General features: G+C 43.4%; 2 protein-coding genes across 4 annotated transcripts in view; both read right to left on the reverse strand.

Annotated features, from left to right (window-relative positions):
• Window positions 1-33,553: 33,553 nt before the first annotated feature.
• STK31 (serine/threonine kinase 31) lies at window positions 33,554-105,269 on the reverse strand. 2 transcript variants are annotated; one of them, XM_081970877.1, is made up of 24 exons: window positions 105,183-105,269; window positions 100,693-100,731; window positions 100,530-100,582; window positions 100,166-100,264; window positions 97,045-97,119; window positions 89,111-89,269; window positions 87,771-88,111; window positions 84,074-84,242; window positions 83,123-83,238; window positions 80,359-80,518; window positions 75,860-75,982; window positions 71,647-71,823; window positions 70,438-70,554; window positions 63,282-63,401; window positions 62,884-63,015; window positions 54,586-54,687; window positions 53,220-53,300; window positions 52,748-52,870; window positions 49,684-49,809; window positions 49,355-49,441; window positions 42,445-42,594; window positions 36,224-36,349; window positions 35,663-35,731; window positions 33,554-34,110 (listed from the first exon to the last, which is right to left on the reverse strand). In XM_081970877.1, the coding sequence occupies exons 2-24, from the start codon at window positions 100,718-100,720 to the stop codon at window positions 33,850-33,852; spliced, it is 2,994 nt and encodes a 997-aa protein (XP_081827003.1). In that variant the 5' UTR covers window positions 100,721-100,731; window positions 105,183-105,269; the 3' UTR covers window positions 33,554-33,849. The 2 variants fall into 2 exon arrangements, with proteins under 2 accessions (XP_081827003.1, XP_081827004.1); XM_081970878.1 differs by lacking the exon at window positions 105,183-105,269 and adding an exon at window positions 104,559-104,580.
• Window positions 105,270-118,267: 12,998 nt separating this feature from the next.
• Window positions 118,268-144,179, reverse strand: part of FAM221A (family with sequence similarity 221 member A) — a 44,454-nt gene continuing 18,542 nt past the window's right edge. For both annotated transcript variants that reach the window (XM_081933419.1, XM_081933418.1), the window contains exons 3-8: window positions 136,372-136,545; window positions 134,826-135,016; window positions 133,697-133,903; window positions 120,361-120,474; window positions 120,190-120,278; window positions 118,268-119,406 (exon numbers count right to left, since the gene is read on the reverse strand). In XM_081933419.1, the coding sequence (XP_081789545.1) occupies window positions 119,335-119,406; window positions 120,190-120,278; window positions 120,361-120,474; window positions 133,697-133,903; window positions 134,826-135,016; window positions 136,372-136,545 (847 nt within the window). In that variant the 3' untranslated portion in view covers window positions 118,268-119,334. The remainder of the gene's footprint in view (window positions 119,407-120,189; window positions 120,279-120,360; window positions 120,475-133,696; window positions 133,904-134,825; window positions 135,017-136,371; window positions 136,546-144,179) is intronic.

Consider the following 144,179-nt stretch of genomic DNA (forward strand, 5'->3'; position numbering starts at 1 on the left):
GCCTCGGGCCTCGCTCCACCCTCTCGCGGCCCTCGTACGGCCCTCGCCAGGCTTCCCACTGGTCTGAGGCTCACAGCGGCCGGAAATCTGGCACTCGGCATCTCTCGTCGCCCTTGCTGTCGCCGTCGCCGCTCGGGTCGCCGGGTCGAGTGCCGTCGCCGCTCGGGTCGTCTCCGCTGCTCCCTTTGCCATTTCTCCGCTGCTCCACCGCCTAGGCCAAAGCCACCCCTCCGCCGCTCGGACCCTTACTTCCGGCTCCCGGCCCAAATCACCAGTCTCCATCTCTAGCCGGTACATTCTCCTCCTTCCCCCCTGGCTATCTGACCACCCTGGGGGACCAACTTGGGTCCTAGAAAAAGCCAGGGTGGTCGCTAACTGAATTCTCGGCCCTCAGGATGGAAAAGAGGGCCGGCAGCATCCCTGCCCCGTCAAAGAGCCCCGTAGTCATGCGGAGCTCAGAGGCAGACCGCCATTCCCCTAGGAAGCTCGTCCTCCGAAATCTGCCCTGGTGTTCATAGTTGAGCGAAATACAAGCTTTGAGCCAGTGCCCCACGGTGGAAGAGGAAACCTTGCGCCCCATGGCCACTAGCTGGAATGATACAAAGAGAGCCTGTGAGTGATGGAAGGAAGCTGTCTGTTTGATGTATCTCTTCAGTGCTCTGTGCACATCGAGGTATGCCACCAGAGCTCCCGAGGATAACTGGGTCCGAGACAAAAGTCCGGCAGAACTCTCTTCTGGGCTCTGTGGAAGAGCGAGTTAATTTTTGGCACAAATGAAGGATCCATTTGAAGGACCACCCTGTCACTATGAATCAGACACAAGTCCTCCTTAACCGACAGGGCCACTAACTGCAAAATTCTTCTAGCCAATGTAATGGTGATGCACCACCTGAGGTCGTAAGTTTGAAACACCCTACGTATGCTCGGATGATGGCCGAGTTGTTGGTGAGAGCCCATTGACAAGATGGTGGACAAAGCCACGGACTGCTGTCTTAGGGTGTTTGGAGCGAGCTCTTGATCGAAACAATCTTGGAAAAAATCCAAAATCTGTGGGAGACACAACGTAAGAGCGTCCTGGTTACGGTGAGTGCACCAGCGGGCAAAGGTAGCCCATATGGTGCTGTAGATTCTAGTAGTGTAAAGCGGCCTGTCCACCTAGATGGTAAGGATGACCTGGCTGGAGAACTTGGCCTGAGTCAGGAGGTCCCTCTCAAGTGCCAGATGGTCAGCTGGAGCCACTGGGTCTCCAGATAGAGAATGACCCCCTGGCTGAGAGAGACCAACTCCTGTGAGATTATCCAGGGCCGAGAGATGAGATGCTGGCAGGTCGCAGAACCAGGTCCTTCTCGGCCAATGAGGTGTCACTAGAAGAACCTCCGCCTGCTCCACAAGTATCTTTCTAATGACTCGAGAAATCAGCGGCAAAGGGGGAAGGCGCAGAGAAGGCCCGGAGGCCAGGGGCTGTTGAGGGCATCCACCCCCTCCACTTGAGGAGAGTGATATCTGGTGAAGAAGCAAGGCAGTTGAGAATTCTCTGATGTGGCAAACTGGTTGAGTAGGGGCTGGCTGAACTTCTGTAATAGTTTTTGAAAAAGGCGTGGATGTAAGTCCCACCCCGACTGGTCCAGAGTGGTCTGGCTCAGCCAATCTGCTTGGATGTTGTCTACGCCGGAGATGTGATCCGCCCTTATAGAAGCCACGTGGCGCTCTGCCCACCTTCGGAGTGCTTCCGCCTTTGTCATGAGTGAGCTGGATCTGGTGCCCCCCTGGCAGTTGATGTGCATCTTTTTCACCACATCAGTCACGACTAGGATGTGGCAACCCTGCACCTCTGACTGGAACCAGTTTAGTGCAAGGCGAAGTGCCCTCAGCTCCAACCAGTTGATGTTGTGGGGTAATTCACGGGTGAGCCACCTGCCCTGCTTGCTGCAAAGGTGGGCCTCCCATCTGAAGAGGCTGGCATCTGACATGATGATCACGCAGTCGGGCTCTCGAAACAAGGACCCCTGTGTCAATGTCATGGTCTGCCACTATCTGAAGGAATGAAGGACCTTCGGCAACAGACATACCTTGACCTTGGAGTTGCTGGCATTGGCCCTCTGCAATGGGAGGAGGAACCACTGCAACACTCTTGTGTCCAGCCTTGCCCACGGGACAATTGTTAGGCACGAAATCATTTTGTCCAGTAATTGCGACAACAGGAGCACTGAAAGAGACTGCGACCGCCAAACCCACTGTACAAGAGCTTGAAGGCTGTGGATTCGCGCTGGGGACAGGGACATGAGGCAAGATGACATGTCGATCACCACCCCCAGATGAAGGATCTTCATGGAAGGTGACAGATGGCTTTTTTTGAGGTTGATGGAAAACCCATTATGTCACAAGGTATCCATGTTCACTTGAAGGTCATGCCGTGCCTGCGCTGGTGACGACGATTGTATCAAGATGTCGTCAAGATAACACTGGAGGTGAATGGGGCACATCCAGAGGTGTGCCACCACTGCGGCCAGGATCTTTGTTAAGATCCTGCGGGCTGATTACAGGCCAAAGGGTAAGGCACGGTACTGGTAATAATCCCTCATAGTAAAACTGCAGGAATTGCCTGTGGGCCAGTCTGATTGTGATGTAGAGATAAGCCTCCTTCAAATCAATGGAAGTCAGAAAGTCTCCTGGTTGAATGCAGCCCAGGATTGACTGAAGGGATTGCATTTTGAACTTTTTGTAGGCCAGATGGTAGTTGAGGTTTTTAAAATCCAAAATGCCCCTCCAGCCTCCTAAGCTCTTTAGAACTAGAAAGTGGATGGAATAAAAACCCTTTCTTTCCTGACCTGGGGGAATTGGTTCTATGGCCCTTATTTCACACAGATGTTGAATTTCTGCCCCCATGAGGCCTCGTTTGGTGGCACACCTGGGGGTAGGGAAACAAAGTGACAGGGAGGAGGGGAAAGGAACTCTAGGGTGAGGCCCAGCCTCACTGTTTGCAACACCCACACATCTGACATTATCACCTTCCAACAGTCGACAAACATTTGTAGCCAGCCCCCTATGGGAGGGTCCACCTGGTGGTAATTTGTTGCGGCAATAGGGCCTGTTAGCTAAACCATCTTGAAATGGCCTCCTGTGAAAGGATTGGTAACGACCCCTGTCTTGAAATGGTTGTCTATCCTGTGCCCGGTCTGAACCCTAGGAGTAGGGATGCTGGAAGGAGGAGGAAGTGGCTTGTGAATCTGATGCTCGAAAGGATTGTTTGTGAAAGAGGACCTACGATCAGGTTTGCAGGAGATCAAAGGCATCACATTTTTCTTATCCTTATTCTCAATTAAAATTGGGTCTAAGAATTCCGCAAATAGCCTTGCCCCCTTTAAAGGGAGTGGAGGCCAGCTTCCATTTGGACCTCATGTCCACATTCCAATGGCAAAACCACAAGATCTGGCAAGAGGTAACGTTAGGCCCTGGATGCGAATTTCGCCACATTGAGGGACGCATCTGCGGTATACTCGGCTGCAGCCATTATTTTGTTAACATCTTGGTGCAGCCTGGCATCCCCTGGAGGCAAACGAGTGAGAAGCTGGTGAAGCCAGGCAATGGAGGCCCTGCTAAAAAAGGAAGCCAAGGTGGAAGCCCTGATAGCCCACGCCGCAGGCTGGTGGGTCTTGTGGCAGGCTTTCTCTGCTCGCTTATCCTTTGCCTTAAGACCCTCCAACACCTCGGGTGGGAGAACAGACATGGAGGTTAGAGCAGCTACGGGGACATTTATCACAGGCAGCTTGAGCAGATCCTCCAGGCTGGGTTCAACGGCATAAAGCCACCTGTCATTGCCCCCTGGGGTAGCCCAGGTATCCAGCTGCATCCACTGGTGCTGCACTACATCCTTGGTCTGGGACCAAGTCCTGGGCCTGAATGTTTTCATCAAACAGCCCCCCACTGGGATCAGAGAGATCGGTGATCCCCTGATCAGCTAGTGGGGAAACTTCTTGGTGAGTGATCACCTTAGCCTTATGCATAATAGATTTGAACAATGAGGGTTTAAACAACCCGGGAAAGGAAGGTTTGTCTGGAACCAACCCTTTGTCTTCAGACAGGTCAGGTTCCACCAGGTCCTCCTCCTCTGAGAGAGCCAGTGCTAGCCGCTGAGGAAGGAGGCAAAGCATGCCCACATGCTCTGGACTTGCTTCTATGCCCCTTGGCTGACCTATTGTTCTTTCATCCCCTGGACAATGCCTTGGGAGAATGCCATGGTGATTACCTCCCGCATCTCTGCTGACAAGGATGGGCCCTGGTCTTCCACCGGGTGGATCCCCGCCCTGGTGGCATCCAAAGAAGATGGGGTCCTATGGAGCACTGGAGGAGAAGGGGAAGGGGAATCCCTGTCCTCCGTAACATCACAACCAGAAAGATCTGCTCCTTCCCTAAGGTAAGGAGAATGGGGCCTGGAATCCCCAAAGGATCTGTCTGGGGACAAGCCTTGAATATCTCCCCTGCAGGAAGACAGAGGGGGTTAAGATGGATCAGCCCCCCGGCTCCCTGGGGACTCAGGTGGATCAGCTCGATGAACTTGAGCTACAGCAACAATCTGCCTTTGGACTCTACTAGGTTGATAATCCAGGGCCTTCTGGTGCCTGGAGTCCTCCCTATCCTGGCCTGCAGCCACTGTCTGGTATAGGGAGGGTGCCTAGTTCCCTTAAGGGCCTCCCTAGCAGCCCCCCTGCCTTCCTAGTGCAGGGCCTATCCTGCACCGAGGTTGGGCCTTCAGGCTCTGGAGCTTCCATTATGGCCTCCTCTTCCATTGCTGCCTGATTTGGCAGCCAAAAAAACCCCAAGGGTGAAAGGCAGTCCAAGATGTGGGAGGGAGGATGGCAGCCCCACTTACCACCACACCAAAGGCCAAGCACGCACCAGTATCCCCCAGGTCACGTGATCAAATTTTGGCGTTTAGCAACTGGCATGTATTTATGACGGTTGCAGTGTCTTGGGGTCATGTGATCAACTTTTGCAACCTTCTTATAAGCAATCAGTGGAAAAACCAAATTTATTTAACAACTGCATTACTAACAACTGCAGTGATACATTTAACAACTGTGGCAAGAAAGATAGTAAAATGAGGCAAAACTTACCTAACAACTATCTTGCTTACCAACAGAAATTCTGGGTTCAGTTGTGGTCATAAATTAAAGACTTCCTATATTACTTTATTTTGTATGGACTCAAAATATTTACAATATGTGAGAGCCAAGTGCAACCATTCATCAAGCAGTTAAACTGTTTACATAAAACAACAACCCAATTTTAAAAAAAGTTGGCTGCAAAAAAAAAAGCCAACAACCCTGTGTTCCCCATATTCTGGAATTAAATATCCACTTATAACTACGTGTGTGTGTGTGTGTGTGTGTGTGTGTGTGTGTGTGTGTTGTATTTGTGCTGATAAATAAATAAAGGGAGACTAGTATAGATCTATTTCAAGCTATTTAGCTCTCATCAGCTAGCCATACCTTTACTGGGATTCAAACCTGGGCTGTATTACATATTAGGCAGATGTATTAGCCACTAAGCCACAGTATAATATATATATATTATCCAGACAATCCTCAACTTCTGACTACAACTGGGACCAAAATTTCCATTGCTAAGCAAAACTAAAGTAAATGAGTTGTGTTCGATTTTATGAACTTTTTTGCCATGGTCATTAAGCATGTCATAGTTGTTAAGTGAATCACAGTTGTTAAGTGAATATGATTTCTCACATTGACTGTTTTTCAGAAGCTGCTGGGAAGGATGCAAATGGAAATCACATTGTCCTGAGACACTGAAAATCATAAATATATGTCAGTTGCCAAGATTTTGCTCATGTGACTATGGGGATGCTAAGACTGGTTGTCAGTTTTTTCAAAGGTGTTGCAACTTAGAACAATTGCTAAACAAATGGTTATAAGATGAGGACTATTATTCATGTGGAAAATGAAGGGTGGGAAAGCCCTACTTGATGATGAAGGAAATCAGTATTTTTCAATCTGCTCTAAAGAACAGTACAATAATGGATTGTTTGACCATGCTTTGCTTCTGGTGATTGGGACATTCTGATATACCAAGGAAGGCCAGGTGTATAAGAATCATATCAACAGATCATTTTGTTTATTATTTCAGAGGTTGTATTTTCTAATCTTACTTTCTTAAAAAGCTGCCTTGGCTTATTTTATTTTATTTTATTTTCTACAGTACTCCTTTTGCTTGAAGTTGATTGAATGACCTGCCTAGATACAGATTTGATCCCATCCACCTACATTACTGTGTCTATTCAGGCAAAACAGTGTTAATGGGAGATGAAATGAAGCCTGCTAAAAAGTTTACATTTAACTACAGCTGATGACTTTTGGAGTTGCATTCCCATCACATCTGGAAATTGTAAAGTTAAGGAAGCTCCCAAGTCTATTTCAATATTTAAGTACGGTATGAACGTGAGATTGTCTGTTAGATCACCCTATCCGCCCAATTTAGTACGCATCTTAAAATACTATGCATTGTAGGAAAACATGTTTGTAACTCTCCTAGATTTATAAATTTCAGCTTGCAAAATGCTATAAAATGTTTATGGAAGCTTATTTTTCTTTTTAATGGGCCCTATCCAACAAAATAAAACTTAATGTGGAGAAAAGCAACGTTTTACACCAGGGCAGGAAAAACCAAAGGTACAAGTACAGATTAGGTGAAACCTGGCTAAAAACATATCAGAGAGGGATTTTGGAGTCCTAGTAGATAATGACTTAAACATGAGTCAACAGTGTGCGGCAGCAGCCAAAAAATACAATTTTTTGTATTCAAAATACAACCCTTGATTGTATATACAGAGGCATAGAATCAAAATCACGTAAAGTATTAGTACCACTTTTAAAGCCTTAGTAAAACCAATTCTGGAATACTGCATCCAGTTTTGGTCACCACATTACAAAAAAGATGCTGAGACTTTGGAAAAAGTACAAAGAAGAGCAACTAAGATGATTAAAGGCAGAGGTGGGTTCCTGCCGGTTCTAACCGGTTCGCTAGAAGAGGTTCCACAAATCTAGTGCGCCGTTTAGAACTGGTTCCAGTGGCGGAACGCCCCCTTGCTCACTCATCCCTGGGCCCCACCCATCTGGTCACCACTCGCCGGTCACTCCCCCCGCCCATCCGCACCATGCCTCTAAGAGCCCTATAGAGAGCTCTCTATTGCTGCCTGCTGAGGGGGTAAGTGAGCTCTTTGCTAGTGCAGTGGCTTTTGGAGCTAATGGGGCTTGGGTTTCCAGCCCGACAGCCCCGCCACTTCTGGACATCTATTGCAGTCGCGAGGAGCCAAGGAGAGAGTGGAGAAGAGCGCGAAGGTTCTCGGTGCTCTGGGAAGCTGCAACAGCAGCTGGGAGAGGCACGCGCTTTGGTTTAGCTTCCCTGGACCTTGCAGCAGCAGCCCCAAGCGTGCCGATCTCTGTGTTTTTCACATCAGGGCATGTTGCAACAGGGAGTGAGCAAGGACTTTTTCCGGATTGCTGGTGGTGGAAATGCGGCCCCTTCGCCTCGTACTCAGCAAAGCAAATCCAGGGAAGTCCTTTGCACCGGCCAGAAAAGGTCTCCACTCACTCCATCTTGCAGCACGCCTCAATGTGAAAAACACCGAGATTGGCACTCTTGGGGCTGCTGTGACGTCCAGGGAGGCTAAACCAAGCTGTGCATCTCTCCCAGCTGCTTTCGCGGCTTCCCAGAGCGCCAAGAACATTCGCGCTCTCCTAGGTTCCTTGCATCTGCAATAGACATCCAGAAGTGGCGGGGGCTGTTGGGCTGGAAATCCAAGCCCCATTAGCCCCAAAATCCACTTCTTTATGAAGAAGACTACGCAAAGGAGGGCTGGGCAAACGAAGGGGAAAACCCTATCGAGGGCTGCTGGACCTACATTGCCCCACTGGGTTCAGGGGCTTCTGCCCCTCATGCCATGCTTTGCAGCCACTGCAGCGCCGCACAAACCTCTTTAGGGTGCTGGACAACATGGTTCTGGGGATTTCCCCACCCAAAAACTGACCTTGCTGCCAAGCACAGGCACTGGACAGGATGCCGGCAGCGCTGGAAGCCAGGCTGTGTGCTGAGGAGCTGGTGGCCGAGGCGCCCTGAAGCAGTGCCAGCCAGCATGTCCCGCAAGAACAGCCTCAAAAGCAAGGGCGGCAACGCCACGCCCTCCTCCACCCTGCCCAATGCCTAGCAACGCGTGGCCACCACCACTTCATCAGGCAGGCTGGGCAGGGGCGTGGGCGCAGCCCAGGAGAGGGTGGCCAATGGGGGGTACTGCCCAGCTGGCCCTCCCTCAGCAGTAGCAGCGAGTTCCACAAAGTCACCTTTAAGGTAAGCGGTGGTGGCCGTGAGCACCACTTGGCCAGGACAGCGGGGCTAGCCCGGCGCTCACCCATTTGTCGGCAGGCAGAGGGTTGCCCTAGCCCAACCAGCAGTTGGCATGAACTCCCCTCCTGTTCCTTCTTCTGCGGGGTGTGCTGCCTGTGAAAGATGTATGGAGTCTGGACCCATCCACGGGGAAGGGGTCCCCCTCACATTCCTCGTCTTCCCAGATGGGCTCCGGAGTCATCGCCAGCCACGCAGAGCCTCGCCGCGGCTCCATGCTGTTGAAAACATAGGCGCGTATGCACACCCCATAAATTACAGCCTTGGATACTTTCCCCCAGGGGAAAACGCCACTGCCAGGTACTTTTAACCTGTGATTGGAACACAAGGTGACCACAGTTTGTGTTTCTGTGTGTGTGTGAGAGAGAGAGACACAGACAGACAGAGGCACAGAGAGAGAGGAAGGGAATCATAGACAGACACACAGAGAGAGAGAGACAGTGAAGGGGAGGGAGGGAGGGAGGGAGAGACAGATAGACAGACAGAGACACAGAGATATACACAGTGTGAGCGATTAAGTGAGTGAGGGACAGACAGACACACAGAGAGAGAGAGAGAGAGAGGGAGAGAGAGAGAGAGGGAGGAAAGGAGGGCCAGAGAGAGACACAGAGAGAGAGAGTGCGTGAGAGACAGACGGACAGACAGACATACACACACACACACACAGTGACAGATGTGGGAGGAAGGAGAGAGATACAGAGATACAGACACAGAGAGAGACAGGGAGGTAGGGAGAGAGTGAGACAAAGAGCCACAGACAGAGAGACAGACAGACAGACAGACAGAGACAGAAAGAGAAAAAGAGAGAAAGAAAGGAAGAAAGAAGGAGAAAGTGGGAGAGAGAAAAGAAAGAAAAAGAAAGAAAGAAAGAAAAAGAAAGAGAACTTATGACCACAATTGAGCCCAAAATTTTGGTTGCTAAGCAAGAGCATCGTTAAATGAGTTTCATCACATGTTCCCAGTTGGCCATGTCCACTTGGTCACATGACTCGCTGAGCCACTCCCACAAAACAGGCCACACCTACAGAATAAAAAAGTTGAAACTCACCACTGATTAAAGACCTGGAGACTAAAACATATGAATAACGGTTGCAGGATTTAGGTTTGGCTAATCTAGAGAAAAGAAAGGCTAGCGAGGACATGATAGCAGTATTCCAGTATTTGAAAGATTTCACAAATAGGAGGGTGTCAATTTATTTTCCAAAGCACCAGATGGCAGGACAAGAAACAATGGATGGAAACTAATCAAGGAGAGAAGCAACCTGGAATTAAGGATAAACTTCCTAACAGAACAATTAACCAGTGGAACAGCTTGCGTTCAGATGTTGTGCATGCTTCATCACTGGAGATTTTTAAGAAGAGACTGGACAGTCACTTGTCTAAAATGATATAGGATCTCCTGCTTCAGCAGGGGTCTGAACTAGAATACCTCCAAGGTCCCTTCCAGCTCTATTCTGATTCTTTAGAAGATAGGATTGTGGCAAGATCTACAAATTCCTGAAGAACTTGGCTTTTAAATATTCTGCTACTGAGAATCTTGAAAAAATAAATAGTATTTTAAAATGTACTAGAACCATGTGCAAGCAGGGAACATTCAAAAACGTTCAGAGCATAGTACCTGAATAATAATAATATACATGACCAAATTAGTTTTTGCAACAGGAATAGCTACCAACTTTTTCTTCTGAGAAATTATCTTTCAGTTTCAAGCGTGAAGACAAAGGAGCATATCAATGTGGGTTTGCTGACAAAACTATTCCTTGGTGCATTGTTACTACTCCAAGGAACGTACTCTTAATTTTTGAGATAAGTCAAATGAGACACATTTCCACTGTTTTATTTCATTTATATTGCAGGTATACAATTAGGCCCTAAATAAAACTGGTTACAAAGAACACAGCATTAACATCCAAATAATTTTAGTCTAGATTCAGTCTGTTTCATTTGCTATTTCAGTAACAAGCATATACTTGCATAATAGCTGGCATTTCAGATAATTGAAGAGCATATAGTGTGGATTGGATCCAGGCATAATCATAGTTAGGGGTAGACCCATAGGTCTACTTTGGCAAAGCTTAATCCAAACCTGTGGATTTTATTTGAAAAGTCTAATTTTGATATTCAGGAACATTAAAGTTAGCTACATAACAAAATTGCAAATTGGATTAACTGAGCATAGCAAGACCAAAATTGCAATATTAAATTCAGAAGATTCTGCTCATATGACATATTGAATGTACTGATGCCAACCTTTTTACAGCCACAATGATAGAAGCCTATAAAATCTATGACATTTATATAGAAATTAAAAGTTAAACAATTGTAACATTAATAAGAACCTTCACAACTTTGAACATTTTCCTTCCCAAGTGGCCAATGTTTGACCTAGGACTACACTTATAGTAGCTCTGGAGGTACAAGCAGGACCACCGAGATGATTATTAAGTGCTGGAACAAGACTAATATGGGCCCCCGCACTTACACATGGACACATGTTTCTGTTTTGCCCTGCATTTTTGAGCTTCAGATTTTTGAGATGACATTTCATAACCATTCATAAATTGAAATATAAAATATATTCATAAATAAAATGAAACTAAATTTGCAAACTTAAATTAATAAGTAATGAAATTAAAATTCAATAAATTACATAAATAACTGTTCACTGTGTTTCAGATTGATAAAGATTACATCAAACAAGGATGCAAGGTGGTTTTGCTATACACACAAAGTATAGAGTATGAAGTATATATCCAATATTGTTTTTCTTTTTAAAAAATTGGTTTTGTAAACTTTTTTAAAAAAATTCCCCTCCATGGGCTCCCTATGACCTCCATGGGCCTTGGAACAATGTACCAGTTGTACCCCCCCTCTCCTCAGGCCTGGGTACAAGTGTTGAATGATATATACTGAAGTCAAAATCGGATCTTTGTACATATAATTAATAGGGCCCAGATAAGCAAAGATTGATTAAAGGACTGAGTATAATGTAAATTCAATGAAAATCTAAATTCACATGCATCAGCTAGAAATCATTACGAATGGGTATGGAAAAACAACTGGTAATAGATCTATACTGCAATGTATTTAGAATACTATGGAAAAATTCCAGTACTATTAAAATGTATATTATATGGATGGGAAAGATATAGAAAGCAGAATGAAATCATGAACTAAAGTTTGCTCCCTTAACAGATGACAACAGTAGTGGAAACTAAAACTGCCTATTATTTTAGTTTTGAGTGATTCCTGCCAAGTAGAATGAAACAGGCTACCTGATTACAAGGAAGTTGCCTGAAAGTGTGGCCTAATAAATGTTTAAAAATTTCTTTGGGGGGGGGGAGTTATATCAGTTTTATTTGTCCATTTTTATTTTATCACATATGAGTGCTTAATATACAGTCTGAGCCAACTTACTTATGCATAATATCAGTACTAATAACAATGTTTACTCATATATAGTAGTATTCTTGCAACTTCTCAGTTCTACTTTTGTTGTCTAAACATTTGTAAAACAAATCCCATGTTAAAAAATATTCTGTTAGCCTAATGTTAGCCTATCCATTTTTTTATTATTATTATTTTATTTTTGTTTGTACAAACTTCACATCTTTGCAACACTTTACATTTTTTACATATCTGTTGTGATTCTTTTATCTATAGAAATAAATTTTATAATTATAACTTTATATATTTGTACATTTATATTATTTCATATATTTTTTCATTCTAAATATAATATTATATATAACAATCTTTACTACATTTAAGTCATTTTGTTTAATAATTATTTGCTACAATCTATCTCATATTTCTATCTTTTAATCATTTTCTAGTTTTGTAGTTGTCTATTGATTTGTTGATCTTTCTTCCTTCCTTTTTTGCTTTCCTGCTTTTCCCCCCACTTTCCTCTAGCCAATTATACAATAAATCCCATACGGAGTAATATTCAGATTCTTCTTTCTCTTTTAGTTCTTTTGCGTGCCTATCCATCTCTGCACATTCCAGTATTTTTTTATTGCATTTTCTTCTGTTGGTGTATAATTATTTTTCCAATTTTGTGCGAATGTAATTCTCGCTGCTGTAATTATGTGTAGAATTAAGTATCTAATATTTTTTTTCATAATTTCCTTTTATAATTCCTAACAAAAATAATTCAGGTTTTAGTGCAATTTGGTGTGTAGTAATCTCCTCTAGCCAATCTTTTATTTTTTTCCAGTATTTTTTCACAGATGTGCACGTTCACTACATATGGTAGTATGTTCCATGTTGTTGGTTGCATTTCCAACAGATAGGTGAGCACTCTGGAAACATTTTTGCAATTCTTGCTGGTGGAAGATGCCATCTGTAGGACATCTTGTCCATTTTCTCTCTATATGCCGTTGCCATCATTAGTTTGTAATTTTTTTCCCAATTTTTTTCCCATTCTGCCAATTCTATGCTATACTTAAAATTTATCGCCCATGTTATAATCATTTCTTTCACAGTTTCTTCTTCCATTTTAAATTTAATAGATAATGATAAATTTTTTAATCAATTTTTCTTCGGTTCCCTGTAGAATTTTATCCAGCTCTTGCAGCTCGTTATAAAATTTCAAGGAGAATTGTGGCATTTATTTTTTTCTAATTTAGGATTATGGATTCATTTTTCTTTCAGATTGTAGTTTTGCAGGCTAATTCTGCCAATTGATGACTGCTGGCAGTTTGAGACTTGGCTCAAGGTTGATTCCTGTGTTATGTTGTGCCGTGGAAGTCGCGGGTGAGCATGTAAAACTTCATTTGCAGATGCGCATTATCTAGATGGATGCGTGAAACCAACCCCTCCTCCACTCTGCCACTCCTGGTTTAAGGAAGCCAGAAAGATTGGGGACTGCTGCTTATCAGTTTTACATACCAAAGCTATAGCACTTCTCAAAGTTTTTATTTAACTATAATTAAGTTAAATTATGAGCAGCTGTTCCTTGATCTGTGGTATGTAAGTGATGAGAAAGTCATTCCTACTTGAAATTTTAAGAGGTTAAAGAACAGGATCCTATGGCATTGTTATTATGATTCATCTTTGTTGCTTTGTACATTCTGGTTAATAGCAACTTCATTCTTTTTCATTTTCAAGGATAACAAACTATTGTCAGAATTTCTTAATTCCTATTAAAATTAGTTATTTATAAGAACTAAATACAGTAAGATGTGGCACCAATGCATAGTTTCAAAAAACATTCCTGCCATTAAATATGGTGATATCCACCAAGATAGATGGCAGCTTTCAAAGTCAACTCATCTTCCCATCCTTCCATGTTAATTCTTGTTCTTTTATTCTTGTTTTGTATTTGTTAATACAACCAATATTGGGCAGTGGGGTGCAGTGGTTAAGGTATTAGGCTAGCAACAGGAAGCTGTGAGTTCTAATCCCACCTTATGCAGAAAACTAGACATGTGACCCCGGGCCAGTCACTTTCTCTCAAGTCTAGCAAGGAGGCAATGGCAAACCTGAAAATCCTTGCCAGATAAATTGCAAGGACTGTCTAGGAAGTCTTTAAGAATTGGACACAATTGAACTGAAGAAAAAAAATGAGCTGCCTAGGATCATTATGTGAGATAGGCAGTATAAGTTCTTTAAATAAATAAAATAAACAACACAATGTGCCATTCTGGATTCCTCTGTTGTCCTAGAAACATGTAAAATGAGCTTTGTATGGCTTTGTAAGATGCCAGTAAGAATAATCTTGTCCATGTTTCTCAGCCCCACCCAATGATTAGAAAAAGATGTAGTGTACTAGTGACACAACACCGGATAAATTACAATATCAAAAATAGTACATTCTAGCCATTGCACCACCCCAGCTCTATGATCATTCCCTAGACCCGTGATAGTGAACCTGTGACATGTATACCTCTTTGCGGGCATGCCATGCATAGTCCAGCCCAAATCCACGGTACATGTGTGCCTTCTGCCGGCCAGCTGGTCTTCGGGTCTGGGCCACACATACGTGGGGGGGTGCACGTGAGTGCTAACATTGCATTTTGGGACCTCACGCAGCCCCCGTACGCCCTGTTTTGACCTGGAAGGTCTCCTGCGCCAACCTGGAAGCAAAAAATGGGTGAGGGGTGGTGGGGCACAAGCACAGGGGGAGAGCACGGAGGGTTGTGTGTGCATGTGCAGGGGTTGTGCATTCATGCACGGGAGTGGGCTTGTGTGAGCATTGCATTATTGGTGTGGGCACACGCAAACGCTGTCATGCAGGCACATGCGTGCTTTCGGCATAACAAAAAGGTTAGCCATCACTGTCCTAGGCAATAATATCTCTTCCTTCCCCCATCTTACAAGCTTATTGTCACATTCTATTATGAGAACCACAAAGGCTTGACTCTTCACACAGGACTGCAGCAAAGCATAGTGATATCCCACGTTTTATCATTCTTGCCTTCTTTTACCTTTGTGGCATTATTAATTTACTTATATTTTACTAATATTATTGCAGTGTTTATCAGATTGTTGTGAGCTGTCCAAAGAGTAAAGGGGCATATAGGTTTAGTTAATTATTGTTAAAATATTATTGTTTTATTTATAATAAAAAGTTTTATCAGGTTTTTTTACTGGGTACTTTGGTGAATCATACTGAAATAGTCAGTGTCTCTAATAAGTTATAAAAATATAAAATAAAACACTTTTCTTATGATTGTAAGTACTATTTTTAATATAGTTACTCACTTGGCAGTCAGTAAACAAAAATGTATTTACATTGTCATATAGATAATAAATCTATAATTATATATTTATAATAAAATAATAAATATGTAATTTATATTAAAATTATGGGTATATAATAAATATAAATTATTATATATAAAATATACAGACTATATATTATATTTGTAATCTCTGAAACACTTAAAATTTTATTTTATTTTTCATACCATGCTTCCTCCATCAATAGAATGTAATTAAATGTACAGCTCCCATCTTGGGTTGAATGTCATCAGAATTCAAGACACCTATAGTGAATAATTGCAGCAAGGCTACATGTCTCTAAGTATCTATTGGAAGCTCTAGTGATGCAAAAATCACTTGCCTTTTGTGATTAGGCTGTTCCTACTGGTTATTAAAATTCCTGCCTGTGCCTATATATATAATCCTCTTGAAAAATTCATCTTATATAACAGATTTTTATTAGCATAAAGTGTTGAGGCTTAACTGAGAGTGAAATATTCTAATTTCAATAAATCTACCAGAAATTTCTATATTGATACATTCAAAGCTGAATTGGTTTTTAGACCAGACAGAGCCACTGTTCCAGCTGGAAGATTAAATTTAGAGCATCAAACCTCCTGTTGCTTTACAGTTTGTCCAGAGCTGATTCAAGGCCAAATTTCTTAAAGCATTTGAAACAAAGAGTAGTTCATTTTATAGACACTCAAGTATATATATTATGGTTAAGGAATCCAATAACATAATCTAAACTTCATAGTTTGCATCTGACTTTCTTTCATTTATTTACAAAAATAAAACACAGCTGACCAAACTTTGAGAAGAATTAAAAATTAGAAAGGAAGCAAAAAATGAATAATTTCATTTAAATTTTAGTCAGTACCAACAGTAATTTTTCATACTGAACCAGCATTTGTAGTTTAAAACTATTTTAAGTATGAAACTTTAGAAATTCTGAATCTCATTAGATTCTCTTTGGACATACTATTATGCAAATATGACATGAAAATTATATGCATCCTCTGCTATTTATACTTTGGAATATTTAGAATGTAAGTGTGGTCCCACCAATGATTTACTTGCTGTTCTTACCTCTCCATTTGCTGACATACAAATATGGTTAGCAACAATGAAATAAAAATGTGGTACCATCTTTTACAAAATGTGGTAAAATTTATGGGTCAGCGAATTTGTATATTATACTACACATACATTCTATATATATGTGATATAATTATGTATATATATATAGCCTATTTTGTACTAAATTATTCCATCTTTTAAGTCATTTAAGTCATTCTTAGAAAGTATTTCACATGTTAATGTTTTTCAAACTAAGCAACTTTTAAGATATATAGACTTCAACTCTCAGAATTCCCCAGCATTGACATTGACATAAATGAAATAGGCATGAAACTAGGTTTAAGAGAGAAAAAAATAGTTTAAATGTAGTGCCCTCTTTCTAAAGCCATATTTCAAATTGTGAAAATGTTCAAACAAAATTCTGATAAAACTGGCTCCTTAATAAAATATATTCAGTTGCCTGTTTAGCTCTGATCATTAAATTTAAATAAAGGATTTATGCATTTTAAAAAAGAGGAAAAACTGATAATCATGGCAATCCCAAATTATGAAATGTTTTAAAATACTACACACGGAAGCTTTACAAATCTAAGAACAATTTGTCATGCCCAATTTGCCACTGCACAACTTGCTGTAGGATAATTCAACACTATATTAATAATTGCATTGTTACTTTTATTATTGGTGATGTTTTGTATCAAAATTATTGTAACTCTTGTATTTCTGGATTGACTGTATTATTATCAGCCACGGTTCCATTGAAATTAACTTTTATTCTTTTATTTAGTAAATTGTCGTGTGGCCAGCTGTCCCATGAGTTGGCCAGGAAAAGTTGTTTCATTCCAAGGTTTTACTAAATTATATTCCTAACACCTCTCTTAAATTGCATTCATTTGCTATTTATAGTTTAGGGATAATGGTGCACAATGATAGCAGAATTTGATATATATTATTTACAAAACGGTCTTATTTGAGTTAAGCTACTATAAGGACTTTTGTTCCCAGTTAGTGTTGGTGTTTTCCATTAATCCTTAGGGTACAGGAAAATGTGCTGTAGCACTTGGAACTGCCTTTATTGCAAGTCCTTTTTTGACCCAGTTATAAGGCCAGTTATAAGACCAAAGTTGGAACATTATCTTTATAGATTTACTCGCAGAAGATGTGGAAAATCACATTATTTTTATCTCTCTAAAATTCACCAGCTAGTAGGAAAAACATCCATCACTCTCCTTAGCATGGGGTGGTGCTTCGGAAAGCAGCAAAAATGTAATGAGATATGAGGAATTTGGAGTCAATATTGGATTAGCTAATTCCCTTCTGGGTAGGAGTGACTCTACTTAGTAAAGCTAGATTAGAGTTTAATAGAACTGGACCAAATAGCATATTGGTAAATTTCCTTGTATTAAGCCTGGATTTAATTTGGATAGGATGTTGTATGGTGATTTGCTGTGTTACTTGGGACTTTTGTCTATAAAATCTGAGGGAATGGATAGGGTGCTCTCTTGAATGTCCTTTGAGACAATGGGGGAGGCTGTTTTTGCCCTCCCCAGGCTCCTAGAAAGCTCTGGACCCTGGGGAGGAGAGGAAATGGACATTGGTTTCTTACCTGATATGCCCGTTCTCTGGGCAGGTGGAGACAGCAGCCATGCATGAGGTTAACTCTGTCAGTATCCAGTAGGACTGAGTCTACCAAACGTGACGTCATAGCCTCTGAAGTGTGTCCTCCCGCTTTGATGAAGGAGATAAGTAGACTGCTGTGCTCTATATGAATGCTCTCAACTGCTGCTCTGTTAAAGGACCTTCTCTACGGTCTCTCGACAAACTAGGCTCGCATGGCAAAAGAGTGGGGATGGCTGCTGTTTTCACCTGCCCAGAGAACGGGCGTATCAGGTAAAAAACCAACGCCCATTCTCCAAGTTGGTGGAGACAGCAGCCATGCATGGGACATACCAAAGCTTGGCCTGTCCGTGGGTGGGATTGTGCATGGCCTAGGTGACCTGTGAAGGAAGAACGTGTTGTAGAACCCGCCTTCTGAAAGCCGCATCCGCCAATGCATATTTGTCTATTTTATAGTATTGAATAAACGGTGTTGGCGTAATCCAGGTGACTGCCCTGCAGATTTCCTCAACTGAAGCCTGAGTAACCCACGCCACCGAGGTTGCCACTCACTACGAGTTGAGTGAGCTGTGACATTAGATGGTGGAATCAAATGATAAGATTGATAAGACTTTGAGATGGAAGACCTGATCCAGCACCCAATATTGGAAGATGAGGCCTTTAGTTCCTTGTTGGTTGGAAGAAAGGAAACAAAAAGAGCCTCAGTACGCCTGAAGTCAGCTGTCCTGTTGATATAGACCTTGAGGGCATGACGTACATCCAGTGTGTGCCACTCTCATTCGAGCCTGTGATTTGGATTTGGACAAAAGTTGGGAAGAACCAGGTCTTGAGATCTGTGGAAGGCCGAATTTACTTTAGGGACGGTGGGGTCGAGCCAAAGGATGACTCTATCCGGGTAGAACATGCACAGTCAGATCGGATGGACTGCACTGCCAATTCCGAGACCCTCCTCGCTGAGGTGACGACGACTAAGAAGACCACTTTCAGCATTAGATGCTGCAGTGAGGAAGACCTCAAAGGTTCAAATGGTAGTTCAGTGAGGAAGTCGAGGACATTGGCCAGATCCCACTTAGGAAATCTTTGGGAGACCAGAGGACTTAGGTTGGTGGCGCCCCTGAGAAATCTCCACACATGGGGGTGCAAGGAGAGTGGTTCGAACTGATGCAGCGTGAGGAATGAGGAAAGAGCCGCAACCTGCTGCCGGAGAGGGTTAGGATAGAATCGTTTGTCGAGTCCAAGTTGCAAGAATTTTAAGATGTCCACCACCGCAGCTGTGAGCGGAGTAGTAGCTCGAAGGTGGCAACATGCCTTGAATGTTTGCCAAGTGGCATCATAGATTCTATTAGCAGAGGGGCATTGAGACGCCTGAATTGTCCTGGTCACCTTATCGGAGAGCTTAGCCACTGTTAAGGCCGCCCGCTCAGCCTCCAGGTGGTTAGACGAAGCCATTGGAGATCAGGGTGATGAATGGACCCTTGTTGAAGAAGGGACTTGATCATGGGAAGACACCAGGACGGACCCGCCAATAGAATGATTAGGTCCGCATACCATGGGTGGCGCAGCCAGTGGGGGGCGATGAGAATGAGTTCCGCCTCCTCCTCTAGCATTTTGTGTAAATAAGGTGTACATAAGCCTGGGGGGGCATCCGCACCTCAAGGCATCCGTCCCTTCCACTCCTGGTGTCGCGTACCGGGCAAAGTACCTGGGGAGTTGTGTGTTGGACCATGTTGCAAAGTGATCCAGGATGGGAACCCCATACCTCGTGATCAACTGCCTGAAGATGCGACGGTTCAGGCTCCATTCCCCTGGGTCGATCGTTGTCCCACTTAACCAGTCTGCCTGAGTGTTGTCGATGCCTGAAATATGTTCTGCATGGAGAGAGAGCAGGTTGGTTTCCTCCTATATCCCCAGACGGAATGCCGAGTCCATGAGCGAGATGGCCCTCGTCCCCCCTGGCGGTTGACATGCGCCTTGGCCATCATGTTGTCTAAGAGAATCAGTACATGAGCGTTGCGTACTGACGACTGAAAGTGAATGAGAGCCAGGTGACTAGCCCTCAACTCCAGCCAATTCATGCTGTGGAGTAGGTTGGAGCTGCACCACAGACCTTGGGCCACCTGAGACCGCAGGTAAGCACTCACCCGGTGAGACTGGCATCGGTCATGATGGTGAGATGCCAGGGATCCCTGAAGAGGGAACCCTGGGAGATGGTCGGGGAGACCCACCACTCTAGAGTGTTGATCACCTCTTGAATCAACCTGACCTTGACTGATGAGCAGCTGCTGTTGGTCTTCTAGAATGGCAACAGGACCCACTGTAGGCAGCGACTGTGGAGGTGTGCCCATGGAACGATTGAAAAGCACGAGACCATCTTCCCGAGTAACTGAGACACTTGAATCAGTGGAACCTATTGTCTGCTCCTCACTTCGTTTTCCAGGTCTCGGAGACTGGCCCGGCGCTCTATAGACAGGAAAATCTTCCCCTGAACAGAATCTATCAGGGCTCCCAGATGAACCAGCCTGGAGGTGGGGACCAAATGGCTTTTGTCCCGATTTATGGAGAAACCCATTTCCTGCAGCACCTGCATGGTGGTGTGGAGGTCCTGAAGAGCTTGATTGTGTGACCTGAACAGGAGGATGTTGTCCAGGTAGCACAATATTCTTATGGGTCTGGCCCGCAGATGGGCCGCTACTATGGCCAGCAGTTTGTGAAAACTCGAGGGGCGGATGACAGCCCAAAGGGGAGGGCATGGTACTGAAAGTGACTGCCTAAGTAGACAAACCACAGGAACTGTCTGTGCTTCCTGTGAATGGGCATGAGGAGGTAAGCCTCTGTAAGGCCCAGAGATAAGAAGATTCTTTTTGTGAACACTCTCTAGAATGGATAGGAGAGAGTGCAATTTGAATCTCCTGTACCTGATAAATCGGTTGAGAAATTTGAGATCGAGGATTGCTCTCAAGCCCCCCAAAGACTTTGGCACAATAAAGAGATGAGAATAAAACCCTCGCCCTGCCTGGCCTGAAGGCACAGGCTGAATGGCCCAAATGTGAAGCAGGTGATGTATAACCTGATCCACCAGGCGCCTTTTGAGAGGATCCCTGGAGACACGGCACATGACAAAGTGGTTTGGAGGGCTGGAGAGCAAGTCCAATGTTAGGCCGATTCTGATGGTGGAGCTGATGCATGGATCGTTGGTGATGTCATCCCAGGAGGGACTCCGGGCAGTCATTTCTGCCTCTTGAAGGAGCAATTGGAGTTCTCCTTGAAGGATTTCCTGGAGGGAAATCGCTGGTTGTTCCTGCCTGATCTGCTGGAGAAGGAGGGTCCCTGACGTTGCAGACAGGAGTTGCAGAAACCCCTGTCCTGCCCTCGAAAGGGCTTCCTGAGATAGGAAGATTGGTTCCGACCCTCCTGCTTTTTGGTTGCAGCCTGCAAGATCTTACATTCATCCTTAGACTCCAATCTGAAGAGGAGGTTAGTGGAGTAAGAAGAGGCGAGCCTCCACTTAGCCCGGGCATCAACCTGCCACTGCTTAAGCCAGAGAAGCTGGCGGGAAGTGATGGAAGAGGTGATGGATTTGGATGCGAAACGGGCCATGTCCAGGGAGGCATCTGCAGTGTATTCTAGGGCCGCCTTCAATTTATTGATGCCCCTGCGGACCTGGAATCCCTAGGGGAGAGTCTCTCCTGAAGCTGCCTCAGCCAAAGGAGTGCAGATCGGCTGAAAAATGAGGCTGATGGACAGCCCATGCCAAGGCTTGATGCCCTTTAATGAGTGTCTGTTCAAGCCTCTTGTCCTCTGGAACAAGAGAATCTTCTGGAACAGCCGAAGCCACATTGGGAGAGGACAAACTCACCACTGGTAAGTCAATAAAGGGTACCTCAAGTGCCTTGGAGAGCTCTGGTCCCACGTTGTACAGACGCTTGTCCAGAGTGTTGGGGAGAGGGCCTGTACCTGGGGATACCCACTGGTTCTGGACCACATCGATGAAGAGTCTGGGCAATGGAATCACCTCTTTTTCCACCTTGGGTTGGACGAAGAGTAGATCAGTAGTGTCAGTCTTGTCCGACTCTGTTCCGTGGAAAGCTGGTACACCCGCTACTTTCTTCACCTTAAAGAGAGCAAAAAACAGCTAGTTTAAAAAGACCAACAAATGTAGGTGGATCTGGAGGGAGACTCTCATCTTCTGACAGGTCCGAATCCCTGGCGGGACATTCCTCTTTCCCAAAGACCGATGGGTGGATGGAGGTTCCAGGTAACTTGAGCGATGAGGAAGCCGAATGTTCTCTGTTCCTATGTCTGGATCTAGAAGAAAAAGACCTGCGTGGAGTAGAATGAGAAGACCAGTGTCTGAGACCTGCTGCTATGCCACGTTCAATGGCATTGGAGATAATGTTGGCCATATCCGGAGTGTAAGGAAGGGGCCTGAAAGGGAGGGAACCAGAATTCTGGGACAAGACATCCTGTTCAGGAGTGAGGTTCCTGTCGTCCCCAGACTCCTCCCCGCTGTGGTTCACGTCACCTGTGCTCCTGGCCTCAAGTTGGATGATGGAGGCCACCGAAGACAATTCCTCCTCTGAGTCAGAGGACAGTTCTTCAGGGGGGCTAGCTTCCAGCCTCTGGGCCTGGAATGGATAGGGTTCAGCATGTTTAGTCTTTTCCTTGGCCTTCCTGGGGGGAGCGTGTGGGGCCCTAACGCCCTCTTCCGAAGGGGTGCCAGCAGTAGACCTGTGATTCTGGCTTGGGGGCCTTAGATATGGGCTCAGCAGGAGAGGCTTCTGAGACAGCCCTGTGTTTGGTCGCTCTGGCTGTTGGAGTCCCGGCTGGAGGACTTGGGGCCTGGGAAGCTGGAGGGGCCTGACATTCTTGGGCGGGAGTGGAGGCCATGGCCAGTACTTACGACCGATGCTCACAAAATGGCTGCCATGAAGATTCCTGCAAAAACAAAATGGCCACCGAGGCAAACAAACCTGTGGGCCAAGGAGCGTGAAAGGCAATGGCTCCAGCAAATGTGACAAGGCGATGCAGCAGCAGTTGTGGTGGCGGCGGTGGCACTTTCTGAGAGGGCAGCAAGGCTGCTAACGAGGCGGAGGCCTCCTTGCAGCATACAGAAAAGGACCCTTCAGGTAAGCCAATGGTCATTTTCTTCACGCTGCTTGGAGACACCAAGCATGGGATATACCCAAGCTAAATGTCACTAGGGCAGAAAGAACCTGATTCAATGGTCTCTGCAGTGGCATGGATACCCTGAAGGACCTGTCTCCCAAACACGAACTTGTCCAATTGGTAAGCTCGAACAAATTGGGATGGTGAAGCCCACATAGCCCCTCTGCAGATCTCTTCTATGGGAGCTTGGGTGGCCCAGGCTGCTGTGGATGCGGCACTCCTCGTAGAGTGGGCCATGATGTGGCGTGGTACCTCTCTAGACTGGAGCTGATAAGCAAGGGCAATGTAAGCACGCAACCATCGGCCGATGGTAACGGAGGTGACTTTGCACCCTATGGTAGCAGGTTGAAAGGAAATGAAAAGCGATTCTGATCGCCTGAACGCCACAATGTGCTTGATGTATTTGCGAATGGTTCGATGCACATCCAGTTTGTGCCATCTGCATTCCGTAGGATGTCTTGGGTGAGGACAAAAGTCCAGAAGAATGACTTCCTGGCTTCGATGAAACCAAGAGTTGATCTTCAGAAGAAATGAAGGATCTAAGCGGAGAACGACCCTGTCTGGATGTATGACACACAAGTCCTCCCTGACTGACAAGGCCGCCATCTCCGAAATCCTATGTGCAGAGGTGATCTCAGTCAGAATACTATCTTAAAGATTAGGTGCTTCAGGTCAGAGGTGCGAATCGGCTCAAATGGAGCCTCGACTAGAGCCCTAATTACAACATTCAACTCCCAGGTCGGGTACCGATGAACAACCGGAGGCCGTAAGTTGGAGGCGCCCTTTAGGAAATTGTGGACCATGGAATGACATGCTAGGGATAGGTGGCTGCTGGGAGCAAGGATGGTGGACAACGAAGCGTGTTGGCCACCAACCCCTGATCCAATCCTTCTTGCAAAAAGCCCACAATTTGTGGTATGGAAGCGGAAGCGGGGTTTATCTGCTTAGGCGCACATCATTTAGTGTAGGCTGCCCAGGTGGCCTAATAAATTCTGGTAATGGATGGTCGACGTGCTGCCTGGATGGTTTAGATGACCTTTTAAGGAAAGCCTGTCCCTTTCAAGGAGGTTCCTGTCAAGTACCAAACAACCAATTGCAACCATTGGGGCTCCGGATGTGATAGGGCCCCCTGGCTGAGAGAAAACTCTCCTGGAGGGATCCTCCACGGCTTGAGAGACTCATGAGGTCGGCAAACCAGGCCTGTCTGGACCAGTATGGTGCTACGAGAAGACCCTCCATCTGTTCTGTGAGAATCTTGCAGATGACACTGGAAAGGAGAGGCAACAGTGGAAACACGTAGAGGCCTGGTGGCCAGCAGCAAAGAAGTGTGTTGACCCCTTCTGCCTTCAGAGACTTGTACCTGGAGAAGAAGTGAGGGAGATGAATGTTCTCCAGGGTGGCAAACAGGTCGACTGAGAGGCGACTGAACCTCTGTGTGATCTTGAGGAAGCGGTCTGGGTGCAGATGTCAATACGAATGGTAGATCGTGGCCCTGCTCAACCAATCTGCCTGGACATTGCTCACCCCGGAGATATGATCCGCTTGAAGGGACAGATGTTTCTCTGCCCACTTCCCCAGGCGTTCCGCCTCTGCCATTCAGGAACTTGGAATGAGTGCCCCACTGGCGGTTGACATGTGCCTTGTTGGACACATTGTCCACTAACAACATCACGTGCTGGCCTTGGATGATCGTTTGAAACTGAAGGAGAGCTAGTCTCACCGCTTTTAATTCAAGCCAATTTATGCTTTGTGTCAGCCTCTGCTTCGCTATTTGCTTTCGGCTGCCATTGAAATGGGAAGGGGGCCCTGGTATTTGGGAGGGGAAGTTTAAGTACAGGAGAGATTATAAAAGGGGAGTTTTGTTCTCACCGTCTACTGCACAAGCCTTGTGCTTGGTGTTGGTCAAGGACAACCATCCTGCATATGAACCTGATGATGCTCCTTGAAGATGGAACTCACATGACACCTAAGGGATTTGCAGATTGGACAGTGGGATGAGGGTTACCGGGGGGAGGGGGTTGGTCACATATTGATATGTATGATTTCGCACGCTTTTGCCTCAGATCTTGCTTTGCTTAGCTGCTATCTTTTCATAACCAGTAAAAGTACTCTTAATTCTGCAAAATTGAGTTAAGTGGTTTCTTTCTTGGTTGATGAGGGAGGCCAGCTTGACATTAAGCAAGATCTCACTTTCACATTCATCCCGGAGCTAATACCTTCCAAGGGGAGTGTAAATAAAACCAAAACCTTCAAAGGAATGCCCTACCCAGGAAGCGACCAGGACGATAACATGCGGGTGGCTGCATCCTCATGTCCCTTGGAGATGGAGCAGATGGGGGATCTGAATTTGGAGGAACGATCCGTCTGCCCCAGGTGGTCATTGAGAGTGGGACAGAAGTATGACCCTGAGGAAATTCCGGCTGGAGTTACCACAAGGCGACCTCAGCGGCCGGCAACTTCTTGACAGGACGCCGACGAGGAGAACCTTATGATGTCCCAGGCTATGAAACTCCCAGGCTTGGAAGAGGTTACATTTACACAATAGCAGTCCCGAAAGAGAAGCTGATGTCCCAGACCTAGAGGAGAGAACTGTAGAAGACCTGTTCCGCCCAAGGGGGGCCCTGGGGACAGACAGTGGAGCTCATCAGGATGGGGAAGCCCTGGTAGCAGCAGCCGCAGCCGCGAGAGCCCTTCCAAGAGGAGGAGAGGCACCCCGCAGATGCCAAAAGTTCCTCCGCTTGGGGTGAAATTTGGAGGTGACCCAAAGGAGCTAGGATTTTTCCTGGTTCAAATCTGGAATTTCATGCAACAGTTCCGAGAGGATAGCCAAGGTAAGAGTTGTTACCATGGCGCTGGAGAACAAGACAGCAGATGGTTGCCCTGCATAATGATGACTCCCTCCTGCTGAGACTATAATAGGTTTATGGCGCCTTGAGGAAACTTTGGTGACCCGCTCACGGAGCGGAAGGCCAGAACCAGAATGAATATCCTTATCCAGTGGAAGAACCCAGTGGTTGATCACATACAAGAGTTTTGTGAATTGTCCGTTTATATGCGGGGATTGGTCGGAAGAAGCTTTAATGGACAGTTTTATGGATGGCTTAAACAAAGATACATACCAAAACTGTGTAAACAGGGAGCCCCCCCATAATTTGCAACGCTGGTACGAATTGGCAGCAGACATGGAGATCGATCTAGCCAGAGACAAGTACTGCGAAGACAGTGAGAAAGAGAAAGCTACCCCTCCCAACCCCCCCCAAAGGAACTCCGAAAGGAGGAAAAAGTTGGTCTACAAGCAAGCCCCGGTCTACCACCTGCTTCTGTTGCGGAAAGGAGGGGCACCGGGCAGCAAATTGCCGCTCCAATATTGGCCCAAAGTCCCCTGCCAGGGGGGAGATGAAGCCAGACAAATAGTCTGGGAAAAGGGACACCACCATGAAAGGGGTGGAACCTGTTGCACAATTCCCTCCCATCCCAAGAGAAAAACCATCCTCATCAGGGGAAAGTGAAACCAAATCCAATGACAACCATCTGGTAAGTTTCCGATTGGGCCCCATGACCATCCCAGTAGAAGCTAAAGTGCCTTCTACTGGCACCCAAGTAAAAATGCTAGCCCTTTTAGACTCGGGATGCACACATTGCATTGTTAGCCTGGAAGTGGTGGAAAAAATGGGCTTAAGACTGAGAACTTTGAAAGTCCCTATTGCCTTTTACCAGTTGGATGGGTCAGTAGCTTGGGGGGCTCCTGCCCATTTTGTGACTGAACCAATAGATGTGGATGGGGGCTCACCAAGAAACTTTTAAGTTTCATTGTGGCACTGGGGATGGACTGGCCTCTCATACTGGGCTTACCCTGGTTATGTAAATAGAACCCACACATCAACTGGAAGATGCATCCAATTCCCTAAACCCCCTGAGGGAGAAGGCAGGGTTTCCAATATTACCAACGCTGAACCTAAACTAGCGGCCGCGGTGCAGGAAAAAAATGAGGGTGAGGAGAAAATCCCAAAGGAATATTGGGACCTAAAGGACGTTTTCAGTAAAAAATCCTGTGATAAATTACCCCCTCACCGCGCGACGGATTGCAGCATTGAGATCCTCCCAGGAGTAGAACTTCCAAAACCCCAAATTTACCCAATGACGCCACGCAAAATTGAGGAATTACAGTTGTTTATTGACAAAAATTTGAAAAGGGTGTTTATTGAAACTGCTAGGCCACGTGTGGCCGCCCCATGTTGTTTAGAGAAAAGAACGATAGCTCCTTTCGTCTCTGTGTTATCTACAAAAATCTTAACAGTGTGTGCATGGAAAAAGTATACCCCCTCCCTCTGATGAAGGATATGTTGGCCCAATTGGGTAAAGGGAAGGTCATCATGAAATTGGACCTAAGAAAGGCCTACTACAGAGTCAGAATCAAAGAGGGAGATGAATGGAAAACGGCTTTCAACTGCCCACTCGGGTGTTTTCAATTCAGAGTACTCCGATTTGGCCTACAGGGGGCGCCAGATGTTTTCATGCAATTAATAAATGAAGTTTTACATGAACACCTGTACAAGGGCATGATGGTCCACCTTGACGACATCCTTATCTACATGGAAACACATGATGAACATGTGACTTTAGTATGATCAGTACTCAAGAAACTCCAGGCCACACAACTTTATGCCAAATTGTCTAAATGTGAATTTCATCAAGAGAAAATTGATTACTTGGGCTACCGCATCTCCCATAACGGCATCGAAATGGACCCAGCAAAAGTCCAGGCTGTAACTGAGTGGGCACCTCCTCGCACCCACAAACAATTACAAAGATTTTTGGGATTTGCGAATTTTTATTGTCAATTTATTCCCTCATTCGCCAGCATTGCTCTGCCCATTACAAATCTAAAGTCAAAAGAGGAGGCCAAGCCCAGACCGGGTAAGCCGTTGAATTGGACTATGAAGTGTCAAGCCACTTTCGAGAAATTAAAGCGACTCTTTAAAGCTGAACCCATTTTGAAACACCCAGATATGGAGCACCATTTATCATTCAAGCTGATGCCAGTGATGTGGCAGTGGGGACAGTATTACTTCAAACGAACGCTGATGGGAAATTTCAGCCATGCACTTACACCTCTCACAAACTGACAGAGACGGAGAGATGATGGGCTATGTGGGAAAAGAAAGCTTTTGCTGTCAGATGGGCTTTGATGACCTGGCAACATTTCCGAGAAGGGGCGAAACACCCTTTTGAAGTATGGACTGATCATACAAATTTGGAAGCATTGAAGACCCCATATAAGCTATCTCCTAAACAGGTTCATTGGGCGCAACATTTCAACCATTTCAACTTTACCCTCAAGTACATTCTGGGGGCGGGGGAGAACTTCATGGCTGATGCTTTGTCTAGGCATCCCCAATGCAACAGGTCTAAGCTGAGCGTAGTTCACCCAGCCAGTCTAGCTGCCCCGGTGATTACTAGAAGCCAAGGCGTTTCGAATTTAGAGGTCACGGTGGACCTTATGTGCAAAATCAAGTAAGGCCTTGAGTCCGATGACTGGTTCAAGGAACATTCAAACGAATGTACTATGAAGGTTGGCCTGGCTTGGGTAGGGGCTAAATTGTATGTTCCTGCTAACCTGAAAACTATTGTTCTTCAATGGACCCACAATTCAAAAATGGCAGGCCATTTTGGATTTGTAAAGACTTTACATCTGGTTAAGAGGCAATTTTGGTGGCCTTCATTGAAAAAAGACATTGAGTACTACATAGCCAGTTGTCCTGTTTGTGCTGCCGCAAAGCGCCCACTGGGAAAACCCCAGGGCCTTCTCCAAGGTATCGCCCCCCCCTGAGGCCCCATAGGAGGAGATATCGATGGACTTCATTGTCGAATTGCCAGTCTAGGACAGCGATGGATAACCTTTTTTGGCTCGCGCGCCATAAGTGTGGGGGGTGAAGGGGGATCGTGTGCGGGCGTGCCGCACCCATAATGCAATGCACCCTCCGAGTGGCCACGCGCACACTATGGGCGCGGCCATTTTTGCATGCTTTTTTTGCCCTCCCCAGGTTCCAGAGGCTTTATAGGAGCCTGGGGAGGGCAAAAACAGCCTCCCTCACCCCCCGGAGGTTTCAGGAACCTTCAGGAGGCTTCCCTGAAGCCTCGGGAGCAGTCAAAATGACCCTCCGAGCAAACGGGAAGTCACTTCCGGTTTGCTCAAAGGGTCATTTTGAGTGCTCCAAAGGCTTCAGGGACCTTCAGGACGCTTCCCTAAAGCCTCTGGAACAATCAAAATGACTCTTCCTTCTCAGCCAGGAAGATCACTGGCTGAGATGAGTATTAAGGGCACCTCCACAAAGAAATCTCTGGCGTGAGATCCAAGCCTCCCAGCATCTGCCGATTTAACAGCTGGAGGGAGGCCTAAGGTAAGGACCAACAGCAAATGTGGTGGCTCCCAAGCCGGCTCGCGTTGCCCAGCAACTCGGAGAAGCTGTGCGCTCTCGGAGAAGCCCGGAACAACCGCCAGCAATAAGCAGAAGCCAGACCTTCTTTTCTTGCAGGATGAAAAACTTCTCTGGTTGGAAAGTCCAAGTTAAGCTTAAAATTCTGTTGATATTCTGGAACCACTGAAAACGTGTCCATTGGGCTAGAACTGAATTGAAAAATCTGAGGAGCCAGAAGAGGAGGCGTGGCTAAAGATCTTTCAATTCAGTCTAGGGCAGTCAGACAGAATTTAACCCATGCTTGGACTCTCCAAGCAGCGTCCAGGAAAATCCTCAAGACTTACTGAGGCCGCTATGGAGTACCAGAGGTCACGGAGTCGCCTCGTGGGCTTGCTTCCCCTCAGAGCCATCAGAAGGTAGCTGGAACCCTGCATCCCAGCAGGGGAACTATCGCCGCTGCTCCAATGATCCCTGCCTTCTGCAGCCAATTTGAAGGTAGGGAATCTTTTAAAAGGAATTCTTTTGTACAGATAGCCAATTAATTCAATTTAAAGTTGTCAAAGTTGAAGAGAGAGCAATTAGCACAGCCAATCCAAGATCGACTGAGTCTAAAAAGCGGGAGGACACACCTTAGAGGCTATGACGTCACGTTTGGTAGACTAAGTCCTATTGGATACTGACAGAGTTAACCCCATGCATGGCTGCTGTCTCCACCAACTTGGAGAATGGGTCCATTGCGTGCCAAAAGCGGAGGGAGGGAGGGGGTCGCATGCGCATGGGGGGTCGCACACATAGAATTATGGGTATGGGCACGCTCTCACGTCAGAAGGGATTTGGAAGCAGTCAAGGTATCTGGGCTAAACAAAAATATTAACAAATGCTTAAATTAAAATTGTAATTCAGTTGGTTTTGGTGGGCCACATTAATAATGAACCGATGAAGAATAATTATATTTTCTCTGCTCGTTTTCCAAAAAAAGGTTTTTCCCTCCATCTTTATAGAAGACATACCAGAGAATTGATTTCCAGAGAGATTTTAATTACTTACCTAATGACATATGCATCTAAATGCTTTCAATGTTAATGATTGCTGAGAATTCCTACTATGCTTAGAAGCTGGCTAGATATTAAACTTGCTAAGGTTGAGAAACATTGATATGGAGTACTTCCAACTGGGCCCATAATAGTAATATTACCATTTTTTTGGACTACAAGATGCTCCGAAATATAAAACGTACCTAGCTTTTAGGGGAACAAGGGGGAAAAAATCTGCCTCTGCCTCCCAGCAATTTGCCTCCTTGCAGCAAACACCACAGACAATATACACTGTTTGTGGTGTATTTCTGTGCATGTGTGCCTGACCCATAGAAATAGCAAAGAATCTGAGAAATGTACATTATGGCAGTATATTAATGCCAGAAAGTTTTCTTAAATGTAGTCACACTAACTCCTCCCAATTATTTTAATACATACTCCAAACCTGACTAAGTCACTGTCTAACTCAGCTGCCTTATGTTAATACTACAACAGGACACTGTTACATTTCAGACTATACTTCTACAGATGCTGTTAAAATTGATGTGGCTTTCTGGAAGTATACATTATTCTCTGCTATTTAAAAGAAGATACAATAACACTGGGCTGTTCAGATCAAGCATTTATTTTTAAAAGTTTCTTCATTTTGTTAAGTTGTCTAGAACAATAATAAAGCAGTCTTTAAAAAATAATTCTAATTTGAACGTTCTATAGGCATTTATAGTTATTGACTTACCTCCTTGCAGCAAACAGCAAACAGCTTGTTTCAGTTTAGCCTGATTAGAAGGGGAAAAAATCTGCCTCTGCCTCCCAGCAATTTGCCTTCTTGCAGCAAACAGCCCGTTTCACTTTCAATTTCAGCACAGGCCTCCTGATGATCAGCTGTTTCAGCCTGCAGAGATTGCCATAGCCTATTGCCGCCTCTGCAAGCCCATTTGCTGCAAGGAGGTAAATTGCTGGGAGGTAGAGGTCAAAGGGTGGGAGGGCGGGGCTACACTCAGTGTATAAGACGCACCCAAATTTTCACCCTCTTTTAGGGGGAAAAAAGGTGTGTCTTATACTCCAAAAAATACAGTATGTATCATTGTTTCAATACATTAAAGAACTTTTAAAAATACCTCCAATTATTTAAATTCAACACCTTTTTTAAATGGATATCGGCATGTGACCATTTCATAGAATTTGCCAAGTGTGTTGAAAATATCTAAATTTGTCCTAGTTCCCAGTTCATTGATCTTGAGGCCATAATTATTAATCTATACTATACAATCTGAAATGTTATTTCTTATCCACCAGAAAATCAGAATAATGGGAATTATCATTGTGGATCTAATAGTCTAAACAAAAAAAAATAGTTCTAAACATAATCCTATTACCAATTCATCAAATACCAGATTAGTTTTATATACAATACATCCAGAATACCGGTATGTACTGCATTGCTTTATTATCGCTGCAAACCTGAATAAAGATCTTTGATAAACATTAGAAAGACCCAGATATTATCTGCCGTAACAATTTGCATTCAGCTCCTGCTACTTAAATGTCTGAAAATATCACCAGATTATTGTATTAAACATGTCTAAGGTTCCAACATCAAAGCAAACACTTAAGAAAGATTAGAGCCATCCTTGACAGGTACATCTTAAAGAAACAAGGAAATTAATGCCACTGGTAACTATCTGAGTAGAGTAATAAATTTTTATGCCTAAATTACTTTGATGGAAATGCATTTTTCCTAACTCAAATATATTCCAAAAATTTAATTTGCAGCATATGATTTCTGTACTTCTAATGAACTGTCTATAGATAGAAATAAGTTAGAGACTTGGAAGAAACTTGTACGCTGAAAAAGTATTGAGTGTTCCAGTGCTAATCAGTATTCAGTACTTCTTTCTCAAAAAGTTTTGCAGACAGGAAAAAATAACATGACACTTTTTTTCTATTTCTGCAGGAAATATTTAATCATTAACTCAGTTTTGCCATATTAGTGTACTGTATGCTTATTTCACTACTTCAGACACTGGATAGTTTTTTTTACACTGAGGTATTTTAAGGATTGTTATTGTCTTTGAAGTGCTAAGAAGGGACAAGGAAAGCCTCCTGCCTTTCCTCAAAATGAAATCCAAATGGATTAGTCCATTTGGAAGCCGAAAGATTCAGTTTCATACTTACAAAGCATGAAGACGTGCCACCTTATGCAGGTTATGATACCAAAGAGACCCAATATTTGAGTAGGCATTATAGTATGCCAGTTTACCTGACATCCAATCCATTCTATAAGATTTAATTCTAATCTGCAAACTCTAATGTTATTAACTAGGTACTAGTTCATAGAAAACAATTATAAGTATCTTGCTATTTGCTTTTGTATAAAGTGTCTTATTCTCTCACTCTGATCCTAGACTAGATTTTATATATATATAAATATATATATATAATCAGGATGCCTTTCCTATAGATACCATATGAGATTTTATAGGATACCATAGATATCCTAAAAAAGGATGACTAAAACAAAAAACTATTTATATTCAGTTCTTTAAAAAAAATTGAGAATTCAGCAGAAATTGAAGAAGATACAATCCTACAGCCTCCAACTGAACACAAGAATTGCCTATTTACATATTTAGAGGCAGCCTCTCACTTTTCACAGAATTAATGGTTTTGTAAATTCCTTAAATAGCAATATATACAACCAGTTAACTTGAAACAGAATCAAAAGCAGCATTTCACCATCTGCTCTTAAATAAGCCAATTCAGCTCTGCTGCTTAAAAGCCAAGATTTCCATCTAGTGGGGAGTTGCAGTCTGATACTGCAAAAGATTCACCTCTTCTAAATGGATACATATAAATTCAAGATCAACTTCTCTACCTAACTTCTTCTAATTTATAAAACACAATTTATCCAAATATCACAACATATTTGCTTCAAAACTTCGATAGTTTAATATTGTTATTCCAAAAACAAACATGTAACTGAACAGAAGAAATACAATTACAAATAATTCAGCAACATTGATGTCCAAAACAATACCAGATGTTAATTTATGGGTACTCTAATCTTAACTAACTAACTTAATTAGCTCTGGTTAGTTTAAAGAATGTAATTTTGGAATTCTCTAAGATACTATGTGAAGCTTCTGTATTTTGTGGTTTTTCACTTCTACAAGACAAGTGGAAAGAATATTTGACAGTAGATAAAGAGAATTTTAACATTCAAAAAACTGAAAATATAACTGAAGTCAAACACTAGATATGTATCACACTTGTTTAAAAAATACTGAATACAAAAGCATAAAACATATGTATATAATCTTTCAAAGTACTATACATTTGTTATCTTCTGCTGTTTTAATTATCATTAAGGCTGAAAAGGCTATCTTGGGATGAATAGGTTACCCTGATCTTATTTATTTATAATTTGCATTCTGATCACTCATATACCCATCAGAGTCTTTCTCTGATGAAGGTTGACTCTTGTTATTCAGCCTTTCATCAGACAGCTCATTTTCTGAACTCTGTTCTCCATTGACATATTCAGTGCCTTCACTTTCCAGTGGAACTGAAATCAGGTCAGGTGACAAGAAGAAGTCAGCATTCGACACCTGTTCTGCAGTCATCCGATTATCGTAGCAAAGGAGTTGTGAAAGTAAAGCTTTAACTTTATCATCCTTGAAAGAAAAAGCCAGCATGAAATATGACTCAAAGTACAATTATCCAAAATCAATAAATGAGAATATTTATTTTTCAAAACGAGTAATTAACATTTTAACATGTATCTCTGAAATAGAGAACATAAAGTACTTGGTCTACTGCAGATGAAAGGCAAAACCTGCAAGATTGCGGCCATGATTTCATGTTCACATATTGAAAACCTCTGAACATGTCACATCCACCATCTTGCAAATTTTGAGCTCATCATGCAGACTCCCCTAATGTATACACTATTTTTAGAAAAACAAAGGCCCCTCACACAGGTGAAGGAGAGAGCGTGAGAGGCTTCACTTCATTCCTTCTGGTCTGTTATGCTTGCCATATTTTATCTTTATCTTTTATGTTGTATTGATTTTACTATAATTTCTTTGTTTGATTTTTATTAGCTGCCCAGAGTTATAATCAGACAAGATACAACTTTAATATATTATTGTTGTTGTAAACTGCAAATTCAGTGAAAAAAAATATTATAAAGTAGAAACTCAGAACAATGAAAAAAAGAATATAGCACTAATAGAGACTTTTATATGTACACGAAACAGCTAGGAGGATTGAATCCAGAGAGTGCAAACCTCAACATGGCTGGATATCCAATACACCACTGAAAAAATTCTAAATTATTGTTAAAATAAAATAAATGACACAAGAATCAAATACAAATAACACCGGTGTTATTTTCACAACCTTTTGGCTCCATTTAATGACCCTCATGTTGTTTAACAGTTGCGTCAAGGAGAGCAAGGTATGGGGTTGTTAAATGAAGCTGTTTTGCTTAAGTCATTGCAACCTGCAACAGTAAAGTGTAACTCCAAAGAAAAAATTAGAATATTAAAAATTAGTAGGAAAAACTATTGGAGATACGCTTTGACAGTTTTTCTCTTTTACCTGAATCTATGGGGCGGTGTTACACTCCACCTCTATCTAGCAGCTTCTTCTTGTTATTCAAAGAAACTTCAATCCTCTGATTAGCAAGGGGGAGGTGGTTAGGAAATCTGATTTTGCATGTGACTCAGATCTTAGCAAGATGGTCTCTATTTTATAATCTTATGGGAAGTATGTCTTACTTTATATTTTTATTTTTTTTAACCAGGCTACCCAGTATTTGTTTCCTGATGAATTGGGTAGTTCTATAAATTAGCATAGGTAATTGAATATTATATTCCTTACTATATTGTTTGATTGGCAATAGTGTAATCTTTTTCCATTGGGTTGCTCCAGTTTATTTATTTATGTGGCTATATTTCATTTTTCCAGAACCAGTCCTTGCAATTATGTAAAATATTCTAATTAGTTAGCAATTCTTGAACAATATGTAGCCTTCTGTTCTTCATATTTTATATCAATCTTTTCATCAGCAATATGAAAGTGTTTTGAAAGATTCTGTATGAATAGCTATCAATTTATATCACCTATACTCTTACTTGTCTTAATTGTTTTTATTTAACATTCCTTTAAAAACAGTCAATTATGCATTAAATTTGAAATATTTAGGTTGGAAAAAAACCATACCATAGCAAGGCCATCAATTTGAGGAGTTCCATCTCTGTTTGTTTTGATTTCTTCCTTTCCAATAAGTAGCTGCACATTTAAAAGATAACAAAATTATTCCCAATAGCAATAAACTAAACATTGCACTGCCCAAACTACTCCCCTAACCCCAATCTGCACTCCCTCAGCACTGAATTTCCTGCATAATCTTCATCAGGTTCTGCTCTTCTATCCACTTTCTCTCCTTCTCCCCCCTCCACCCCCCAATTTCCTGTGCTAGGTTTAGGCAAGTACTAATCCATTTGGAGACCAGGCTGGCCCAAAATGAACATTCCTGACACAACTGGCAAGATTACCAATCAATATCAACAAAAAAGTGCAGTAAACAAAACTTGATTTGATAATTATGGAAACTATAATTCTTTAATCTTCAAATATTCATTTTATTATATTGGCTACCATTTTTTTAACATCTTCCCCAAGAAGCATCATATGTCTTTAGGCAAACACAAAGTTATCAAAACAGGAGTGAGATGCTTTATACTGTGATACAGCAATGCCTGTTACCGAAGATTTACGTACCCAGTAAAGCAGACAACCAAAAGCATACATATCTGAGGCTGGAGAAGGTGGCTGACCCTCTCTTAGCTCAGGGGAAATTAAGCTCAAGCCATTCAAAGTCATAGAATCTGACAAAGCGCGCTCGCTCTGAAAGTAAAACAATTCAGAAGTTAATACATAGGCTTTGACTCTTATCCCCATTCATCATATTGAACTCTTATTACTATTAATGCCATTCAGGTATTATTTCAGGGGTGTCAGATATGGGGAGATATAATTGCAGGAGACTTATTGTACTGGTTGCATGTTCCAACTCCTTAAACTCAGCCTTTTTATCAGGTCAGCAGATCAACAGTGAAGCAAGTCTTAAGCTGTTGCTTTTAAATGCCAGGTCAGCCTGAAAAAAGAGAAGCTGGTATGGTTGTTATCCAAAACACTCTGGCTGCAGAGCCTCACAAGTCTCTTTGTAGGAGACTTTTTCTTACAATGGGCTCTAAAGAACAGTTGAGATTGCTGCTATTGTGCCAGCCTTCCTGCTGCATAGCAGTTTCCTTGCTTGAGGTCCTAGACTTCACTACCAAATTGGTGGTGGCATTTCCTAGTTTATACTGCTGGGGGACTTCAACCTGTCTTCCTTGGGAGCGGGCTTAGACACAGCATGGGAATTCAGGTCTGCCTAGAAATAGACATCATACACTCACTTTGGTTATCTTCTTGGAGCGATGCCTTTGACTTGGAATTGATGGATCTATCTTTGGTCCCGTCTTGATCAGATAACAGTCTGGTGGCTATGAGTATTTCTAGGTTGCACTCACTCGCAAGGAGGAGAGATCTATTAGATTGCCCTGTCCCTGAAACTGATGAACCTGATTGCTTTCAAAAGGCACTAGGTGTTATAATTGAGAATCTGCTGCATAGTTGTTCCCTCTTGGAATATGAGTGGCTGAGTGATTACACCCAAGCGGTCTCTTTTGACCTGTGGATCTCAGTATTCTTTTTATTACACAGAAGAACTGAGAGAAATGAAAGAGATCAAGAAATCTAGAATACCATCATCAGAAGATGAACAAATTCAACTAAACTGCTTCACTAAGAACTGCTATTAAAGTCTATCTTTGCCAATCCCTTTGGTGAAGCAAAAATACTTTGCACAAATTGCATCTGCAGACAACAGACAACATTCCTTTTTAAGGTAATATTGGCCCTCATAGATAAGGAGAACTTGGAGATCTACCTACAAGGACACACTGGAAAATTTGCTGATTTTTCTGACAAGGGACTGGGAGATAAAATTACTCACATTTGTCCACAATTGTCCATGCAGATATGGACACTGGTTCAGCGGAGATTCCCTGGGAATTCTTGCCTAAGTAATGGGGAATGGTTTGACCCTGTAATTCCTTAGGACAGGGCCATCCAACCTTTTCGGCACCAAGGATAGGTTCTAATTGAGACAGATTTTTGCACAGACTGGAAGGGGCAATTTCGTGTCCCACAGATGGGCTTTGCTTGTTTGTACGGCCTGGTTTCTGGCATGGTGCAGCCCGGTGCGGGTCCACAAATCAGGGGTTGGGGACCCCTGCCTTAGGAAGTGGGCAGGATCTAGGAAATGTGAGCTTGGCCACCTATTACATCTGTCTCCCTACAGCTGGTAGAAGGTTTCCAGGAGGTGATACATAGGTGAGTACTAGAGATGGTGAATGTCTCCTTGGACAGTGGCCCTACCCCAGTTCTTTAAAGCAGTTGTGGTTCACCCCCACAAGAAGCCATTTCTAGAGCCCATCCTGATGGGCAATTTTCATCCTGTCTCCAGCGTCCCCTTATTGAGAAGATGTTTGTGCTGCAGCACCAGAGGATCCTTGATGAATTATATTATCTGAACCCTTCCCTCGCCTAAATATGGGATAGAAACAGCATTGGTTACACACTCTAGCGGAAGCAGGACTGGAGTAGCACATCTGTCCTTGCTCTATTTTACCTTTCAGCAGTTTTTGATACTATTGATCATGGTAACCTTCAGGAATAGCTTTGGGGGTTGGGGGAGAACGGGATACTGTGATATCCTGGTTTATTTCCTTTCTACCCTTTCAGTTAGTGTTGGCTGGGAGCAAGAATTCTGACCCTTGGCCACTGATTACCGCAGGGGTTCGTGCAGCGTCTGCTCTTTTAATATCTATATGAAGGGAAGATATTATGTCACCATAGAATATGATATCATCAATATGCTGATGATATTCAATTATGCATTTCTGCCCATGGTGAATTTAGCGATGCAATGACCACTTTCTTTCAGTGCCTGAAGGTTGTTGATATCTGGATGGGAAGGAACAGACTAAAATTGAACCCTAGAAAGATCAAGAGGCTTTGGTTCAGGTCTCCTTAGTTTGGTTGTCTGCAACCTGCGGCTCTGGAACAGCATGCAGGTCTTTGGACCCTCTGCTGTCAGGTGATCCCACCAGTGCTGGCTCCAACCCTTGCCCTTCCCTCCCAGTCACTCCTGCCCTGGCTTGAGAAGGTAAGGGAGACAGCGGGATATGGAGAAGCGGCCGGGGCTGATTCTCTGGTGCCTCATTCTTGCTGGAGCTTCTTCCAGCCATTGCTGGTGCTGGGCGTGCCTCAGTCGCTTGGGGAGACACGCAACCTACCATCTACCCCGAGACCATGGCCAGATCTGGCCATGACAGACGCTGATTAACACAAGGGCTGGCGGGGTAGGATCTGGGAGGAGGAAACCACAGAAAGGGGGATAGGCCTGGGAGGAGGGGCTTGACGTCGCTGTGAAACGACTGACTTTTCTGGAGCTCCGGGATCGCCGTCAAATTCAGGTCACCTGGACGGTCCAATCAGACCTAAACCGTCCCGTAGAGACAGTGATAGGTAGGGGCATATCCTGCTGATCCCAGAGACACCCGCAAAGTCTCTGGTGATCCCTCTTGCCGGTGACTTTGAGTCAGCCATTACGCTGCTGAAATGGCAGACAGCTCCATAATGCAAAGGCAGGAGAGAAGCATGTCGTTTTGGTGAGTTTTATTTTATTTTTCTAATGGAGAGAGATCACCCTAAATTTGGAGATTTTATTAAAGACTGCTAAGAGAACAAGCGGCGGATTTAATGCATGGTCAATTGAAGATTTCCTTTTTTTCCTTTTTACTGCCGGAAGCCTGATTGGACTTTCATTGCAATTTACTTTTTAAAGTGGACTGATTCTTTGCGCTTTTAAAAAAAACTTTCTTTATTGGACTCTTTGGAAACAATGATATAATTAAGTTTGAACTGTCTAAAAATTTCCCCCTTTTTATCTTTGCTTAATGAATTATTGTATTTTTCTTTTCTTGGCTTTCCTTTTTTTTCTTTTTTCTTTAAAAAGTAAAAGGAGTGTAAGAGACAAAGACTGAGAATGGGAAACAATATCACTGCCACCTAGTGGATTTGAAACAATGTTTTTATTTTTCCATGAATGTTTAGAGAAGCTGTTTTTTTTCTCAAAATTATCTTGTTAAGGCTTGATAGTGAGAGGAACACAGTTGTTTATACAGGTGTCCCTTGTGAAACTTTCAATGTCCGGAAACCTACATTGAAAGAATAAATAAATTTTTTAAGGGAAAGCCCAGAGTGACCTTGGAAAGGCTTTCACACTACAAAAGCTTTGAACTCCTTTTCTTTTTCTTCGGCGGCAGTGTTTACCTTTATTATGAAAACTGTGACTGTCAGCCTCGGGATACCATTCAGGGGGGAGCCTGTCCATTGCCATGCCTGTTCAGCCATGCTTACATGCCACCAATGCTGCCATGTTCATGTTGACTCTCTGATGTTGGCGGAGCTTGTAGCTGCATGTGGCTCTGTAAGGCTTCCCTCACCGCTCTGCACCTCACTCAGTGAAGAGAAAGGAGGGTGACTGAAGATGAAGATGGGGGTTGGAGCTACTCCACTGCCTTGGGTAGCCACACAATAGATTGTCTGAGGGAGTGGTTTGGGCAGGCCAACCTCCATGACAGTGGGTCATGTTATCAAGAGAACAGAGGGGATATCCGGTCAGGTAGCAGGAATACACCATGACCTCCTTCCCAGCCTTTCCCTTGCTTCCATCTAGCCAGTCCAAAGTTGAGGCTGGGTGCACCCCAAGAACATACACAGGCCAGTGAAGGGGAGCTGGGCCCACAGTTGCCTTCGAGGCTGCCACCCAAACAGCAAAGGGCTCCGCTAAGTGGCGACAGAAGTCAACGTTGGCTGCCACAGGTGGTATCTAGTGCCCATCCCATCTATACTTGGCCAGCTGGAAGTGGACAAGGCCAGGCTACAGTGGGTGGTCCTTGGGAGCCTCCCTCCTTGAAGATCTCTTTCGATGGTAACCCAGAGAAAGTAGCCATTTTCTTGGGTCATGTAATAGAGCATATGGACCGATTTGGCCATTTGTACACTTCACAATGGACCATAGTGATGGCCATTGCATGGGTTGTGGAGGGAGAGGCCGCAGATTGGGCCGCGGACCTCTACAGTGAACACAGTCCAAAGTTGCGGCATTGTGGTCTCTTTTTGGAAGCCCTCCGAGAACGGTTTGAGGATCTGACCCGAGTACAAAGGGTTAAAGGGGAGTTAATGGCATTACGTCAGAAGGGCTGGCTGGTTGCTGATTATATATGGGATTTCCGGCAGTTGTCGGGAAAACTAAGAGCTGGCCAGAGAGACTGTTAGTATATCAGTTTAAGACCGGCTTAGATAGATCAATCTGGCAGGCATGTGTATATGGTCGTGGTATCAAGCCGCTACAGAGCTAGAAGCGGAGTTGAGGGACCTTAGACCAAGAGACGAGGGAAACACTAGACCACGCCGTTTCCTCGACCGTACTGTGAAAGAGAGGGACACAGAGAGAGATACAGATGGGGGAGAGAGGGGAAGATAGAGAAGGAGAGGGGGAGAGAGAGATACAGAAAAAGACAGAGGGACGAAAGAGAGGGAGAGACAGAGATAGAGAGGGGGCGAGGGAGGAAAGACGAGAGAGAGAGGGGGGGTGGGAAAATATAGAGGGAGAGAGATAGAAGGGGGAGAGAGACAGAAATATATATAGAGGGGGGTTAACAGATACAGATGGGGAAAGAGAGAGAGAGAGAGAGAGGGAGGGAGGGAGGGAGGGAGGGAGGGAGGGAGGGAGGGAGGGAGAGAGAGAGAGAGAGAGAGAGAGAGAGAGAGAGAGAGAGAGAGAGAGAGAGAGAGATATGTCAAAAGAGTTTTGTGGTTCCCGGTAGGTTTTTTGCCCTAATGACCTGCTGGGTAGGCATGGTTATGTGACTGGGTGTGAGTGAGTGATGTTGAGTTGGCCATATCCACCCAGCTTTTGTGGCCAGTGTTTTCTTTTCTGTGGGAAACGGGTCCAAGTGGCTCTTTGAGTGTTTAAGGTTGCAGACCCCTGCCTTAGTTCTTGGTGAAATTACCGTATTTTGCTATAGATGAAGTTGCATTGCTGCAGGTTATGGGTAAAGTTGCACCTGGGATTGTCATGGACTTGCAACTCCAACTTGAGGATCAGGTGATAAATAAGAGGACGTGGGTCTTTGCACAACTGTGAGTTATATGTTAGTAATGCCTATTACTGAACCAATGTGTCCTTATCACAGTCACCCATCTTGGTCAACTCTTATTTGGGCTTTTGTAATGAAGTCTACATGGAGCTACTCTTGAAGAATATCCAGAAGTTGGCTCAAAATGCAACGGCTTGCAAAATGATGCACAAGGCTAGATTTGCATGTGTCACCTCTTTTGGGAGAACTGCACTGATTGTCAATTTGCTTCCAGATGCAATTTAAAATGCTGGTTATCACCTTTAAAGCCTTACATGGCTGGGGACAGTTTATTTGAAAGACCACCTCCTCCACATTTACATCCACCCAACTTCCAGGGCAAGAAGACAACGTATATGTTACTGATTCCATCCATTACTGAAATATATCTGCTGAGACCAAAAATAGGGCATTCTTGGTAATGGCTCCCTCCTTATGGAATATAATTACTCTAAAGATTAAGATTGATCCCCACCTTGTTATGTTTCTGGAAGGCCCTATCATATTGTTACTGATGGATTTATTATTCTGTTATAGTTTCCTAACAAAAACAACATGCCACTATCAAAATACTAAACTGAGCAATTTCTCAAATTCCTTGGATTTTACACATCCTAAAATTTTAATATTTATGCTATTCATTTACACTGTGCAATACCTATTTATTTATAAGGAAAATATTTTTACCTCAGATTTGGTGAAATCAAAATCTCCAACAATTCCCTGTTCTCGATTCAATGCAAAGACATTGTTTTTATGCAACAATCCATGAATTATATCAGCTTTGTGAAGTACACTCAGACCACATGCCACTCCTTTCATTACCTTTAATGTTTCCTAGTTAAAACAATTGCAAGAAAGGTCCAATGAGATCAGTGCCAAAATATTCCCAGAAGGATTTCAAAAATGCTTATTACACATCCAATTAAAAAACAAGAGACAAAACTATTTTCAACACTTTTATCAAACCAGATTTATATTTCCTAAACAAGATTCCCTAGGCTTCTTTCAGTAGCCTAGGACAATTAATCAATTCAGATTTCAAAGGTGAAAATATTTTGCCAACTGTTATTTTAAAAACTAATAACTGTTTAAACTTTAAAATATGTTAGAGGCCATAGAACAGAATCCTTTTTATTACTCCATCATTCTTCTGGGGAAGGAGATCACCCACCCCGCTAATGATTAAACAAGGCATAAGATGAGAGTTCTAAGTATAGCATTTCTGACATTTTTTTTATTCTATGGAAAGCAGTGGTAGGAAACAATGAGGATGACAGAAAGTGCTAACTAGGATCAATTTTATAGCAAATACATAAATTAAATATAGGCCCTACAATATGAGAACGTGGAATCAATATTGCTTCTATCTCCTACAGATAACTAACAGGTGTAGAGTACATTTTAAAAAATCACATTGCTTAGCTATTGGTCAAACTTCTTCCTTTTTCTTGGCCAGACTGTTTCAGAAGGGCAAGGACATCCTACATAGGAACAAATCAGCCTTAGGGGAAAAATAGCAAGTGGGTCTGATGGGGACTGGCATTTACTCCTTGATGGTCAGTTATCTATGGCTGAAGGAGGACACACACACACACACAAAATACGTAGCAGAAAATGACCATTGGCTTACCTAAAGTGTCTTTTTCTGTGCACTGCAGGAGAGTCCAAGCATGGTTAAATTAGTCTGATTGCCCAAGGACTGAGTTCAAAATCTTTGGCCACGCCTCCTGCTCCTCATTAAGGCCAGATATTTAACAATGCCTGTATAGAAGATGTGGTGAGATGGCTTGGAGAAAATCAGGTGGTCCCGAACCCTGGGCCCGCAAAGAGCAGGGCAGTGTTGGACTCTCCTGCATTGCACAGAAAAGGATCCTTCAGGTAAGCCAATAGTCATTTTCCTGTGCACTGCTTGGAGAGTCCAAGCATGGGACATACCCAAGTTAGTTGTCCCCAGGGAGGGTAGAAGAGGAGGCCAAGGGTTCAGCCGCAGAGTGAACTTCTTGTAGCACCCGCCTGCCAAACGAAGCCTCAGCCAAGGCAAATATGTCTAACTTATAGTTCCAAATAAACAGAGAGGGGGACGACCAGGTTGCCGCCTACAAATGCCCTCTATTGACGCCTGGGTCGCCCAGGTAACCGTCGTAGAAGCACTCCTCGTGGAGTGGGCAGTGATATTGAGTAGAACTGTCCTGGATTGATGTTCATATGCCAGGGCAATGCAAGCCCTCAGCCACCGCCCGATGGTGGATGATGTTACCTTCCGCCCCATAGATACCGGTTGAAAAGAGATGAACAACGCCTCAGACCTGTGAAATTCCACAGTCCTCTTCAGGTATCTGCGTAGGGCCCGTTGCACATCCAGTTTATGCCAGGTACGTTCTCTGGGATGCCTGGGTTGTGGGCAAAAATCTGGTAAGATCACCTGTTAAGTGTTAATTTTGGGAATAAACGACAGGTCCAAGCGGAGAATGACCGTCTGCATGAATCATGCATAAATCATCCAGAATTGACAGGGCCAACTCTGATATCCTCCCCGCTGAGGTAATGGCAAAGAGGAAAACGGTCTTAAGAGTCAGATGTTGGAGACTAACAGAACGAAGCGGTTCAAAAGGGGGTGAAGTCATGGCCTGAAGAACTACGGAGAGCTGCCACGTGGGGTAGCTATGAACAACCGGAGGGCGTAGGTTTGAGGCGCCCTTGAGGAAAGTATGCACCCTCGGCAATTTGCTGAGGGTATGGGATGGCAGCCAGAGCCGCCACCTGCCTCCGGAGTGTTCGGGGTGAGTCCTTGTCCAAACCTTCCTGCGGGAAGTCCAAGACGTGTGGTACTGCAGCGGTGACCAGATCAAGATTATGGGCGGAACACCAAGTGGCAAAGTAGCCCAAGTTGAATCTTAGATTCTGACAGTAGCGGGTCTCCTGGCCGCCTGGATGGTCTGGATCACCTGCAGGGAAAAGCCATCCCTCCTCAGGTGGTCCCCCTCAAGTGCCAGACAGCTAATTGCAGCCACCGGGGGTCCGGATGGACGATGGCCCCCTGGCTGAGGGAGACCTGTTCCTGAGGGATGCGCCAAAGAGGCACTACCGACAGATTTACGAGATCGGCGTACCAGGACCTTCTGGGGCAATGGAGAGCCACCAGAAGAACCTCTGCTCATTCTGCAATGATCTTGCGAACCACTTCTGGGAGAAGCAGCAGAAGCAGGAAGGAGTACAGCAGACCGGGCGGCCACCTGCAGCGGAGGGATCCGTCCCCTCTGCTCGGGGAGAGTGGAAGCGGGAAAAGAAGCGGAGAAGCTGTGCATTCTCCTGACTGTCAAACATGTTGACGGTTGGTCTCCCAAATCTCTGGGTCAGTTTGAAGAACAAGTCCGGATGCAGGTGCCACTCCGAATTGTCTATGGTAGTCCTGCTCATCCAGTCCATTTGGGTGTTGTCCACTCCTAAAATGTGGTCCGCCCTCAGAGACTGAAGATGTAATTCTGCCCACCTGCCCAAGGCCTCCGCTTCCGCCATGAGGGAACGGGAGAGCATCCCCCCATCATCAACAGGACGTGGTGATGCTGAATGTGCGGTTTGAAGTGGCGAAGGGCGAGTCTTGCAGCTCTCAACTTCAGCCAGTTGATGTTGCAGGCTGATTCCTCTGGAGACCACCTGCCTTGCATCACCTGGTTGTCAAGGTGAGCACCCCAGCTGGACAAGCTTGCATCTGTTGTCACAAACAGTCACTCCAGTTCCTTGAACTCGAGACCTCTTTTGACAGCCAGAGAGAGCCACCACCACAGGGAGCGCCTTGCCTTCAGGAAAAGCTGAACTAGTGCTGTGGAGCTGCTCCTGTTGGCCCTCTGGTGAGGTAGCAGGAGCCACTGGAGAGTCCTGGCATAGAGCATTTCCCAGGGAACCACGGATATGCAGGATATCATCTTGCCCAATAATTGGGACAGACGAACCACCGGCACCCTTCGTTGTCCCTGCACCTTGAGGACCAGGGTCCTCAGGCTGGCTAACAAGTCCTGTGATAAGTAAACCTTGCAAGCTAGGGTGTATATCACTGCCCCTAGGTGTAAGAGCCTGGTAGTCAGCTCCAAGTGGCTCTTCTCCAGGTTTATGGAGAATCCGTGCCTGGAGACTCCTCATGGTGGCGCGGAGGTCATGGACCACCTGCTCCCTGGACGACAACTGTAACAGGATGTCGTCCAGGTAGCAGACCAGTCGAATTGGCCTTCTCCGCAGGGCTGCTGCTACAACCGAGAGAATTTTGGTGAAGGTCCTGGGTGCTGACGACAGGCCAAAGGGCATGACCCTGTACTAGTAATGTCAGCCAGCATAGAAGAACCTCAGGAACCTTTGATGAAGTGGCCAAATTGGAATGCATCGATATGCCTCCTTTAAGTCCATTGAGGTGAGAAGATCCCCGTGCCTTATCCCTGCCAGATGGTTTGCAAGGACTGCATCTTGAACCTCCTGTACTTTATGTGGTAATTTAACCACATGTCCTGGGCCCTGTCAGAGGATTGGGAATACGACTCAGTTGAATGCTGAGGCATTGAACGAGAAGTCAGATGCCCGAAAGGACTGCTTCCTAAAATAGGGGTGGGACTTCCTATTCTGCTTCTTTGCACTGGTGGGAAGAACCTTCTTGCCCTTGGATTCAACCAAGACCGAATCCAAAGTCTCCCCAAACAACTTGTCCCCTTTAAAGGGGGCAGATGCGAGCTTCCATTTTGACTTCATATCCACCTGCCAGTGGCAGAGCCAGAGAAGGCGTCTAGATGTTTTGTTAGACGCCAGCGCCTGGAAGCAAATTTGACCGCATTCAATGAAGCATCAGCCAAGTAGTGGGACCCTGCAATGATTTTATTCACGTCTTGGTGTCTTCTGCAGGCAATTTAGCCAGAAGATCCTTCAGTCACAGGATGGAAGCCTTATTGAAGAAGAAGGCAGAGGTAGAAGCCTCAATGGCCCAAGCAGCCGCTTGAGAGTTTTGTGGCAGGCTTTTTCCGCCTTCCTATCCTCTGACTTGAGGCCCTCGATGAGGTCAGCTGGAAGAACTGAATTAGATGTCAAGGAGGCCACAGGGGAATCTACAGGGGGCAGTTTTGAGAATATTCTTCAAAGACTCCTCCACTGAGTAGTTTTTTGTCCCCTCCACTGGGAGCAGCTAAGGAGCCCAATTGGACCCACTGACGTTGTATAATGTCCAAAAACAGTTCGGGCACAGAAACCAAATCCTGGGCCGGAGCCTGCTTCTTGAGCATGCTGTCCCTGGGATTAGGAGCGTCCTCTCCGGGGGTTCCCTGACCAGCCTGAGGAGGCACACCAAGTTGCGTGATGGGTTTAGCCTTGTGTAAAATGGACTTGAATGTACTGGGACTAAATAAACCTGAGAACGCAGGGGTGTCAGTGGGAAGTTTTCATCTTCAGACAATTCCTGGTCATCCTGATCCTGCTCATCTCCAACAGAAACCTCACTGATGACGGAGGATTCCAGGGATGAATGCCTCACCCTGCTAATGGAAGCCACAGGTTCCTTCCTGCACCCACCCACTGATGGAGCAGTCTGGCGCTGAAGGCCATCAGCTATGCCCTGTGAAATGGCACATGCAAGCATCTCCTGCACTTCAGAGGAAATCACTAGATCCCTGGAGCAATGCCTGGCTCGAGAAGGGGGGGGAGAAGGCTCTGGGCCTGAAAGCCTGGGAGGGGACTCGGGAGGAGAGCCAGGCTCTGACTGAAGAGAAGGGCCAGGAGAGCTGGGCCCCACTACTGAATTGTCTGAGGATAAATCTAGCTCCTCGCCTTCCTCTTCTATCCTCTGCAAAGGCCCAATGGGGACAACGAGTGGGGGAATCTCCCTCCTCCCGGAGCTCAGCTGACCCGCCTTGGCGTGGAGGCAAAGGGACTGCTTCTACAGAGACCTTGCCCTTGCCTGCCATCCTGCTCCTCCCTTTGGCCTTGCCCCTGGGTATTGGCCTCAGGAGGGTCAGAGCTACCGTGACCTGAAGTCGCAGGCTGCTCCGAAGCGGTGGTAGGCATCCTGCAGGCAGATCCAGCAGCTGGTGGTGTGGCAGAGTTAGAAGCCAAGGAGGAGAGCGCCCTCACCAGGACTCACTGTCCAAGCACACTGGAGAGAGGAAAGGCCCAGCCACGTGAACCTGGCAGCCTCCGAAGCTTCGTGGTCGCTCCTCAACTCGCTGGCGCTGCTGCTGAGTGGAGGCTGTGTGGCAAGCCGTCAGAGAGGTGGGAGGACCAGAGGAATGGCCACATGGTGGCCAAAGCAACGCTGCTGCCAGGAAACTGCTTTTTAAAAGCGTGGGTGGTGGCGGCGCAGCCGGCAACCCAATCTGTGCTCATGCACCACCCGGCAGCGGTCCTCCCCAGGAGCCTAGCAACGCAGACCAGCGGCGCCAAGAAAGCGTGCAAAGCGGAGGCTCCTGATTGGTAGCCGCGTGCTGAGGGAGGCATTCCAAGATGACGGCTGCAGCCGCGCCAGCCGCAAAGGGAAAACAAAAACAAAAACCTCCAAGCCGGTCCTTTTAAAAACTTTCAAGCGGGGAGAGCTGTTCGCGGTGTGAGACACCTGCAGCTCTTCCCAGCCAGTCAAGCCTCTGCGCTTAAGGCACAGAGGCAAGCACCCCCCTCACTAGCTTGCTCCTCTCCCTTTCTTACCCCTTGACGATCGTCAAACAAAGGAGGAAAAGGGAAAGAATAATCCAGAAAACACACAACAAATGGGGGCAAAATAAAAGAAAAAATATAATAAAATAAAATAAATCTTCTAAATTGGAAAGTCCAAGCCGAATTAATTAAAAAAACAGGTGGAGCTCACTTAAATTAGTCCTGGTGGGCAGACTGAGTTAAAAATCTAGCCTTAACAAGGAGCAGGAGGCGTAGCCAAAGATTTTGAACTCAGTCCTTGGGCAATCAGATTAATTTAACCATGCTTGGACTCTCCAAGCAGCGCACAGGAAAAAGGAAGCTTGATAGTTCACAGGGTTAATGCTACATGGAATATCAACCAAGAAAGAAAAAAAAGGCATCTTGTAAAGAACACTGAAAATGAAGTGAGACACTGAATACACACACCTCTCTCGCATATATACAATCAGCAGAGTATTAATAATCAATTAATCAATATAGTATAGAAGCCTCTTAAATATATTTCTACAGTTAACAATGTGTCCATTCACGCAAAGAGATTTAAGATGTTCCACATTAAATTTAATTTGCTAAAGAAAGTATTTTTAAACAAAAACGATACAAGCAAAATACATACGAAGTATCCATGGAAAACCCATAAAAACTATTTTGAATGCTTCTGAAGCTTTCCAGCTATGAATACCCAGTTTTAATGTCAACCATAAGCTACTTTCATTATGCAGCTATGGAAGATATAGATAATATGATCTATAAAAAAAACTAAATTCACTGATAAGATCTTCTTTTCCTAAATTTAATAATGTCTAGATGCTTTAAGATGGCAATTCCCAGAATTCCCAGCTAGCAGATCTAACAAAACTAAAGAATGCAAGGGTAAAAGGTTGGCTCAGAAATTCAAGAGGGTGATTTCCTTTCACACTGCCAGATTACTTACTTGTACACTTAAAGGTGCTGTCATCTGCAGTGTCCCCAGGTTTGCTCCCGCATAATATGGAATCATTAGATATACTATAGGATGAGGCTTAAATAAAAACAAAAGCATTATGTGCAGGAACAGAAAACATCAAATATCATGCCACTGAAATACTTTCCTATTTGTAACAGATTAACAGAGTTGAAAGGGACCTTGTCTAGTCCTTATATCCTCTATATAAGTTTAAGGGGTCTTATCTTAAAGCAGGGAAAGAATCTTCTATTATGACATCTTTGAAATTTTTACACAGAAATAACAAAAGAAAAAATACACTTCGATGTACAATTTACCTTGCATAAAAACAGGAACATTGGTTGCATTAAACAAGATTTCTCCCTTAAATCTTTCCAAACTTTATGATATTTTGCTGCTCTTTCCATTATTTTGGTTTCAATATTCATATCCACAATATATCCCTGAAAAGGTACATTCAGGTGAATAAAAAGCTGTTTCATGAGATAATTAAACTAATTTCCCAGAATATGAAAAAGGTAACTATTTCTGCCAAATATTTTTATTTTCTGAATTAATCAATGGAATATTTACTCTTGTGAATAAAAGCACATATTCTAGCCCAAATGAAAATAATTGCATTCTAATAACACTGTGTTTCTCACTTTCAGAACAATGACAATTAGAATAGGAAAGGAGTTACATTTGGCAACAACTGTAGTCTATAATCTACGTAAATAAACGTGTAATTTCTAGCAGGGGTGGGTTCCGCCCAGCTTTACTGCTGGTTTGCTTGTCTGTGCACGTTGTGCACATTGTGCGCTTTGCGTGCTAGATGCACGCATGCATAATTCTATTAAAGTTGTTCTGCGCATGCACAGAGCTTAAAACAAGATGGCGGTGCCAATGGCACCAATTAGGGAACCGGTTCAGGGGCATGGCAAGCTTGGGTTGCTGCCGGTTCCAGCAATCCATGCCACCATACCACTACTGGTTTGACCAAACCGATAGGAACCCACCTCTGATTTCTAGGTAGCTATCCAAAGACATATATCATCTTCTCTATCCTAAACTCTATCTAATTTCACCAAGATTAGGATGTGTGTCACCTTTCAGATGTTTCTGAATTCCTGTCAAGTCAATAAACAGGAATGATGACTGCTAATACTGGCACAACTAGAACTAGGAATAAGCCTTATTGCTGTTTCAAGTTGCCATAATAATTAGCTTGTTTAAATGGCATGGTTGTCAGAAATCTCAGCGAGTCTGGTCTCTGAAAAACGGATTCAAATTGCTGATTTCTCCATATTCAAAGGGCAAAATCAGATAATTCCATTAACTACCAAATAACTTGAAACTACAATGTATTAAAAAAACATCTACACACCCATTTAAATGCCAGGTTTTTGAGATGTAAAACTCAGACCAAGATAAATCACTTCAGATTTTTTTTCATTTTAAATATACAAGTAGTGCTTGATTTACGACCACAGTTGAGCCCATAATTTCTGTTGCAAAGTGAGACATTTGTTAAATGAATTTTGCCCCATTTAACAAACTTTCTTGCCACAGTTAAGTGAATCACTGCAGTTGTTAAATTAGTAACACAGTTGATAAGTGAATCTGGCTCCCCCCTTGATTTGCTTCTCAGAAGGTTGCAAAAGGGGATCATGTGATCCAGAGGACATTGCGATTATCATAAATATGAGTTTCCAAGCATCTGAATTTTGATCACATGACCATGGAGATGCTATAACAATCATAAGTATGAAAAATGGTGGTCACTTTTTTCACTGCTGTTGTAACTTCAAAATATCACTAAGTGAACTGTTGTAAGTCGAGGAGTACTTGTAACATATAAGCTGTACAATTCAAATGAAAAACAAACTGAATTTTTAGGGGGAAAATAACAATGAAAAACTAGAATAATTTGGCTGCATAAGTGCGCATACCTTAGGGATGTGGCTATTTTACCCAATCACTTTCAAACTGAAGTTAAAAAGTAGTCAAGTGACTCTGATCAAGCCTGCAAAAAGTTCAGCTGTTCTAGTGGGATTTTTCTGACATTTACTCAGTTGCCTCTTTCAGCAAAACCCATTCATTGTCTGTAAAGAGTATCAAAAAACACCAAAGAAATCTCACTGTTCAAAGGAGAAATGTACAAGAAATTTTTCAAGGCTTTGGATATATCATGGAACACAGTGAAGTCATCAGCAAGTGGACAAAAATGGCACGATCCATTACCAAGAAATGGATGTCCCTTCAAAATTGATGGAAAAACAAGAATACTGGTCCAAAAAACTGCCATGAGGTCTACGGCAATATTAAAGAAGCTGCAGGAATTTCTGGCAAGTACTGATTGTGTATTACATGTGACAACAATCTCCCATATTCTTCATATGGTCTGAGTTGTTGGATAGGAGTAGGATGGAAAGACAGAAGCCTTTCCTCACAAACAAAAACATACAAGCCCAGATATATTTTACAAAACCTACACAAGTCTGACAAAAACATGTGGGAAAATATATTATGGTCTAATAAGACCAAAGCTGAACTTTTTCACTATAGTTCCAAAACATATGTTTAATGCAAAAAAACCACTGCACATCACCAAAAATACACCATACCCAGAGTGAAGCATATTGGTGGCAGCACTATGCTTTGGGACAGATTTTCTTTAGCTGGAACTGGGGCTTTAGTCCAGGCAAAGGGAATTAAGAACAGTTCCACATATAAGTCAATTTGGGCACAATATTTTCAGGCTGCTGTTAAAATGCTAAAGATGAAGAGGAATTTTACATTTCAACACAACAATGACACAAATCAACCAGAGAATGGCTTCACCAGAAGATCAAATTTTGGAATGGCCCAGCCAGAGTTCATACTGAAATCCAATTAAAAATCTGTGGGGTGAGATGGAGAAGGCTATGCACAGGAGAAGCCCTTGCAATCTGATAGATTTGGAGCACTTTTACAAGGAAAAATGGGCAGATTCCCAGGGCCAGATATGCCATGCCATCCTATCCCTATCCCTCTTCCCCCCAAAAAGACTGAATGTTATAAAATCAAAAGGTACTTTAGAAAAGTATTACTTTAAGGGCATGCACACTTATGCAACCAATGTTATTATGTTTTTTTATTACTTCCCCCTAAAATATTTATTTCCAAATTCAATTGTATAGCTTATATTAAAGATGGAAAAAATTCTGAAAGTATTTATCTTGGTCTGATTTTTTTTTTTACATCTCAGCGTACAGACTTTTTATATCACTATATAAATGTAGTTTCCAGCTCCAAAATAAACTCAGCTACTTTAATATTTCCTAAATTTACCTAAAAGCTAGTCTTTTATTAGCAGTAGGTATGGAGGGGAAAAACAAGCTAATCATTCAGAAAGCATACCTTCAGGAGAACCTTTTGTCCTTGAACCTTGGAGCACATTACGGGACGTTTTATGCTCAGTTCCTTCATTGGCTCAGCATTTAAGAAATCAAATTCTAAACTGACAATCAGACCTCCTGAGCTCTGGGGAATATGAATTAAAACAGATTATTCTCAATTTTGGATCATAGACCTGTACATGATATTTCTGTGCATCCCATTTATGGTGGTAAAAAGCTTTGTGTCATTCTATTTACTCAGAAGGCTGATTATAAGACAAAGAGGCACATTTAAAAATATTCCTGCCTGGAACACATAGCAGCACAGAATTCTAGTAAAAAGTAAAGCCAGCTCTGTTCCTCTGTTCTACAGATTGTTTGATTGAACTTTTAAGCCCGTTACTTTTGTTTTGGGGTTGCTATAAGACATCTAGTACTGCAAATTGCTTTTGTCAAAGATATATCTGTATTTGTAAAGAAAACATTAACCTTACCATATACTTCAAAATTCCTGTTTCAGGATGAAGGAGTGGCAGCTCAGGGAAAATGTTTTGAACTAGATGAATTAGCTTTTCCTAAATTAGAAAAAAAAGTATTCATATAAAAACAATATCCAGCAGTATGTTGGAAGCATGTTTATTAGGTAGTATCACAATAGTGAATCTGCAATGAGCAGGTAAATATTAATGGATAATTAAGTCTCTCTTTATCCTCAACCTTCAATGCAGAAGATTTAACTATTTGGTGTCAGTAGAAATTCTTTGTCCCAAAGAAATTGCATCATCACAGCTCCATTTGTGTCTTCATTCTTCGGTACAGCAGCATCTCTAGTTGTTTATAGCTATTTGAACTAAGCATGTGATGACAATTCAAAGCATGGACTATTGCACAATCAATCATCCTTGCTGTAATCTTAGAAACGAAGCCAAAGTAGAAACCCCATTTTAATTGTGTTTACAACCAGAGGGGAAACGATCAGATTCTTCTTGATGGTAACCAATACCAAATCTATCAACAAATTCTGATTCTAAAAAAAAGAAAAAGAGGAAAAAAATCCTCTTTGTGTGGTAGTATCCACCACTAATTTTGTTCCCCAAATAAGGCAGTTTTTCAGAAAAAATGGGCATGAGCACTGATCCTCAGCCAACCTCTAAAATATATCTACTTTCCATCTACCGCCATTTTATAGTTCCATATAATAGGACACTTTAAAAATGCAAGATTCTTGGCGAAACCAGAGAGCAATTTTCTAATCTGTAGTATGGAACAGCCTCCCTCTGAGATTTAGATGTTCCTGACCTAGTAGCCTCTTGGAAAGCCTGAAGACTTGATTCTTTTCAAGGGCATTAGGGCCAGGATATTAGCTGAGCCCAATATGTATGTTTTGGAGTAAATTTTATCTGAACCTTGTTTGCAGCCTTGGTAGCATTGTATTTGTTTTTGCCATTTCAAAATCACTGTAATCATCAGACTGAGTGCATAAATTAAAAAATTATTACTTCAAAACATTAAAGTATTATTTGCATCAAATATTAAATTAAAATTGAGAAAATTACTTATTTTCTTCTATTTCTATTTTGTTTTTTCTGTATCTTAGCTGCCCTAGGATGAAGTGGGCAGCCTCATAAATTCTTTATGTAAATAAGTTAAATGTCAATCAAAAATATTGAATGAGATATTCAATTTTTCCTTCCTGGAAATATATTTAGGAGGAACATGAACAAAAATACAAATTTTCAGCTTTATCCATATCTGACATCTGTCTTAATTTCATATGCATTACACCATATATTACTTAAAATGAATTCCAGGACCAGAAAATGACTTATTTCAAAGATGCTAATATAACTGAATACTTACATATTCTTCTTGTTCCTTATATATTTCTTGAAATATATTATCCTGTAGCACACTGATTTCTTCTTTTATTTCCATCATTTCAGACTTGCTGTAATTATCAGTCTACAGAAATTTAAAAATTATACTTCAAAAAAATAGTCTTATTTTCACCAGGTAATATACCCATCATAAATTTAGTATACTACTTATTTTCTTTCTCTTCATCTTCCCATTCCCTCTTCTTGTATCTAAAATTACATTAATTTCCAGTCACCATATCAAATATGCCTTCTCCTTTTTCGCCTGATCAAGTTAGTACCAATTTCTTTCAGGTTTTCTTTCTTATTTACATATTAAAGGTACTCTTGAGACAAAAAGTGATTGTCAGAAACAACATAGATTCAATTTCATGGCCAAATAACAATTAATATGGTATCTCTCTCATAAACCTCCTATTGAAAAGGATTAAAAAACATTTTTATTCATCTAAACAAAGCAGTTCTATTATATGCTGCACTAGTCAGACTTGACCTAGAGGTATTTTGTCCAGTTTGGTTCACCACAATTTAAGGAAGACAGCATGGAACTGGAAAGAGTGCAGAGACTTAGAACAGAGATTCCCCAAATTTTCTTGGTTTACTGTTTCCTTAAAAACTTAATTTTTGGGTCTCTAAGGACACTAATAATCACAGTGCCATTAGGCCACAATATATATTTAGAAGTCCCCTTTATTAAATAGTTAGGTCCAAATTTAAAATATCCTGCAGCACCCAAGGCACAAGCTTGGGAAGATTTGGAGGTCTAGAAGTTTACAGATTTATTCTCCTCGGCTCCAGAGAACCCACTAGAGAAGATCCAAACTCAAATCAGGAAAAAATTCCTAACTATAACATTAGCAATAGCACTTAAGAGTTAGATACTGATGTACAGTGCTTTCAACACTTTCTGAGTGGTTTACAAATAACAGCTATTAAGAAGTGGCAAAACCTTATCTTGGGATTATAGATGCTCCATCACCAGGTTTTTCAACAAAGGTTCGGCAGTCATTTATCTAGATGGAATGGGCGTTGGTTCCTACCTGATACGCCCTTTCTCGGGATGATGGAGACATCATCCTGGCATGGGTATGACTCCATCAGGATCCAATATGACTGGGTCTACAAGTATTAAAGACATGCCCACGAGGCTACTCCCCAGAAATAGATGGAGTGACTTGCAGACCGCTGTGTAAGCAATCTGAAACGATATATAATATCTCTCCCAAAGGAACACAGTAGAAAGGAAATGTACACAGTAGGAAGGAAAGGTAGTAAATCCAAAGAACAGGGTGGGACTGGATGATATCTTCACCATCCTGACAAAGGGCGTATCAGGTAGGAACCAACGGCCATTCTCCAAGTAGGTGAAGACATCATCCATGATGGGACATACCAAAGCCCAATAGTCCCATGGGGGGGGGGGGGAATAAATAGATAAGAGATTTAAGTGGCCACCACACGCTGCAGAATGCGCCATCCGAATGAAGCATCAGCTGAGGCGTATCTATCCAGCTTGTAGTGACGGATCAATGGAGAAATCGAGGTCCATGTAGCCGCACGGCAGATGTCCTCTAACGAAGCTTGAGTCGACCAGGCCGCAGATGTGGCCACGCTGCGTGTGGAGTGCGCCGTGATATGAGGTGGAACAGGCAGAGAGAGAGAGTGGAATACTCTCTAGAAATAGCTGCCCTTAGCCAACGACCAATGTCCAAAGAGGAGGCCTTGGAGCCTTTCTTACCTCCAGGCTGGAACTTGATAAAAAGAGCTTCGGATCGCCTGAAAGAAGCAGTTCGCTTAATATAAATGTGTAAAGCACAACGCACATCAAGGTAATGCCACTTACGTTCCAGCTCGTGTGATGGTCCACACCAGCTCCTGGGTTCTATGGAATACAGAATTTACCTTAGGCACAAAGGTCGGGTCAACCCGAAGGACTTCCCTGTCCAGATGAAAGATGCATAAATCCTGTCTGGTGGAGAAGGCTGCCAACTCTGAAACTCGTCTCGCCGAGGTAATGGCTACAAGAAAAACCACTTTTAATGTTAAAACATGCAAGGACACAGAATGCAAAGGTTCAAATGGTGACCGAGTCAATGATTCCAGGACTTTGGAGACATCTCAGGTAGGGAATCTGTGTATTGTCGGTCGCTTGATGTTTGTGGCCCCTCTCGGGAAACACCGGATCAGAGGATCATGAGAGAGAGACTGAGCCGCAGTCAGAGAGGACTGAGGACAGGGCCGCCACCTGGTGGCAAAGAGTATTCGGTGAAAACCCTAGGTCCAGCCCCCATTGCAGGAATTGGAGAATATGTGGGACAGACGCCTCAGGGGAACAAGGCCTTTTGATTGGCACCAGACAGAGAATTGAGTGTAAGTGGCATCATAAATGCGGTTAGTGGAAGGGCGCCTGGAGGCTTGAATTGTTTGGATGACCTCCGCTGAGAGGTTCGCAGACCTTAGAGCTTCCCGCTCAACCTCCAAGTGGTGAGGCGCAACCATGGAAGATCTGGATGTTGGCACACCCCTTGCAGGAGCAGGGAGGGGAATTGGGGCAGTTGCCACAGAGGGGCTACTGAGAGATTCATGAGGTCGGCAAACCAAGGTCTGCGGGGCCACCGAGGAGCGATTAAGGTTAGTTCTGCCTTTTCCACCAGCAGCTTTCGAACCACCCTCTGAATGAGTGGGGAAGGTGGAAAGGCATACAGAAGGCCCGGGAGCCACTCGTTCCTCAGAGGATCCACTCCCTCTGCCCCCGGAATTGCAAAGCGGGTGAAGTACCTTGGTAACTGAGTGTTGTTTTGGGAGGCAAAGAGGTCTAGGACTGGCAATCCGAACCTGACCGTCAGCTGTTGGAAGACACACCGGTGTAAGCTCCACTCTGCTGGACCTGTGTTCGGCCCGGAGTGACAACGGGTGGGTTTCCGCCCAAGATATTAGATGGAAGGAGAGTGTCATCAGATGTCGGGATTTTATCCCACCGTCGGTTTATGTGTGCCTTGGTGGTAGTATTGTCCGTAAGGATGAGCACGTGCGCATTGGCCACGAGAGATTCGAATCGGAGCAGGGCAAGAAATACAGCTTTCAGCTCCAACCAGTTGATACTGTTCCTCTGCTCAGAGCGTGACCAAAGCCCTTGGGCCATATGTGACAGGATGTGAGCTCCTCATCCTTGCAGACTTGCATCTGTTGTTAGCGTAATCATGGGGGTTCGCAAAATAGAGAGCCCAGTGTCACTGCAGGAGAGAGCCACCAGCGTAAGGATCTTCTTATCTCTGAGGTCAGGCAAATTCTGTGAGTAGAGCAACTGCCTTTTGGTACGGGAGTAGTTTGCCTTTTGGTACGGGAGTAGCAGCCATTGAAGCTGGCAACTGTGGAATCTGGCCCACGGCACGATGTGGAAATCGGACACCATCTTGCCCAGAAGTTAAGATAGTTGAATGAGTGGAACCGCTTGCTGGTCGCGAATGCTCACCTTTCTCTCTGGGGATAAAAATACCTGTTCCAGAGAGGTGTCTATTACCGCCCCAAGATGTGTGAGATGGGTCGTGGACTGCAAATGACTCTTCTTTGAATTGACCAGAAAGTCGTGCTCTCCTAGGGTCTGGAGGGTGAGTTGGACGTCCCAGAGAGCCTGATGTGATGACCTGGATAGTAACAAAATATCATCAAAATAACAGAAAATTCTAACCAGCAGTGATCTGAGATGGGTTGCCAGAGCAGCTAAAATCTTAGTAAAAACCCTCGGGGCCAATGATAAGCCAAATGGAAATGCTCGGTATTGAAAGTGATTCCCATTATAAGAAAACCGGAGGAATTTTCTGTGATCTGGAAGAATGGGAATATGGAGGTATGCCTCTGTAAGATCAAGAGGAGAGAAGGTCATTGGGCCGAATGCTCTCCAGAATGAACAACAGAGAATACATTTTAAACCTCCTATAAACTATAAATTTGTTTAGAAATGTGAGGTCGAGAATTGCTCTCCAACCCCCCGAAGACTTAGGCACTATAAAGAGACGGGAATAAAATCCCTGCCCTAGTTCCTCAAAGGGGACCTCCTCGATGGCCTGAATTTGGAGGAGATGACTGATAGCTAGTTCAACCAGATGTCTTTTCGAAATGTCCCTGGAGACAGGACAAGGTACAAAAGATCCAGGAGTCGCTGGTGATGTCATCCCAGCGATCAGCGAAGGAGGACAGGCAGCCACCAATGGGGAGATCGTCCAGAAATTCACTTCTGCTTTCAAAAGGTACGGTTTGACCCGCCCTTGAAGGGTTTTCTATAGGAGAATCTCTGGGAGTTCCGGTTGGACCTGTTCTGGAACTGCTGGCCTTGTCTCGGGGGAGCCTGGAGCTAAGGACAGGGGTAGGCAAATCCCCCGTCCGTCCTACGAAAGGACGACCTGCGGAAGATTTAGGGTCAGACTTGCGGTTTGCAGCAGGAAGCACCTTGTGTTTGTCTTTAGACTCTACCAAGAGCGGCTCCAGAGGAGGACTGAATAGCAGACCAGGTGAGAAGGGTGCGGACGCCAAATGGCACTTTGCTCTGGCCTCCGCCTGCCACTGCTTCAGCCAAAGACGCCTCGTGGTGATGGTAGAAGCCATGGACCTGGAAGAGAAACGCGCCGCATCCAGAGAAGCATCTGCCGCGTACTCCATTGCAGCCTTGAGTTTATTAATGTCCTGGTGAGCGCAGGAATCTCCAGGAGGGAATCTTGTCCTGCATCTCCTTTAGCCATCGAAGGGCAGCCCTATTGAAAAAGGAAGCAGAAGAGGCGGCCATGACCACCCATGCGGTGGACTGATGACCTTTCACCAGGGACTGCTCAAAGTGTTTGCCCTTAGGACGGAGAGCGTCCTCTGGAGCATTGGTGGCCGCTGTAGGCGAAGACAAGGATACCACTGGAAGATCAATGGAAGGAACCTCCAAAAGTTTAGAGAGCTCAGAGCTGACATTATACAACTGTTTGTCCAGAGTAGAAGGGAGGGGCCCTGACCCCGGAGATCCCCACTGGTTTTGAATCACCTCTAGAAACAGTTTCGGGGAGGGAACAGTGTCCTTTTCGACGGGAGGACGGGAGAAAAGGGGGTCTGTGTTATCTGATTTGTCTGCCTCCATGGAGGTGGGAGGTTTCGAAGCCGAGATACCAGAGACCTACTTGGCTTTAAATAAGATGGACCGAAATATGGCAGGCTTGAACAGGCCCAATAAGGCAGAGGGAGCAGGGGTCAAGTCCTTATCCTCTGACAGGTCGGAATCACAAATGGCCTGTTCTTCCGAGTCCACAGCAGAAGGCTGAGAGACGCCTGCAGTAGAAGCCCCTTGGGCCTGAGAAGAGCACCCCTCTTAGATTTTTTAGAAGAGGAACCATGAGGAGTAGCTGATGCAGGGGCCCGATATTGAAGGCCTGCAGCAATGCCCCGCTACTATGAATGTCAGTCATATCATCGGGGTTGAAGGTGACAGCCCTAGACGCAGGGGAACCCACATATGTCTGGTGTGAGGCTGCCATCCCCCACAGAATCAGATTCCCCCTGAAAACCAATTCCATCCTCTAGGTTTAAAGGAGAAGCCGGGGGGGGGGGAGCATCCCCATCGGTGTCAGTGGAAAGGTCCTCCATAGGATTTAAATTAGAAGGAATAGTAGCTCTAGGAGTGGGATTAGGAGCACAATGATTGGTCTTGGAAGTGGCCTTCTGAGGAGCAGGATCACAGGCCTTCTCAGTAGTTGCACTGGGATTAGTGGTCTCTCGGACCTCCTGAGGAGTGGCAGGCTTGGGAGCAGAATGCTTGGAATAGGGTCTCTTTTTGCTCCTTTGTTCAGCTGGGGCTGGAGGAGGAGGGGCAACTGGACTGGGGGAATCCTCCCCCTGGGGAACCGAGACCTCATTGGTCGCCATTACTCACTGTTACTTGAATCGTCGAGGAAGGCTTCCCGCCCAAACAAAATGTCCGCCACTGATTTCACGCCCAAATTAACTGCCGTCTGGGTAGACAGGGCCCTAAGGCCGCGAACCAACAAAGCAGCCTATTGCCCAGCAATTAGCAGCCCGCTGAACATTCCAAGGCCAGGCGCTGAATTGGAGCCGAAGGAGCAACGCAGCAGGGCAGCAAGAAAAAGTGCAGTGTGCGAGACATTTTCCGAGTGTAGGGAGGCCTCCCCAGAAGCATGGCTGCTGCGATTGACCCTCTGGCGGCGCAGCTGCAGCAAATGGGACTTCAAAGGCTGGTGCCCTTCTGACAGCACGGCGCAGCGATCAGCGATCAAAGAGCCTGAGGACGAACCTCGTAGGCTGGCTGAGAAGGCTATTAGCTGCTGAGGCAGCGAAGCCTGAGAGAAGCGAAGCCTCATAAAGGCTGTTAAGCTTTAATTCAGTGAAGAAGGAGCCCAATTGTAAGCAATTTGAGGGGGAAGCCAATTGTTGAATTTGAGAAGGTTTTTTAGTGAAATAGGAAAATTAGCAAGGAGAGATAGGGAGTCGATAGGATCGACTGATCTATTTCTGGGGAGTAGCCTCGTGGGCGTGTCTTTAATACTTGTAAACCCAGTCATATTGGATCCTGACGGAGTCATAACCATGCCTGGATGATGTCTCCACCTACTTGGAGAATGATTTCTTACCCTCAGAAAGAATTGAACTAGATGGCCTCCATAATACCTTCCATTCATGTGACTACCAGCCACTATCCAATGAAAGAGCTTTAGTCAGCTACAAAAATCAACAAAGCTGCATCATCATGATCACAAGACACAATGCTATCACTCTATACTGCACTAGTGAGGCCACACTTGGAATACTGCATCAAAAAAGATGCTGATATTCTACACAGTGTGTACAGAAGAGCAACAAAGATGATAAGGGGCCTGGAAATTGAACTTTAGGATGAATGGTTAAGAGAAGTAGATACATCTAGCCTAACAAAGAGAATTATTAGGGATGACATGATTGTTATCTTCCAGTACTTGAGGGGCAATCAAGAGAAGAGTTGACTATTCTCCAAACACCTGAGAGCAGGACAATGGGTGGAAGCTTGTTAAAGAGAAATCCAACCCAGAGAAAGTTCATGACAACAATTAATCAACGGAACAGCTTGCCTCCCCAAATTGTGGGTGCTCTATCACTGGAGGTTTTCAAGAAAAGATGACATCTATTTGTTCCAGATAGTACAAGGTCTCCTGCTCTGGGTAGGGTGTTGGAGACGACTTCCAAGGTCACTTCCAGTCCTATGATTCTATGTTTATGACACACAAAATGCTTATGTTTCCATAACTAAAATTAGGCTTTTTCCTTTAAAGTGATCTCTCTAGAGGTCAGAATGATGTAAATATTAGATAATTCTAAGCTTGTAGTCTCTATATCTGTGGAATTTACTTATTTACAATCTGGAACTTTTTCAATTAGTTCTGTGCTAGCTTTTATACCCCCAGCAGCATCAGCCAATGTGGCGGTAGGTGATGGCAGCTGTTGTTAAATACAATTTGCAAAATACATAAAGCCACAAAGATACCATATACAAATAAGGATCTGAAAGCCAAAATACTGGGAATGCTTATATTAACTGAAGATATGGCCACCTTAAATTTTCAAGACAAGAGGTATTATTAATGTGTGGTGGTGGTGGTGGGGACCATTGTCACTTGACACTGATTTATTTCTCAGATGTGTCTCCTTAGTCATTATAAAAAATTGGATGCTGAATGAAACAGACATTTGGATTAATCCTAGAAGGTGATACTTCCCTCTAACTAAATTTCTCCCTGGATACTTATATAGTACTTTTTTTCTTATTCAGCTTCTCTCTTCATATTTCTTAATGCGTGTATGCTCCTTTTAACTCTTATCCCAATTTGACATTAACTGTACAATCAACATTTCACAGCTTTCCAATCCCATACTGTTTAATGTATCCATTCAGGAGTTATGATAATCTGCTGCAAGACAAATGGAATATCTGTTGTTTTCAACTGAATAATCAATAATACATGAAGAAATTGTGTACTTTCTCAAATTGCAATAATCAAGAATGAGGAGCATTAGCAATGTGAAACACTATGTGCAAATTAAATTGTTCAAAAATCTGCCATTTTTGTTTCTTTCCAACTTTGTTCTAATATAAATCACTTTAGGCTTTCATTTAGGCTGGATTTGTTTGAATAAACTATGTCCATAACAACATTTCTCCAAAGCTAGAAAGCAACATTTTCTATGTCATCATCCACCATTTCTTATTAAAAATAAGAAATAATAATAATCTTAAAACATCAAAATAGCATTTCCATACTTCTTCCAAGTTGTCTTTTTCTCCTAATTTCAACCTCAGCTTAGCCTTCATGCTTTTCACTCTCTTCTTTATCAGTAACAAATCATCAGTATTAGGAGTTATATCTAGCCACTCCACAATCTGGTTTTTGAACTGAAAAAGAAAACACAATATTAATGAGAAGTAAAAGCTCCTATACTTTGAGGAATATTACTCCTTATACACAAATTGCATTACAATGTAAGTGTTAACATTTTCAGATCACATTTTAAGTCAAACAAAAAGGCTATTAGACTTATATGACTCATTAAATGTTTTTTCCCTACTGAAATTGAAAAAGATGAATAAGTATCTTTTTAAAAGCTGTTAATAACTTTCCATATTGTAGGATATGACAAAGCAGCAGCTAGATAACTGACCTCACAACTTTCAAGATATTTTTGATTCAATGTATTTATGAGATCTTGTTCTTGAAGGATCTTCCACATAACCGAACTATACATATTTAAGATGATTCTTTTGTCTTTCTCATCTAACTCCTGAAAGAAATTAGAGCAACAATATCTGTAATAACAAAATTGCAAAATGACCATTGTCTTACCTGAAGGGTCGTTTTCAGGGCGCTGCGAAGGAGAGTCCAAGCAAGGGTTAAATACAGCCAATCTGCCCAGAACTGAATTGAAACTTTAAACCACGCCTCTGGTGCTGATTATCTTCAGATTTTTTCAATGAAGACGTGGAACTGTTGCGCGCTGAAAAGTCCAACAATGTAAACAAATCGATAAGAAAACCAAACTAATTGGAACCGTAATGTCTGAACTGTCACCAGCAGAGCCAGACCCCAGGGTGGGATGGACTCTCCTTCGCAGCGCCCTGAAAACGACCCTTCAGGTAAGACAATGGTCATTTTCCAGGGAGCTGCTCTGGAGAGTCCAAGCAAGGGACATGCCCAAGCTAATTGTCACTAGGGCGGGAAGCAGCAGCATTCAGAGTCTCTCCGCTGGTGTGAATGCCTTGAAGAACACGCCTCCCAAATGCCCCTTCCGCTGATGCAAAGGTGTCCAACTTATAATTTCGGATGAATGGAGACAACGAAGTCCAGGTATCCACCTTGCAAATTTCCTCAATCGGTGCCTGGGTCGTCCAGGCCGCCTTGGTGGCGGCGCTCCTAGTCGAATGTGCTGTAATGTGGTGAGGCACAGGTTTGGACTGCAGGACATGAGCAAGATCGATGCAGGCCCTCAGCCACCCACCGATCGTAGAGGAAGACACTTTCCTGCCCTGGGAAGCCGGCTGGAATGATATGAAGAGAGATTCAGATCGTCGAAACCCCGCCGTACACTTGATGTACCTGCGAAGCATCCTGCGCACATCTAGCAAGTGCCAACGTTTCTCCCTCGGATGTCTAGGATGCGGACAAAAGTCCGGGAGAACTACCTCCTGGGCTCGGTGGAACCAGGAGTTGATTTTGGGGATGAACGACGGGTCCAGCCTGAGAATTACCCTGTCTTGTCGAATCAAGCATAAGTACTCTCTGACGGACAGGGCAGCCAACTCCGAAATACGTCGAGCTGAGGTGATGGCAACCAAAAAGGCTGTCTTAAATGTCAGATGTTTGAGACTGGCAGTTCTGAATGGTTCAAACGGGGGGCCGATAAGGGCACGTAGCATTACGTTGAGGTCCCAGGATGGGTATCTGTGAACCACTGGGGGTCTCAGGTTAGTTGCGCCCCTGAGAAAACTGCAAATGGTAGGATGCCGGCCGAGTGAGGAATGTCCATCGGGAGCCAGAATGGTTGAAATAGCCGCCACTTGATGCCGTAGAGTGTTAGGCGCCAGGCCCTTGTCCAAACCATCTTGCAGGAAGTCCAGGATGACAGGGACCAAGGCTGAGGAGGCTGAAGATCCACGAGCAGGTAGCGTCATAGATCCGGGTCGTGGACGGACGCCTGGATGCTTGGATGGTGCAGATCACTTTGGCCAATAAACTGCCTCTGCTCAGGAGATCCCTCTCAAGTGCCAGACGGCTAGTTGAAGCCACTGGGGCTCCGGATGTTGAAGAGCCTCCTGGCTGAGAGAGATTTCCTGCGGAGGGATCCGCCACGGTGGTTCGACGGAGAGGCTCACCAGGTCTGCAAACCAGGTTCTCCTGGGCCAGAACGGTGCCACCAGCAGTATCTCCGCCGCCTCCGACAGGATCTTCCGGATGACTCTGGGAAGTAGAGGCAACGGAAGGAAGGCGTACAGTAGTCCTTGCGGCCAAGGACAGTGCAAGGCGTTGACTCCTTCGGCACGCGGGTCGTGGAACCTCGTAAAAAACCTCGGGAGGTGCATGTTGGATGCGGTGGCGAACAGGTTTACCTGCGGATGGGCGAACCTCTGGGACAATTGCTGGAACAGGTGTGGATGCAGGCGCCACTCTGAGTGGTCTACCGTGGCCCTGCTCAGCCAGTCTGCCTGGGTGTTGGTCGTGCCCGAGATGTGTTCCGCCTGTACGGACAGGAGGTGCTTCTCCGCCCATCGTCCTAGGAGTTTGGCCTCTGACATCAATGATCTGGAGCGAGTGCCCCCTTGGCAGTTGATGTGTGCCTTTGTTGCAACATTGTCCTTCAGTATCCTCACGTGGCGCCCTTGTATGCTGGACTGGAACTGGTGGAGGGCCAACCTGACTGCCCTCAGCTCCAGCCAGTTGATGCTGTGAGCAGCCTCGGAAGGAGACCACCTGCCTGCGCCAGTTGACTGTGACAATGAGCTCTCCAGCCGTAAAGTCTGGCGTCCATCGTGATGGTGAGACAGACGGGTTCTTTGAAGGGGGACCCCTTTGTCAGGGCAGGAGACAACCACCACCTGAGGGAACGCCGTACCTCTGAGGAGACCGGGATTAGCCTCGTCGAGCTGCTTTCATTGGCCCTTTGGTAAGGGAGCAGGAGCCACTGGAGCGGACGGGAGTGGAGTCTTGTCCAAGGCACGATGGACAGGCACGAGATCATTTTGCCTAGAAGCTGAGACAGGTGAACCACCTTGGCCGGGGCGACCGATGCACTTGTGCGACCCTCTCCCTGAGGCTGGTCACCCTCTCCGGAGATAGGAAGACCCGGCAGGAGACGGTATCGATGACGGCCCCTAGATGTTGTAGTCTGGTTGTCAGAAGAAGATGACTTTTCTCCAGGTTATTCTCCCGTGGTCCTGAAGCACCTGGATGGTGTACTCCAGGTCTCTGGTCGCCTGTTGGTGGGATGACGACTGGATGAGGACATCGTCCAGGTAGTAGTGCAGTCTTATTGGATGGGATCTGAGGAATGCCGCCACCGCCACGAGGATCTTCGTAAATGTCCTGGGGGCCGATGATAGGCCGAACGGCAAGGCTCGATACTGGTAATGGCAGCCTAGTAAGTGAATCTGAGGTATCGGGGTTGGCTTTGCGGATGGGTACGTGGAGGTAGGCCTCTTTGAGGTCTATGGATGTCAATATATCTCCCGGTCTGATGCAACCCAGGATGGACTGGAGGGATTGCATTTTGAACCTCTGATAGGTTACATGATAGTTTAATTTTTTAGGTCCAATATTCCCCTCCACCCCCCGGAATTTTTGGGAACCAGGAACAGGATTGAGTAAAATCCTGTCCCCTCCTGACCCACCGGAACAGCCTCTATGGCCCTGATATCTCTGAGATGCCTGATCTCCTGTTCCATGAGGGACCGTTTGACTGGGCAGGAAGGCACGGAGCACCTGATGAAGTGGCGGGGTGGAGGGAGAAGAACTCCAAGGTGAGGCCCATGTGGATCGTTTGTAGGACCCACTGGTCCGACGTGATCTGCTCCCACTTGGCGTGAAATAACTGGAGACGCCCTCCTATGGGAGCTGATCGTTGATGGTCATTTGTATCACCTGAAGGGGCGTGAACCAGAGCCCCCTCCGAAAGGGGCATTTGGAGTAGTGTTGCTGGCGACCTCTGTCGCGAAAGGACTGACAGTCCTGGGACCGATTGGTTTGCTGAGGATACACCCAATGAAATGGGGCGGAGCTAGTGGAAGGCTCAGTGTTCCGAAAGGGTTGCCTCCTGTAGGAGTTGGAACCCTTCCGATCGGACTTCTTAGTGACCGATGGCATCACCTTCTTCTTGTCCTTGTTTTCTACTAGGACAGGATCCAGGACCTCCCCAAAGAGTTTGTCCCCTTTAAAGGGGGCTGTGACAAGCTTCCACTTGGAACGCATATCCACGTTCCAGTGTCTCAGCCACAAGAGGCGTCTGTTGGTGACATTAGATGCTAGAATAGAATAGAATAGAATAGAATATTTATTTCTAAGCCGCACCCTCTCCCGAAGGACTCGGGGCGGCGTACAATAAAACAAATAAAATACAAAGTACAATACAATACAAATCTGGACAGGACATACATGTAACAAGGACGTATATAAAACGTATACAACGTATACAAGGAGGAGGTAGGCTGATAGCTAAAAAACAATTAAACAATTAACAATTAAAACAATTAAAAAGTCACAATATTTAAAAACCCCAATAAATAAATTCTATTGAATTACATTAATAAAAAACCCGTCAGGAGCAATATAGTTGGATCATGGTTGAGCCAGGCCAGCTACTTGGAATAGGTGGGTCTTGAGCTTAACTCTGAAGGAACGGAGGCTCGGGAGGCAAACTTGGCAGCGCTCAGGGTGGCATCGGCGGTGTACTCCGTGGCTGCCATGATCTTGTTGATATCCTGCCTCAACTTGGTGTCCTTGGCCGGAATTTTTCTCAGCAACTGCCTCAACCAGAGCAGGGCTGCCCTGGAGAGGAAGGATGCTGAGGCGGATGACTTAATCGCCCATGCTGCCGCCTGGTGAGTTTTGTGGCAAGCAGTCTTGGTCCTTTTGTCCTCAGCCTTGAACCCCTCTAATAATTCAGGGGGAAGAACAGACGTAGAAGTGAGTGCCGCCCCGGGAGGATCAATTGGAGGTAGCTTAAGCAAATCCTCCAGGCTGGCACCTACTGTATAAAGCTTCTTATCATTGTTGCTGGGGATAGCCATAATAGCAGGCTGCGCCCATTGCTTTTGAACCATGTTGAGGAATAGTTTGGGAACTGGGACTATCTCCTGGGCCAACACAGGTTCTTCAAAAAGGTCCCCAGATAGATCATCTGGGTCTTGGGCTGTCGGAGCCGAGGGGGTAGATCCCATGCGGGTCGCCACCTTAGCTTTATCCAGGATGGTTTTGAAGTTGGTCAATTTAAATAGGCCCGAAAAGTAGGCTTTTCAGAAGAACCACCTTCATCCCCCGAGAACTCAGGTTCTTGCCTAGGTAATAAGTCTTCCTCCTCTTCCCAGGTCGAATCCTCCGAGGCTAGGGAGGAATGGGGGGACTGAGGAGGCTGGGAGAAGGATGCAATACTGGGAGCTGCCTGGGGCTCCAGATGGCAGGTCTTGCGAGTGCGTTTGCCTCTTTGTTGCATGCCCGCTTCAATGCCCTGGGAAATGGCCCTGTTGATTACCTCTTGCATTTCCGCTGAAAGGTTGGGCCCTTGGTCCTCGACTGGGCAAAGCCTGGGTCCGGGCCTGGGGGGGTGAAAGTTGCGGTGCCAAGGGCCCCACAGGGGCTGGCCCCTCCTCCAGGTCCGAAGGACAGGCGAAGAGGTTGGCCTGATCCGCCATCGAGGGGCCTGGTGAAGCTGCCATGGCCAAAGAAGCCGTGGGCAAGAATTCTTGGCCTTCCCCCTCGCTATCGGAGATAGGTTGATCCTGGGCAAGGGCAACCTCCCTGGAGGATTCCTGAGAGTCCACCAACTGGGAGGCTTGGGCCTGTTGCTGGGCCTTGGAAAATTGTTTTTCTAGGGCCTTCTGGCGGCGTATGGCGTCCTTATCCTGCCCCGATCCCTGCTTAGGCCCGGGTTTGGAATAAGGTTTAGTGCCTCTGATGGCATGCAGGAAGGTAAGGGTTGCGATCCAAGCAGGAAGGAAGGTAAGGGTTGCGATCCAAGCAACCACAAGCACTTGCCCCTTCAGTCTGAAAGGCTGGGGGCCCAGATCGCCAGTCTGACAGGTCAATGAGGTCTCCACGCGGCTCCTGCAGTGAGTCAGGCTTTGGCAGCTGCGGCATGCGGTTAAATTGAAATCGGCGCCTCCAAATGGAGGTCGGAACTCCCTGCCGCCTCTCCAGATGCTTTAAAGTTGCCGCTAATGCTTAGGAGAGCCCTGAGGGGCCGCGCCAAACGCCGGCTTGTAAAAAGCACGGACGACGACAACGGAGCTCTCAGCGGGGATTTCCTCCCGCAGCAGGGTTGCTGCGGTGGCGTTGGCGTCAGCAGTCTGACCCTCATGCTTCCCCAACAGCTGTCTGTGACCCTGTGGGGCCCGTGCAAGATCGGGAAACCGGGAGGACCAAGGGCGAGAGAGAAGCCAAATTGGGATTTAAAATTTATCTCACCAAGCCTGCTCCAAATAAATAACACGATCTTTTCCTTTCAGTAGTATAATTGAGAGTCCAAGCAATCTATCTAGAATTGAAGAGAAACTCGAAGCGCACCCACTGGGCTAGCTGAATTGAAAAAAACTGAAGATAATCAGCACCAGAGGCATGGTTTAAAGTTTCAATTAAGTTCTGGGCAGATTGGCTGTATTTAACCCTTGCTTGGACTCTCCAAAGCAGCGCCCTGGAAAATGTGTTGATTTTTAAAATACGAAGTGCATTCTAAATGAAAAAATATGAAATCAATTTTTGTTTGATGAAGTAGAAAGTACACCTTTCATAAAGATAATTCTAAAAAATATAAATAACAACAGAAACATAATATTCTACACAACTTACATCCATACTTCTTGATCAAGCAGGTTACAAGGCTGAGTATGGCAAGATGAGCTCAATAAATAAATGCCAAGCATTCACATCTTTGTAACAGAATCAGACTAAAAGATAAATTTTGATCACATGTTTGCAAGGAAGCTGCAATGACTTTAATTTTGAGGAACAGTTGTAAATGTTATAGAACAATATAATCAGAGAAATACAACACATGTCCAGCCCAGAACTGGCTGAGTCTAAAAGCGGGGAAGAGCAGCAAGGAGGAAGGCGTTATAATCTGTAGACTCAGCCTATTGGTTACTGGACAGAGTGAACCCTACGTGACTGCTGTCTCCACAAATCGTGGAGAACTTCAGTCACTAAAGAAATAGTCATTACCCAAGGACAACCCATATGCTATGCTATATTTTTACTGCTATAGTTAGCTTTATGATTTTAATATTTTATTACAAACACTGTAATATATCCGTATTCTTACTACTGAATTAATTCATGATTTAATGTTTAGTAGTAGATGTCTTGGAAGGCAAGTTTCACTAAAAGATGAAATTCACGTATTTTTAAATACAGATGAGAACGTCCTGGCCCCTTTCTGCAAATTTGGAGAAAAATGGAGAAGCAAGTTGGAATCTTTTTCAAGAAATGAAGTTTCTTGGTTGAGAAACTAAACATTTTGTTTTTCTTCCTCAAGGAAAAAATAGTTCAGTTGCCTTTTGAAAAAAAGCACTTTTGAGAGTTTTATGTGAAAGGAAAAATATAGTAACATAGCTTACTGTTAGAAACATGTCAAATTCTTGTGAAATATTATACTCGGCATTCTTAAGAACTTCATCTACATTGAGATCTACATCCTCGGATTTCATTAATGTTGCTGCCCCTATGTCAAAAAACTTGACAGGAAAAGAGACACAAACAAAAAGTGGTTATCTAAAGTAGTATTAATCTGCAAAGTAATTCCAGATTACTCAAAAATAGTGAATTAGAAAATTGCAATGTTAGATTGGTTCCATTCTGCCTTAAGCAATCTTTATCTTTTTAAGCAAGAAAGCAAAAGAATAAATAGCCAAATCATCCAAAAATTACTGTCAACATATACTTGCAAATAAAGCCATCACACTTCAATGCAGCTTGTCAACACTCAAGTTGGGGGTATTCAGTTGATTAATCTCTGCATCACCTTAAGTTCTTACTTTTTTTAACAACCATTCGCTCCTAATGACAAGATTGGAACAAGTATTTAGTTGTTTTGCTATCTGATACTAGAAAGAATAAGCTAAAGCTCAACTGGCAAGGCACTAAAGGAAACATGATCTGCCTCTGAGAAGTGGATCTTGCTTTCTCCTTGGTGTAATTGGGCATGAAGTGTGTGTGGATCATGGTTCCAAGACAATGGAACAGGATCTGAAACATTTCAATTTCTTTTACACCAAATCCCATCAAATGCTGTTCATTCATTGCACCAATTTAATGTGATTCCATTTCATATTGTCAATCTCAGCTGACTATTATTCCCCAATAAATCCCCAATAAAATATGAATGCAGCCCAGCTGTCATTTTAAATTAAGTCATGATACTAATTTTCTCCTGAAGACCACTGTGGCAATTTTTTTTATTTTCAACCAACAATTCTCCATTCAAATATTAATGGCTATTTTATATAATGACGTATTTCATTTTGGATCTTCCGATGTAGTATTATTTTTTGCAAAAGCAACAATTATCTGCTTGTTTGGATTCAGCGGCAGTACACATAGCAAAAAAGAAGTAGGTTACTTTTCTACATTTTACTGCCTTTTAATGAGATTTTTCTCTCTCCAGATGACTATTAGCTGCAGTGCTGAAAAGTTGCAAATTTGTCTGATCAAAAAAAATCTAAAAAGAATTAGACCACAACCTCTAAACACAGATTTTCAATATAAATGTAGATTAGCTGAAAATTTGAACACAAAGCTTTTTTTAATATGTAAGACATCTTTTTTACCTGAATTATCTTGCTGAAACTTAATACAAGATGTTGTAAGGAAGCATCTGTAGCATTCCTAACCCGACTGAATTTCTCCAACCTAGCATTCTTCCATTCAAAGAACTCTTCAAACACTTCTGAGTTCTCTGCTTCATTAAACTGCCCATATGCAGCCTCCAAAGATCCTTGCAACTTCTGAATATCAAAACAGATAACAAAGAAAATAAGATAAAAGCAACAAAGGATCATAATGACACATTATAAAACAAAGCAAGCTCCTTTGGCTTTATGCCGATTCCTCTAGTAACTATATGGAGCAAAATCTGAAGCAATGATCTGTAATAAATGTTTGGCTTATGGGCTAGATTTTTTTTTTACTTATATATTAGGAAGAAGAGTAACTATTGCTGATCTATAAAGCAGAAAAAAGAGAATTCCAAGCCCTCCAGACATCTTTTGTGGGGCAGCAAGCAGTCATAGAACCACATGGCTTCAACACAGCTTGCCACACCATAGGAAGCTGCAGCTGCCCTATCTCAGTCCCAGTCATCCTCACAAACCTGCATTCTGAAACTCCTGCAACCCTGCCCTCCACCACAGCTGACCTTCAACTATCTTTTCTTGTTCCTGCTGTTCACAAGGTATGCCTTCACATGAGTGGGGGGAGAGAAGAGGGGGAAGAGCACAAAGGAGCTTAATGAGATAATCCACCAAAATGCCCCTTTTCACCATGTTCCTGGATTGTATGGATTTGGTTTTGCTTTGTGGAAAAGGGAGGGGGGGAACCAAGAGCAGTCCTATTCTGTCCAGCTCATTGCAGAAAGGGTTCCTTTCAGGGTTTTTTTTCTTCTTTTCCCAGCACAAAGGGGTGTTTTGACATGCTTGAGTTCCTTTAAGCCTTTTCTTCCTCAGTGTGCAAAGCCAGTCATATGTGGCCCAGTAGCCAGGTCAGGCCGACCTTGCCAACAGTGGGAACAAGAAAGCAGCAAAAATCAACGGGGAGCCAAAATGGCAAATATGGGGGGAGAGATAGGCAGGTGGGGTGAGTTGCAGTGCTCCTGCAATCCTAAGTGCAGGTGGGCCACCAACGCCCCAATTTTGATCATGTAACCATAAAGGTGCTCCAACATCCATAACTTTGAGCATTGGTCATAAAATGACTTCATTCTACTGCATCGCATCCTTGAATGGTTGCTGAACAAATGGTTGTAAGTTGAGAACTCCTTGGATTGAAACAACTCATCCAGTTCCTTTCATGCTTGTAGATGGAAAATGCAAAAAGACTGTAGGTCCTAAAGCTAATTTCATGCTTTAAAGTACATTTAAAGTTACAACATATACCAAACTATCATGGATGTGAATGGCTACAGTATACTATTTGAAAACGATTGAAACCAGAATTAGGTATGATAATCATCTGCAGGAAGAATGAAGTAGTGGGAAATAAGAGAAAATCAGGAGAGTCTCTGAAGTGCATGAAAAGAAGGGTGCAGCTAAGATGCTTTCTACAATATCTACCCATGTAATTTTATTTTGTAGGATTGACATATTCTGGATTCCTTAAACAATGTCATTTCTCAATCCCTGAAACTGACCTTCTGCAAGCTGCACCTACTTTCTGGAATCAAGTTCCCCCCAAAATCCAGATGCCCCCCACTTTGCTGTTGTTTAAAAAAAGTGTGAAAACCTGGCTTTTCACCTAGGTGTTTGGTAAGGGAGAATGAGATCACTCACTTCAACATGCTTGCTTCCTTTTACCTTCATTTATGTTTTATAAATTTTATTGTATTATTGAATTTATGTTTGTTGTAATTGTCATCCAGACCCATTGAGTCAGGTGGCAGACAAGTTTAATAAATACTGAAGTAAATTTGCACTAATCTCAAAAAGAATATTCCATATCACAAAAGGCTCAACTAAGAAGTTGCCAGAAATCCTTATTAATTGGAGGACATACGAGACAATTCCACAAAATTAAAGCAATTCATTATTTTTAAATATCCCTATTATAGAACTAGAACTATTAAGAGTCATTATAGAGAATGAATTTCAACATCTGCATTCCTTGAAGACTCCTGAAGAAGTTTTTCCCCAGGGTGAATCCTTGCCAATTACTAAACATCAAATAGAAACATGTCTGTATGAGATCTATAAAGGTTATTCCTTCTGAATGGTAGTAGTCTTGCACAAATATTTTCATTTTTACTTAGTTACAGATCCCAGAAAAATCAATATTAAAATGACTGCTGCATGCTGGAACTTCACTATTATTTAGACTGAAGCATTTAATTCCCACATTCATTTTTCACGGGAGTATGGAAAGCTAACTCTGTTGGACTACAGTAGAATTTAGCCATTCCAGTAAGCAGTATATCATAATTTTATTCCTCTTTCGCAATTCTGAAAAAATGTTCAAGCTTTCAAATATTATCATTTTTAAAAAATTTATAGCAGAAAAGCAATAGAAAACATATGTTACTATTCAAAAATATTTAAAGCAAGAAAATCAGACTTTTTAAAGTAGACATGTCAAATATGTGGGCCGCAATAGGTTGTGGAGTTGGCCTGCAGGGCAGTCCCGGAGACAGTGATGGGCTGACCCTTGCCGTCCCGGCACCAGCCATGCCCACCCAGTCAGCTGTGATGACCAGGCCACGCTGACCCCGGTCCCCGAGGGCAAACAAACTCCGATGCGGCCTACGATTAAATGGAGTTTGACATCCCTGTTCTAAAGCATGGGCATAAAAATAATTGAATATGAAATTATTTTAAATACATGCAAGGCCATTCCAAGAAAGAATAAAAACAGACAACTGTGATTTTGAATGGTGAACTGCAAGCATTAAATACTTGAAGTCTTGATATAATATTAGAGACCTATTTCAAAAATTAATGCCAAACAGCAATTTGACTCTGATCAAAATAATCCTTTATTTTTATTTTTAATGAAATATTTCAGAGATTTGTAAATGCCTAGTAAAAAGGTTTGGTAGTATGTCTACTCCTTTGCTAATGGCACATTTGAAAAAGCTTGGAGACTGCCATCTTGTGGAAACAAGTACTAACGTATGCAATACTGAATTTGAAACAAAAGAGTTTAAAAAGCCTTAAACCTGTTAGGGAATTTAAATTGTTACAAAATACATTTTTAGAAGATTTGTGGAATAAAAAAGAAAGAAGTATGTCATACTGAGAAAATAAGCAAAACTCAAAATGCAGAACAAATATGTAAAATAACAGTAAATTGTGGGAAAGAAAAAACTGCAAAATTATGATCAGATGGAGTTTTTTGAGATCCTCAAAAAAAGATTAAAATAGAAGGAATCTGAAAGAGATAATTCTGAATTAGGTTCTAGAGATATTGACTTTTCTAAATTTTTAATTATGATTACAAATGTCTATCATAAAATATAAATGAAGCAGATTATTCTTTTTCCAAAATAAAACCAACTCTTATAGTGAGATATAAAACCCCAACTTTGTAGGGTCCAATGCTTTTGATGGCTCTTTGGAATTTGAATTAATCAAATTGTTTATTTATCTATATATTTTTCACATTTCTGCATTGCCAATCTCCCTCAAAGAGGGACTAACAGCAGTGTACAATAAATTGGGTATAGTTTAAAAAGAACACATTACAGCCATATTGAGAATATGGAATAAATATAAAGCTAGTCTATATTTGAAAATATCTTTGTGGATCTCAGTATAAGAAGCTTTTTGTAGCAGAGGAATGAAAAGTAAACTCAAGTGGCTAATTAGTGTGATATATTAGTTTTTTATGAAAATAGAAAATGTTATCTAGCAGTACATTTAGAGACCCTTTTCTTTCTCTTTTTTCTTAGCTTTAATTTACTATGTCTATTATTACTTGTTTTTGCATTACATAGCAGACACCAAACAGGAACAGCTTGTTTTCTATATACATACATATGCCTATACCAATGTCATTCCTAAATACTATTTTGAATAGTATGACCTGCTCAGATTGCATAGACTGTTAAAAAGTAGAATACAATGGACATTTTGTCAATATTTCAGATTAGAAACAACAGCATCAGGAGGCTCTAAGGTTACTTCAGAAGTTAATTTAAACATTGTTTGCAAAAAGAAATGTCAGAATGATCCCATGACTGTTTTAAGTTACTGTTTATGATAATACAAAATTGTAATCTGATCTAGAGAGCATCTCATAAACATAAAATAAGTACAATGCCAATTTTGACCCAACCTTCAATGTTTCTAAGCGTTCAGAACGAGGCAGATCATCCATTTCCACAATGAATTCTTCTACAGTTTTGTACAATTTATGTTGCAATTCATTCCTCTGGAGAATCAAGGTTTGTATTTCATCCTGTGCAGAAGAGAATGCACAACTGAGGTCTTCTTCAGCAGATACAGGTACAGTTTACAACCACAACTGAACCAAAATTTCTGCTGCTAAGCAAAGGAGTTGTTAACCGAGTTGTGCCCAACCTTATGACCTTTTCTACCCCAATTGTTAAATAAACCACTGTAGTTGTGAATCATGCAATCGCTAACCAAATCTGGCTTTTCATCTGAGGTCACAAATTGCAATCTCATGATCCAGAGACAATGCAACCATCATAAATAAATGCCATTAAATAAGAATCCAAATTTTGATTATGTAACTTAGGGAATGCTGTGTCAGTTTTAAGTGTGAGGAGTATCACTATATTCAATGCTGTTGTAACTTTGAACAATCACTAAATCACAAATGGTTCTAAATCAAGGACCTCCTGTATAGAACCACCTATACTATCATGGTGGCGAACCCAGGGCACACATGCCGAAAATGGCACACAGATCCATCCTGCGGGTACCTGCAGCCTCGTTGGCTCCTCTTCCGCGTTCATGTGCACACACATGTGCCGGCCAGCTGCCTTTGCACGCGCGGAAGCTCAAAATCCAGAAGAGCAGCTTTCCGTTGCGCATGCGCGCACCAGCACCCAAACTTCCAGATCTCCATTGCACAAACCATCTGTTTGTCGGGAGCATGCATGCGCAATGGAACGCTGCTCTTCCAGATTTCAGCATTCCCATACACTCAAACTCCAGCGAGGCTGTGCATTCCTCAAAGGATGGTTTTGCATGCCATTTGTAATACAGCACTGACATTGACCCAAGACATCAGTTTTCAGATACTTGTGCAATATCAAATGTTGTATCATGTACATGCTTACAAGCCTGGAGATGAAAGCAATTTTTTTTTGCAATTAGTCAATTGAGCAACAACACAAAGAATAGTTCTTGAGCAGTAAGTCCTCTTTGTTTATCTGCTGATATATAACCAATGAAGAAAATATTCACATTAATTTGTTTATATACCTTTTTATTTATTTAAAAACATTTTTTTAAAGCTATATTTGTTATATAAAGTTATGTCAAATATTTCACCTTCACTTATGGACTTCTCCCAACCTACTTTATAGGACCTTTTAAGACATATATAGATGAGAGATAGATAGATGATAGATAGATAGATAGATAGATAGATAGATAGATAGATAGATAGATGATAGATAGATAGATAGATAGATAGATAGATAGATAGATAGATAGATAGATAGATAGATAGATAGATAGATAGATGATAGATAGATAGATAGATAGATATGGTAGTTTCTACAGGAATTTACACAGCTTTTCAACCAAGATGCTGAGCTTGGGGGAGTGGGGGGGAGAGACAGAGAGAGATAGAACATCCACTCTCATGCATTTAGTTTCAGGGAAGATGAATTTACTCTCTCTTGAAAAGTTTAATAATTAACAGAATAATCTGTAAGTAGTGGACATGTAATAAGTATAACAATCATATAAAATTAACAAGACCAATAATATGAATGATAAAAATGATACAGAAATCTTGAATTCAATTTTCACTCAAATGAAAAATTTCCTGACATTGGATCTACCCAATACAATAATCTTCCTGGATGTAATTACTAGAAATTGAGTTTAAATTCCTAGTCGCTACATTTAGGAATTTAAATTTCTACTACCAGTAGCTACATCTAGAAATTTAAAGTTATAATAGCTACATCTGGGAAGATTATTCTAGTGTGGGTGTCGGAAACCTATGGCCCTGAAGCCGCATGTGGCTCTTTCATCCCTATGCTGCGACTTCCTATCACGGCAAAGAGATGAAACAGCTGTCCTTCCTCCTCAACAGAGCCAAGAGAAAGAAGGGGGCGGCATAGGAAACGCTCCCCTCACCCGGCTGAATGCTGAACATAAAAGTTCAGCAGGAGGTGGGTGGCTGGCCCAGCTGAAGCATCCCCATTGGCGAGTTGGATGGTGGAGAGGCCTGGCCCAGCTCTTGCAGCGAGACACTGTTTGGCACCTCGAGATGCAAGATGCTGCCTTTGAAATGCACTACGCCTTTGAGGAAGCCAGGCAACAATGGCTGTGGCTGGGGGGAGGAGCAGAGGCGTCAGAGTTGCTTCCCCCCTTAGCAAGTCGGACCTGGAGGAGCACAGAGTTGTGTGCCAGGGGATCAGAAGGCACACACCGACATCGCCTCAACACGCATTTCCAGCGCACGCTCCTGTCCTGAACTGGGATTGAGGGGGGGGGGGTTAGGGGGAAGGCAGTAGAGGAAAGGATAGGGGGCTTCTAGGCGGAAAAGCCCGGCTGGCTTTCCTTTTGGTGTAGGGTGGGGGAAGACCGAATAAAAATCCAATTTCCCTCAATAATTGGGAGAAATTTATCAGCAGTCCAGAGTCCAGAAAGAGGCGTGGAGTCTGTTCGTCAGAGGATCGGAAAGGAAATCAGTTGAAATCTGGGTAGGAAGCTATTCAGAGAGGCATCAGCCTGGGTCTCTTCTTCTCTTCCCCTTAGATTCCCCGCCTCTGGCTTTCTTCCCTAGCCTCAATTTTTAAGGAGAGGAGGAAGCATAGTGAGACAATAGTGGCTAAAAGGCTACGAGGGGGGAGCAGATAGAGAACCCCCTCCTTTGTATTGACTGGCTCTTTGTCTCCCCACCCGCTTCAGACCATTTTCCATGGGGAAGCGAAGGGCCTTGGTTGGAGGCACCAGGCATAAAATGCAGTAGCTCTATACCGCGCCAAGTTCTCAGACTGGTACTCCTCAGCACTCTCTTTCTCTCTCTCCGCTCCCCCAAGTCCATAAGGGACTCCACCCTAGGTTTCCTGGTTCACATGTCAACTTGCAAAGCATCTCTGACCTGCTCTCGAGTTGCCATAGGCAAGGGGGATAGGAACACGAACTTACAGCTGCAACGAGGCAGCACACATCAGTCAAAAACAGAAGTATATTACAGCCATAGCTCTGTGAAGGCTGTCTCCCAGGGTTACCCACAGTGGCTGGAGGAGAGTGATCTCTACAACCTGCGAAATTGCTTCCTTGGAGAATGTGACAAATGACATACCTTGGGGGAGAGGGGGGAAATAGAGTCAAAGTTGGCTTCACTTGGGAAATGCTGACAGGAAGCTCCTAATAAATAACTGGATTTCCTTTGAAGCTTGGCTCAACGCTCATGGTTTATTTAGGGCATCTGTCAGAACCCTGACATCATGGGGTTTTATTGGGGGGGGGGGAGACACTCTGCAAAATGTGTGCTTAAATCTTGCACCATTGCAAAGTCCTGATTATTAAAGACAGGGATGGGGAAAAGATGTCATTCCTTTCCCAAGGACTCAGAGAAAGTGAAATAAAAATGTGTGTGTAAATAACAGCTCAGGATAGTTTCAGCCACAAACAACAGCTGCTATTATTTTTGCTGAGAGCTTCTAAGCTGCACAGCATTCTTTAATAAATACTAACAATAACAAACAATAATATACAGGATTAAAGGAAGGAAGGTGAAATCAGGAGAGGGGAAGTGAGGAAGGAAAAATCAGAGGAGGGGAAGGAAGGTGAAATCAGAAGGAAGGAAGGAAGGAAGGAAGGAAGGAAGGAAGGAAGGAAAAATCAGAGGGGGGGATGGAAGGAATAAGAATGTGAAGGGGGGTCATGTGACTAGGTGGGAATGTGAGATGTCAAATTGGGCACGCCCACCCAGGTTTTGTGGATCCTGGTGTTTTGTTTTTGTGGAAAATGGGTCCAAATGATTCTTTCAGTGTTTAAGGTTGCTAACCCCTGGACTAACGCCTGTAAAAATTTTAAGACATTCATTCTCATTCTCATTCTCTCTCTCTCTCTCTGTCTCTCTCTCTCTCACACACACACAGTTATTACAGTCCAACAAATTCTCAAATTGTACTCCATTCAACTATTCTGTTGCTGATCAGTAGAGGGAAGAGAAAAGCTATAAAATATGCTACTAATGACCTGCAAGTTGCTTTCTCCTCTTCACAAAATCCATAATCTGCGACAGCTCTAACATGGAGCCAATTTGGTTTCATGGCTAAGGACCAGAAACCAGGAGACTTATGAATTCTAGTCCTGCCCTAGGCATGAAAGTCAGCTGGGTGACTTTGAGCCAATTACACTCTCTCAGCCCAACTCAACTCACAGGGTTATTGTGGAAAAATAGGAATATTAAGGATATTAAATCACCATTTACTTATAAAGTAATAAAGTAGGATAAAAATCAAATTCATTAATTAATATGGATAAATCATACATTAGCAAAATATAGTCACATTTTAAATCTTTGGCAATACTTCTGCTATCAAGCTTAAGCAGCTACATCAACAAAATTTAAGAGACATCATAGGAGCTTAAATGGTATGATTTGTCACCTACCACATCTTTGCAAAGGCGTATTTCTTGCTGGGAAATATTATAATCTGCCCATATCTTTTCAAGCGTTTCCATGGACAAAGGGGCAACAAGTTTCTCGTTGGTAACTTTATTTGCAGCTTCTAAAAGATCTTCTCCCAAATGAGCTCTTTCATGATTTTGTCTGAATATTTAAAAATGAAAATTTATAATACTATATAATTAAGATCCAATATATAATTAAGATCCATTGCTATGCATCTCTGCTATTTTTACCCAATAAAATATATCCCAATATTCCAAGTATAATTGATTCTATCTGATGTACAATAAAAGAATACATAAGAACAACAGATTAAACCTTTCATGTAGGAATACTATCATCAGAGACATAACAAAACAATAGGCTTAGGTAATTGTACTCTTTAAAAGATAAATCAATAGTATTTATCAGGAAAATATAAAGTTTAGCCCCAGACTACGCTCAGTCTTTGAACCCTCTTGTTCCCTTCTCATTCCCCATTTCTTCCTTCCTGCACCTCCCGATCAAGTTGCCTGCTGCTATATTCCCCTTCATTTCTTTCCTTCACCCCAGCCTTCCCTCCTTCCTGTTTCCTCACCAACTGCGAAGCTGCTAACCTTTATTCTGCTTTTTATACGTTTGTATTTCCTCCCTACTTGCCTCTTCTATTCCCATTCTTTTTTCTCACTTTGTTGCTCTTTCTAGCCTGTTCCACTTTCTCTGCCTCCTGACACACAATCCTTTCTCTACACAGCTGTTCAAATGTTTCACTATGCCAAATAACCAGGGGGATCAGAGGAGGGGAAAGATCAATGAAATCAAAATGGTAGCCAGAACACTGACTTTCTACATTTCTTGCAACTGACAGAGGTTGGTACTATGATCAATCTTTACATAATCTAACACATTGATTTAAATATTATATATAATTATATTTTTATGTATGTTAGGTAAACCCTATTTGACATTGTGAGAAAAAAAACATGTTTTTGTGAAGAAAGATTAGAAAAGTCTTTTGTGGAACTGCTGTGTGTCCAAGACACTTTAAACAACTTCCCATTCAGAGAATTTTTTTTTTAAAAAAACAAGGTTTAAACTGTCCACTGGTCTTTGAGATAATCTGTTCTTGAATTATCAAATTTTGCAAATTCCTACTGAGGTCTCAAACCATTGCTGAAAAGTAAGCTGGCATTCTACTCAATTAACTGGGCCACTACAGGTTGTCCTGTACAGAAGCCTTAAATTTCTGTCATATGTCATGATGGTCATAACTTAAGGCACCCATTTAACCAACCCAATTTTACAATCTTTTTGCAGTTATTAAGGGAATGCAGCTGTAGTAAGCAAAAGCTGAAGTTGTTAGTCAAGCTCATTGTCCACAATGAGTATTTTTTGCAAGAAACTAGAATTAAACCCGTTTTTCCAGCAAAAAAATGTAGATCAGTCACATAACTGCAGGATGCTGCTAATGGCTATAAATGGCTAAGCGCCCAAAACGTGACTGTTCACGAGTTGACAATGATCACATGACCAGGAGAGAGGTGAGCGGCCATCATAAGTACCTTTTGGGAGGTCAATTGTAAGGTCAAGGATTTTCTGTAAGCTATTTTTAGTATCACTCTGATCAATGTACTTTACTTACTTTACTTTACTTTTATTTAATTTATAAACCGCGCCCTCTCCCAGAAGGGACTCGGGCGGTGTACAGTCATATTAAAACAACAATATAAATACATAAATATAGATAAATATAGATGGAGGAGGTAACATATAAATTGTACAGTAATAATTAAAATTAAAGATACATTAAAAACTACCCCTAAAAAACTACCCCAGAATAGAATGTTTGCCAGGAGGTTAAAAATGGGACTATAAATCGGCTAGGCCAGCTAATTGTACTTGAAACACAGTACAATATTTTACTTATATATGAATTCAGCAACTGTGGCAGTAAAAATGTATTCATGGTTGTCTACATGCACCTGTATAGTGCTCTGGAAACAAATACAAGATTCCTGATGCTACCCTTGGCTTTCCAAAATTAAATAAATCTGCTTTAGGAACAAATGGACAAAAAACCAAAAATATGCAAGACAACTAAATCTCGTAAGATGTCAATATTTTCCATGAGATCTCTTGAGATTTCAGCTGGGAACAAGCAAAATCATGAAACTGAAATAGCAGAAAACTTTATTTTTATTTATTTATTTTGTCAAGCATGTATAAGATAACAGATATAAGTATAAACATGATTATGAATACAGGAAATGGATATGGTAAGTGGGAACAGTAGGACAGGGACAGTAGACACGTTGGTGTGCTTATGCACGCCAGTTATAGACCTCTTAGGAATGAGGTGAGGTCAACAGTAGACAGTCTCAGAGGATCCGGAAATGCCATAAGATTTTTGTTTTAGAAGTAGTTTGTCATTGAATGAAAGGCTTTACAGAAGTCTATGTAAATTGTGTCTATTGCTCTACCCTGGTTGAGTTGTGTAGTCTATATGTTTTTGCAGTGTAGTTCTGAAACTTGTGAAATGTTGGCAATTTTCACTTTTTAATTATTTTTTGTTGACTGCAATATCTAAAATTATTTCTCTCAATAACCCCCACCTTATTTTGCTATGTTTGTTTCATATAAACTATGGTTAAACAAATCATAGGTTATCCTAAGAATAAATCAATGTTTGAAAAAATATCCAGGATTATTATTATTTACATCAACTAAAAATTATCCTTTACAGATATAGTCTAGAAAAATGCATACCTCATTTTTTTCAATTTTTCAAAGCTGATAGCCAATTTTTTCATTGTAGTTCCTACATAAGTGAGCAGCCTATTTTCCATACAATCATGGCTTTCCTTGGAAGCTTTCTTCTCTTTCTGCATTGCATATACCAATGAAAGCATTAGCCCATCAATATTGCTTCTTACAGGCTATCACTGAAGAATTGAACAGGACTAAGTATATCTTTCATACAGGTACACAGATTTTTTGCTTCAGGCAGTTTAAAATCACAAAGAAAAACAGTACTGGAATAAATATTTTAAATGGAACTGGTGGAGATGAAAAGTCAATATAACCAGAGGGTAATTAGCCTTTCAGCAGTCAAGGGTCACATTTATTATTACTAAGGAAGGCAAAGCATGATAAAGCAAATTGAATGAAGCCGTGTTACGCATTTGGGCAAGGCAACATTTTCTCAACATAGAAGATGAATTTCAGAGTTTGATTTTAAGGCCATGATAAGCCTGTATTATAGCTTATATTTTTGTGGGTTTCTGCCTCAAATAGTGAACAATGCCTCTAATTTTTAGCAATCATAGCCAAAAGGGCTTGGTTACAAGTGATTGTGGACTATTATTGAGCTAAAGGATACCAGGTTAACAAATGAAGACTGTAAAGAATTGCTTATATTAGCTGGACCACTATTGTCTCAGGCACCTTCCTTTATACCCATTAGTCAGGCCCACAGAATCTACTGACAAAAGTTAAACACATTAAAGAAAGAACATCTAGATCAGTGTTTCTTATTGGATGGGACTTCTTGAAGACCCTATTTCTTGATTGACAAATTGACGGTCTAAGAAACCCTGACCTAGACATCAAGCATCCACCCACTCTTTTTCAACAAAGGAAGAATTTTCTATATCATTTCATTATTGTAAGATTGACAATTACATAATTACAGGTGTAGCAATATTCTATTTATCCTACCTCCAGATCAGATGCCAATTTCTGTACTGTTGATTCCAGTGTTTCACACCGATGGGAAAGAATAGTGTTTTCTTTTTGGAAAGTCCCATTTTCTTCTTTTAGTTTCTCAATCTCCTCAATCAACTTCTGATCCTCTCTTGTTTTTTCCAGGGTAACATCTGACATCTTTCTAAAATCACAAATTACTATTCTATTATTCTACTATTATTGGAACATACAAGGAAGATTCATTGAAAGAATTTGAGGTGTGTTTTAAAGAATTATGTCCAAAGCCTACCAAGGACATCTTTACTAGCTGCTAATTAATTTATCATTGATGTAACAAACCTGAGTAAAACAACAGCAACTTTTATGGCTCAACTTCCTAAGAAAGTAAGGATATGTTTTTTCAATATGTTCCACTTCACTGCTAAGCTAGAAAGATTATATGCGTTATTCAAAATGGTCTCAAAAATTCACATCACACATTAACACTTGAATGGTAATTAAGCTTCAAATTCAATTCCTAGAATGTGTGCCACATCCTTATTGTTTTATTGACAATCTGGGTCCTCATTTTACCGACTTCAGAAGGATGGAAGGCTGAGTCAACCTTTAGCCACTCAGAATCTAACTCCTGGAGTGAGCAGTGTGTTAGTACTCCATTTCTTATCATATTTTTCAGAGTATAAAGACATATCAAGATTTTGAAGAGGTAAATTTTTTAAAAAAACATTTTTGCACTCTGTAGACCTCCCAAACCCTCTGCACTCATTTTTTGAGGAAAACAGGGCATGCAGAGTTTGAAAAACAGGGCATGCAGAGTTTGAGAGGCCTGCAAAGTGCTCCTGGAGGCTGGGGGTGCAAATATGAGCAAAAAATGGCTCATTTTCGTGAAAATGTTTTTCACTCATTTTTGCCCTCCCCAGCCCCAGGAGCACTTTGCAGGCCTCCCAAACCCTCCGCACGTCCATTTTTGTGAAGGGGAAGGGTTTTGGGAGGCCAAAAATGCTGCATCCAGTGTATAAGATGCACCCAGATTTTCACCCTCTTTTTTGGGGGGGGGGGGAGAGGGTGCGTCTCATACTCTGAAAAATACGGTAACTCATTTACACAAATGGAAAAAAATGTTTAATCTATCAAAAAAACCTGTCAAATGTAGCCTAGGAATACAAGTCTAAATAAGCAAGAAAATGCTAAGAGAACACCTATTCATTCTAGACAATTTCAAATTACCAGGACCAGATAGATTACATCCCAAGATTCTGAAAGAATTGTCCAATGTGATCTTAGAATCACTGAACTATATATGTTTTATAGTGGAGCACTGGAGAACTATCTGATGACTGGAAAGGGGCTGCTTGTAATTCCTATTTTCAAAGTAAAAAAATGATCCAGGAAACTACAGATCTATCAGCTTAACATCAAGATCTGGAAAGAGTTTGGAAAAGTTAATCAAGCAATGAATCTACAAACACCTAGAAGCAAATAAAATCATAAACAGAAACCAACATGGGTTTGTTAAAAAAACAGATCATGCCAAACAAATTTTATTGCATCCTTTGACAATAAGATCTTCTTAGTGGAGTAGCAAAATTCTGTGGATATAATTCATTTGGACTTCAGTAAGGATTTGATAAAGTACACCACAACTACCAAATAAAATAGAAAAATGTGGGTTAGACGGCATCACTACCAGATGGATTCATAACTGGCTCACCCACCACACTTAGCATGTAGGCCTTAATGGAACTGCATCTACATGGAAAAAAATATACAGTGGAGTATTCTAAGGCTCTGTCTTAGGCCCAGTACATTGCTATAAGATTCCATAAACTAGAAAATATAAGGGAACTCATCAAATTTGCAGGACTAGCCAATACACAAGATAGGCTCAAGATATAGGAGGATTTTAATTTTGATGGTAAGGTTCTAAGGTTCTACATTTAGGCAAGAACCAAATGCAGAGATATAAAATAGGTGGTACTTGGGCCTAATAGTAATTGTGAGAAGGAGTCCTATTAGACAATCACTTAAATATGAATCAGCAGTGTACTGCAGCTGTCAAAAAATGCCAATGCAATTTTAGGCTGCATTAAGAGAGGGATAGAATCAAGACTATGTACAGTGTTTAATATCACTTTATAATGCCTTGGCAAAACCACTTGGAATATTGCATCTAGTTTTGGCTGCAACGACATAAAAAAGACATTCTCTAGAAAGAGTGCACAGAAGAGGCTAAAAGGAAGAACGATTGCAAGAATTGGCTAAGTCTAGATGAATGAAAAGAATGACTAAAGGTGATATGATAGCAGTGTTCCAATATCTAAGGGGCTGCCACAAAGAAGAGGGGGTCCAATCTATTCTCCAAAGCATCTGAAGGCAGAACAAGCAATGGAGACAACCAACCTAGAACTAAGGAGAAATTTCCTGACAGAACAATTAATCAGTGGAATGATGTGCCTCCAGAAGTAGTGAGTGCTCCAACACTGGCGATTTTTAAAGAGATTGGATAACCATTTGCCTGAGGTGAGATAGGGTTTGAGCAGGGGACTGGACTAGAATAACTCCAAGGTCCTTTCCAACTGTTATTTTTTTTATTCTGAAGATTTACAAATGCTGTTGAAGTTGAATTAAAATATGAATATATTAAATATTGTATGATTCAATGAGCAAACAATTTTAGTTATAATGCTTGAGCAGTGGGTAAATAGTGGAATAAAGGGCTGAAATTTATGCTGAACTAAAACCTTAAAAATCTATAAAATGATGTACTATTGGTATTTATGGAAAATTGACAAAGGCATTTCAAATATTTGTTGGAAATGTAATTGTAAGAAAAGTACTTTTATCATATCTGATGGACTTGCAACAAGGTAAAGAAGCACTGTGACCAGATTGAATTTTAATTTAAAAGATGCTTGAAATAAATATATAATAGAAATAAAAAAATATGACTATTGGACATAGATCTGGAGAGAAAAAATGGAATTTATTACATATGCAACTATTTTAATTTGGGAAAAATAATGTAACTAACTTTGTTTCCACTTGAAACCATTTTATGGAGTTTCTGCTCTAAAGAGATAAAAATGAAGTTTTAATTTTGGCTTTTGATGATAGATAATTGTTACATGAGCACTATCTTTATATAAGTAAAAAGCTGAGGAGATTAATTTTATCATGTAATTTACTGTAATAAAAAAAAAGTTGGAAGGCAGATTTTTTTTTCTTTCTCTTGTTTTATTCCCCTTTCTTTTTCCCATACCTTCTTTCCTATTGTCTGTTTTCATTTATATTTTATATCAGCAAAATAATTTAAAAAATCATTGCTTAACAAATGGTTTAGCTTTATATATGAGCCTTATTTCCTTCTAGAGAAATTCAGGCTACATTAACCAAGGCTAGACCACCCTTGATGTTTCAGCGTTTTGCTGGCAAGTACGTTCTAAAATGTAGGAGGGACCAAGAAATAAGTCAACCTTTAATGAAATGAGGATCAAACTTAAAATTCAATTAAATTACCCATTCATGTTAATATAATTAAATATGTGAGGAAGTTTTTCCATTGTAGCAAATTAAAAATTGAAAACTGGATGCAGTATATTGTATATATTGGTACTGGTAGCATACCTTTAATCTAAGAAATCATTATGTACCATTGCCTTTCACAGTAATCAAACTATATCACAGAAAACCATCTCCCACTGTAACTTACTGGATCGGAGAAATATTATCTATAGAATTATTCTCATTTCTTTCACCCAGAAACATATCACCAAAACTTCCTGTCATTCTAGTAGTTGCTAAAGAGTTTATTGGACATCTTGGAGTTGATGTTTTGGCATTCTTATACAAAAAGAAATCCATTTTTGCATCCAAGAATTTATTTTTTATGGGAGATTTGCGAAGTTCAACAAAGCCTTTCTTAGCCATTTCTTCACCAACATCCAGTAAACCACATTCTGCCTGGGCAACAATGGTACCGTCCTGATGCACTGTTTTATGTGTTATCTTCATTTCTTTTTCAAGTATCAAACTATTCAGAAATATCCGTCCCTACAAAATAAAAATTAGAAGGTATTATACAAGAAGTTGAAATATGATCTTACAATTGAACAATTTCAGAACTAATGAAGTGCACTGCTGCTTATATTCTCTCTCATCAAAAGCTACATTTTATGTCAAAAACAAATTAAACAAATACACAAATTGCTTCCAGTACTTTGGTCACCTTAGTATCTATCATTCAGAGCCACACTCAATCTGATTTAACCAAAAACTAGAAAATATATTCCAGTATTGCTTTAGACAGTTCTTGTTAAAACAGTAATTGAATGCCTTTAGCTGGCTGGTTAATCTAAATATTAATAGCATCTCTTTGCCTGTTCATCTTTGACACCTTGAACATACTTGATAATTCTATAAGTAAGAAAGGTATATAAAATGGAGTAATCAAGACTTCTGATCAGAACAAAACATATCTATTTGTTACTTATTGCTCCTTTTTTTCTATCCCTTTCAATTGAGCATTTAATTTCAGTTTTTTATAATGCGAGGATCTTCAAGGATATTGACTACTACTTTACAATCAAGGACATGCTCCATTTGTGATGCCCTGGCCAGCAATTCAGAAACCCACTTTTATACAACCTGGGGCGGGGGGGGGGGAGAATGACACAGACTGCTTTTCACCATTTTGCCTTTGTATAAATGAAATTAAATGGGAAAGTTTGGAGGGGAGAGAGAATAAAAGCTCAATTCCTTGTTCAGGTGTATCTTCATGAAGTCAATAAGATGTTATAGAAGGCTTCTTTATGAGATATTAAAACTAGGGTTTTTTCATAATCAGTAAAAAAAGAAATAAAGAATAAATAGCTCACAATATAATTAAAATGACACGAATGCTATCAAGAGAAGAACAACTAATGCTGTTACTTTTCTTTTCAATTTTAAATATATGCATTTTTCTCCACACCCTTACCATGACTACCAACCATGGAGTTTACATTTGAAATTTATATGCACAAACATAATCACATGAAACATCTGGCTTACCTGATCAAATTGATTTAAATCTATATTAGCTGATACCTGTAATCCCCACAATGTATACTTTTTTGCCACACCAGGAAATTGCAAGTTTTCAGGGATCTCAACTATTTCTGATCTTCGGAGGACTTCAGTGTTCCCATAGTCAATGTATAATACTTGACACTGTAACAGCAAAATAACAAAGATTTTTTAAAATCTGCCTTTTGAAGCTATAAGGTAGTGAAGCCTATTTTTTCCAGTTGACACTCCACCCCATTCACTCCTTGCTGGGCTTGCTATAATGGTTTTCCAGATTGGGATTCTCGAAGAACACAAAGTAAACTGTATTTATACTATGTCACTGAAATGTTCTAACCCTTATTTTATTTAAAGATCACTTATATTTTGCTCCTTAGTTTTGAACAAAGCAGGAAAGCCTTCTTCCTTCCCGATTTTCCTCATAGGGACATTATGTAAAAAATCAAGAAGCTTAGCATTATAAACAACATCAGTTTTCAAAGAGCAAAAAATCTGGATAAAGAAATATCACTTTAATTTATAATAAAAATAGACACTGTTAAGTAATTAAGCTCCCCATTGGGAGAGCGAGTATGCAGAGAAGCGTAATGAAAGTGATGTGGAATAACACACACAAACCAGCATACAGAGACACTGAATAGTATAAAAATATAGTAGTTTACTATGTAGAAATATAGAAGTATTCAGAGATCAGTTAACAGTACAAGTCATACACGGTTCTGTCAGTCAGTTATCAATATTCAGTCTAGCACGCAAAGTAGCTAACAGTAACAAATCACAATACCTCAAAATACACCTGATCAGCTTCTAACAAAAACAGACAGAGATCACAGTCATTCTGGCTCCCTCTTATAGCTGCTTGAGGTAACAAGCCAATTACATCTGTTAATCATTTAAAGCAACAGTAAAGTAATCATAGTTAGGGTTACATTCCTAACACTCTCCCCTCTTGGGTTGCCAATGTATTTACACACAACTTCACATTCTTAATCCATAAACATCACAGTAATGATTTCTGTATTTTCTTTAACACACAGTATATAATGTAGGTTCAAGATACAATTCATAATGCATCCCTTATCACACATAGAACCTATTATATCAACATCATCTAACTCATAGAGGTTTAAATTTCATAAAGGTCTACATACTTCCTATCCACTCTTTTACTTTTATATTTCTATTTGCGTCCCCTTGCATATTGACTTGAAGGTAAATCAGTCTTGTCAAGCACTCCCAAATCCTACAATGACTTAAACTCACTGTTCATGTCAGCTTGCCCTACTTTTTTATTCTCAGTTGGATACGCAGTCAGTTTGTGGTATGTATTTGAATTTGAATTTGAATTTATTCAATTTATAGACCGCCCCCTCTCCCCGAAGGGACTCGGGGCGGTGTACAGACAGCAGCTAAAAACCATGTACAAAATAAATAATCTTAAATACCCCTAACAACAGATTAAATGTTAGGCTGTACAATAATAAAAATTAAAAAGCAATCTAAAAAGCCTACCCCTAAAAATTTAAAATACAGGCTAGAAAGATTAAAGATTAAAGCTACGGTTAGGCCAGGCCAGCTAAGTGGAACAGGTGGGTCTTAAGTTTCTTGCGGAAGGAGCGGAGGTCGGTGGTTATTCTGATGTCGGGGGGGAGGTCATTCCAGAGGGTCGGGGCAATCACAGAGAAGGCCCTACTCCTGGGCGTCGCCCGCTGGCACTGCCTAGTGGATGGCACCCGGAGGAGTCCCTCTCTGTGAGAGCAAATCGGCCGCAGGGATGTATGGGGTAGGATGCGATCCCGCGGATACCTAGGTCCTGTGCCATGGAGCGCTTTAAAGATGATAGTCAACACCTTGAAACGCACCCAAAAAGCCATAGGTAGCCAGTGCAACCCGCGCAGGAGAGGTGTTACATGGGAGTACCTAGTACCTCCCATGATTGCCCGTGCGGCCGCATTCTGGACCAGCTGCAGCCTTCGGGTGCATCTCAAGGGAAGCCCCATGTATAGAGCATTGCAATAGTCCAGTCGGGATGTCACTAGAGAAGCCGGTGAGGGCGTTGAGAGTGAAGCCGGTGAACCAGCGGGAGTCGGCCAGCTGGAGTCGGCTGGAGAGCCTGGAGAGTTTGGAGAGCCTGTAAGCCTGGAAGTCAGCTGGAATCGGCTGGAGACGCAGAGAGAGCCGATGTCGGTTTGCGAGCTTGGACGCTGGGCGCCGATGTCGGAGGTCCGCTGTGGAGCCAGCTGCGAGAGCAGAAGATTGGCAGGCCAGCGGCGCTGGTGGCCGGTGGAAGACCGGGCAGGAGCATCTTCAAGAATGTCGGCTCGCCCCCCCTCCAGCTTCATTGCCCGCCCTCCCACTCCAGTGGGGACTTTGGAGGAGTGCTGGAGGCTGGCAGCTTTTGGTGGAAGAGCGCTGTGGGGCTGGAGATCTGGCAGGCAAGAGGTAGGAGGCTCCTTGGCGCAGGACTAACTTTTCCCACTGACTATGTGATTTAATCATCTCTCCACCCTCCAAGATTTGGGCCGTTTACTCCACTGGAACAAAGGAATTTTTACCATCCGCAACATCCCCAACCAAACTGTAGCCCTGTCGGAAATGTTACCTTACCATGTACTCGAGGGCAGCCCTGGTTTTATTGCGGGAGTCCCCCCTCTCGCAACTATGCCCCCCCGCCCTCGCCAGGGCCCACCTCGATGAGGGATTTATCAATCCAGAGAGGAGGAGGAAGCGCAATCTTAGGGGTTTTTTAATTAGATCTTTTTTATGTCTCTTAAGGGGTTCCAGGGTGGGGGGTGGGTTCAGTCAGGCTGAGGGAGGGAATAGTGCCAGGCAGACAGGTGGGTCTAACCAGGAAGTGAGCGGAGCGATTAAGAGAAGGGGGAGTGGTGACATTCCAGAAGAGGGTCTTCCCATTCTAACGGTTGTGGGGAAGGGTAGGTGCGAGGGTAGGTTGAGATCTCTTAACCGGTTGGGAGACCGGGGCTGTTGGATACGGCCGGTCATTTGTCCCAACCCCCGCAATCTAGGTGGTCAGGACCTACAGGGCCAGGGCCTGAGACTGATGCTATGCAACGCCAGGTCCGTTGCCAACAAAGCCCCCCTCATTAATGATTTGATTTCGGAGGGGGAGCCGGACCTGGCAGGGATAACGGAGACCTGGCTGGGCCACGAGGGAGGTCTCCCCCTCGTGGAAATGTGCCCGCCGGGCTACCGTGCATTCCATCAGCCGCGGGCCCAGGGTAGGGGTGGTGGGGTAGCAGTTATCGTAAGGGAGGGTCTCGAGCCAAGAGAGTCCACTGTGCCACAGATAACCGGTTGTGAGTCCCTATGTGTGAAGTGGGGCCCAGGGAGACAGTTGGGCTTGCTGATTGTATACCTGGCTCCTCGCTATGCATCAGCGGCCCTGCCCGAGCTCCTCGAGGTGATCTCCGAGATGGCAGTTGAGACCCCCAGGCTGTTAGTCATGGGGGACTTTAACTTGCCATCGGTAAAGGAAACTTCCGAGGTGGCTCGGGAGTTCATGGCTTCCATGACAGTCATGGACCTGACCCAGGTAATTCGGGGCCCCACACACGAGGGAGGTCACACACTGGACCTTATTTTTGTATCTGGCCAGTGGAGGAGTGATCTGGGAGTAGGGGATTTAGTTGTCACGCCCCTGTAATGGTCAGATCACTCACTTCTCCGGCTCGACTTTCCAACCGCTGCTCCCCATCGCGGGGAGGCGGAACCGGAATGCTCTAGATGGTTCCGCCCCAGGCGCTTGATGGAACCTGATAGGTTCCAGACGGAGCTTGGGCCATTCCCTGTAGCCCTGACCCGCACCCGGACGGAGGACCTAGTGGCCGCATGGAACAGTGCGGCCGCCGGTGCCTTGGACCGGGTTGCGCCTTTGCGGCCTCTCTTGCGGCATCGAATCACCCAGGCCCCTTGGTTTACCGAGGAGCTGGGGGTGATGAAGCATCGCAAGAGACGCCTAGAGAGCAGATGGAGATCGTCACGCTCCGAGTCTGACCGAGCACAGGTAAGAGCCTATTTACGGACTTACCTTGTGGCATTAAGAGTGGCCAAACGACAATATTGTGCCACTCTTATTGCGTCCGCAGATAACCGCCCTGCCGCCCTGTTTAGGGTGACCCGCTCCCTCCTTTCCCAGAGGCCGCGGGAAGCACCCTTGCAGGGTAGAGCAGAGGAGTTTGGGGAATACCTGCAGGACAAAATCGCTCAGATTCGCAGCGAATGGGTCTCCGCTAGCGGTCTAGACGAGACGTCGGAGGCGGGTCCTGAGGTGCCATTCTGGGAGGAGTTTGACTCTGTTACTTCCGACGATATGGACGGGTTACGTGGACGACTGCGAGCCACCACGTTTACTGGACCCGTGTCCCTCCTGGCTTATACTGGCATCCTGGGAGGTCACACGAGGTTGGCTCCAGGAATTAGTGAACGCTTCACTGAGGGAGGGGTCCTTGCCGGCCGTCTTGAAAGAGGCGGTGGTTAGGCCCCTACTCAAGAAGCCTTCCCTGGACCCAGCTAATTTAGTTAATTACCGTCCCGTCTCCAACCTTTCCTTTTTGGCGAAGGTTGTAGAGAGTGTGGTGGCGCAACAGTTCCCACGGCACCTGGAGGAAATTGATTATCTGGATCCGCGCCAGTCCGGCTTCCGCCTGGTTACAGCACGGAGACGGCTTTGGTCGCGTTGGTGGATGATCTCTGGAGGGCCAGAGATGGGGGCTGTTCCTCCATCTTGGTCCTGTTAGATCTCTCGGCGGCTTTTGATACCATCGGCCATGGTATCCTATTGCATCAATTGAAGGGGTTGGGGGTGAGGGGCACCGTTTTGCAGTGGTTCTCCCACTACCTCTCTGGTCAAACGCAATGTGTGTTGACAGGGGGGCAGAGGTCGAGCCCGAGGCCGCTCACTTGTGGGGTGCCGCAGGGGTCGGTCCTCTCGCCTCTCCTGTTCAACACATACATGAAGCCACTGGGCGAGATCATCCGTGGGTTCGGGGTAGATTACCATCTGTATGCTGATGATACGCAGCTGTACATCTCTACCCCGGACCACCCCAACGATGCCGTCGAAGTGATGTCCCGATGTTTGGAAGCCGTTCGGATCTGGATGGGAAGTAACAGACTCAAACTCAACCCCTCCAAGACGGAGTGGCTGTGGCTACCGGCACCCCGGTTCAACCAGTTACGTCCATCACTGGCCATTGGGGGCAAACAGCTGGCCCCCGTGGATCGGGTACGCAATTTGGGTGTCCTCCTGGATGCCCGGCTGTCAATGGATGACCATGTGACAGCCGTGGCAAGGGGGGCATTCCACCAGGTTCGCCTGGTGCGCCAATTGCGTCCCCTATTGGACCGGAACGCCCTATGTACAGTCACTCATGCACTTGTGACGTCTCGACTGGACTACTGTAATGCTCTCTACATGGGCCTCCTCTTGAGATGCACCCGAAGGCTGCAGCTGGTTCAGAATGCGGCCGCGCGGACAATTGTGGGAGCCACTAGATACTCCCACATAACACCTTTGCTGCACGGGCTGCACTGGCTACCTGTGGCTTTTCGGGTGCGTTTCAAGGTGTTGGTCATCATCTTCAAAGCGCTCCATGGCACAGGACCTAGTTATCTGCGGGATCGTATCCTGCCCCATACATCCCTTCGGCCGATTCGCTCACAGAGAGGGACTCCTCCGGGTGCCATCCACTAGGCAATGCCAGCGGGTGACGCCCAGGAGTAGGGCCTTCTCTGTGATGGGCCCGACCCTTTGGAATGACCTCCCCCCAGATATCAGGACTACCACCGACCTCCGCTCCTTCCGTAAGAAACTAAAGACCCACCTGTTCAATTTAGCCGGCCTTGCCTAATTCCTAATTCCCAATTTTTGTTCCTCAAGCCTGCATTTTTAAAATTTTCTAGGGGTATGCTTTTAGTTGTTTTTAATTTAATTTTTAATTTTTACTTTTTGTACAGTTGTATGAGGTTTAATTCGTTTTTAAGGGTATAAGATATTCGTCTATTGTATTCGTTTTAATGAGACATCTGTACACCGCCCCGAGTCCCTTCGGGGAGAGGGGGCGGTCTATAAATACTGAAAAATAAAATAAATAATAACCTTCACCAAAAAGCAAAGGTTGGAGACAGGACGATAGTTAGTTAACATAGCTGGATCCAGGGAAGGCTTCTTGAGTAGGGGCCTCACCACCGCCTCTTTCAATTATACGTATACTAACTGCAGCGCGCATAACCTATGCACAGTATTGGAAAAAGAAAATACACCATCAGAGCTAGATATAATCAGAAAAGTGTTGGCCTGTGCAGAAGCAGATAGGCTCACTCTTGAACTTAAAAATAAAGGGGAATCAGAATATTTTGAGGTATGGAATAGATTTTATGATTGGTATAAGACAAGATGACAAGACTGGAACCAATGTATATATTGTGATTGAACAGAAGGACAGACAATGTATTAAGTAGATTAATTGTTAATGGTTGAAACTAGCTGTACATAATGTGAACGTATGATCACTCCAACTCCGCAGCATTGCATTGTTTTAAATGTAAAAACAATATATATATACATATACATACATACATACATACATACATATATAGTAAACACTTATAAACTAAACAGCTATCTGTATACGGTATTGTGTACCAACACCAACTCTCTTTTTTCAGCTACATCCGGCACACTCTGGACACACAGGGTACACTGGGCCCATAACCAGTGTTAAGTAATTAAGCTCCCCGTTGGGAGAGCGAGTATGCAGAGAAGCGTAATGAGAGTGATATGGAATAACACGCACAAACCAGCATACAGAGACACTGAATAGTATAAAAATACAGTAGTTTACTATGTAGAAATATAGAAGTATTCAGAGTTCAGTTAACAGTCCAAGTCATACACGGTTCGGTCAGTCAGTTATCAACATTCAGTCTAGCACACAAAGTAGCTAACAGTAACAAACCACAATACCTCAAAATACACCAGATCAGCTTCTAACAAAAACAGAGAGATCACAGTCATTCTGGCTCCCTGTTATAGCTGCTTGAGGTAACAAGCCAATTACATCTGTTAATCATTTAAAGCAACAGTAAAGTAATCATAGCTTATATACATTGGCAAGCCAAGCCTAGGGTTACATCCCTAACAGACACGCACCTAAAGGAGATAGTAGAAATAAAATCTAATTACCAAATATGTGTTTACAGATAAAAACAACCAAGAGAATAAAATGTATAAAGACAATAGAAAGCATAATCTAAGCAATTACATCTTGTTCTCTAGGGACCTCTATAAACTTTCTCTTACTGAAAATTAATGGCTGAGCCTTTCCCTGAATCAGAGCTGGGAACACTATTTGAACTGTTTGACCATTAACCATAACTGCCTTTTATTTGAAAATCTCCTATGCCTACTCCTTGCTCTGGGGAAGGAAACAGAATAGAAAGTCTCAGTAACTGTTTCCATAGCACTTAAGACTTTCAAAGCATCAATACAATTGTGTACACCAGTAAAAAGTAAAGTCCATAGATCTTGGTGGGACTTACTTGTAAGTATGCAAATATAACAAAATAGGACAAAAAGTCAATCCAAGCTTAGCTATAGAAAATGTCTCTTTGTTTAGACTTAGATATTAAAATCAGAAGTCAATATTCTCCCCAATTATACAATGAAGTGGAGAACAATTGAATTCCCCATAATTAAATCTAACTTGTCAGTTTTTAAAATTCAGCAGCAGAAGACAAAACAAATTTGAAGACTGTACATAGGATTATTAACTAGGCTACAAACTTAAACCTGCTGCACCTTACAAAACATCATTTTTCTTGTCAACCCATTTTTGTACTTCCAAAATTATATTCAGAAAATTAAGCTGAGTACCTATTGATTAAAATATAATTCTTACTTTTTCATCATTGATAGCTTTGAGTACTTTACATCTGTACCAACACTTATCTTCAGAAAAGCAAGCTCCATATATCTGAGGATTAAAACAAATGTAGATCAATTTGTAACTTTACATATAATTTTTAGATTCTAACTTCATTATAGTATGAATAATTTTGACCAGAATATTATAATTCATTTAATACATTCCTGCAAATATGCAATGAACCTACTTTTTTCTATTTTTATAGCTACCAATTCAGATTTTCTTAAAGCAGCCTTTTATTCTGAAAAAGGTGTATTTGTATAATACTACAAAACAGAACAAATTCTTGTTCTAGAGAAATTATTTAGTCACATTGCATCCAAAATACAGAATGCAGAATGTGTAGAAAGTCGTCGTGACATCCCAATAAAGATAAACATCACAGAAATAAAGATTTCCAGCAATTTACCAAAGATATATTCCATAGTTTTATATCACTTTTTCAGAATAACTTATTCTGATATTCTCATACGTAGTTTAATATGCCCACAGGTTATTTGGGTTTATGAAATTTCATCCTAATACCCCTTAACAAAATATTCATAACAGTTTATAGTAATCTGAATTTCCAAGGAGAAAAAAATCTGGGTTGAAAATTTATGTTTCTCCATTATAACTCTGGAGAAAAAAAATTTTTTTTCAAATATAAGGGGGAAAATATAGAAGTTACAGGTAACACTGTAAAAATTCTCCTTTTGGAAAAGTTAAAAAAACATTTTTTTCAATTTCATACAAAGAATTCTATGTGAAGAGTTTTATGCACAATAATCCATAGCAACAGAAAATAGTAATTCTTTTGTTAGGCCAATATCCAGGATCTATTAACAGCATGCTTAATCATAAAACAGTTAAGAGCAAACACACTATAAGCAAGCGAAGAGATGTTGCTTCCATACCATCCTTATATTTATGATTTTAGAATACAGGTAATCCCCTGGTTACAAGCGATAGAAGTTATGTGATAAGCGCCCTGTAACATTTATGAACAAGTCCCCAAATTATATTGCAGCACTATGGCAGTTGTTCACTGTTACAAATGACTGCAGATGCTCTGCAACATTCACCCCTCCTATTCCCCCCGCTAGGTCTTCAAAGGCACTTCACCTGTGGATACTCACCTTGCAAGACTCTTCTCTGTCACAGTTTCTTTGCCTGCATTCGCAGAGAACATAGGCCTAATGCACCGCAAGATCATGCAAGATCAGTAGCACGAGATCTCGGGCTACCGATCTCATGTAATCTCACACTGTAGGCCTCTATTCTCTGCAAATTGAGACCTAGATGTTTGCAAATGGAGGAAAGGTTTTGGTCCCTCAGGCCTTCCCTCCATTTGCTGTTTCCTTGCTAAAGCCTGCAGGGAGATTGCGATCCTGTAGGCTTTGGTAGTGGAGCACATTCCTCTGAAGCCCTGTTCCTACTGGCGAAGGCATTTTGCAAAGGGCTGCCAGTCTATAGGGACACAATCCTCAAGTGCTTTGATGACAAGAAAGCAGCCCAGAATGGCTGCACACAGCCTTCTAGACCTCCTTTCTCACCGGAGATCAGCTTGATGATGCTTCAGGCAGTTAGAAAGCAGACCTGGAAGGCTGCCTTCAGCCCCCTTTGTTGCCACCAGACGCTTAGTCTGGCAAGCAAGAGGTCTGGAAGGCTTCTGAGCCTGTTTTTTCACTGCCGGAAGCCTTGTCAAGCTGATTTTCACCGAGTAAGGAGGTCCAGAAGGTCGTGCACAGCCTTCTGACCTTGCTTCCTCACTGCCAGACGCCTCGTCAAGCCCTTTGCCAATGAGAAAGAATGGAGCAGGCAAAGAAATAGGATAGAGAGAAAACAGATCTTCAAAAGGTAAGTCATCCATTGTGGCAGGATGGAGGGGAAGCAATTGTGAGGAACCCAAGGGAGGAAGACTGAGATATCTGTGCTTCAGGGGAGGCCTTGGTTGTTTGAAATAGGTGGCCTGTTCCATCACTAGGCCACCCTATGGACTTTCCTATCCCAAGATATTTCATGTGCACTTACAAGCTGCACATTTGCCCACGCAATAAATTAGTGAATACGTGGAGGAAAGCAGAGAATGATCTCATTCAAGGTACAAGTTTCCCCCCACAAATTCTCAACTTATGGATGGAATGGGAAGGCTGCATTACATTCGTAACTCAAGGACTACTTGTAGTCAAGCAAATTACCCAAACTCAAGATGCTATTAAACTAAGCCACCAATCTTTAACATAGGTAGTACTCTTAGGAACTATAACTGAATTAGCAATTTGGTTGCTAAATCGCTAAGCAGAAAATCAAATGATCATAACAGTCTTATGGTTGTTACAATAAGTATCACAGTTGCTAAGCAAAAAAAAAAATCACATGATAATTTCTGCCTTCTCTATTAACTGCTTGTTGTAAGGCATTTGCAAAAAAAGGCAAACAATGATTATGTGATGATCACAAATGCAATGACCGATCATAATTATTTATTATTTTAGTCAACCCTTAACTTCAAACAATTTCTACATGACGCAGTCGGTAACTAAGGTCTACTTGTATACATTGTTATAATATTTCTGCAGCCTAGAAGTACATTTTTCTTTTTGATAGTGATGCATTCATAATTTGTTAACTGTTTGCAAGCCGCTCTTCTTTGTCCACAAGCATTAAAATGATTGAAGCTTGCCAATCATTAAGATTTCATGTTCAACAATGATGCCAAGATTAGCACTTGTATTTATTTAAAATATTTATTCAACTTTTCTATCATAAACTTCTCAAAGTACAAGACAAATATAAATGAAAATGGCATTTGAATACAATATTTTGAGGTAAATAAAAAGCTAGATCACATTACACCAAGTTTTGTAGAACAAGTCACATTTAACAAACTGGGCTGGGTCATAAGTAATACTATATTATCATTTACCATGAAATGCAAACCTAGTCAATATTTATTGTGCATGTACTAAAAGCAGAGGTGGAAGACAATAATATATTATTTAAAAGGTCATCAATTTACTTCAAATAGAAATCCTCGGAGTGCATGTTAAAGCATACAAATTCAAGTGATCCCTGCAAAATGTTTTGATAAGAACATATGTGTATAACCTACCTTATTAAAATCAGGATTGCCAAAAACTGGGATAGCATGAGGACAGATTTCAGCCAGACCAGAACTAATCTTCAAAATTTCCTGAGATTTACCTATGTTCTAAACAACACACATTGAAATCCAAATCAATATTCACATTCAAGATTTTTATGCCACATAATCAATGACAAATACTAAAATGATTCAAACATAAAACATTCTATATATAGAATTTTAAGAGTTTATCTTTAAAAACACTTGATTTTATCAAATTTAAGCATCAAGAATCTATTTTAGATAAATAATAACTCCCTCAGGCATGAATTATTTTAATCTCACTTTAATCAACAGTGCTGTTCATAACACCCCACAATTTTGACCTTACCTGTGCCCAAAATGTAGCAGCATCTTCTACATGACAGCCAACTGCAATTTCGACTGTGAGAAGAAAAAACTTGAATGCTTTATATTAATTATTAATGTAATTAATATAAACATAATTATATTATGTTTAAAGTTTTAAAAACCCTATACCTTAATATATATACCTTTATTATATGTTGATTTCTCCTCCATGTTGACAGAACCTATAATATGAAAGCAATTGTTGGTTAGAATAATAGCCTATGATTTATTATTAGTAACTTAAGCAGTTTCATCATTACAAATACCTTTTCAGTGAAATTTAAAAAAAAAACAGGAAACTAGGGGATAATTTACTTGCCACTTTCTTAGGAAAAAATGTGCTGTCCCTTCTCAAACCTGTAGATAAGGTTCAGATATCATAGTAATATGAGTAGTCCTCGACTAATGATTACAATTGGGACCAGATTGCAAAAAGGTTACATGAGTCTCACCTTATTTATGTCTTTTTTGTAAGATTGTTAAATGAATTATGCAGTTGTTAAGCAAATCTGACTTTCCACATTTTTTTTCCTTATTGAAAACCAGCTGGGAAAGTCACAAATGGCAATCACATGATCTTGGGACGCTGCAATTATTGAAAATACATGCCAGCTGCCAAGTGCCTGAATTTTGATCATGTGATGGTGGGGATGTTATGATGATCCTAAGTATGATGACCAATTGCAAGTTACTTTTTTCAATGCTATTGTAACTTTAAATGGTCACTAAAGAAATGGTTGTAAGTCAAGGACTAGCTGTACATCATGAGGTTAGTTTAATGAAGGCTTAGTAAGTCGTATGAAACCATTTATTTGGATTTATAAATAATGGCTTAGGAATTTGTACAATGGCAAATTCAGCCTGATCTGTCTTGTTTAAAAAAATCCTGAATAAATAATTCATAGATTAATACGATGTGTGATAAGCCATTTCTCTAGCATGCAGCAGTAATACCAAAAGGGTTTCTCTTATGACAACATGGATGCAACTATCACTTGCTTTTTAAATTTTGAAAGTGCTTTGCCTTACTAAAAATGTTTATTTTTGTAATTAGAGCACCACTGTTTTGTCAGCAGATGTCCCTGCCTCTTATTAGTCTCTCCTGAACAAGCTTCCTCAACAGGACTCCTTCCAGATTCACCTAGAACAGGAGTTCCCAACCCAGTAAGAGACAATATTAGAGGGGGTGTGAAAACTTGGGTTCAGAAGTTTCAAAACTATAGTGTATATGTGTATGCATATAATTATTTATTTATTTTAAAGGATACAAGGATATATCAGAAGCATTCTAAAGGTGTGGGGTATAGAAAAGGTTGGAACGCTCTGACCTAGAATCTAAACTTAGAATAGTATTATTTCAAATGCAGCCACACCTTAGATTTTATACAAGAGCACTATAACCTTGTCAAAGTTATTTCACTTCTTTTCCTCCTAATCAAATCTAATACTGAGGTGAAGAAAGTTAGCACCCACCCCTCTTAGAAGAATGAAATATTCTAGGAAATATTAAAAAGGCAGAATATTATTTCCTTGGATGAGAAAAGGAGAAACATGTTTTTAAAGACAAAGCATCTCCCTGCAGCTCCTTGTCAGGGTTCCAAGTAACACCCTCAGCGGCTGACACTCCCTGCCCCCCACTTCAGATCCAGGGTGATGGGATTAAGACATGGCCCTCAGGACATGATAGGATTAGCCCTAACTCAAGATCCAAACCAGGACCAAGACATTAAGCCATAATAGGAATTGCCCAACACCCTTTCAGAACACACAACACATTTAGCTAAAATATAGTTAGCAGTTTTATGATTTGGTGACCATGTTGCTATAATAAATTTATTCTGAATACTGAATAAAATGATTTTCTGAGCTGCAAAACACTGAGTCATAAACTAAGCAAGCAGGCTGGGTTTGTTCCACTCCACAAAAGTCAAAGCAAAGTTAAAGTAAAATGCTTGGTATGCTGTACAAATGGGATCTCTGCTTAAAATGTTGGCTTAGAAGCAGAAAGACCTACAGCCATAAATATATATTCAATAACTTTAAACCAACTTTATCTCACACTTATGAGAAGAACCAGAGGAATTTATTTATCAAACTTTAATTATTTGTTTATTTAACTTGTATGCCTTGTGATTCCCAATGATTGGGCTGCTCATAACAATCATAACAAAAACATTACAATAAAATCAATGAAAACGAAGGAGAAAAAATTATAAATGTTAAGAACATGGGATGGAATCAAAAATAAGCAAACAGTCTTGTTCTCTTTTAGCAAAGGCCTAGCTGAACAATCCAGGCCTTCCCAGATTTTTTAAACAGCAGTATGGACTATCTGGATCTCAAAGCAAATCTTGTTTCAAGAGCATGTGCTGCTACAAAGTGCATTCCCAGGATCCCAATAGATATTAAGGAGCCCAAATAGATTGAACAGGCAGATTCTATCAGAGTTCTATAAAGGGTCTTGAGCTTCTAGGGAAAAAATAGGACATAAATCTAACAAAGAGTATCTGCAACGAGAAAAGCCCCTAAGTGTTGTAGAGCACAGGCTACAGAGATCTTATGTGCATGGGAAGTTCATTCTTCTCATTCTTAAAAAGTAAAGTCTGTATGCTTCAATCAAACCAAAGTTTAATTAAAGGGACCTAAACTATTCTAAATATAATCTTTATTGTCACTGTACTTAAATACAACGAAATTGGTTATTCTGCCCCTCAGATTCAGCTACAAACACTGAAGAAAATGATCTAAGGTAGAGGCATGAATCTGGGAAAAACTTCAGCCCAGCGAGTCCTGGAGAGTCTACCAATTCCTAAACCATAGAGCAATCTTTCTCAATCATGGCAACAAAAATGAGAGGACTTCGTCTCCCAGAATTCCTCAGGCAGTATTTCCCTGGAACACTTGGGAGTTGAAGTCCACCAATCTTAACATTAAGATGGTCACAGTTGAGAAACACTGCCATAACAGGTTAAATAAGCTAATGCTGTGATTAAAAGGCAAGCTTCCTAAATTTATATTGCATATATTTAATTAGTAGTAATGATAGGCACACAGAAACAATTTCTAATCCCAAGAACACCCTTTTACCAATGTCTGAAAATAGGGACAGCCTCAGTTGCAAGCTTTGTAACACTATGAAAATCAGCTGGAATCTGTTGACATAATTTTTTGAGACTGGGAAATGCTGATTCCCATCAAACCTGCTTCAATCTCATTGTCCAAGATCACGCCTACTTATTTAATTTCCACAATATTTAATTTATCAAATTTAGAAACCACCCATATCCCTCATTGGGTAGTATACAAATATACAACTGGACTCTGTGTACTCTACAAATAAAATATTTTAAAAATATACATAAATTGGAAACAAGAGGCAAGAATAGTTAAAATTTAACATTAAAATTGTGAATTGTTGCCAGTGTTACAATTGACAATGTTATAAAATGATTGATTAATTAGATTTATATCCTGCTTTTCATTCAGGAGCTCAAGGTATTGTTTGCTATATTATTTTTCTTAAAACAGTAAAGTTGGACAGAAAGAAATTTGCTTAACCACCAGGTTATTAACTTAATTGCAATTATTCACTTTACAGGTGTGGCAAGAAAGATAATCAAATGGTGAAAAACTCAACTGTCTTGCACAGGCAACAGAAATTTTGGGCTCAATTGTGGTTGTACATCTAAGACATTAGTAAGTATTAGTAAGCTGCTGTGGCTGAGGCTAGTTTACAACTTAAGATCTCCCTGCTCTAATTCAAGACTTCAACCCCCATACTCTACTTTTAGCCATTCTGCTTTAAAGATTACCCCAGCCTAATTAAATTTAAAAGTAACTATCCAAATAATTACCATTTTCTATGGGCACAAAATTTACAGAAAACATATCCTAGCTAGCTTTCTATTTCACTAATTTAAAAACAGTAGAAATTTGGCTGAACGTTGCAAAAAGTAAAATGGTAGTTTATTCCAGAACATTGAAGTTATAAAAAATCCAGTTGTTTTACCTCATTTGTAAGTCACGGGGTACATCTAACATTGCAACTGCCTATCTTTATATAATTAATATTAACTTATTAAAACGATAGCTACTCCACGAGGCTGGGCTGCAGATATTCCACAGGATGAACCTCTTGGAATTTAGTACCAAAAAAGTAACTCGTAGCCTCTTGGTAAGCCACTTACTTACCCCCGTTGCTTGAACCAAGTTAACCTAACAGCTGGCTTTGCAGTACACACCGTAGAAAACCACTAACTCTTACGCAGCTGAATTTCCTGATTTAATAGCCAAAGTTTTCGTTTAACGCGTCACGCAATCTAGCCACGCGTAAGTTAAATACTATTAGCAGACTCCACTTCTCAGCAAGACTAGGTGACTCGACTGTTGGCCTCTTCGCGCTTTATTTTTATTTTATTTTATTTTGCTGCAAAGGAGCGATTCCAAAAAAGCCTTAAAGGTTTCAGCTTTTTAGAATCAAATAACCACTTAGCAAGTGGCTGGGAGATGCGCTTCGGATTTTATTTCCCTTCCTCCCGCGTTCACCCTATCTCAGAATCGCAGCCAACCTTCTGTTTTAACAATTGGGCCAATTAGAACTTCGAGAGTTATAGAAAAAAGATCGAATATTCACCCTGATGCGAGAAGGAAATACTCGAAGCACGCCACCAAAATTGCGCCCTTCGTACAGTCACGTGAGATATTGCATCAGTCTAAGCCTGCGCGAGAGTTTAACGGCCTAAAAGTTTTTCTCGGATCTGATTGGGCAAATCTGAGAACGGCTCTTTACCCGTTGGTCCTGAGCTTTCGGTGTCTTTCGGGTTTTTGTTTTTGTTTTTGTTTTGTTTTTGGGGGGGGGGATGCCTTCAGTCCCGTTTGGCTAGTGTGTGGTATGATGGGCGTGCTTCCTCCCCGTGGTTGCTACAGAATAGTCTGTACATTTCATCCTAGGTAGCTGAATTGCCTGATCCTTCTTACACAGAAACTTCCTGGGTAAAACCGCCTCTTTTCCCCATATTCATGAAGTGTTGTGCATACTTTGCCAGTGGTTTTTTAAAAGGTGGGTCTTTTTTTCTTTTTAAATTAGCCTCGCTGAACAGAGTTCAGTGATCCCTTTTCATTTAGGTTTCTGGCTAATTTTTAATCAGGCAGAAGTAGCAAAGCTATCTTGCAAGCTTTCAGGATCAAAAAGCATACAATCACCCTTAACCCTGCATTAGTGCCATCAATAGAATAGAATAGAATAGAATAGAATGGAATGGAATTCTTTATTGGCCAAGTGTGATTGGACACAAGGAATTTGTCTTTGGTGCATATACTCTCAGTGTACATAAGGAGAATAAAATACATTCATCAACAATAAAAAGATATAACACTTAGTGATAGTCTAGGTTACTAATATGATATCAAATTGTTTTAAGCTAAGTTGATATCAAATATAAGTTTGTTTTGTTTGTTTGTTTTTATTGGATTTATATGCCGCCCTTCTCCCAAAGGACTCAGGGCAGCGTACAACAACATTAAAAAACACACATCCCAAAAGTTAAAAAGAAATTAAATACATATCCCCCCCCCCAAAAAAACCGAATTTATAGGACAATACATTTAAAAATGAGTTAAAATTAACAAAAGTTGGCTTTTGCTGGAAAAGCCAACTTTTTAGGGCGCGTCGGAAGGACCAGAGGTCAGGGATTATGCAAAGCTCCGGGGGCAGCTCATTCCAGAGGGAAGGCGCTCCCACAGAGAAGGCTCTCCCCCTGGGGGTCACCAGCTGACACTGTCTGGCCGACGGCACCCTGAGGAAGCCAACTCTGTGGGATCGTACTGGACGGTGGGAAGCTACTGGTGGCAGTAGGTGGTCTCGCAGGTACCCTGGGCCTAAGCAATGGAGCTCTTTAAAGGTCATAATTAATACCTTGAATCGCACCTGGAAAACAACCGGCAACCAGTGCAGGCAGCCTAAAAGGGGTGTAACATGGGAGCACCTAGGTATCCCCATGACAACCCACGCGGCCGCCTTCTGGACCAGCTGAAGCCTCCGGGTGCTCTTCAAGGGCAGCCCCATGTAGAGAGCATTGCAGTAGTCCAGGGGAGAAAGGATGAGGGCATGAGTGACTGTGCACAGAGCATCCCAATCCAGGAAGGGGCGCAACTGATGTACAAGGTGAACCTGGTAAAAGTCCTCCCTGGTCACGGCCGTCAGGTGTTCTTCTAAACTAAGCCGCGTATCCAGGAGGACTCCCAGATTGCGAGCCTTCTCTGAGGGGGCTAAAATTTCTTCCCCCATCGTCAAAGATGGAACAAGATGTACAAATCGGGATGACGGAAACCACAGCCACTCAGTCTTGGAGGGATTGAGCTTGAGCCTGTTCCTCCCCATCCAGATCCGCACAGCCTCCAGGGATCGGGACATCAGGTCGAGGGCATCGTTTGGGTGGTTTGGGTAGAGATGAAAAGTTGGGTATCATCAGCATATTGATGATACCGTACCCCAAAACCACAGATGATCTCGCCCAGCGGTTTCATGTATATGTTGAACAGGAGGGGTGAGAGAACCGACCCCTGGGGCACCCCACAAGTGACGCACCTGGGGGTCGATCTCTGCCCTCCAGTCAACACAAACTGCGACCGATCCAACAGGTAGGAGGAGAACCACCGTAAAACGGTGCCCCCACTCCCAACCCTCCTGAGTCGTCGCAGTAGGATACCATGGTCGATGGTATCGAAAGTGGCCAAGAGGTCTAATAGGACCAGAACAGAGGAACAGCCCCTGTCCCGGGCCCGCCAGAGATCATCGACCAACGTGACCAATGCCGTCTCCATGCTGTACCCGGGTCTGAAACCCGACTGAAACGGATCCAGGTATAGACAGCTTCATCTAGGTACTGGGGAAGCTGACGTGCTACCACACTCTCGACAACCTTTGCTACAAAGCGAAGGTTGGAGACCGGAAGATAGTTGGCTAAAGAAGCTGGGTCCAGGGAAGGCTTCTTAAGGAGGGGCCTCACCACCTCCTTCAAGGCGGTGGGAAAGAACCCCTCTCTCAATAAAGCATTGGTAATCGCCTGGAGCCAGCCTCGTGTCGCCTCCCGGGAAGCCGAAACTAACCAAGAGGGACATGGGTCCAGCACACAAGTGGCAGCACTGAGTCTCCCCATAATCCTGTCCATGCCTTTGGGGGCCACAGGGTCAAACCCATCCCAGATTGTCTCCTCAAGATTCATCCCCGTCGGCTCGCCCGAATCTACCCAGTCAGAGTCCAAGCCTGTCCGGATCTGAGCGATTTTATCCTGCAGGTATTAAACAAATTCTTCAGCCCTACCCTGCAAGGGGTCTTCCCCAGTTCCCTGGTTAAGTAAGGAGTGGGTCACCCTAACCAGGGCGGCTGGGCGGTTATCTGCGGACGCGATAAGAGCAGAAAAATATTGCTGTTTTGCCGCTTCTATCGCCACTAAGTAGGATTTAATATGAATTCTTACTAGTGTTCGATCAGATTCGGACTGGCTGGCCCTCCAGCCACTCTCTAGGCGTCTTTTCTGGCGTTTCATCTCCTGGAGCTCCTCGCTAAACCAGGGAGCCACCTGGGATCAACACTGGATCAGAGGCCGCAAAGGCACAACGCGATCCAAGGCCCCAGCAGCCGCCCTATCCCAGGCTTCCACTAGGGCTTCGGTCGAGTTGTGAGCAAGAGATTCAGGAAAAGTCCCAAGCTCTATCAGGAACCTTTCAGGGTCCATCAGATGTCTGGGGCGGAACCATCTAGTCCAGTGATGGCGAACCTACGGCACGCGTGCCACAAGTGGCACGCGGAGCCATTTGTCAGGGCACGTGAGGCCAGCTGAGTTCACCTTTTTAAAAGCTATTTTTCGCCTTCCCCAGGCTCCAGAGGCTTTATAGGAGCCTGGGGAGGGCGAAAAGAGCCTTCCCCCCCCCCGGATGCTTCAGGGACTGTCCGGAGGCTTCCCTGAAGCCTTTGGAACGCTCAAAACCACCCTCCGAGCAAACCGGAAGTGACTTCCGGGTTGCTCGGAGGGTCGTTTTAAGCGTTCCAAAGGCTTCAGGGACCGTCAGGAGGCTTCCCTGATGCCTTCGGAGCGCTCAAAACCACCCTCCGAGCAAACAGGAAGTGACTTCTGGGTTGCTCGGAGGGTCGTTTTAAGCGCTCCGAAGGCTTCAGGGACTGTGCGGAGGCTTCCCTGACGCCTTCGGAGCGCTTAAAACGACCCTACGAGCAACCCGGAAGTCACTTCCAGTTTGCTCAGAGGGTCGTTTTAAGCGCTCTGAAGGCTTCAGTGAAGCCTCCGGACGGTCCCTGAAGCCTCCGGGGGGGCGGAGGAGGCTCTTTTTGCCCTCCCCAGGCTCCTATAAAGCCTCTGGAGCCTGGGGAGGGCGAAAAAAGCATGTAAAAATGGGGGGGGGCGTTGTGCGCGCATGCGCACTGGGGGATCGTGCAGTGCATTATGGGTGTGGCACGCCCGCACACGACCCCCCCGCGCTCCCCCCACTTGTGGCACACGAGCCAAAAAAGGTTCGCCATCGCTGATCTAGTCCATGGGTCGTCAACCTGGTCCCTACCGCCCACTAGTGGCCGTTTCGGGATTCCAGGTGGGCGGTAGAGATTTTGGAGGTTAAAACCTTTTGAACTAACACGCGAGAATGCGTGCGTTAGGGATTTCGGAGGTTAAAACCTTTTGTGCGAGTGGGCAGGCGGGCACAAGCGCACACATCAATGAACTAAAGCATGCGTGCACGCAAACAAGCAAACACGTGGAAAGAGGAAGGGGAGGAGTGGAAACTGATAGCAGGGACAGGCAGAAGCGAGCAAAGCAGCTGTAAAATAGGAGAAAGAAAAGTTATAGGCAGGAGAGAATTGTTTTTGGCTAATAATAATAAGTGGGCTAACTAGCTCAGCCTTACTTTTATACATTGCCCTAAGGAAGGTTAAAAAAGGAGATAAAAAGGAAAAGCACTGTGTAGAGTGCAGATAAAACGTAAGAGTAAAAGTAGTTGTTAAATTGGGAAACAAATTTAGAACCCATGCCTGAAAAAAAGAAATATGCTCGTGGATATTTACCAGAATATCTGAAGATGGGTTTCATTGAATCTGTTACAAATAAACAGCTTCCAATGTGTTTACTGTGCCACAAGACATTATCTAATGAAGCAATGAAGCCAAGTCAATTGTGAAAACATCTTGCTACAAAGCATTCGCAAGATAAAGATAAGCCCATTGAATATTTTCAAGAAATCTATAAAAGATTTCAAAATCGTTCAACAATAGCTGCATCATTTCAAAAATAACATGCAAAAAATAAGGATGGATTAACTGCAGTTTATCGTATATCACACTTAATTGCAAAAAGTGGTAAAAGTCATAATATTGGAGAAACTTTGATAATACCTCCTATCAAGGAATTTATCTCAACAGTAATGCATCAGCATATACCTGAAGTTTTAAAAACATTGCCCCTTAGCGATAACACAGTAAAGAGATGCATTGACGAAATAGCGGCTAATGTTGAAAATAAATTTATAGGTATTCTCCAAAATTCTTTATTTTCCATACAATTGGATGAGTCTGTCATTGCAGATAATAATGCTCTACTGATGACATATGTATGGTACCTTGATGGAAACAATACATTGCAAGAAGAAATGTTCTTCACTATCAATCTGATTATAGATACAAAAGGATTATCAATATTTAATGCTGTGAAATCATGCTTTGCAAAAAATAATATACCCTTGAACAATATTGTTGCATGTGCTACTGATAGAGCACCATCAATGGTAGGCCTCTATCATGGGTTTGTTGCTTCCCTGAAGAAAGAAGTGCCAAACGTTTTGTGTATTCATTGTGTTGCGCACAGACAACATATTGTAGGAAAACATTTAAGTGCAAGTCTCCATTCATCATTAAGTATAATAATTAAAGTTGTAAATAAGATCAAATCTAATGCCAAGTGTGATAGAAGTTTCAACAGCTGTGCCAGGACAATAACGAGCAGTTTATTAGGTTACTTTTACACACAGAAGTTCAATGGCTCTCAAAGGATACATGCTTGTCTCATTTTGTTGCATTATTTGATAGTGTCGTACAGTTTTTTGAAAGTGATAATGAGGCTGGTTTCTATGAACAGTTAAAAACCGTAAAGAATGATGCCTTTTATTTGGCAGACATTTTCAACAGATTTAATGAAATTAATTTGCAGCTTCAAGGAGCCAATATAACTCTTATAAGTTGCAAAAATATTGTGTCATTATTTATCAAAAAGCTTGATCTTCTCCGTCATAATATTCTCAAGAGAGAATTTCATCAGTTTCCTGAATTGCCCTCTATAAACAATGATGTAACTCCAGGGGATATTGAAAGGTTCAGTAGCCACCTCAACGGACTCAAATTGGATATGGAAAAATGATTTCAAGATATTTTGATCTTAAAGGTGCATGACTTGATGATAAATCATTTTACAGCAAATGTTGCTGAGGTTGATATAACTTGCCAAGAAGAACTATTAGAACTTAAATATGATGAAGAGAGTAAATGTAATTTTGGCAGTGGTGGATACCAAAAACTCTGGCAAAATAAAAAAAAATTATATCCAAATATCCGTTATATCCAAATATGTGGAAAATGATGTTCAATTTATTGATACCTTTCCCTACCACATATCTTGTAGAATCAGGCTTTAGTGCTGTTAATCATATTATGAGCAAACAGAGAAACCGTCTGAATATCACCGAAAGAGGAGACCTTTGTTTGTTCCTTATGAAAATCGAACCAAATATCAAATATTTAGTCTCGCAGCATCAACCTCAAAGATCTCATTAATCACTAGTAAAGCTAATTTCAATTTACTTTATTGTTTTCTAATTAAACTTTATAAAGTTAAAAACATTATAACATTATGCATAAAGTAAAAATAAAAAGATAAATGTATGTACATTTCTTTTTTAAAAAAACACCTTTCTTTCTAAAAAATATTCCGCACTTGCCCAAAAACTGGTGGGCAGTAAAGAAATTTTTCCATCAAGAAAGATCCATTAGTGGGCGGTAGGTAGAAAAAGGTTGACTACCACTGATCTAGTTGGTTCCACCTCCCTGCGGCGAGGGGTAGCGGTATGGAAGTCAAGCCTGATGAGGAAATGATCAGACCATGACAAGGGTTGAATAGAAATATCCCCTAAATCTAGATCATTCATCCATCCATTGCCCAGAGACAAAAGTCAGGTCAAGCGTGTGTGTCCCATTATGGGTGGGGTCTTGAATTAACTGAGTTAGGTCCATAGCTGTCATGGAAGCCATGAACTCCTGAGCTGACTCAGATGTCTCACCAATGGAAGGCAGATTGAAATCTCCCAGGACCATGAGCCTGGGGAAATCAACCGCCAATCCAGCTAACACATCCAGCAGCTCTGGCAGGGCCGATGAAACGTAGCAGGAAGACAGGTACGTAACAAAAAGGCCCACCTGAACTCCAAGGCCCCACTTCACAAAGAGAGACTCACACCCGCCTATCTGAGGCACAGTGACCTCCTGAGGTCTGAGACTTTCCCTAATAACCACCGCCGCCACCCCCGCCCCTGCCCTGGTCTCTTGGCTGGTGAAACGCCCGGAAGCCTGGTGGGCATAGTTCGCTAAGGGGCACCCTCCCCTCATGGCCCAACCAGGTCTCCGTAATGCACGCCAGGTCCGCTCTACCCTCTTGTATGAGGGGTAAATGAGGGGAGCCTTATGTACCACGGACCTGGCGTTAAGCGACACCAGCCGGAGACCAGGGTCCTGTAATCCCGAGCACCCGGGGGTGCGAGAAGGGCGGTGAGGGTTGGAACCAATGTTCCCTCTAATTTTTTTTCAGTGTGAGCAGAAAAGTATAGTGTTTGAGCAGCACATTTTCATGCCTGAGCAGCACCTGAATTTTTTTCACAGGTGTCATCTAAGACAACAACGAAATCTGTATTATTTGAAACTCAAAGTTATGTTTATTCAAGGTACCCGCTTAATTAAAAGTGTTATATAGTATCACTTAACAACGCTCCTGCTTAACAACCAAAATGTTGTGTCAGAAACTCTGGCATTGAAGCATGTAAGTCTTAAAGCTGTCACGTTGCAAGATCCTGGCACCACTAACCCTTTAGAGAAAAAAAACCAGGGGTCTTCAAACCTGACAGCTTGAAGACTTGTGGACTTCAACTCCCAGAATTCCTCCTCCAGTCATGTTGGCTCAGGAACTCTGGCATTGAAACATGTAAGTTTTAAAGCTGTCAAGTTGCAAGATCCTGACACCACTAACCCTTTAGAAAAAAAAAAACCAGGGGTCTTCAAACCTGACAGCTTGGAGACTTGTGGATTTCAACTCCCAGAATTCCTCCTCCAGTCATGTTTCAGCGATGTTCATCTGCGTGGATCTGCTACATCTTTGGTTTTTTTCACAGGGGGCAGGGCTGCTGCTGAAGATGCCGACAAGCCCCTGCGGCCCTGCCGCCACCAGAATAGCAGCTGCCTCCTCTTCGTCCTCCTCCTCCAACAGCACCACCACATTTGCTGCCCGGTGCTGTGGCTGAGGTGAAGCCAAAGCTCCCGCTGGCGCCTCCGCCCGTGGCAGCAGCGGCGGCGCATCCCCCTCCACTCAGAGCACCTGAGCTGGGCACCGCATTACCCCTGCTGCCCCCTCCAACTCCGCCGTGCTTTTGAGAAGCCATGAAGTCTTTTTCCCCTGCTGCGCCCCCTCCGCCGCCTTCCTAATGGCTCCCGCGGCCTCATGGCTCCTCAAAAGCACAACAGAGGAGGAGGGGGCAGGGGTAACGTGGGGCTCAGCTCAGGTGCTCTGAACGGAGGGGGAGGCGCCGCTGCCAGGGGTGGGGGCGCCGGCGGGAGCTCTGAATGGAGGGGGAGGCGCCGCTGCCAGGGGTGGGGGCGCCGGCGCGAGCTTTGCCGGCTTCACCTCGGCCGCAGCGTTGGGCAGCAAATGTGGTGGTGCTGTTAGAGGAGGAGGCGGCAGCAGATATTCCGGTAGCGGCAGGGGCTTTGGGGGTTAAGTTTAGCCACAGCGCCGGGCCCAAGCAGCTAGGATTGGCCTCCCACAAAGGACCTCCCCGGGCTTGCTTTCCTGAACTCAGTCACCCCGCGCTCATCAAAACAAGTCCGGGGAGGTCCTTTGCGGGCAGCCAGTTCTAGCCGCCTGCAAAGGACCTCCCCAGCCTCCGGCGCCCGTGACAGTACAAAACACTGCGCGGCAGTTGGAAACTGCTGCATGGTGTTTTCTTGCCATCTGCGCGGCTGCGCAGCCGCGCACCTTAGAGGGAACAGTGGTTGGAACACGCAATCGCTCTTAAACAGCAAATCCGTGTCCTCCGAACACCATTTGACCCTTGGCCCCCACCATATCTGCCTCTCCCACAAACAGTAGAGATGGTGAACCCCCCAATGGAATGGCTTAATGTCTCCCCCGGAATCCCAACCCTTCCTAGCCCTCCCAACCCACGACCATTAGTTAGCTCTGGCCTGTGCCCTGGCAGACTCCCCCCCCCCCCCAAGCCTGTCTGAGCCATCTGAATCAACCCCCCTCCCCTCTTAAAATTTGGTTTAAAAGCACCTGTAAAAAACCCTTAAGAAGTCTCTCCTTCGCATGCCACCTCTCGGGATCCCAAGATCCGTCATTAAGGAAGCGTCTTGATAGGTCAGAAGTCCATCCCCAGGAAAGGGGGAGTTCCCGGAGGGAATAAAGGTCTGTTGCAGTATAACGTAGAGTGTGGCATCAACTAAACGGGATGACATCATGGGGAGATGGAACGAGATGACATGTCCACAGGGGGGGGGGCAGCCGGCAGTGTTCAAGGGGGTAGCAGGAAGCTTATGTCCACCATAAAAATAGTCGGTGTTGGGGACAATATGTAAGGGTAACGGACAGCTGTCCAAAATCGCAGCAGATGCTAGCTTGCGAGGTGGTGAAGCGGCCAGTGATGGTGACCACGAGAACAGCGGCGGCATCGGCGGCTGCTCCAACTCTGACTCCAACAGCTAAGCTCCGCCCATGCCAGCTGCACTCACATCCATCGCCAGGGCCACACTCGGTTGACCCAGTTCATAATATCACAGGAGGGGGAGCCAAATGGCCCAGTACAGTGGCCCAGGCAACAGCAATAATACTGGGGGGCAGGCACAACGAAGGACCCCCCCCACTCCAACTGTGCCCACGCCAACTACTGAAGCCATCTTCCACTGGCGTTAGTATCCATGCCAGCTGCCTCAGCCCCTCCCCGCTGATCTAATTTATCATGTTCATAAGCAAGGAGGAGGGGGGAGCAACCAGGATAACACCACGGCGTGGGGAGTGGCAGCTGTAGAGGCCCCAGACTGGGCATCCCACCGCCACCGCCGACCATACCCATGCCGGCTGCAGAGACCCCGGGCCAGGTGTCCCACCCCAGCTGCTGACCACACCCATGCCGGCAGCCACCGACGCTCTCCATTCTCCTTTCACCGCTAACCACCCCATTTCACTCACGATGGTCCGGCTATAAGGCAGGACATCGCAACTCGAGGGTATCCCCAAGGTCCCAGGAAGTTCTCATAACTGGACCTGGAACCAACGATGGAATAGGGTACCCCTGCAAGCCCCAAGAAGGACAATCATCTCCCCGAAGCTCTCCTCAAACGCGACAGGACACCATCTTGGGCATGCGTAGTAGAAGTTGCCAAAAAGACAATGTTATGAATATATAATATAAATATATTATAAAATGTTTTATTTTGTAAAATATAAAAAAAATATCAAATATACATTGTTATTTGATATCAAGTCTTACTAAGCTAGTTGGAAATAGTTTAAATTGCCAGATCATCACCATTTTAGCCATTGTCGATCCACTGCGGGATAAAGGTCTCTTCTGCATGTTTCCAAGCAATATGGTCTTGAACTTTGTTTTATCAGTTGCCCCACAATACTTGCTGATGTATCGATCCATCTTGCATCCAAAACTTACTATTAGGTATGTTCTCAAACATTCTAGACAACATATTGATGTGAACAAGTATGCTACTGCATGGGTGTCAAAACTTGATCGAGTCACATGCATAGAACTCAAAGCATTGTTAAAGACCTCACACACCCACTTTACAGTCCGTTTCTGTTGCTCCGCTTTGGGAGCAGCTTTTCAAGTATTTCTAGCAGGACTATCAGATTCTGTAAGAGCTTTGTTCTGTATGCCATCTGTCTGGTAAACTCGCAAGATTCATTTTTTTCACCATGTACGTGTATATATCTGAACTACATTGTGTTGTTTCTCTGCGTCATATATGTGGATACATGTATATTGTTTGTTTGTTTGTCATATTTATATAGTGTATATTGGAGGTAGTGATCCTTTGAGAGCTGTATGCAATGAAATTTCATTTTAATGTATACCGATTAATGTACATTTAATAAAGTTATTGTAAGCCTAAATCTACTGTTACCAGAGATTAAGATCCATTTTCAGCTATCATCTATAAGGCTGGTTTAATAAGGGATATCCTATTTAAAACACAAGGCATAAGATGTATGTTATCCAATCCAGTTGGCCCCACAATACTTGTTGATGTCATCGATTCATCTTGGATCCAAAACTTACTGTTAGGTAAGTTCAAACATACTGGATAACATACTGATGTGAACAACTATGCTACTGCATGGGTGTCCAAACTTGATCATGTCACGTGACGTATCACCACGATTTTTGCCTTTGTGGAGCAGGTGGGGGGGGGGTTTACCTGTGCATGATGCATCCAGCCCAGGACCATCAGTTTGGCATCCCTGTTCTATTGTGTCTGCTTATATTCAAAAGTGTCTGGAAGATGTCAGTGTTCTTAAGACTATTGTTATGAGAGCAAATGAGAAACCTTGGATGTCTCAGGAGGTCAGTTGAAGGTGAGAAACACCACTTTCAAATCAGGCAATGTGGCAGCACTTACCATAGCAAGAGCTGATTTGAAATGTACTATAAAAACAGCAAAGTAGGCTCTGTAGTCAGAAAGTGCAGAATTTCTTTCAAGATCCTAGGGATCCTAGAATGTGGCAAGGTATTTGGGTTATTACTGACTATAAACTTCCCTAATATGTAAGGGTAACACAGATTTTCTAAAAAAACTAAATGTTTTTTTTTATGGTTTGAAGCCACAAACAATCCAGCAAGGAAGGCTTTCCCCCTTCCTGATGAACAGGTGCTCAGGTTTGATACAACTGCTGTTTAGAAGGTGCTATGGAAAGTCAACATTCAAAAAGTTCTGTGTCCTGCTAATATCCCTGGGCAGTACTTAAGGAGTGCGTTGTTCAGCTGGCCATTGTTCTCACAAACATGACTGCAAACATTGTACCAGTGCCAAAAAACTCACATGCCTTAATGATTACCATCCAGTTGCACTCGCTTCCTTTATGATGAAGTCTTTATCCCCTACATTTGACTCATTAGTTTGCCTATGAGAACTGCTTTATAGCTAATGCACTTTCCTGTGTGCTTCATCTTAGTTTGGCGCACCTGGAGGAGAATAATCATGTGCAAATGCTGTTTGTTGATTTTACTTTGGCATTCAACACATTCATTCTTCAGCATTTGGTGAACAAACTGGGCCTATTAGGTTTTAGTATTCTTTTATGTGATTGGATATTTGATTTCCTTATTGATAGGCCCAGGTTTGTGCGGGTTGGAAGAAAAGTTTCCAACTCCATCTCCTTGACTACATGTTCCCCACAGCGCTGTCTTCAATGTACTACTGTTCATCTTAATGCCCCACAACTGCTGTGCCAAATCTGCTATGAATCATATTGGATGACACAGCAGTGGTGGGTCTTATCCAGGATGATAATGAAGATGCTTATAGGGAAGATGTGATGGCTCTGGTGGACTGGTGCAATAAAAGTAACCTGGCTCTAAATGTTAATAAAACAAAGAAGATCATTGTAGATTTTAGGAAGAGCCAGCATAGTCATATTCCACTCAGTATCAAGGATACAGCTATAGAGATGGTCAATAGTATTAAGCAACTGGGGGTGCAGATAACTATCAATCTGAATTGGTATCTCCATACGTCATCCTTAATGAAGCGTGCAAACCAGCATCTGCATTTCCTGCATTGGATGAGAAGAGTGCATCTTTCTTCTTGCGTCCTGGCCACGTTTTACAGAGACACGATTGAGAGTGTCTTAACAAACTGCATCACTGTTTGGTTTGGTGGTAGCAGTGCCTCAGATAGAAGGTCCATACAGAGAATAATAAGCACACCCAAGATTATAAGAAACTTGCTTTCTATTATTCAGGATACCATTACTCAGGATACTGCTCATAAGCGTTATGTGCACAGAGCTCAAAGCATTGTTAGAGACCTCACACACCCACTTTACAGTACGTTTCTGTTGCTCCGCTTTGGGAGGAGCCTTTGAAGTATTTTTAGCAGAACTATCAGATTCTCTAAGAGCTTTGTTCTCTATGCCATCCGTCTGGTAAACTCGCAAGATTTGTTTTTCTCACCATGTACATGTATGTATCTGAAATAGATTGCGTTGTTTCTCTGAGACATATATGTGGGTACATGTATATTGTTTGTTTGTTTGTTTGTCATGTTTATATAGTGTATATTGGAAGTGGTGATCCTTTGAGAGCTGTATGCAATGAAATTTCATTTTTTTAAAATTTTTAATAAATTTTATTTTGTTTGTACAAAATTCACATCTTTGCAACACATTACATTTTTTACCTATCTGTTGTGTCTGTTTCATCTATACCAATAAATCTTTTTTAACTATGACTTCATATATTTGTGCATTTACATTATTTCATATAATTTCATTTTAATGTATACTGATTAGTGTACATTTAATAAAGTTATTCTAAGCCTAAATCTACTGTTACTAGAGATTAAGATCCATTTTCAGATATCATCTATAAGGCTGGTTTAATAAGGGATATCCTATTTAAAAAACAAGGCGTAAGATGTATGTTGTCCAATGCAAAACATCTAGTAATCTGTCAACCATATTTTTACTGCATTATTTTTAGATAAATCAATTCAACTATACAGGTAATCATTGATTTACAACAGTTCATTTAGTGACCGAAGTTATAACATCATTGAAAAAAAGGGACTTATGACTTTTTGTCACACAATAATTGCAGCATCTTATGGTCATGTGATCAAAATAAAGACACTTGGCAACTGACTCATATTTTTGATAGTGGCAATGTCCCAGGATCATGTGATTACCTTTGTAATCTTCTGACAAGCAAAATCAATTGGAAAGTCAGATTAATTTAACAACCATGTTACTAACTTAATAACTGCAAGTATTCGCTTAACAACTATCACAAGAAAGGTCCTAAAATGGGACAAAATTCACTTAATAAGTGTCTTGCTTAGCAATAGAAATTTTTGACTCAGTTACCACCTATAATGATTATTTGTTTTTCTTTATTATCAACATTTTCAAATCTTAAAATACAGAAAACAAAACCACTTTTCGTAAAATGCAAATCTTTAACAATAATAAACACTTCTCAAGAAGTAATTCTCAATGTTCATACAATAGTTTTCTGCTATGAAACCTGAATTTTTTCCATTACTGATTTTCAAGTATGCAGAATTAAATGGATAGCATTATTTTGCTTCAATGCGTGAAAAGAAGCACATCATTTTATATGCACAAAATTTACATAGAAAAATAAATATATTGTACTATAGCCACTGAAGAAAGATAGATACAAAGATAGATAGGAACAGAAATGCTCATAAATTACAGTGAAACCCAAATACATTATTGATGATGTTGGGTCTTTGTTGGCATATGACTTTTGCCTTTCTGATCCCTCACCTTCTCTTGTTTCAACTGTAATGAAAAAAATCATAAAATTACTTGAAACATAAGCTGTCCTTGTTTTCTGCAAACTATAGAAAACAACTTTCATCTAGTCCAGGGATGTCAAACTTGCAGCCCACAGGGGTCGTGTGCTGGCCACACCTACCTCCAGTTTAGCGAAGGGGAGAAAGTCACTATACCTCATGTGGTGATGACGTGGCACCACAAGTTTGACACCCCTGATCTAGTCCCATTATTGCTACATTTTCTTATCCTACAAGCATTAGAAATTTCCTTTGCAAGATGCATCTACATCCAAGCACCCATATGAATTGACACAAACTCACAAACTGAAATTTATGAGTTATGCCATTGTTGGAAATCTCATAAGCTGTGATCTAAGGTGGAGGTAGAGAAACATATAAATTAGTTGATACGATTGACTATCATGCATAGAGTTTAAAACTTCTTGTAGCAAGATTTATACAATGTTTAGCCAATAATGTAAATATTGTTGTACAATTGCATTACTGAATAAATAGGCACATGTGCTGCCTCTAAAACTTTTATTGCTTTTGAAAAAAGTCACTGGTCTTCAATATAAATTATACAAACACTCTTCTTTCTTTTTGCATGTCACGATAGTCCTGATATTCCCATCTAAGTACATTTGATTTTCAAATATCACTAGTTTCCCAATGTACTATTTAAAACCATCAACACATTATTATGTGTGGTAAGTGCCATTTGAACAAATTATTTTTAAACAGAAAGAAATGCTTCTGCTTTAAATAATGTATGCTGTGGACTTACCCGTGCCTGATACTGTCTTTCAAAATAAGCCATATCATCTTCTTCAGATCTCCTTAAACTGGAAACTTGCATTGTTGTACTTGTACTTCCTTAAAGACAATAATTTTGTTAGCTTTTAAAATACATTTAAAATCTGTTTAATAAACTATTTAAAAATGTAAAAATCATTACCATCTGTTAATTGGGAGTAGGCCTGCATGGAACTGGATGGACCTTGGAATGCTTTTAAAAATGGATTATCCATGTTGGTTACAGGAGCTTCTAAGAATTGAGCAGAAGGTGCTCCTTAAAAGTAAACAAGCATTAAGAATTAAAATTAAAGTACTATTGCTGATGAATAAAGTCTAGGTTAAATATATGTTCGATTAAGACCACCAAAGAGATTGAACAGCATTTCTATTAGATGATTGTGTAGTATAAAATGAACAAGTTGATAGTGTACATAAAATAGGATAATCAAGATGAATCAACACTCATCAAAAGGGTTAACTATTTTCTGCAGGTCACATTAAAATTAAAAATGTAAATCATACTGCATGTATCATCTTAAACATTCAGTCATTGGTTAAATTGTCAACCAGAAAAGCATGAAAACAGCCGTTAGCAAGGATAACAGCAAACTGCTGTTCATTTCCCTTTGTTTGTTTGCCCTGTCCCAAATATCAATATAAACCTCCAGCTTAAGATAAACTCCACACATCAGACGGAGTCCAATTCACAGAACATTTGAACATAAAGTAAAATGTATTATTTTATAAATATTTATTTTATATTTATTTAAAGTCACCTGGCAGGAAGATAAATGGCAAAAAAAATATAAAATATAATATGTAATATGATGTAACACATTTATTAATCTTCAAAGTACCACATTTCTGGTAGCATTTTGGTCCCAAATGAGTAGCACTGCTACTCATTTGGGAATAACTATGAAATAGATTTTAATAAGACCAATTATTAAGCTATTATTAAAGTAAAAAAACAATCAAATATATTGACAGAAGAAACAATTAAAATGTATCCTAAGATAGCTTTCTTACATTCTGTAATAGGGACTGCAGGACAAAGTCGCTCAGATCCGGAGCGGATGGGCCCCCTCCAGTGGACCAGACGAGCCGTCAACAGTGAGTCTTGTGAGACCATTCTGGGAGGAGTTTGACTCTGTTGCCCCCGAGGATTTGGACAGGTTGCGTGGACGGCTGCGACCTACCACATGTTTAATGGACCCGTGTCCCTCCTGGCTGGTACTGGCAACCTGGGAGGTGACACGAGGCTGGCTTCTGGGCCTGGTGAACGCCTCATTGGGCGAGGGATCCTTACCAACCGCCTTGAAAGAGGCGGTGGTGAGTTCCTTGCTCAAGAGCCTTCACTTGATCCAACGGAGCTAGCTAATTATCGTCCAGTCTCCAACCTTCCCTTTTTAGCGAAGGTTGTTGAGAATGTGGTGGCACAGCAATTTCCGCGACACCTTGACGAATCCGAATATCTAGACCCACGCCAGTCCGGCTTCCGACCCGGGCACAGCACGGAGACAGCCTTGGCCGCGTTGGTTGATGATCTCTGGAGGGCCAGAGATAGAGGTTGTTCCTCTATCCTGGTCCTATTAGACCTCTCAGCGGCTTTTGATACCATCGACCATGGTATCCTATTGCGCCGGCTGGAGGGGATGGGAGTCGGAGGCACCGTTCTGCGGTGGTTCGGCTCCTACCTCTCCGACCGGACGCAATGTGTGTTGACAGGGGGGTAGAGGTCGACCCTGAGGCCACTCACTTGTGGGGTGCCACAGGGGTTGGTCCTCTCGCCTCTCCTGTTCAACGCATATGTGAAGCCACTGGGGGAGATCATCCGTGGTTTTGGGGTTGAATATCATCTGTACGCTGATGATACCCAGCTGTACATTTCAACCCCAAACCACCCCAACGAGGCTGTCGAAGTGATGTCCCGATGTTTGGAAGCCGTCGGGGTCTGGATGGGGGACAACAGACTCAAGCTCAACCCCTCCAAGACTGAGTGGCTGTGGCTACCGGCACCTCGGTTCAGCCAGCTGATTCCATCGCTGGCCATAGGGGGCGAACAATTGTCCCCTGTGGAACGGGCGCGCAATTTGGGCGTCCTCCTAGATGCCCGGCTGTCAATGGACGACCATGTGGCAGCCGTGGCAAGGGGGGCGTTCCACCAGGTTCGCCTGGTGCGCCAATTGCGCCCCCTACTGGACTGGGATGCCCTACGCACGGTCACTCATGCGCTGGTGACGTCTCGCCTGGACTACTGCAATGCTCTCTACATGGGGCTTCCCTTGGGACGCGCCCGGAGACTGCAGCTAGTCCAGAACGCAGCCGCGCGGGCTGTCATGGAGAGTACGAGGTACTCCCATGTAACACCTCTCCTGCGCGAGCTGCACTGGCTGCCTGTGGTTTTTCGGGTGCGTTTCAAGGTCTTGATCACCATCTTTAAAGCGCTCCATGACACAGGACCTAGTTACTTGCGGGATCGCATCCTCCCACACACATCCCTGCGGCCAATTCGCTCTCACAGGGAGGGACTACTCCTGGTGCCGTCCACCAGGCAATGCCAACGGGCGGCGCCAAGGAGTAGGGCCTTCTCTGTGATGGGCCCAACCCTCTGGAATGACCTCCCCCCGACATTAGAACCACCACCGACTTCCGCTCCTTCCGACAAAAATTGAAGACTCACCTGTTCCGATTGGCTGGCCTGGCACAACCATAACTGTTACCTCCTGGCAGACATATTTCTTAACTGGTATTTTAGGGAAATTGTTTTAAATCTAATTTTATGGGATATTTTTAGGGGTTTTAAAACTATATTTATATACTTTACTCAGCTGTACAGTTCTTTTTAACCTTCTTTTTAACCTCCTCCATATCTATCTTCCTATTTAACAATTTTAACTGTTCAATTATTTGTTATTTATATGATGTATTTCTTGTATGGACTATACATGGACTATACACCGCCCCGAGTCCCTTTCGGGAGAAGGGGCGGTCTATAAGTGCTCAGTAAATAAATAAATAATAAATAAAGGACAATAGTTTTTTCTGTGTCAGAATTTCTTTGAAATGTATTGATAAGTTACAGATAAAGCTCAGTTTAGAGCCATTCCAGCAGAAGGAGAGTCCAACAAATCCAATGACAGAAACAGAAGATAACTCAGGATAGTTAGGATAGCTTCCTCATATTGCACAATGAAAAAAGAGGTTATTCATATTATTATCAAAGTTAGATAATAAATCAGAAGGCAAGTCATGATAGTAAAAAGGAATTGCTGTTTATTTCCCAGGCTGGCATATCCTACCAAAATGCTTAATCTTTCCTCTCTGCTGTCCTAAACTACTGTTTCCACACAATAAATCACACTAACTGGCTTACCCAATTGATGATTTGATAATTTCATCCTCCTTGCCCTTACCTTCCCTCATCCTGAACTCAAATATGAAACTTCATCCAACAAGAAAGTGCTTGCATGGGGGAAACAATCAGCATGAGGGAAAGGAATACCTATTGTTGCTTATTTTCTATGTCATGTCTCCTGTGCTCTGAGCCAAAGTCCATTAAATCATGGTTTTATTGTTTTAGAACTCAAAAGTTTACTTAAAATACATTTAATTATATTTAATTTAAAAATAAACATACAATAATGGATGATAACATTACCTTCAGGACAGCTATTTAAGACAGCAATTTAAAAATGTAAATCTGAAAGCTTCTCCATAGTGGTGGAGGTAGCATCCAAACTGGGTTGACCTTCATCCACTGATTGCGATGAGTGAGCCTGACAGTTGATGAAAAACCATGCCCCTGTCGCTAGGCAAAGCCCAGTTCCGACTCAGTCCCTCAATGAGGATAGATGTATCATCGCTTAGATCCAATCTGAGAGGAATTTACTGTCTTTATAAATATTGGATTTGTGAGTTATTCCTATTGAATTGTCCTTGGATTGTGAATTGACTTTGGATTGTGTCTGGCAGCGACCCTGACTGGCTGAAGTTCCTTGCAGGGGCAGCGTGCAGTCTTAGCCTGTAAGGCCTATCAGGGCATAAAGGCTTCGAAAGATGAGGGAGGCTTGAACTGTTTGAGATTAATCCCAGAAACTCCCGTAGCTTGACGATCAGTGCCTGATTCCACCACGATTACCTCTCACCACCTGCCTTGCCCTATTACAATCCCTCACCGTTTGGAATAGCCTTCGTACTGGCAGTGCTCCATCGTTCCTTCTTCAGTTGAGTGGTGAACCACAGCAGCTTAACTGAAATACAACATGGGCGTTTTTTCTCAGCTGCTGCAGAGCGACCCATGCTCTTAGAGTGGTGATCGGAGAGTTGATAAGGAGCAGCGTTCTAGTCAAGCCACTGTTTTCTTATAAGGAGCTTAGCCATTGCAAAAAGATGTGCCATTTTTCTTATTCGCACTCTCTCTCCTTTTAAAATGGCAGCCGCCATTTCTTCTGAAACACTAAGTGTCACAGCGGAGCCCTCTGGAGCGCCTCATAGCCCCCAATTGGTTGAAGGGCATTTGGCTACTCAATCACCTCCCAGGCCTTCAACCTCTATCACCTCAGGGCAAGCTAAAACATGCAAGAAAAATCCAAAAGCCTCAGTGAAGGTTAGCAGATCTAAAAAGCCCTCCAAGCCTGCTTCTCGATACAAAAAGGAAAAGGAAAAGGCTTTGGAGCGCATTTATAAGAAAGCTGCCTCTAAGAGAGCCTCATCCTCACATGCTTCTAAACAAATTGAGCATTCCCACATGCAATTGGCCTTACAACCTTCTGGGGACAGACAGGGTAGGAAGGCTTCCCTTAACCCTCTCTTTCCAATTGACGTTTCTGGCATCTGGGGGCCAAAACAGGAAATTCATCCTCCTGTGCCTGCTGGCGATACCATCCGCCCCACATAGCGTGCAGAGGATGGACGCTATTCCGTCCACCTCAACTGGAATTCGTCATGACCAGCAAATCCTCTCTACATGTCCAATTTTCAAGAAATCATTGCCACCACCATATCACAAGGCATTGCAGCGGGGTTGCAACAGAGGGATGCTTCAAACCAAAAGCAACCACCCCAGAAGCAATCATCTGACCGCCCCACAGTACCTCTAGAGCCCACGTTAACAGCAGACTCTTCGGCTCCAGATGAGGAGGCATCAGACCAATCTTCGGTTTCAGAGGAAGGGGAGATCAAAGAGGCACAGATGTCTGAGGATGAGGGCAGGGAACCCGACCAAAATACTTTCTCTGGGCTCTTCCCTCCAACCCTATTCCAGTCCTTGCTGTACAAGGCCAAGATGGTGGCAAATTTTGGCGCACAGCCAGCGACAACTGCCCCTTACCCTACTTCTGTGTCTTCTGACACCCTGTTCTCTGAACAGGCCCCTCCATCTGAAACGATACCAACACCTAAAATATTTGTAGACGTGGTACAACGTCAGTGGTCGGCTCCTACTTCCGGTCCAAATCCATAGGCCTCAGATAAAAAAAATTTCAATGTAGCCAATGATCTGGCCCAATTCTTGTTGGTTCCAACAATCGACGCCCCAGTGGTTGCCCTCTACACCTCATCGAATATGCCGGGAGCCCCATAAGATGTCCTTAAACCAGAGGACAAAAAGGCAGACCTCGCATTGCAACGTGGTCACCAGGCAGCAGCGTGGGCGGTTCATGCCTCAACCACCGCTTTCTTCTTCATCCGTTCCTGTCTCCTCTGGCTTCAGGACCTGCAACAAAGCATTCCTATCACAGACATACACGCCCATCAAAGACATCACCAATTGGTGGTGGCTGTCCAGTTTACGTCTGACGCTACGCTTACATCTGCCAGATTCGCATCCAGGGCCATGGCATCTTCTGTGGCGTCCCACAGACTGTTGTGGCTTCGCCAGTGGCAGGCGGATGTGTGCCACAAATGGTGATTGGCTTCTGCCCCATTCAAGGGCAATTCTCTTTTTGGGAACGCCTTGGATCTATTTCTCATCGAGAACAAGGAGAAGAGAAAGAACCTCCCTACGGCACCCAAGAAAGGGTTCTCCTGCTCCGCTCCCTACCCCAGATGCCCTTCCTTTCGGGGTCAGGATGGGGGGTCGTCCTTTCGGAACCAGGATTATGGTTCATCTTTTCGGGGGCAAACTATGGCACCCAGGGGTATAGGCAACAGGGGGGATACTCCTCCAGACAGAGGGGCCAGTCAGACCATTACCAGAGAGGAAAATCAGCCAAATGTCCCTTTCGCGGAGGCGTGGGACGTTTCTACCGCCGATCCTAACTTGCCGGCCACCAGTTATCCCATCGGAGGTAGATTGGCCTTTTTCGCTGATCAATGGGATAGGACCATCTCCGATGCCTGGGTTAGATCTACTATTAGAATAGGTCTTGCTCTTGAGTTTATCTCCAACTCCCCTAGGCTCTTCAGGACCTATCCATTATCAAACAATCCGGCTCGACATCGTATCATGCAAGAGGCGATTCAACATCTCTTGGATATACAGGCCGTAAAACTGGTGCCGGAAGACCAACGCGGCCAAGGATTCTATTCCATACTTTTTGTTATCCCCAAAGCCTCCATGGGCTGGAGAGCCATCCTTGATCTTAAGAAATTAAACAAGTTCATTTGTTATAAATGTTTTAAGATGCATTCATTGCAAACCATTTAAGGTATTACACACGGTGATGTCTTAACTTCAATAGATTTGACGGAGGCATACCTCCATATTCCCAACTTGCCCCAGCATACGTAGTTCCTATGCTTTTCCTACCTGGGTCATCACTTCCAAAACATGGCATTGCCCTTTGGGCTTTCCTCGGCACTTCGAGTATTTACCAATTTACGGCTTTGATCTCTGCGCTGCAAGAGGTGCCTATCAGATTACAGGCCTATTTAGATGACATACTCATACAATCTTCGTCCCATAGTCAGGCTTGAAGGGACCTTATGACCACAACACAGGTCCTCCAGGACTATGGCTTTTCAGTTAACACACCTAAGAGTCATCTCCATCCGACCACCAGGTTACTGCACCTCGGTGCTTTAACTGATACCGTTGATTGTAGAGTCTTCTTGTCACTAGAGCGGCAGGAATCTCTCAGGTCCCTAGCAAGCCAAGCTGCCAGGGAACGCAGGGGCTCTTTGGCCACGCTCACGAAATTGCTGGGCACCATGGTGTCAGCCGTTTGGATAGTTCCTTGGGCACGGCTACATTCCAGGGAACTCCAATTTTTTCTCTTGCTGTTTCAGAGGAAACTCTTAAGCTGTTCCCTGGCCAAGGTACGCATCCCAGCAGAGGTTTCCCATTCCCTCCTGTGGTGGATGTCCCAGGCCCTCACCAGGGGCCGCAGTTCAAGGACCAGGACACACTGACTGTCACCACGGATGCCAGCCTGTTTGGCTGGGGATCTCACCTCCAGGAACAAATGGCGCAGGGGCAATGGGATCAGGTGGACTGGACTCACAGTATAAACTGGCTGGAACTACGAGCGGTCCACCTGACTCTCCGCCATTTCAAGTACACAATGGCGGGCAAACACGTCCTTGTCGGACAGACAATATGCCAGCCAAGGCACACATAAACCGTCAGGGAGGGACCAGGTCACGTTCCCTGATGGGCGAAGCCATGAAATTGGGTCTTTGGGCCGAGAAACAATTACAGTCTCTCAGTGCGGAGCATATTTCGGGGGTGGAGAATGTGCAGGCCGACTGGCTCAGTCGAGAGGTTGTGGACAGTGCTGAATGGTGCCTGCACCCATCAATCTTCCAGTACATTGTGGACCAATTCGGCATGCCGGTGATCGATCTTTTCGCCATCCCCCACAACACACAGCTCCGGCAGTTTTACTCTCTGTTCCCAACACTGCGGTTGGAAGGGGTGGATGCACTTCAATGCAACTGGCCTCCAGGCCTCCTTTATGCTTTCCCCCCGCTTCCACTCTTACCTCGAGTCATCCAGAAGATCATTGGAGAGAGGGCAGAGGTAGTCCTGGTCACCCCTCACTGGCCACGCGGGCATTGGTTTGCGGCCCTGCGGACTCCCTCGGTGGACAGGCTCTCGAGACCGGATCTCCCTCAGCCAGGGGTCACTGGAACATCTTGACCCTCAGTGGTTCCAGTTGACCGCCTGGCGCTTGAGCAGAGCGTCCTGAAGGAGGACAATTATTCATCCAGGGTCATTCAGACAATCCAAGCCACTCGGCGCCCATCCACCGAGCATCTCTACGATTCCACCTGGCAGTCGTTCTGTTCCTCGTGTTCTGGTAAGGCTTTAGATCCCACCAGGGCCATATCCCTCATGTTCTGAAATTTCTACAGGATGGTTTGGACAAGGGTTTGGCCACAAATACAATCCGAAGGCAATTGGCGGCTATTTCCTCCGTATTGACTTGTTGGGGTTCCCCTCTGCTATCCCAACGGTGCGGCGTTTCCTTAAGAGAGCTTCCAATCTAAAACCACCAGTGATGCACAGATATCCCTCCTGCGATTTGCCCAGCGTTCTCTTTTTTTGTTATAAAAGTTTTTTTTTAATTTTCAAAACAAACACAACACAACCTTCTTTACATACTGTAGAAAGTGTATCAGTTGATTACAAAAAGGCTTAAGTGCATCTCTTCCACAGTCAACAAACATAATTCATATTAAATCAAGTATTTTAACTCAGATATGTATACATGTTACCATCATCACACCTCCATTTTCATTTGACTATAATTATTTAAACGTCCTTCATCATAAAATATACCAAGATTTAATGCATAACCACATACTGGCATTTCATTTACTATTTTTAAAATCCTCCAATAACACTGAATCCTTATGTCCTACTCTAGCTAAACATCCATAATATTTAATAACAAAGTTTTCTAATCCTTCTTTCCAAATCACTGTTTACAATTTACATCCAGTTTCCTTATGTTGTACCCGTACCTATATATACGTTGTTATCATTATCCCTCCTTTATTTAACTATATCCTGTATCATAACATTTTCCCTCTAATATTCAAGACTTAACTATATCTAACTTAGTTCTTTTTTATTAACCTTTATATATAATCCAAAAGGATTTCTAATCTTCCTTTCATGGGTACCATTCAATATTCATATCCCATTACTACTTATCATAACACTACACATTGTATACATTATTATCATTATCAACTATTTATTTAACTATATCTATTGTCAATAAATTTCACTAGGTTTAACTAGTTTTAAATTATACTCTTCCATCTATCAACCTGTATCTTTCCAGTAGCAAAACAGTCTCATATCTTCTGCCACTTGTGGTGTCAGTCCTCTAATCATCTCCTTTATCAACTTTGTATGGACTTCTCTTAGCAACTCTTTGCTTATAAAATCTCTCATGTAATTTCGATGCCCTTCTTCTGTTTCCTTAATCAGCTTATCTTTGATTGTAGGTAGTGTTATCAATGATATTGCTAATAAAATTTCTCTCTTTAAATCTCTAAATTCTTTTGTTTTTTCTTCTTCTGTATCTTGCTACCTAGGTTAGATTCCCCCCCATTTAGTTCCTCTTTCTGTGTGCCACTCTTTCCATTTTCACAGACAAACCAATCACCATAAATATCAGCAATTTTAATTTCTTTATATTCATTTTCCTCTTCAATTTTTAAGATTTTAACCACCACTTTTTCCATTTGATAAAATCTTCAACTTCTTCATCATATTTTGCTTTTAGATGCACCAAGTCTTCCAACTTCTTCTCTATCCTCTCATGTGTGTTTGATAATTTCTGTATTTCTGGGAATATCTTTTGCAGACTTAAAACTTCTTTCTGCTGTTGAAATTGTGTAATTATCTCCAGCTAACAAACACTGCTGCTATAACTTAGAAGGGTTTAACAAGATTAAGCATAGATTCACAATAACATTTCATTTTCACCTTTCTCTGGTTAGAGATATACTTCAAACGGACATCTGTATGCTTTTCTTCTTATCACTCTCTATAAACAAGCAGTGAGACCTTGAAGTGCCAAGCCAGAATAATCAGTGAAAAAAAATAAAAGTGTTTCGTTTCCAATACGCAAACCTCCAGCCTCCGAGTAGCAGTGTTATTGTTGCAATGTTGCAATTTTCTTTGTTTCTTTTTGTATCTATTTTGTATTTCAAGAAAAAAAAAGTCCGATTCTTGAATGAGTTAGAAAAACATCCACAGTAATGAAAGAGGAGAATTTTAGTCCATAGGTTACAAAGAATAGTAAAAGAAAAAAAAATAGAAGAAAACTTAATCCATTCGTTTTTAAAGGCTTGCATAAATTCCATCTGAGAAAATAGCATTTAAAAAGTAAGATAACCCACCGTCCAAAACCATTCCAAATTTAATTCCGCGCTTATTTCTTCTGTTCTCCAATTTAAATTAATTTTAAGTTTTTTATAGGCAGTCTCTTTTAAAACGGTAAAAATTCCTCACCAGCTGGAAACACTTTCTCTTTCCGTATCCTTCCCTTTTGGAGCAGCCCCGACTTCATCAGCCTAATCAAGCCTTTTCTCTCCGGCTTGAAGAACTTCTCTTGAATCAATCAGGGACTTTGCGATGTCCCTGAGATCAGCAAGACGTATTCTTCCTATTCACTGTCTCTGTGGGATGGTTTAGGTCCGTTTGGACCACCCAGCGGCAAAAGTATCGACTGCAATCTCAGAGCATTGAGATTGCACGTCATCTAATTGCGACATCAGCTCCTCCTCCCCCTGGATTTGCCCAGGGTTCTTGATGCCCTTATGGCAGTTTCAGCCTATCAGTCCAATCTACTTCGGTTCCAAGTACATTGACTGCACACTGTACAAAGAGAGTGGCCACTTCGGCTGCCTGGGTGGCCCAAGCGTCCTTAGCAGAGATTTGTAAGACAGTGATGTGGGCTAGCCCGTCCCCCTTCATCAAAAATTACAAGTTGGACACCTTTGCATCTGCGGATGCAGGCTTTGGCCGCAGAGTGCTCGAGTTGGTCCATAGGATAGGATCTCAGCCAGACAAGTCATAATCCCACCCAGGGGACAGATCCAGCTTTGGTACGTCCAGTCTGGATGCTACCTCCACCACTATGGAGAAAGGGCGTTGGTCCTTACCTGAGACGCCTATTCTCATAGGGTGGAGGTAGCATCCAGCCCCTCCCAAGGGAAGACATGTCCCCCCTTTTTGGTTCCTCTTTTTCCTTTTTGTTTTTTCTCATTGTGTGTTTTTTTGTGGATTTATTTGAATGACTTTTGCTTTAGGCATCAATACAGGACTTGTCTTTACCGGCTGATCGAATAGCTAATGTACTGGACTCCTGGAAGCAATGATACATGAAGTCTGACTTATTTCGTCAGAACTGGGCTTTGCCTAGCGACAGGGGCGTGGTTTTTCATCAACTGTCAGGCTCAGTCCTCGCAATGAGTGGATGAAGGTCAACCCAGTCTGGATGCTACTTCCACCCTATGAGAATAGGCATCTCAGGTAAGAACCAACACCCTTTCTCTATTTTTATACATATATTTTAGATATATACAGTGGTGGGATTCACTTACCTTCCCTACCGGTTTCTAAATGTGACTGCATGCGCCATGCACAGTGCTTGCGCATTATGTTGGGATGGGGGACGGAACCTCCCAGAGCCACAACTACGGGTTTACTCGAACCAGAAACAACCGGGGGATTTTTTTGAAGAAGGCCTGTTGCCAACTGTAAATGACACTCCTTAATGTACAGAAGATAAAGAAACCAGCCTAATCAACAATCAGGTTGAAAGACTATTTGCATTAAACACAGGCTGTAAAGGTTTTGAAAGTCAAGTAACTATGTTGAAATTAAGCCTAGCAAGCATTAAAAGCCAGAATGGTGATTCAAAATCAGGGTTCATAACTTTATAAAGCTGAAGGAGGCAACAACCTAAATCAACTTCATATTGGAATGCAGAATTATAACTTCAAATTAATCAGAAAGAAGAATTTTAAACCTATTGGGTTTCAGGTGATCTTCAAGGTAATTCTGTATAAATCAAAATATGGCAATACTCATTTATTTAAAAAAAGTTCAAACATATTTGTACTAAACTATAAGTCTTGATAGTACTAAAATAAATTTCGTAAGATATAATTACTTGAAACAGCACTGATTTTGTTAAGATATACAATTAAACTATCACAATTGTTTTACTAAACTATTATTTCCTTTTTAGTATATGTTACTTGTTCAATGCATGTTCCACATCTCCATCCCACCCAGTTTCTTCCAGGACTTCTAAGTAAAATATATACCATGTTTCCCCGAAAATAAGACAGGGTCTTATTTTCTTTTGCCCCACGAAATATGGCCTTGGGCTTATTATAGGGGGAGGGCTTATTGTTTTGGGATTGTGAGCGGGCTCCCGAAGAGCCGAGCACAACCTCAGGGGTGAAGCAGCAATGAGGTGACCATGCTCACGAGCATGGCAACCCCCCTCTCCAGCCGGGCAGAGCGCCATTCACTGACTTATGGGGTATCCCTAAGGCACCAAGGCATGTGGCGCTCTGCCCGCTCCCTAGCTCCCATGTCTTGGCACTGCCCGGTTGGAGAGGGGGTTGCGCGAGCGCCTGTTCCGCCCCTGCCACGCTCCGAGCATAACTTCTTCTCCGGCTTCCAAACTCCAAAACTCGGCTGCCGAGTCTTCCAGCAGCGGCCGCTCTAGGAATGCACTCTATGCTTGTGGGATGGTTGCTGGAAGACTCTCTGTCCAGAAGACTCTCTGTCCGGCAGCCGGCACACAACCATAGAGGGCACTCCTAGAGCGGCCGCTGCTGGAAGACTCGGCAGCCGAGTTTTGGAGTTTGGAAGCCGGAGAAGAAGTTATGCTCGGAGCGCGGTGGAGGCGGAACAGGCGCTCGCGCAACCCCCTTCTCCAGCCAGGCAGAGCTCCATGCACTGACCTAGGGGGTATCCCGAATGTGCCAAGCCATGGGAGCTGGGGAGCAGGCAGAGCGCCATATACCTTGGTGCCTTAAGGATACCACCTAGGGCAGTGAATGGCGCTCTGTCCGGCTGGAGAGGGGGTTTGCCATGCTTCTGAGCATGGCCACCTCATGGCTGCTTCGCCTCTGAGGCTGTGCCCAGCTGGCACAGCCTCAGCTGTGCCAGGCAGAGTCCGCTCACAAGGGAGCAGCCACCAGGCAACTTCCCACTCCGGCCAGGCAGAACGCCACTCCCCAACCTAGCGGTATCCCAAAGGTGCCAAGCAATGTGAGCGCCTTTTCCCCCCGGCTGCCACGACTTGGCACCTTCAGGATACTGCTAGGTCGGTGAGCGGTGCTCTGCCTGGCCGGAGGTGGGATTGTTCAGGGGGCTTATTTTCGGGGGTGGGCTTATATTTTTTGCCCACACAAAAAATGTGGCAAGGCGTAAGTTTCAGGACAGGTTGTATTTTCGGGGAAACACGGTAGTATGGCCAATTCTTGTCTTCCCCCAAATTTCCTAGGATAATTAGCTGAGAAACACAAAGGCAATCGGGCATATATTTTTTAAAAATTAATTTCATCCTTACCTATTCCACTATCATCAAGTCTCATGTAGCCTTCTGCTAAGGAACTAAAACCTGTTAGTCCCCCCATTGCAGCATAAGGGACATCGTGCCCAACTGGCTTTCCTTGAGCTAAACGTTCCTCTTTTGTTTCCACTATAGTTTCATGAGAATATGCTGGCTGGCCACATCCACAAGTAAAGCAACTGTGAAACCCTGCACATTTGGAACCTAATGCAAAACATATTTTGAAAAAGTCAGAATTTGTTTGAAAGGTTTACATTCAATGTCATTTTGCTTGCTGTAGTCTTGGTGATATAAAAAATTGCTACCACTGAAACCTTTTAATATTCATATATATATTATTTAAATAGGACAGACATGAAAGAGTAATAACTACAATATAATTATTTCTATATCTGGAATCATAAACACTTCTATTCTTTGCTTAGATAATAATTTGCAGGTAAGTTCTAATTTTGCAAGGAGTTGTCTGAGAATAGGAACAGTCTTATTGTGTGAATGCTTGAAAAAGATTACGTTGAAGATCTCCTTTTTGGAAGCAGCACATATTTAAATATTGTGCATCATTATGCAAATTAACCAGATTTAAAGTATTTATTTATTTAGCCTATTTGCTTGCCACTTCAATCAAAATTTGCATTCAGCACCTCATAAAAAATACAATATAAAAGAAACCCAATTTTGATTAAAAATAAAACAACAAAATAGAGAATACAACATAACACAAATTTGTGACAACACAAATCAGAGATTTTCCAGAAAACTTAATCTTTAGAAGGTTATAGAAATCAACAAAGTAAGCCAAATCTTTTCAGGGAGACTATTCTACAATATTGGAGCTGCAACAGAAAAGCAGCACCTCCTTACCTCAACTCCCTGAACCTCCCAAAAGTATGGAATTTGCAACATTGTCCTGACTAGAACTAATCAGGCAGGCCAAAGCTGGATAAAGAAATATTTATGGTGAACCTTGAATTAGTTTCCTGATTGCAGAATTTGAAATGTATTAGTTACTTCCAAACCAATAGATATACATTGTTATGATACTGAGATAGTATTTAAAGAAAGGTATCTGTAGATAGTAGTTGCTTTTAAATATAAATTACTCATTTAATGAAAGTATACTTACACACATTGCATAGAAATCCAGTTGCTGGACTATGCTGATCTGCAAAGTGCTTACATCTACAGCGGATGGGCTGAGTACCATTAAGAGGAACAAAGTTATAAGATTTGCATGGGCACCGGCTCACTCTACAAGGTACAGAAATAGGACGTTCTTTTGGAATCACTTCAAAATCTGTTTTGTGTTGTTTATATCTAGAAAAAAATCCAGATGCACTGTTTAGTTACTATTCTTATTAGAATATTTAAGAATCCTCTTATTCAAAGACATTCAATAACTTTATAAAAGAGGTGAGGTCAATATAATTTGGCAGAATCTTCAAAATCTCCTTTAATCCCAGATTTGGAGAAAATATACATCAATCTTTTAATTCAATGGTCCACAATCTGTCCAGCTTTACGGACCAATAGGGGAAGAAAGAGGGAATGGTTCCACATGGGCACCTGCTGCTTGTGCAACTGGAACTATGTACTTTTGCTCTCACCCGCTGCTTTCAAAGCCAGGTTCCAAACAGGCCATGGGCCAATATTGGGCCACAGCCTGGAGATTGGGGCCGCTGTTTTAATTGATCCCTAGGATTGCTCAATTTTCTATTTGTGTTGCGCCGATAATTGCCCGAAATATTAAGACTTACAAAGTATGAATCTTTGAATGAATCCTTCCGAGCAGTATTGGAATGAACTTTGTTCTGAACACAATCCAGAATGGAAAGTCAAATTTTCCCAATACCACAACTCTACATTAATTTTACTTATCAGTACATTACATAGAAAAAAAGACTAAGGTCATGAGATTTTCCATATGGAACAACTCAAAAGTGTGTGAGCATATATACAGTATGTGTACACATATACACATACCAGTACATATTGTGCTTAATATATTTAATTATATATCAGACGTGAAGAATGAACAGATCTACACATTTCCAGGACAAAATGTTTCTAACTTAATAAAAGAATACAAGCTGTTCCAGCTTTACTTTCTCTTGGCTTATATTTATGAATCCAATCAATAACAAAGAAACAATATTCTGTGCTCAAAAGAGTTGTTATTGAGTCTGATAGTATAGACCAGCAGAGTACAGCTATTGGGTCATTACCATTCAGAGAAAGATAAAACAAAGCACAATAATAATTCTGTTTTACTTCTCACACAATGAAAATCATATTGGAAACAAAGAAAAGGATAGAAATTGGCATTATAAATGTACTAACCTGAGAAAAAGATAGTTCAAAAGTGTACCAGTCCATAAGCTAACTAAAATAGGTTTACTATGTTAATCCAAAATAAGATAACCAAGATTTTAAGACAATACCCATTTTTCCCTAATAAGATGAGGGAACAAAAGCAAAAGCCACTCTTCTGTTTTAAAGATAAAAATATTTTTTTTCATATTGATAAAAATCAATACTTGTGAGAGTATTAGTCTTCCTTTTGAACAAATACAATACATATAACTGTTAAAGACACGTATTCTCTAATCACTTTTTTAATCTAAAATAAATTTTAGTGCATCATCCATTCGCACAAATATAGAATGCCTTACCTGTGAGAACAAAAGCAGGGTGTTTCTGGACCCACAAGTTTACAATCAATGCCGGTTGGTGATCTCCAGCTCACATATAATCTATTTTGCAGCCGAATTGGTAATATTCGTTTCTTATATTGTTCATATTCTTCTGGGGTAAACAGTTTCCCACCATCATCATCTCCTACAATTCTGCAAAAGTGTTGATTTCTGTAATACTTTATATTACATATCTAATTAAAATTGTAACCAACAACCTTTTTAATAATATGCACATAGAACATAGGGAGAACTTGTCATATCACGAGTGAATGAGACAGAAAATATGAATATCTGGGAATTCTAAATTTGAAAAAAAGTAAGTGAATATCTAAAGACTATTGTTATCCTAAATATAATTGGCAATAATTGCTTAATATACTTGGTTAATTTATCAATAGTGTTCTCAAATAAATTTTCAGGATTTATATAATTATCATAAGATGAGATGAATTTTTTACTTGTGTCTGTATCAAAGGAAATCAGAAATTATTCTTTTCTATTTTTCTTTGTCTCACTTTTACTTTTTTCTTTACTTTTTCTTTTATCAAATCTTTTTTTCTATTTATCTTTTAACTTTTATTTTTTAAAAAAGTTGTTTGAAAAAAGTGACAAGGATGGATTTACAGAATGAACTTGGAGTTTATGGTTACATTGTGACTCATTTAGGTGCATGGAGAAATGTCCAAATTAGGTATTATACAGGATTATTCCTGTTCAATAATTTTTCAGTTTACCGTTCTTTTGGCAAGGAAGAAATGTTTAAATTCTTATATATGCTGTTGCTGTTCTTTGTACAAGGGACACAGGGATGAATATAAAAATTTCTTTTTTATAGTAATTTTGTTATAATTACAACAGTAATAATATTAAAAAGGAATAGAAAAAAATAATGGAACATATAAGTAAAAAAGAAAAAGGAAGAAATAGGTGAAGAGAACTAGAAAAGTAAAAATGAGAATATAACAAAGAAAAGGAAAAGAAATATATAAAGTGACTTCCCATTTTCATCACAAATATAAACAATTTAGTAACATATCACCTTTTCTTAAAATGCAATTGAACAAATGGTTTCTTTTTTTCCAGATCTCATTCCATGTATATATAAAAGAGTCCTTCTTTGGTTTATATATAAATTTTCACGGGTGTAGGTATGCTGGTCTTGTTATATTCGGGTCTTTTCCTGTATAAAATTGAGATTGTCTTGGCAACGTTTCGGTGAGGTATCACTTGCCACCTTCAGACTGGCTTAAAGCATGGTCGGAGCTGCCGTCTTTCTATAAATCTTGGTGGGGGTATGTGGAGGGCTGCCTTTGTTTCAGTAAGTGGACCCACCCACCACCCAGGCCATTACAACACAAAACAACAATGGAAACACAGCCAGCACCAATCAGCACCAAGCTATCAATCATGATACAACCACACAACCAGTTTTAAAAAAGGAGGTCTTGTCCGTCGTAGGACACCCTTAAGTATTCTAGGTGAATGGTACAAACTTGGTTCCTTCCATCAACCCTGGGCGGGTTTTGGACTCTCCCGCAGCACCCAGAGAATGACCGTTCAGTTAAGCCAACGGTCTTTCTCCTGTGCGCTGCTTGGAGAGTCCAAGCATGTGACATACCCAAGCTATTGTGTCCCAGGGAGAGTAGTGTCCTGATTGTCCGGAGCCTCAATAACTTTTTGCAAAACTCTCTTTCCAAAAGAAGCTTCAACTGAGGCAAAGGTGTCAACTTTATAGTTTCTAATGAATGCTGTGGGAGAAGTCCATGTAGCCGCTCTGCAAATGTCAATGATAGACGCCTGGGTCGCCCAAGGCGCTGTAGTGGCGGCACTTCTTGGAGTGCGCCGTCACCCGACCCGGTACAGTCTTGCCTTGATCCTTATAAGCCATCTTAATGCAGGCCCTTAGCCAGCGTCCAATGGTTGATGAAGAGACCTTGCGACCCAACGACCCCAGTTGAAATGACACAAAAAAGGACTCTGAGTGTCTGAGGTCTTTAGTCCATTTCATGTAGAGACGAACCGCTCGCCTCACGTCCAGCTTATGCTAAGTGCGCTCCTTGGGGTGCTGAGGCTTGGGACAAAAGTTCGGGAGTATCACTTCCTGGGATCTGTGAAAATGAGTGTTCACCTTCGGCAAGAAGGTAGGGTCAGGCGCAAGATGACTCGGTCCGAATGGACGATACACAGCTCTTCTCTGACAGAAAAAGAACGTTGGTCTTACCTGAATGTTTTTTTCTGGAGAGTGGAGGGAGGGGTCACTGAAGGGTTAACACAGCCTGATTGGTCCATTTGACTGAGAGAAAACTTCTTAGCCTTCGGCTTCTCCCGTTGACTCCCAGTTTCCGCGATGTCACGGTCTGCGTCTGCATGATGTAAGAAAACAAGGGAAAGCCACCCAGGGCCACCCGATCCTACCCCTCCCGGACCCTGTCTATCTAACTAGGGCGGAAAAGTGACCCCTCCCTCCACTCTCCAGAAAAAAACGTTCAGGTAAGACCAATGTTCTTTTTCCAGAGAGTGGAGGGAGGTGTCACTGAAGGGACATACCCACGCTACGTCCCAGGGAGGGGAGACTGGGTCCCAGGGGGAGGATCGGCCGCCACCCTCTGGAGAACCCTCCGCCCGAAGGACGCCTCGGCCGAGGCATAAGTATCCAGACGGTAGTGTTTTATGAATGGGGTAGGGGAGGCCCAGGTGGCCGCACGACAAATTTCCTCGAAGGGCGCCCTTGTGGCCCAGGCCGCGGAGGAGGCTGCACTACGAGTGGAATGAGCTGTAATCCCCGAAGGGGGGGATTTACCCGAGGCTCCGTAAGCCTCAACTATGGCCAACCTGATCCACCTCCCAATAGTTGAAGACGAGACCTTTTTACCTAGTGAACTCGGATGAAACGAGACAAACAGCGCCTCGGTCCGTTTCAGATAAATACGGAGGGCCCTGCGTACATCCAACCGATGCCACGCCTGTTCTCTCTCCTTTGTTGGATTGGGACAAAAATTTGGTAGGACAATTTCCTGAGCCCTATGAAACAGAGTGTTAACCTTCGGGATGAACGAAGGATCCAAACGCAGGACCACCCTGTCCTGGTGAATCATGCAAAGGTCACTTCGAACCGAAAGGGCCCCCAATTCAGAAATACGCCTGGCCGATGTAATGGCCACTAAGAACACTACCTTAGTGAGAGGAGGCGCATGTGAACCGACCTGAGCGGCTCAAAGGGAGAACCCGTCAGTGCCTTCAGGACGAGGGTAAGATCCCAGGTAGGGAACCTATGAACTGGGGGCGGACGAATGTTGGCCGCCCCTTTGAGGAACCTCTTCACCAATGGTGAGCGTGAGAGGGTAGAGGAGCCCTCCCCTCCTAAGATAGTGGATAGGGCCGCTACCTGTCGCCGGAGTGTATTATGGGACAACCCGTCCTCCAGCCCTTTTTGGAGAAACTCTAAAACGTCTGGAACTGTGGCCCTAGCTGGATCCACCCCCCTGGGGCTGCACCACTTCGCGAAGGCCGTCCAGGCGGCGTTATAGATTCTAATTGTGGACGGTCTCCTAGCTGCCTCCAAAGTAGCTATGACCCCTGATGACAACTTCCTCCCCTTCAGCAATCCCCTTTCAAGAGCCACGCGGTCAGAAGCAGCCACTGCGGCTCTGGGTGAAGTAAGACCCCCTGACACAGGATGACCTCCTCTGGTGGAATCCTCCAGGGGTCCGTGACTGAGAGCTGGACCAGGTCTGCGAACCATGGTCTCCTCGGCCAGTATGGGGCTAATAGAATGACGTGAGCCCTCTCTGTGACTACCTTCCGAATGGTTCTGGGAATGAGGGGAAGGGGGGGGAAGGCGTAGAGAAGACCCGGAGGCCACCGGGTTCTGAGAGCATCCGCTCCTTCTGCTGCTGGAGTCTTGAATCGGGTGAAAAATCTCGGCAGTTTTGCGTTGCCGGGGGAGGCAAACAGGTCTACAAGGGGGTTGCCGAATCTGAGGCAAATCTTCTGAAACAACTCTGGGTCCAGCTGCCACTCGCCGTTGTCCAGAGTCGCCCGGCTCAACCAGTCTGCCTGGTGGTTGGACTCCCCCGATATATGCTCCGCCGTAATTGAGGCCAAGTGTCTCTCTGCCCATAGGCCTAATGTCTGTGCCTCCCGCCACAGGGCACGGGAGTGAGTCCCCCCTTGACGGTTGACATGAGCTTTCGTCGCTACATTGTCCGTAAGCAGGAGGACGTGACGCCCCTGCAGATGACGGTGAAAGGTCCGGAGGGCCAGTCTCGCGGCCTTGAGCTCGAGCCAATTTATATTGTGGTTGAGGTCTGAGGCAGTCCAGCGTCCTTGGGCCATGTCGGACCCCATCACGGCCCCCCAGCCGAATAAGCTCGCGTCCGTCGTGACTGCTACTCTCTCTGGCTCCCAAATTGAGGCCCCCTGTCGCAATGCCGGGGACATCCACCACCTGAGCGAGAGTCTCACCTCTGGCGTTAAGCGAAGCGGTCGCAGAGAGTTGCTCAACATCCTCTTCTGGGCTGGTATCAAGGCCCACTGGAGGGGACGCAGATGTAGACGGGCCCAGGGAACTATCCCTATACAGGACACCATCTTCCCCAGGAGTCGGGATAAGGTCAGGGTGGAAACGGACCTTTTTGTCCTGATGGATGCGATCAATTGTCTCAGACTGGTCAGACGGTCTGGGGATAGGCGAACCCTCCCTGACTCGGAATCGATTACTGTCCCTAGATGCAGAATCTGTCTGGATGGGGATAGGTGGCTCTTGGGAAAGTTTACTGAGAAACCTAGTGTCTGGAGCCATTGGATGGTCAGCTGGAGGTCTGCACTGGCTCTGGGGAGGGACCCTGCCTGCACCAGGACGTCGTCCAAGTAGCACTGGAGCCTCACCGGGATGGATCTCAGGTACGCTGCCAGTGCCGCCAGGACCTTGGTGAACGTCCGAGGGGCCGAGGCCAGGCCGAATAGAAGGGCCCGGTACTGATAGTGTCGGCCTTTGTGGGAGAATCGCAGGAATTGACGGTGAGCCCGGAGGATGGGGATATGAAGATAGGCCTCCGTCAAATCTACCGAGGCCATGTAATCCCCCTTCCGAATGCCCTGTAAGATTGACTTCAGGGAGGCCATCTTGAAGCGCCTGTAAACTAGATACTGATTCAGGCGCTTCAGTTCGAGGATCGCCCTCCAACCCCCCGAGGTCTTCGGGACTACAAATAGATTTGAATAGTAGCCCCGCCCCTTCTCCGGCTCCGGAACGACCTCCACCGCTCTGATTTCCAGGAGGTGTGAGACGGCGAGGTCCATGAGACGACGGCGTTCCGGATCCCGGGATGGGGAAAACACTTTGAAGCGTCTCGGAGGGTAGGAGAGGAACTCTAGCCTTAGGCCGTGGCGAATGGTCGCTCGGACCCACCCGTCTGATGTAATCTGGTCCCACTTGTCCGCATACAGCGCCAGGCGGCCGCCTATGGGATGACTCGGATTTGAGTCATTTGCCTTTGCGGAAGGGGCGGCCGCCCCCCCCCCCCCCGCGAAAGGGCCGTTTGGATTGGGACTGGTACCTGGAGCGGTCCTGAAAATTCTGTCTGTTGTATTGCCTATCCTGTCTGTACTGCTGGAAACGGGGCTCCTGGTCCCTGTCATAACTCCTGAAGGAAGGCCTGCGATACGGGTGACTGCGTGTTTCGGCCTTCTTGGTGGAGGTGGGCATCACCTTTTTCTTGTCTTTATTCTCCACCAAGATTGGGTCTAGAGCAGACCCAAACAGATTGGGACCCGCAAAGGGAGCAGCTATTAAATCCCATTTGGCTTTATTATCGATCTGCCAATTCCTAAGCCAAAGGAGCCGGCGCGCGGCCACAGAGGTAGCTAAGGCGCTGGAACCGAATCGCATGGCATCCAGGGTTGCATCGGCCGAATACTGGCAGGCCGCCATAATTTTAGTTAAATCCTGATGGATGCGGTCATCCTGGATCGGGATACGATCCTGGAGTTGGCAAAGCCACATAACGGTTGTGCGATTAAAATACGAGGCGGCAGCCGCCGCCCGCATTGCCCATGCGGAAGCCTTGTAATTTTTCCGCAAGGTGAGCTCCGCCCTCTTATCTTCCGGCTTAAGCTTATCTGCCGCATCCCCTGAGACCACCGGGGAAGAGGAGACCAGGGCAGCTATCGGTTGATCTATGGCCGGTAATTGGATGGCCTGTAGGAAGGCCTTCTCCATGTTATAAGCCCGCCTGTCATTGCTGCCGGGAGGAGAAAAATTTGAAGGCCGGGCCCACTGACTGGTGGCCACCTCCAAGAACAGAGGAGGGGCCGGGATCTCCTCTTTATTGGGGGCCGTGTTTGAAAACATCACCATATCCGGATCTCTGAGTGGGGGCACTGTGGGGTCCCCCGTGCCCACCTTGATGGTTCTCCTAGCTTTTTTCAGTAGGGGCTTAAACATGGCCTGGATGAATAGGTTGGAAGAGGTGGGCTGATCAGTGGCCGCATCCTCTTCCTCAGAAAAACCCCAGTCGTCTTGGCGACGGGCCTCCTCCCTAGAGGAGACCTCGCTCATGAGGGAAGGTGAAGAAGCCCTAGATCTGGCCCTGCTGAACGGTGTAATCCTATTATGATGGGAGGGTCTATCTCTTTGAGCTATTCCCTTGGAAATGGCTGCAGAAATTAAACGTTTTAGATTTTCAGGGAGGTGTTCTAGATCCTCCTCATCATATTCAGAATCATAGTCATGGGAGATCGAATCCCTGTGGGACCACCTACCCCTGGAGGGGCCGGCAGAGGGGCCCTCTAATGGGTCATTTTTATCTAAGTCCCCTGTCCCAGGGGAAGTTGGGGGTGGGGGTGAAGCCCCCCGTCCTTCACTCCTAACTGATCTGGAGGAAGAGGATGAGGGAGAAGAAGGGCTGAACCCCCTGTTGACAGAAGGGGAATGACAAGGGGCCTCAGGTCTGGGGGATCTAGATCTAGGTCTGGGATCCCTGGCCTTCTTCTTCTCTGCCCTCTCAATGGCTTTTTCAATTGCTCTGGAGCGCCTAAGCTCATCCCTTTGTAGAGCTCTGGAGGGTCGATCCTCAGCAGAAGGCCTAGAAACTCGAGGCCTGGCTGGGGCCGTGGGGCCTGACTTCTCTTCTTGAGCCTGGGCGGTCGCGGTTTGAGCGACCTCGGAACGCGCTGCCATCACCCCACTCACGTGCTCAGATGAAGGAGTTGTGTTGATCTTAAGTCTTTGCAGCCTCTGAGCCCGGTGCTGGTGGGAATACGCTCAGCTTGGGCCTGTGGTGTCTGTTCGGTAAGGCCCGTGAGTCAGGGCCCGCCACATGTCCAAAATGGCTGCCGGCTTGTTCTACGGCTTTCTCTTCAGGCGGCCGCTAAAATGGCGCGCGTGCCGCCGCTTGCCTCCCCAACCGTTCAGACGGCTAGTCGACCCACTTAGGAAGATCGCAGCTCTGGGCGATTTACTGCCGGTCTTCACGCCCAGCAAGAGCCGCTGGCGCTCCGGTCTTTTGCTCGCGCCGCCGCCGAGAGCACCGCCGACTCGGGAGAGGCGGCGCGGCTGAGTTAGGGGCTTGCCGGTCTTCACGCGTGGCAAAAAAGGCCGCCGGCGCTGCGGCTTGAAGAAATGGGTGGTCGGGGGAGAAATTGAGAGCTGTAAGCCTCCCGGCACGCCCGAGGCACCAGGAATCAGCCGGGGGGAGGGAAGGCCCAGCAGGGAGGAAAGGGATGAGAGGAGTTCGCTCTAAGCGGCTCTCCCTGCCTATCTAGGACAGCGAAAGAATGTCCCT

Source organism: Natrix helvetica (genome assembly GCF_964273705.1).
Source record: "Natrix helvetica genome assembly, chromosome: Z".
Classification (NCBI taxonomy): domain Eukaryota; kingdom Metazoa; phylum Chordata; class Lepidosauria; order Squamata; family Natricidae; genus Natrix; species Natrix helvetica.

Excerpts from the sequence above, each read along its gene's own strand:
- STK31 (XM_081970877.1), bottom strand. The coding sequence starts at position 100,720 with ATGGAGGAGAAATCAACATATAATAAAG. Across the intron at positions 70,555-71,646 it reads GTTTCAGCAAGATAATTCAG|TTTTTTGACATAGGGGCAGC; the intron begins GTAAAAAAGATG and ends TTTCCTGTCAAG. Across the intron at positions 49,442-49,683 it reads TGTTCCTGTTTTTATGCAAG|CCTCATCCTATAGTATATCT; the intron begins GTAAATTGTACA and ends TTTTTATTTAAG.